The 121,896-nt window shown below is 46.2% G+C and overlaps 3 protein-coding genes across 28 annotated transcripts; all 3 read right to left on the reverse strand.

Annotated features, from left to right (window-relative positions):
- Nucleotides 1-27,543: 27,543 nt before the first annotated feature.
- Nucleotides 27,544-37,926, reverse strand: ACRBP (acrosin binding protein). The gene is made up of 5 exons (XM_090040388.1): nt 37,872-37,926; nt 34,165-34,377; nt 30,084-30,178; nt 28,813-28,936; nt 27,544-28,296 (listed from the first exon to the last, which is right to left on the reverse strand). The coding sequence occupies exons 1-5, from the start codon at nt 37,924-37,926 to the stop codon at nt 27,878-27,880; spliced, it is 906 nt and encodes a 301-aa protein (XP_089896514.1). The 3' UTR covers nt 27,544-27,877.
- A 17,502-nt stretch (nt 37,927-55,428) lies between these two features.
- Nucleotides 55,429-84,351, reverse strand: ING4 (inhibitor of growth family member 4). 3 transcript variants are annotated; one of them, XM_090054853.1, is made up of 8 exons: nt 81,978-84,351; nt 58,935-59,006; nt 58,602-58,768; nt 58,249-58,363; nt 57,815-57,923; nt 57,220-57,367; nt 56,545-56,606; nt 55,429-56,310 (listed from the first exon to the last, which is right to left on the reverse strand). In XM_090054853.1, exons 2-8 carry the CDS (start codon nt 58,960-58,962, stop codon nt 56,271-56,273), a joined length of 669 nt encoding a protein of 222 aa, XP_089910979.1. In that variant the 5' UTR covers nt 58,963-59,006; nt 81,978-84,351; the 3' UTR covers nt 55,429-56,270. The 3 variants fall into 3 exon arrangements, with proteins under 3 accessions (XP_089910979.1, XP_089910971.1, XP_089910968.1); XM_090054845.1 differs by lacking the exon at nt 81,978-84,351 and adding an exon at nt 80,364-80,470; XM_090054842.1 differs by lacking the exon at nt 81,978-84,351 and adding an exon at nt 63,256-63,450.
- Nucleotides 84,352-91,438: 7,087 nt separating this feature from the next.
- On the reverse strand, nt 91,439-121,614 carry ZNF384 (zinc finger protein 384). 24 transcript variants are annotated; one of them, XM_090054863.1, is made up of 12 exons: nt 121,276-121,587; nt 121,055-121,205; nt 120,813-120,878; nt 120,238-120,320; nt 115,227-115,297; nt 114,833-115,073; nt 114,159-114,489; nt 98,501-98,725; nt 97,681-97,863; nt 96,793-96,871; nt 95,908-96,066; nt 91,439-95,770 (listed from the first exon to the last, which is right to left on the reverse strand). In XM_090054863.1, exons 2-12 carry the CDS (start codon nt 121,168-121,170, stop codon nt 95,498-95,500), a joined length of 1,827 nt encoding a protein of 608 aa, XP_089910989.1. In that variant the 5' UTR covers nt 121,171-121,205; nt 121,276-121,587; the 3' UTR covers nt 91,439-95,497. The 24 variants fall into 24 exon arrangements, 23 of the variants coding, with proteins under 23 accessions (XP_089910989.1, XP_089910998.1, XP_089911007.1 ...); XM_090054872.1 differs by having other exon boundaries at nt 120,271-120,320; nt 121,276-121,585; XR_016443245.1 differs by having other exon boundaries at nt 95,630-95,770; nt 97,681-97,919; nt 121,276-121,614.
- Between the last annotated feature and the right edge of the window lie 282 nt (nt 121,615-121,896).

The following is a 121,896-nucleotide window of genomic DNA, read 5'->3' on the forward strand; positions in this document are numbered from 1 at the left end:
CCCATAGCAGGCATGGGCATCCCGTGTGACTGATGAAAGACTGACACAAAGTACCTATTTAATAGGTTGGCTTTTTCCTGGCTGCCAGTTGTCAGTTGCCCCATCTGGTTTAGGAGGAGTCCAACATTGCCCTTGCTTTTCCTCCGGCTCCCCACATATCTGAAAAAGGACTTTTTGTTGTCCTTGATGCCTAAAGCTAGTTGGAGTTCAGTTGCAGCCTTGGCTTTCCTGGTTTGGTCCCTGCAGGACCGGACCAGTGCGAAGTAATCCTCCTTGGAGGTGAATCCCGTCCTCCATCCTTTGTAGGCTTTCCTTTTTAGCTGCAGGAGGTCCGCTAGGTCTCTGGAGAGCTAGGGGGGCTGCTGTGCCTTCTTGCTGCCTTTCCTCCGTGTTGGAATAGATTTAGCTTGTGCACTGAGGATCGCTTCCTTGAGAAGCAACCACTCTTCTTGAACTCCCATCTCCCTGGGGTCATGGTCCCTGAGGGCCTGACTGACTAGCCTCTTGAGCTTGTCAAAGTCGGCTTTTCTGAAGTCAAGGACTTCTGTGTTGCTCACTGACTTGCCAGCCTTACGGCGGATGGTGAAGGTGATCAGCTCGTGGTTGCTGTCACCCAACTTCCCATCGATCATTAGGTCGCCGATTAGGTCGTCCCCCGTAGCCAGTCCCAGGTCGAGCAGCGCTTTGCCTCTCGCTGGCCCATAGACTTCTTGAGTCAGGTAGAGGTCATCCACGCACGAGAGAAAGCTTTGCGCCCGCTCAGATTTAGCTGAGTGATCTTCCCATGAGATGTCCGGGTAATTGAAGTCACCCATGACAACCAAAGTCCTGGAGCAAGCGGCCTCAGTCAGTTCCCGGGCGAACTCCTGGTCAAGCTCGGGACTTTGAGTGGGAGGTCTGTAGTAGACTCCCACCGTTGTGTCCCCTGTGCTGAATTCCCCACAAATTTTTACCCAGGGGGTCTCTAGCTGTCCATGCCGGTCGCCAACATCAGCTTGCAGGGACATGTAGCTTTCCTTCACATAGAGAGCTACACCCCCGCCCCTTTTGTCAACACGATCCCTCCTGTACAGGGTACAGCCCTCTATACCTGTGGTCCAGTCATGGGTGGAGTCCCACCAGGTCTCCGTTATCCCAATGACATCATATTTCTTTGCACTGAGCAGGAGGACGAGCTCCTCCTGCTTGTTGCCCAGGCTCCTGGCATTAGTGTACAGGCAGGCAAGTGTGCCCTTGGGGGCTTTTGCCTTGCCCACAGATTGTGCCAGGGCTGGGGCAGGGGTGGGCTCCCTTAAGTGCCCCCTTATGTGCCTTGGTCCGCTGGCTTTGCAAGGGTTGCTCAGTGGGCCAGCAGTGGCAGTAGTCCCCCCATCCCCCAGCTGGCTTAGTTTAAAGCCCGGTGGAGCAGGTCAGCCAGCCTGGGTGAGAAGAGCCTCCTCCCCAGCGGAGAGAGGTGGAGGCCATCTCTTCCCAGCAGCTCGCTGCCTCTCTCGCCAAAGAGCGGGCTGTGGTCATGGAAGCCAAAGCCTTCCCAATGACACCAGTGCCGTAGTCTTTGGTTCACCACGTGGATCCTCCTCTCCCTCCTTAGCCCATAGCCTGAGACTGGGAGGATCGACGAAAACACCACCTGAGCTCCCAGACCCCTAAGCCCCACTCCCAACTCCCTGTAGCGCCTCATGACCTGGCTGGGGGTGCTCTGAGCCATGTCATTGGTGCCCACATGAATAAGAAGCATGGGGTAGTGGTCTGTGGGCCGGAGGAGCTGCGGGATCCTCTCCGCAATGCCTCGGATGCGGCCCCCTGGGAAGCAGCAGACTTCCCGGGCTAAGGGGTCGGGGCGGCAGATAGCCCCCTCAGTGCCCCACAGGATGGAGTCTCCCACAACAAACACCTTTCGCTTTGTCTTGGGGGAGAGCGGGGCCAGTAGCTGCGGTCGAGCCTGGGTTGCCTGCGGGAGCTGGCAACTGCGTGGGCTCTGCTGGGGCTGCAAGAGGTGCGAACCTGTTGCTAAGCTCCGGCGAGGGAGGGCCCTTGGTGCGGCGGGCCTTTGGGCCCTTGACCACCTTGGTCCATGCCCCTGACTGGGCAGAGCGGGAGGTCCCAGAGTCCTCCTTAGTCGCGGAGGGATGGAGCTCTCCCCTGTGGCTCCCGGGGGAGAAGGGCCTGGCAGTAGGAGTCTATCTCCTGCTCGCAGTCCCTGATGGCACGCAGTCTCTGGACTGTGGCCTGGAGCTCCTCCAGCTGGTGCGCCAGAGACCGCAGTAGGGACCAGACCCCGCAAGGGGAGGTGGCCATGCTCCCGGGCCCCAGAGCCTGAAAAAGGGACAGGCAGCCCCCGCAGCCAAGAGCCAGGGGCTCCGTCTGCGTGGAGCCCGGGACCATGGGCTCCGTCTGGGTGGCCGTCTCTGAGGTGCCCAGTGGAGGGGCCGTAGAGCCCGAGGGAAGAGATCTGGGACTCTGGGAGTCATTGTGGACAATTCACAGAAATCATCAGCTCAGTGCTCAGCAGCTGTCAAAAGGCAAACAAAATGTTAGGGATTATTAAGAAGGGAACTGTAAACAAAACAACCAGTATCATTATGGCCCTTTATAAGTCCTTGGTACGGCTGACTAAGGGAGACCACTACTTGTGCTTCTGACTGACTGAAGCATCCCAGGGTCCTGAAGTGAGTTAAGTATCCTTGAGGGCTACTACATCTGTTTCCCAGGGGGTGCAGAGCCAGAATCAAGCCCATCCCTGGATGGTGGCAGCTCTACCCACAGCCTAGTGGGTGTGCTCCAGGAAGGGGGTTGGCCATATGTGAGGTGCCCCCAGGGAGGCACTCAGAGCCTGGAAAGTGGTCGGGCACAATGAGCTGGGTGGCTCAGCACAGGAGCACCCCCTACTGACCTGCCACATGGCGGGGCGTATTCCCAAGGTAAGCGAGATCACCCAGACCATTGGGGAGATGCTTGCTGTAGATGGCCAGTTCGTCTCCTTAGTTGAGCAGCCAGGGTTCAGGCAGCTCATGGTGCTTGTAGCACCACCTTTAGCAGGACAGTGGTGCCCTCCCTGTATGAGGCATGCAGGAAGTACTTGAGGAAGGAGGTGCATAAGACAGGCCTGCAGGTGGCCTTACACTTCACCTCAGACATCTGGAGTGATCAGGGTGGAAATCATGCCCACCTCTTCCTCACATGGCACTGGTGCGACCAGTCAGGTTGTCAGTGGGCTCTTCTTCAAGCCGAGGTGATGGATGAATCCCACACAGCAACAGAGATCATGGAGGCCATGAACCGCATGGTGCAGGGGTGGCTTGTTGGGCAGGGCAAGCTCACCCGTGAGTTCATGGTCACTGACAATGGGGCCAATATGGTCAAGTTGTGACTGTGTGGCATACAAGTTCCACCTTATAGTCAGGGACACCTTGGAGGGGGACAGGCTGCTGGTGAGGGTGCTATCACAATCAGCCAGCTCATTTCAAAATGCAGGAAGGTGGTGGGCTACTTCCACTGGAGTATTAAGAGGGGCAAGATGCTGCAGGACAAACAAGCAGAGCTGAGCATCCCACAGCACAAAATCATGCAGGATGTGGAGACTTGGTGGAACTCCACATACCTATACTCAGAAGGCTGATGGAACAACAGAACATTGCTTGGGGAGAATGGGATCAGCAGCCTCCTTAACAAAGCTGAGTGGGATACCATCTCCCAGATCTTGGTGGTCTTCAAGCCATTCCTCAAGGCCACTGAGAGCCTCAGAGCTGGTGAGGGAGCTTCAGAACCAAATGGAGAAGTTCAAGGGGATCGATGTTCCTGGCTGGGACAAGGCACTTTCACCAGAGGTGCAGGGACTGGTGAAACAGCTGAAGGAGGGCATCAAGAAATGTCTGGATCCATTGCAGTACACTACAGTCCATGTGCTGGCAACCATGTGCAACCTGAGGGTGAAGGGACAGCATGTGCACCAGCAAAACCCTGGATCACTGGATGGAGGTGCTGATGAACAGAGTCAGGGAGGCAGAAGGGCAGAGGTGGGGGGACATGGAAGTGGAGGAACCATTGTCCTGTGACAGCATTTCATCCACCAGCCAGTCTCCTCCACCACAGGTGCTGCCAAAGTGGGCCAAGGACATGGCTTCCATGTTGGGGTCCAGAGGCACCAGACCCCAGCATCAGGCAGGTAGCACCAAGGCCTCGGTGGCTACCTATCTTGCTGAGGAAGTGGAGCCACTGCTCTACAACCCCTTGGCCTACTGGGCAAGCCAGAGCCAGATGTGGCAGGCTCTGGCCATGATTGCCAGGGAACACCTGCCCTGTCCACCCTCCAGTGTTCTGAGCTGGGAATGCTGTGACACCCCACTGTACCTCCTTGGATCCTGGTTTGGTGAAGCAGCTTGTGTGTCTCAAGGTAAACCTCCTGCTGGTGGGGTTCTCCAAGCTCCACATGCAGACAGAGTGAGTGCCACCTTCCTCACTCTGTCCACATCTATTTCCTTAAAAAAAAAATTTAAACCATTTAATGCCCTGCTCTCAGAGCTGGAGGTGGCACTCACTGTATCACCAGCCAGCAGGGGAAGAACATGTCCCTACTGAGCTCCCATGCCAGGATGAACTTGGAGGTATGGGCTGGGGCTCTGGGGAAAGGAGGAGAGTCCAGGTTCTGGGCATGATCTAAAACTGCACCCTGCCAGGTCAGGCCTGCCAGTGGCACAGCAGCCTCCAGGAAATGCCAGAACTACAAACCCCCCTGGTGAAAGGTGCGTAGGAGGCACCTTGTTATCTCCAGCCACCTCAAACGTACACAGTCCTGGCTAGGGAAAGCCCAGACCTGTAAGAGCTTTGAGAGGCCTGAGGCTTGCTGGTTGCTGTGAAGTTGTGAAGCTCCAGGTGAGCTTAGCTTCCTGGGATGCCATCTGTAAGGCATGGGTCGCAATGTAGGAAAGGTATGGAGCTGCAGAAAAGATGTCATCCCTAGACATCAGGGGCCTAAATGCTTAGCCTAAAAGCTTAGCAAGCTTTCAGGTTTAAAATCCTTTGTCAGGCTGAGGAAGCATTTACAGTTGGTGTGGGTGCTCTTCCAGGATGGAAGGAATAGTATAGAGGCCAGAGGCTGGTATGCATGCAATAAAGGGAGTCAGTGGAGATGTAAATTGAGGAGTCAATTGAGAGACAGGCTGGGGGGGAAGGTGGGGGAGAAGGGGAATGAATGTAGCAGATACCTGAGGAGTGGTACCTGAGGAGTCAGATGTCAGGCAGATTATAATGTGTCATAAATCCAATGTTTATATTTAGTCCATGAATTTTGTATCCGGGAGGCTGATGAAGTGAAGTTCATAGGCTCATCTGTGAAAAGTGTTTTGTAAGTTCCCTTTGTGGGTTAGAACTGAGAAACTGGGGAGAGAGTGGTTTTCTTTTGAGAAATGTGCCCTCACTGGTAATTGGGTATTCTTGTCTTTAATAGATTTTCAGTGTGCGTTCATTCTGGTGCGCAGTTGTTCTTTGGTTCTCCAAACAACAACTGGAGCACATGATTTCTGAGGAGAGACTGAGAGAACTGGGTTTATTTAATCTGAAGAAGAGAAGACTGAGACAGGATTTAATAGCAGCTTTCAACTACCTAAAGGGAGGTTCCAAAGAAGATGGAGCTAGACTGTTCTCAGTGGTGGCAGATGACAGAACAAGGAGCAATGGTCTCAAGTTGCAGTAACAGAAGTTTAGGTTAGATATCAGGAAAAAAATTCTCACTAGGAGGGTGGTGAAGCACTGGAACAGGTTACCCAGAGAGGTGGTGGGCTCTCCATTTGGAGGTTTTTAAGACCCAAGTTAACAAAGCTTTGGCTAGGATGAGATAGTTGGGGATGGTCCTGCTTTGAGCCGGGGTTGGACTACATGACCTCCTGAGGACCCTTCCAACCCTCATTTTCTATGATTCTGTGATGACCCAAAAGGCCAGCTGCAAGAAACTTCCCTCCGCCAGTCTATGACCAGAGAATTAAGATTATTCAAAATATCTTCAGAACAGAGGCATTGTTTATTTACCCAGAAGCACACATCAATCAGAATAAACAGTTAAAACAACAAAAGGCCTGAGTCTTAACTTAAGTTTATCCTTTCCCGCAAAGCTGGAACTAACAGGGCTGCCACAGACCTATCCCATAGGGCCAGTATCTGAGTCCATCTGCTTTCTGTAGACAAGTTCCCAGTACATTGAATCCCCTTCCATCTCTACAGACTTCATTTGTTTTCTGTCCTCAGATCTGAGTCTCTCAAGCTTTGACTAAACAGCTATGCAACTTTGGCTAGTACTTGGAAACTAGTTGTCCAGCTGCTGTTCTCTCACCTCCCTTTGTTCTTTACCCAGAAGTACCTTATCATTACCCACTGTTTGGTTTGCAAAAGCTCCTTTTGGCACCGTCTTGTTAGACAGAAGTAAATGTCAAATAAATAAAAGAATATATATGGTACGTGTTCCCCACATGTGCTCATAAGCAAGAAAACCAAGCCAAAAGTAGGAAACTATTCAGCTATTTGTTTGCTTTAAATAGAACCACAGACAGTCTGATACCCACAAGTGAACATAAAAAAGTTGCAAAACTAAATAGGTGGGAAAATACATGACATTGAATTCATGCACCAATCCATCAAATGAAAAAATAAAAGGCAAACAGAGGACTCCTAACAGAAGAGAGGAGTAAAACAGATGAAACTTCAGCACAAAACTTCAAACAGATGACCCAAAAATAGTACCCCTCAAAACATACACCCTCTCCCCAAAATGGAGGACTTCCAGTAGGGATCTTTGAGACACAATGCCTACTTCATACAGATGACCTATTTTTAGTAAGCAGTATGGAGAGCTGCAGACAAGTAGCCATTTGCATTGCAGAACAACAGATATTGGTCTTAAAAAAAACATAAATTTCCATGTTGCATATTCTGAAGTGCCATCTACTGGCACATTTTCTACTGACTAACTGCAGACTGGATGTGAATACATGAAGTACACACATATTATTTTTTTCCCCAATACAGGAAATCAAAGCATTTTGAGTAAATTCAGTCCCTGAAATTTCTAGGCAATATCCATTCCATGTGGTTTTGAGTTCCTACCTTCTTTTCCTGCTTGCCCTCAGTAGATCTCTAGGCTCCTAGATTTTCTAATATCACCTTTACTAATTAATTGTGTTGCTGATATCTGCATCCATTTGCTGGGACATTTTTGGATGTCCCTCAAGGACAATAGTTTCTTGGTTGTTCTCAGGAAACAATATCTGCAGTGATAGAACTGTCCTACCCTATTGCTACGCAAGTCATTTGAGCTGTTTTTATATACCTTAGAAACTGGCTGGACTCTGGTTATTCTAGCTCCTTGACTGTATTGTCACAGCACTGTTTGACTTGTTGTCACTGCTGTTTAACTTGTTCTGTCTCTTTTTCCTACTGCTGCTGGCTTCAGAGTTTTATTTACTCTAGGTAGTGGAGTCTGGATGCAAAGTGAGACAAGATGCTTCAATGAGATGGTACCCATTCCTTCCACTGATATTTCTGGTAGTCAATCTGAGGTCCATTATCTGTCATAATAGCCTTGAGAGGGCAGTGCCAGACAAAATGAGTTTAGCAGTGTTTAATGACAGAGAAAACTGCTGTTCTCTATAAGGGATCTATTTCACAACAATCCACACAGCAATCAGTTAAAACATGGTATACTTGATATTCTTATATATAAAGATAAGGGCAAAGGCTACGGTTTGATTATATTATTGCAGCACTCTTCCCAATCTGTATTCATTACCATTTAATTGACCAGTTTGTATCCTTTACATATTTTTACATATTTTAGGACTAGATGGTTCATCATTAACTTTTAGATCCATTTAAAAGCATCTTGCTGTTGAACTTGCCGAGCCCATCTAGCATCTTTATAGGGTTAATCTTATAATGTAGTCATTCAGTTTGAAAAAAATATAGCAGGAACTTAAAGAAAACATTTAGAAAGAAAAAATCTGAAGTGAACATTGGGAGTTCTTCAATAACAGTTTTTTAGATGGCCGAAAGATATTGATTCACAGTCAATTACAAGGAGAACTTTGGACAAAAGCTCATCTTTGCTCAGTGGCAAATTAAGTCATATAATACAATGCTATAGACTTGAATGGGAAAAAGAGTAAGAAGTAGATAGGAAACAATATAAAGAATAGATATATATTGAAAGCTTTGAAGTGCAGAAAACTGATAAGGGAAGCTAGAGACACCAGGGGAAGTTCCATGGGTAGTAAGCCCATGACTAGAAAACTTTAAGTATACTAGAAAAAAATTCTAACAATTTTTAGGCCCATTAATTTGTGTAGGTAACTAAATTATTACAGTACTAATGAAGCAGAGCAGGCAGAAGTGTTCAATAAATATTTCCAAGTACAAAACAGAAATAAGAAGGATGATGTACTTGTATCACAGAATGCAATGCCTTCTATACCATTAGGAACTAAGGAGGATGTTAAGTTCTACTTATTAGAGATAAACATTTTTTAATCAGTAGGTCTAGGTTGCTTGCACTGAAGAGTCTTCAAAATGTTGGTAGAGAAGACCTCTGTCTTGCTGAAGCTAATTTTATAATTAATTTTGGAACAATATGGAAATCCTAGGCAACTGGGAGAGTGCTAACAGAGTGCCAATACTGAAAGAAGCTAGTAAGATGACTCAGGTAACTACTGATATCAGTCCAGGATAAAACAAATAGTAATCATATATGGAAGATAGTTAATACAGAATTAAAGCATGGAATATAATTAATAGCAGTCAAGATGAATAAATGGAAAATTGGTCTTGTTGATCATATCTAATTTCATTTTTTGATGAGATTAAAAGGTTGATAGAAGTTTACTACAACTCTGTAGCTACTTTTTGTAAGGCTTATTATCACACAGCATTTTCAATAAAAATACAGCACTGCATATTGCCAATAAATTACACATTAAATGAATTAAAGAGTGAGTGAAACAGATATCAAAAAGTAGTTGGCAACAAGGGAATCAGTAGAGAATGTTGTTTTTAAGCAGAGTTTTGCAGGATCCATTCTATTCAATATCTTTATGTACTTAGTATTTTATTAGTCCTATTCAGTATTTTTATTAATAATCTGGGAATAAAAATAAAATAACTACTAATAAATTGTGTAGACAATGCAGATTGGTGGAGTGGTAAATAATGACCGTAAAGCAGTCATACAGAGCCATCTGGATTGCTTGGTAAACTGAGCCCATTCAAACAAAATGATTTATTCATGCATCCAGGAACAAAGAATGTAGGCCATACCTACAGAATGGAGGCCTGTATCCTGGACAGCAGTGACTTACAAAGGGATGTAGGGGTCATAGAGGACAAACAACTCCACAGTGTAATGTCATGGCAAAAAAGGCAAATACAATCTTTGGATATACAATGGGTACTTTACCTTTGTACAGAGCATATGTGAGAGTGGAATAGCATGCCCAGTCTGGTATATTTTAAAAAAGATCTTGGAAAAATGGGAAACAGAGCATAAAAGAGCTGCAAAAATGATTCAGAGCTAGAGGCCTTATGGCAAAAGACTTAGAGTGAATCTATTTAGCATATTTAAAACACACTAAATGGTGACTTATTGTGCTGTAAAAGTTCCTTCAGCTAGAGAAAATAACAGGTACTAACAGGACCTTCAGTCTAGTGGAGAAAGGCACAACAAAAATCAGTGGTTGGAAGCCAATGCAAGACAAATGATGGAACCAATGACCAAGGGAAGCTGTGAACTCTCAACAAATTCTACAGTGTGGATGTCTTGCATATTTTATGCAAAATGTCTTAGCCCTGGTTTTAATCCTTCTTCTGGTACAAGCTGGTTGTGTCTACACATGCATTTACTCCAGCCTAGATTTTCTGTGCAGCAAGATACTGCACAGTGTGCATGTCTACACATTCATTAATGTGCTTTTAATACTGCGGATTTAGTTTACTTTTTCCTTAATAAAGCACTAAATGTGTAGTACCTAACAGTGCAGTAGCATTGGTGCACTGTTATTCAGTGACACTTACTGTGTATTAGCCTAATAACACAGCACATTAGGCTATTAGCATGGTTTTTGCCATGACATGCTACCGCACCATGCTATTAGGTCAATGCACAGTAAGCATCTTGTGTAGATGTGCCCAGTAAGGGTTTTTGGGCAAGTGTCTACACATGCAAGGATCAGGAAGAAAATTTGCTGTTAGGTCCCTGGGGCCCTGCAATGCGCCCCTGCTGCCACTGGGGGAGCTCCAGGCTCCAGCTCCAGCTGCTACTAGCCTGGTAGTCCTATTTAAAAGCCAGCCCTTCTCTCTGTTGGGTGGACAGCCTCTTTTGCTCAGGAGCAGCATGGTAAGTGCAGAGGCAGCATGTGGCAGCTTTCTCTGTGCCCACTCTGCCTCCTAACACTATGGGTGCCCCAGCCCCTGGCCCTGACAGTGATGACCAGTGTCCCAGGATCCTTCTGGCCTCTGTGATTACCCTGCTGGGCCAGGGGAGTGTGGGTGGGCCAGGCAGGGAGGGGGGGCAGGGGTGGGGGCAGGGTCTGGGGTGGAGAGAGCCCTAACCCTATGTGTCTGGGACTGGTATGACTGTTGGTGTGATGGGGTCTTCCCAGCAGGTGAAAGCATCTGGCTGCACCCAGTGTCCTCAGCTCGTGTGGCATGGTGACGAGGTGCCCAGCCAGGGGCCCCTCCCAGGGCAAAGCTGGCACTGCTAACAGCTGGCAGTGACATGGCCGGCCATTCCTCATGGCAGGGTCTGGGGTTGTGCAGCTGCTGAGGCAGGTGCTGGCCAGGGCTCCCTGAGCTGCTGCTGGAGTGATAGGACAGGATGCTGAATATCTGAGGGTCCTTTCTCCAGTGACACGTCACTGGAGGTGCTGGGGTGATGCAGGAGCTCAGCCAGACCACCTGTACTGGTATACACCACATGGTTGCGACCTGGGTCCCAGGGCACGAGACTGTTAGCAACTTGCCACATAAAGGGCATGATCTTATGGGCATGGCTGGACCAACAATTGTGGTTGGTCATGGCCATCTACTGTGCCTGCAAGCCCTTGACTGCCATGCTGACCATTAGTGCCCTTGCTCTTGTATCCCGGCCAACAGGACCTCATAAATATGGGAGTTTGGGTGCCCACCCTGCTCAAACTGGTACAACACCTCCACATCACCCCAGAGTGCCACAAGGTTGCCAACCTCCTCTTAGCTAAGTTGGGGTCCCGGGTGGAGGACATGGACATGCACACATGGGCTGTGCTGGGCCTGGATGGGGAGAAGGATGCCATACTGGGTTCCACACCAGCTCTGGGCTCTTGTAGGGTTGTCCCTCTGTTGCTGGCCCTGGACGGCTGCCAGTAATGCCCAGTGCAGGGGTATGGTGAGGCATTGAAAGTCACATGGCAGAGGCTATGCCCCACAGCACCTTCAGGCACAAGGCAGGCTGCCAGGGGTATGCAGCAGGCAGGTGCCACTGGCCTTGCTGCTCAGAGATGGCTGCAGGTGGCCCAGGGGCTGGCAGGCCTGTACAGAGCCTGCAGTAGCCTGCAGCAGGCAGCTGACCCCAACAGCACTGCCCTGGCTGCCGTTTGGCACAGCAGTGTCTAGCAGCACTACTGGGGTGCTACCAGGCAGGCACAGCCTCAATGTACATCAGTGGTCACCATCCAGTGGATCTCAATCCACCAGTAGATCTCAGAGGTTCTTGCGGTAGATCTCAGAGCCTCTTGGAGTTGATCTGAGGCTGGGGTGGAGGGCTGAGTGCTTGTGTGCATGCACGCGTGTGCCCCAGCCCAGCAGGGCGTGCGGGAGGGAAGGGGTAGGGCCTAGATTGAGGCCCCCACAGTGAGGGACAGTGCCACAGAGGCAAGGGCAGGGGTATGTTGAGTGAGGCCCCAGCCGGGTGGGACTTACCTGCTGGGGAGGCATGCCCCAAATTCTTTCTCCCTTTGCCTTGATCTTCCCTACCCCACCCTTCCCTCCCCACAGACTTACCTGCTGGATGGGGGGGGAAGGCAGGGAGTGGCGGCAGTGCACAGAAGATCTTGAGTTGCTTTTAAATGTCAAAGGTGATCTCCTACTTAAGAAGGTCGGAGACCACTTCTGTGTGTGTATAAGCACCCTAAGTGACTAAGAAAAAGCACCTTCACAAAGTCTTATTTAACTGATACTGGGAACATGGCACTTAGCGGTTAACACAACAAATGACCCTACATTCTTATTTCCTTACCTAAATTCAACCTCTCTACTCATACCTTAGGTGCTCTAAAGCTGTAGCTGAACAGATGGTTAGGGCCCATAGAGTTCTGTAAAAATGGTGGATTCTGCTCTAAAATAACTCTGGATAGATGTGGTATCAAACTTCAGTGCTGTAAGTCAGAGCGCTGTAATGAATATATGTACTACATCCCATCACGACTCACATCACATCACATTCCACAGGCATCCCATAGAGCATTGCAACCCCTGTCCCCTCCTGCTTCCAGGACAGTGGTCTAGCCTCAGCCAGTACTTGACTCTTCTGTCTGAGTGCAGGGCCAGTCCCACCCCTGGGATATCACTGCCAAGAAAGCCCCTGTCTCTTATCACCTCCACTGCCTTGTTTCCCTCCCAGTCAGTTATGAGCCACTATCTGATATTATCACTCAATGTGCGGATTCCATCTGCCACATCTGGACATGCATAAAAATTAAAGCTTTCAATTATGTGCTGAGCTGACTGTGGACACCATATTCACACGGGACTGCCCAAGATGTTAATTTTATACAGTGTTTTGAAGAGTCTGTATCCAGATCTTAGTCTGTTCAGCTTGATCCACACTTCTCTGTCAAAGTCATGCCCAATGTGGGACTCATTTGATGTTGGTATAGTATATACACATGGTATATACACTGTAGCAATAGATTTCAGACTGGAGTACTCTGAATTATCATTTAATTTCCATTCACCCCACCCTAATCTAAATTTAGCCTAACACACAAGGCCACAGTACCTGGCCTATTGGGCTCTCCACAGGCCTAGAAACCTGGCAGCAGAAAAATGGTTAGGGTTTGTCTTCTTGTGTCACTTTGTCTAATGCCCAAGTGTGCAGGGAATACAAGTTGTGCAGCCTGTTATTCATAGATTCATAGACACTAGGGCTGGAAGGGACCTTGGAAGATCATCAAGTTCAGCCCCCTGCCCCAGGGACAGGAAGTCAGCAGGGATCATAGGATCCCAGCAAGATAGACATCCAAATGGCTCTTGAAGGCATTCAAAGTGGGTGCTTGAACCACCTCCGGCTGCAGTCTATTCCAAAACTTGGGGGCTCGGACAGTGAAGAAGTTCTTCCTTATGCCCAGGCTGAAACGTTCACGGCGGAGTTTGTGACCATTCAACCTTGTAATTCCTTGGGGCGCTCTGGTGAACAGATGTTCCCCCAGATCCTGATGAACACCTCTGATAAACTTACAGGTGGCCACCAGATCACCGGTGAGCCTGCTTTTTTCCAGCCTGAAGAGTCCCATGGCTCTCAGCCTCTCATCATTAGGTCTGTTTTCCTGACCTCTGATCATGCGCGTGGCTCTCCTCTGGACTCTCTCAAGCTTCTTCACATCCTTTTTGAATTGTGGAGCCCAAAACTGGACATAGTACTCCAGCTGTGGCCTCACCAAGACCAAGTACAAGGGGAGAATGATGTCTTGGGATTTGCTTGAGAAGCACCTGTGGATGCAAGCCAATGTTTTGCTCACTTTGCTAGCTGCAGCATCACATTGAAGGCTCATATTCATCTTGTGTTCAATTATGACCCACAAGTCCCTCTTAGCTGTAGTGCTAACCAGTGTAGCACTGCTGAGCCTATAAGCACGCTGCAGGTTTTTCCTCCCAAGGTGAAGAATCTTGCATTTTTCAGTGTTAAACACCATCAAGTTCTCGTCCACCCATTTCCTGAGCCTGTCAAGATCCACCTGGATCACCCTCCTGCCCTCAGGTGTGGATGCTTTACCCCAGAGTTTGGTGTCATCAGTGAACTTGGCCAGTCCACTTCTGACACCAGTGTCTATATCATTGATGAAGATGTTAAATAGTATAGGTCCTAAGGCAGAGCCTTGAGGGACCCCACTGGTTACAGGGCACCACGACATTTGACTTCCATCAACCACCGCCCTCTGGGTCCTACCGCAGAGCCAATTCCCCAGCCAGCGACTTGTGGTGAGGCCGAGGCCACAGTTAGCCAGTTTTGCCAAGAGCTGATCATGGGATACCAGATCGAAGGCTTTTTTGAAGTCAAGATATATGACATCAATCTCTTCCGCCTTGTCCAGGTGTTAGGTCACCTGGTCGTAAAAGGAAATGAGATTGGTTAAGCAAAACCTACCTGCAACAAACCCGTGCTAGCTATCCCTCAGGATGCTGCCATCGGCCAGTCTGTTAAGGATGGCCTCTTTGATAATCTTTTCCAAGACCTTCCCCAGGATAGATGTCAGGCTGATGGGCCTGTAGTTAGCCAGATCCATTTTCCTCCCTTTCTTGAAGATAGGCAACACATTGGCCTTCTTCCAATCTCCAGGCACTACACCAGAGCGCCAGGAGTTCTCAAAGATCTGTGCCAGGGGCTGAGCTATGATGCTTGCCAGCTCCTTAACTACCCTTGGGTGTAAAACATCAGAGCTGGCTGACTTGAAGGTATCCAGCCTCTCAAGGTGTTCCTTCACGAGGTCAGCTTCAATGGAGGGTAAGGAATCTCCCTCGCCCGGGCCTCCCTATCCTGTAGTGGGCAGAGGTGTCCCATGGGACTGGTGAAAAACTGATGCAATGTACCCATTTAGCAAGTTTTTTTCCTGGGTGTCAGTTGTCAGTTGTCCCATCTGGTTTAGCAGGGGTCCAATGTTGCCCTTGCTTTTCCTCTGGCTCCCCACACATCTAAAAAAGGACTTTTTATTGTCCTTGATATTTGTAGCTAGCTGGAGTTCCATCGCAGCCTTGGCTTTCCTGATTTGCTCCCTGCAGGTCCAGACCACAGGAGAATACTCCTCCTTGGCGGTGGATCCAGTCCTTCATCCTTTGTAGGTCTTTCTTTTAAGACACAGGAGGTCCACCAGTTCCCTGGAGAGCCAAGGGGGCTGCTGTGCCCCTTTGCTGCCTTTCCTCCAATACGGGATAGACTTTGCTTGCGCATCCAGGATTGCTCCCTTTAGGAGCAACCAGTCATCCTGGACTCCCCTCCCCTTGGGTTGTGGCCCTTGAGGGCCTCACTTACAAGCCTCCTTAGCTTATCTAAGTCAGCTTTCCTGAAGTCAAGGACTTCTGTAGGACTGACTGACTTGCCAGCTTTATGTTGGATAGTGAAGGTGATCAGCTCGTGATCACTGTCACCCAGCTTCCCTTTGATCGTTTGGTTGCTGATTAGGTCATCCCCAGTTGCCAGTACCAGGTCGAGCAGCACTTTACCTCTTGTTGGCCCATAGACTTCCTGCATCAGATAGAGCTCATCCGTTACATGAGAGAAAGCTTTGCGACTGCTTGAATTTGGCCGAGCGCTCTTCCCATGTTATGAGTCTCTGCATACTTTTAAGTACAGTGTCAAGCTTTTTAGTGTGACAACATTTGGACTGTATGTATAGGCGACATGTACCTCCTGAGGTGGGGGGGGCACAGTTACCACCTGCAGGTAGCAACACAGGCATCAGTGGCGAGGATGGGCTGAGCGGGGACTGTCCACAGGTGGCCATAGCAGTGTCGGAGGTGGGGTCCCCCCATGGCCAATTGCTGAGGTGGGGGCTACAGCTGGATGCCAAGGCTGGAAGTGCTGGCAGCAAGCCCAGAAGTGGCATTTCTGGGGTGGGGGGTGCACCAGTGCTTCGCCTGCCCCCCCTGCCTGTTGTCTAAGCTAAGAGTGCTCACTGTCAGGGGGGGCACCAGTGCTCTCAGGGGTACCCCTGCACATTGCCTATGACCATACAGGAGCAGGATATTCTGCTGGGGCATATACCATTTCAAAGGGTGCACATAGAAGTGACAATTTTCACCTGATCTGGCCACAGAATGTGGTCTATAGATATGACCAAACACAAGTGCACAGATGTAGACAGATTAAAAATGGATGATTTGGTGAAAATACTACTTCTTGTTGCATGAGGGGTCATATGAAGACATTTGAAAACAGAATGTCTTCTGTAACTTATGTCTGTGCTGCCTGCAAGCCTGTTGCTGTTTTCAGAATGGGAGGGGGGAAAAGGGAATGGAGAGAGTTCAACCTGGAAGGGTTTCAGCCCCTTGAGTTGGGGGCTCCAGTTCACCCACCCCACCCTCTAGCATTGGCTGGGGAACCCCTTGAACAAGCTCCCTCTGCTCCCTTTCCCCTCTCCCATCCTGAAATGGGGACAGGTTGGGAGACAGGAGGGGCTGTTGCTTGAGGAAACCAGCTGCAGGGTGGCAGCCAGCAGCTAGATTCTGCTCCCCTCTGGAACCAACAGTGAACTTCTGTTTGGTCCAGGGACTGCTGAAACTCAGAGCGCTTCCTGCAAACCACTGACAGTTACAGCCGGGAGCTGCACTTCTGTCTGAGCCCTTCAAGTGCAGTGGTTCTGAGCACTTTGAAAATGGCACACCATGCTGTGCTGGTTACATTTCCAAAGGCAGCTACCTGTGCAAAGACTTTACTCCTGATCCTCTGAATGTGATATTTATAGGTGAGGGATCGGTCTAATGTGACTCCTGGGTAGGTTGTGGTATGCTCATGGGGAAGGATGTGGTTGCCTACTCTGATATTCAGTGTGCTCTTGACTTTACAATTGTCCAGGTGGAAGAGTGATGATACTGATTTATTAATGCTCTCCATTGGCCTTGTGACTCTCAAACACCACTCCAACCCCTGTGCCACTGGCTTAGAAGAAAGCAGAGGTGCCAGAGCTAGGACCCCCTACTGTTGTTTGGGACTTATTATCACTCTTTGTTACACTGAGTGGAGCCATAAAACTGGATCAATGGACTGCCCCATCCTTCAAGGTTGAGTTGCTTTCCTGAGAGGGGCCAGTGTGTTTACCCAGATCCACCTGATGTAAAAACAGACCCCAGTATACAATGAAAGCTTTTTCAAATCCCACAACTGGGGTGTAATCAACAGGTGAATCTCCACATCTTCACTGGAGATCCTCCAGGAGTTGTTTGGCAGAGAAGCTATGAATGAGCACCACTGCAGGTAAGGTGCAGCGGGAAATGGGAATTCTCCCTGGCAAAACCCTCCACCTCTCCCTCTCTCTCCTCCTGAAGAACAGGAGAAGGCTCGGGCCTCCAGGTCCTGACACTTCGGTTTCCCAGCCCTCCTGGCTCTCACAGCAGGGAGGTAGAACCCAGACACCCAGGTTTTGCCAGGGAGGTGAAATGCAGGCATTTCACAGCGTGGTCAGTGCCGGGTTGTGAGCAGCTGTGTGGCTTCTGGCCCTGGGCTAGGGAAATGATGAATAGATTCATAGATTCATAGAATGTAGGCTGGAATGGTCCTTGGAAGATCATAGGGTCCAACCCCCCTGCACCAAGCAGGAAAGACAACTGGGATCAGGTGACTCCAGCAAGGTGTCCATCCAGTCTCCTCTTGGAGATTTCCAGGGTAGGTGACTGCACCACCTCTGGAGAGAGCTTATTTCACAGTCAGGACACCCTAGCTGTGAAGAAGTTCTTCCTAATGTTAAGCCCGAAACGGTCTTCCAGTGATTTGTGACCATTGCTCCTGGTTTTCTCCAAGGGTGCCCTGGTGAATGGTTGTTTACTGAGCCCTTGATGTACTCACCTGATGATCTGGACAGGGACTCACAATAGGTCCCTTGGTATCTCTCTTGTGTGCAGACTCCACATTTGTGTGCAGGAGGCTCAGTCATGGAGTCCAAGATGCTGAATCCAGGATGGTCAAACAGGCACTTACAGAGCATTGGAAATGTATGGATAGATGACACTGATGACATGAGGACCAAAAGGGCTCATCGATGTTGGGGGTTGGAATGGACAGGCTGGGAACTGCTTGCACCTGTAGTGCCACAGCACTTGATCAAGTGGGGAACCAGGAATGTGCTGTGAAGGTCCAAGAATAAGGTCTATGGATGGCCAGCCACTCTCTGATGGAGATCACATGTGTCACTACAGAGCTGAGAGAGTTGCATAACCAGGATAAGGAGTTTATGCACAAGGTCAAAGCCCTCCTGGGATCCAGCTACAATATGCATGAGTTGCATCATCACCTCCTCCCACAGGAAGACTGTTGCCTTCCCAGGCTGGAGTGGTGGGGCAGGCTGCCACCCACCCCACGGACTGCTCCTTAGGGCAACATGCCCAAAAGTCCCACAGGGGAAAGCCCTGGATGGCAGCTGTAGGGGAATGTTCCACACCGCACATTGGCTGGAAGATGCTGGGAGGGAGCAGAGGGATCCTGGAACAGGAAATCTAGCATGTGGGAGTCGCTGACCCATGGTCCATGGAACCAGGAAGATGTCCAACAGAGCCCACTTTGGGGAGTAGTAGTGTGGAAGGGGTAGGGGACCAGGCTGCCCAAGACCTGATGCCAGGGCTGACATTTACTCAGCCCACCTTCCAGAGGCAACTTGCTACACTCAGCCACTGGTGGTCACTGGTGTTAGGCATAGGGCCCCAGAAGGAACAGGGGGTGAAAGGGAGCATCCAACCATCCCACTAAGTCAGGCCACTGTGGGCCCAGGTCCTGGCCCAAGTTCTAGAGCAGGCAACATTCCACAATTTTTCTTTACAACACACGAAAAGTTTGGCAGCTGCAACATTCAATTAAACCAAGGGGTGGCAGCTTCACACACAGCATTCCCCCTGCCACCCTAAGTTTTTGTGTTTGTTAAATTAAGTGACCCCACCAACGGCATGGACAACTGGTGCCTCCTGAGTCGGGGGGGCACTTGCCCCCCCCCCCCAGTGGCCAGTCAGTGACCAGGGTAGGGGTGTTCCCCCATGGCCAACCGTGCCAACCCGTAAGTGACAGTGGTGCACCACTGGTACTTCCAGACATGCCACTGGCACTTCCAGGTCAGCAAGATCATCTGCAGGGGAAACCCACCCCCAGTCAGTATGATTGGCCACAGGGGGACTGCAGGGATTGCTTCTCCTGGCCCCCCCACGCCCCAGCCGGTGCTCTCAGGGGGGTACCAGTGCTCTCACTTGCCCCCCTGCCTGTTGCCTAAGTGGGGAATGTTGCCTATCAGGGAGTGCATCAGTGCTTTCAGTGGGTGCATGCATGTGCACCCCCTATGCATGCCCAACGGCATAACCACCTAGTGCAGGCAGGGTCTTTTCCCCACTCTCTCAGTGTTAACTGAGAAGAAGGTTCCAAGTGCCAGAGCTAGCAACATTGCACAGTCTTTGTTTAATAAACATACTAACAGTTTGGCAGCTTTGACATTTGATTAAAATAAGGCATGTCTCTGCCTCATGCTACATTGCCCCGGACCCCAGTGTGTGCCCCCAGGGGTGGGGGTGGGAATTAGGAAGGTGGGGGGAAGGATGATGATGCCCAGGCAGCCTGGGCTGTGGGCAGAGGTGCCCATGATACAGAGCCAGAAGGGCTTGTGGCAGGAGACCCACAACCTGATACCAGGGTGTAGGAAATTGAAGGCCTTGGGCCCTACTCATCCAGGAATAACTCCTGGTTCATGCAGGTGAAGAGGTAGTCAGGCAGGGCTTTGCAGATCCAGACAGTGGGGCTTGGGGCCACACACATCATTGTGGAGCTCACCCTCTCCCCCATCCCTATACCACATGTGCTCATGATTCCAGGCCAAGTCAGTATTTGAAGTGCTCCTTTCGGCGATCCAGCTGCTCTCCATAGAGCCTCATGAGCCAGGGCAGGAAGAGGTATGCCAGGCCACTGACAAGGACTGGGGAGTGATGATGTTGCTAATAATTAAATCAGGGACCCTGGGAACATAGCACTCACTTTCCATCACACCAAGGAATAGGGAGTTGCACAAGAGGTGGGCATTGTCCATATTGACTGTGTGAAAGTAAGTGGTCCAGTCATGCCCTGGACACATAGGTTCTGTGTGTGTGTCTGCACATGTGTGTATGTGCATGTGAGTGCCCAGGACAACTGGGTTTGGGGGGCGAGGGGGGTTGTCCAGGTGCGCAGCTATAATGTCCTTGCCAGCCAATTGGGGCGGCTTGGTTGTTTGGCTCTGCCCAGGAGTCTTTGGCAGCCTGGGGAGCCTGTGGGGTATGCTGGGAGGCATGTGAGAGCTCCCACTGCACCTGCTGTGCTCAGGCCATGCAGGCAGGCTCTGAGGCTCCCCCCCACAACCAGCATGGGCTAATGTGTGTTCCACTTCCTCCCGACATAAACAGGGGCACAGAGAGTAAAGCTTTGAAAGTTAAAGTGTTTCTACGGTGGGCTTCTTGAATGCCTGTACTTACTTAGCCATAATGATTATGTTCATCTGCCAATGGGCTCTATTTACTTAATAACACTAACTTGTAATCTGGTGACCTACTATTCTAGATGGATATATAAGTGTATACCTCCCATACAATGCTGCTTACCCCAAGCATTTGGAAGTCATGAATCTGGCACCCAAAATGATTTTTAAAAATAATAAATTTGTTGTTTTTATTTACCTTCTGGATATTGAAATGTCAGACTGCACTGGACTTAGATCTGGGTTTTCTCTGCAATCAGGAGAGTTAAAAAAATTACTTTAAAAAGAGAAAATAAAAGCTGGTATTCTCTGTTTTTTGTTGAGTCTTGTGAATGATGCAACTGTGTGAGGCATTGGCAACAGTGCATGTACTACATTTCTTTTAGATACAAGGGATTTACCAAAGCATTGAGGATTTTTAGTCCATCTTGCCTTCTCTCTTCTGCTGCCTGCAAATGCTGCCATTAGGAAGCTGTCCATAGCCACTGCTGTAGTTAGTGCAGCCACTCTAGACACTGATCTCTGCAGTCTTGAGGCCCCTGCAGAACTGGTCACAGAGGCCCAGAAGAAGGTCTGCTTTTTACAGCTATGCATTTGCAGCACAACAGGGGGTTGGAGGGGTTGCTCCAAGCCATAGAGGCTGTGGCTCAGTGCCTCTGGTAAACCACAACAAAGAATTAAAGCAGTGAAAACTGTTTTGCTTCTGGCACCATGCTCAGAAACACCATGCTGAGCTGCACACAAGAAACCATTTGCAGCTCACAAAGACCAGTTGTATTAGTCCTACTAACCCCAGAAGCAGTGCTGCACATTTTTCAGTACCACCTGCTGGCATTTGCTCTATTTATATGTATACAGGCATGGAGCAGTCTTGTTACCCTACTTAAGTAAGATCATCCCTAAAGATACTTACACCTATGAAAAACCTGCTATGGGTCCTACAGGTTTATTGAAGAAAACTCCCAAATCATGGCATTTCAGGAAAAGGCCCAAACACCAGTAAAAGTAAAAATGTATTACAGACATTAAACTCACACTAACTTTTTTATATCTGGGCATGATTATAAATGCATCTGATTATCCTTCTATGATATTAATAAACTCCTTCATACATAGAACATTCCAGTGAGATGACTGCTATATCTATCTGACAATAACATTTCCAGCAGGGGGTTATTTCTTGTGCCACCCCTCCAACAAGGTAACAAAAGATTCCCCTGCCACAAAAGAGAAAGAACTCCCAAAAATAAATCCAAAGAAAAAGACAATCCTCTTGCACAGCTTAACACTCTCAGAGCTCTATGATCCCCGTTTCCTGAGCAGGGCAGCAAGAAATTCTAGCCCAGGCTGAGTACTCAGGATACTAGACCAACACCTAGAATATTCAGATACTCAAGTCACTGAGAAGAAAACATAAAAGCACAGCAGCAAGCTAGACTACATGTCCTTGTATAGAAATATCCTGCGACTATGCTGCCCCTTACCACTGTGAAATACGCACAATAAAACACTCTCTGCATGACCAATCAGTGACCAGTAACTACTAAACATGACCATTAGGAGGCACAAAGCTGGCTCTAAACTTGGAGAGAACTGACTTGGGCACAAGAAGTGTCTTATTGGTTCTGCCAATCCCAAGCACAATCTTCAGGGCCCTGGGGCCCTCTCTGCTAGTGTTCTCTATATAGACATATATTAGCATAGCTGCTGTGCACATATGCAGTGTAAGTATAGGCAGCGGAAGGGGTGGGCTAATGGGGCTCAGTCCCTCCAAATCTCAGGGCAGCCCGGCCGCAGGCTGCAGCAGTGGGGAGGGGCACGCCAGGAGCACAGCACGCCAGTAAGTTTCTTTTGACTGCCTGTGCTTGGGGAAGACAGATCAAGACCCTTACAGTGCAGGAGGGAGCAGAGTGGGGCAGGGGCGAATCATTCACCCCTGTCCCTGCCCCGCTCCCTGCTGTACTGTGGGGACTACCTCACAACCCAGCCTGGCCAGGGCCTCATTCACAGGGAATGTTGAGGGGCATATTGTCATTCACAGGGAATGGGGCCCTGGACGGGCCGGGTTGTGGGGCAATGGGAGCCTGGCAGCTCATCCAGGGATGTGGGTGAGTGGCTCCTGCTTCTGTGCGCACTGCAGGGGAACCGGGGAAGTGGGGGGGTACATTTGTCCCCCTCCCCCTGGCTCCCCTGCGCCATGCCCCTGGATGAGCCGCAAGGCTCTGACTGCCCCATGACCCAGCCCACCCGGGGCCCCGGTCACAGTGAATGGGTCCCTGGCTGGGTCGTGGGACAATTGGAGCCTGTGGTTCCTCCAGAGCTGCAACGTGGGTAGTCAAAGGTGGGGGGGAAGTGGCCCCCAATCTTTGCACAGGGCAAGGGTGGGCTACAGTTGAGCTCTGCCTGCTCCCCACCTCTGTGCCTCACTGCAGCCTTTGAAAGCAACTCCATGTGGCTCACTTCTTAGCCCACTCAGCGGTGGGACCTACATGGCGCTGTGCCGCTTTCAAAGGCTCCAGTGAGGGGCAGAGGCAGGAAGCAGGCAGAGTGCTACTGTAGCCTGCCCTTGCCCCATGCACAGATTGGCTCCCTGGGCTCTTTTTGGGGCAGGGAGGGTGTGGGTGTTCTGGGGGCTCCGTCCCCCCTGACCCAACTGAGGCTGGTTATGCTCCAGCTTCAGGCCTCCCTCCAGGCAGTGCAACACTGGGGCCAGGCCAGTGCCAGTGTGGAGAGGTAGCCAGGGTGGGTGCGGGGTTAGGGGGCAGTGGATGCCAGCGCTGGGCAATGACCCCTAGTGTGGGGAAAGGGGCAGGCACACAGGTATAGCACACTTTGGTCCTGATCCCAGCCCAAATCTCACCCCCCGCCTTCCCCTGCCCCTTCCCCAACAGACTTTTAGGGCAAGAGGGAGGAGGGGACGTGTGTGTGTGTGCACTCAGCCCGAGCCCAATTTTTTTTTCTCCCTCTGCTTATGAGTGTAAGAAGGTTGGTGCAGTTACTGCCACGCAGGCAGGCTTTGCTACCCTAGGGGCTGTGTCTAGATAAGAAGGGGTGCGAGGTTTGTGGTGTCACAAACTGCACGTGTTGGACATTAAAATGTGTCCCATGTTGCAAATTTGGAGTGCAGGGACAAAATTTGCTACCAGGATTTCCCAGTAGCAAAAAAAAAGCACCTGGAAAAAAAGTAGTAAGGCACACACTACAATATCATGTGCCATGGAGGCTTGATCCTCCAGGGAGATGCTCTGGCTGCTGGCCAGAGTGTCTCCACTCCTTCGTTTGTGCCCCCGATACTTCAGCATGCCAGGAGCCAGGAGGAGCTGGGAAGGGGCTGTTTGCCTAAAGCAGGACAATTTGCCCTCAGCAAAGTGCACGTATAGGGGCATGTGCTGTGGCACAAATTTGTGCCTCTACGATTTTTCCCACTGCAAGTCTATGCCCCTGCTTATCTGGATGTGGCCAAGGAGTCCTTCAAACCATCCAAGCAATACCCATAAGCAGGCTTGGGAGTCTGCAAACTTACTGTCTGGCTTTGCTTCCTTGGGAGCCCCTTAGCCAGTTCTCATAATACAAAACAATACTCTTTGGTCTAAAGCAGCGGCTCTCAACGGGGGTGCTGGGCATCCCCCAGGTGCCACCAGGTATGAGGAGATAAGCAGATAAGCACAGACTCAGTCTTGTCCCTGTCTGGTCAGTCCCCCACCCTTGCCATCCAGCCTCTCTTCAAAGAAGAAAGCACTGAAATATATTAATTAGTTTTTGAAACTGGGGGTGGTACTCAATTCACAAAAGTTATGGAAGGGGGTGGAGGTGGCAGGTTCAAGTCAAAAAAGGTTGAGAACCACTGATTTCAACAAAGAAATAAATATCTGGACATGAAGATCTGCCCAGAAGACCTGCCAGGGAGTCAGTTGGTTCTTTGGATAAAAGGGATGTTAAAGGATGACAGGGCCATTGCCAAGAAACTAAATGAATTCTTTGCATCTGTCTTCACTGTGGAAGTTGTTTGGTAGATTCCCCTCACCAGATCTATTCCTCTCTAGAGGCAAGTCAGTGGAGTTGATCCAAACTGAGGTTTCAACAGATGTGGTCCTAGAGGAAATCGATAAACTAAACAGGAAATTATTCTGATAAAAATTGATAAACTATCACAGGAAATTGATAAACTAAATTATTAGGATCTTATGACATTCACCTTAGGGTCCTGAAGGAGCTCAGAGTGGAAATTACCAAACTCCTAAGTGTAGCAGACAACCTATCATTTAAAACAGCTTTGGTATCAGAGGGCTGGAGGATTGCTAATATGACCCCCATATTTAAAAAAGGCTCTAGAGAGGATGCACAGAATTACAGGCTGGTGAACTTAATTTCCTGGAAACTGGTAGAAACAACAACAACAACAATAATAATAATAATAGTAATAATAATAGAGAATTATTCAGCATATGGACAACTATGACTTGCTGGGGAGGAATCAACATGGCTTTATCAAAGGGAAATCATGCCTCACCAATCTTCTAGTTCTTTGAGGATGTCAATAAGCAGGTGGATCAGGGTGATCCAGCTGACATAAATGTTTCTGGACTTAAAAAAAAGTCTTTGACAAGGTCCCCCATCAGAGACTTGTAACTAAACTAGGTAGTTGTGGGATTACAGGGAAGGTCCACTTATGTATTAGAATTGGCCCAAAGATAGAAAGCAAAGAGTGAGTATTGAGAGTCATTTTCAGGATGTAAAGAAGGAGACAGTGGGGTCCCCAAGGGATCTGTGTTTGGGACCGGTACTGTTCAACACATTTATAATAAATGATCTGGAAAAGTGGTGAGTAGCGAGGCAGCCAGATTTGCAGATGACACAAAATTATTTAAAGTGGTGAAAACCAAGGTGGACCAAGAAACTACAGAAGGATTTGGCACGATTGAGTGCATGGGCAACTAAATGGCAGATGACATTCAACATAGATCAGTGTAAAGTGATACAAATGGGCAAAAATAACCCAAACTACACTTACACTATGATGGGCACTACTCTTACCACACAGGAGAGAAATCTGGGAGTTATTGTGGACAGTTCACAAAAAAACATCACCTCAGTGCTCAGCAGCCATCAAAAAGGCAAACAAAATGTTAGGGATAATTAAGAAGGGAACTGTAAGCAAAACACAAAGTCTCATTATGCCCCTTTATAAATCCACAGTGTTGTATAAATGTCCACACCTTGAATACTGTGCCCATATCTGTCCCACCTCAAAAAGTATATACAAGAACTAGAGAACGTACAGAGAAGGGCGACAAGGATGATTAGTGATATGGAAGCACTTTCAAATGAGGAGAGACTAAAGAGGCTAGGCCTATTCAGTTTAGAAGAGAGATGCGTGTGGGGGGATATGACCAGGGTTTCCAAAATACTAAAAGGTAAAGAGAAATAGGGATTTTTTTATTTACTCTCTCTCTTAGGATTAGAACTAGAGATAAAAAATGAAACAAGTAGGTAGTAAGTTTAAAACTAACAAAATTACACTATGTGTAATTGAAGTAGGGAACTCATTGCCACAGGATGTTGTGGAAGCTGACAGTTCAGCTAAATTAAAAAACAGACTGGACAGATTTTTAGAGGAAAGGTGTATCAGTAACTACTGAGTACAGGAGTGAGGGGCACAGCCTCTGAATCAGAACTTCCTAGACCTTAAATCTTGGAGACTGCAAGTGAGAGAGAAACCGTAGAAAAAAACCCTTGTTGTACCGTGTTCACTCTTCCTTTCAGCATCTACTCTCTGACCTCATGTGACACAGAAGACTGAGGAATACGGATCTATGTTCTGACCCAGTAAATGGCATATCTTGTATTCTTATAAGTTCTTATGTTCCACGTACAGCAAGACTTTAGCCTTTCTCCAGACAGCAGAAAAGACCCTGTAGCTCCAGTCCTTCCTAGAATCAAGCACCACTACCCAGTCTGCTCCCTGCCCTCAAACTGTTCCTTCCCCTAGCTCAAGCTCCTCGCTGTAGCCCACCTTGGGTTTTTAACTGCCAGCTAATCCCCCACAGCTGGGTTCCTAGCCCAGGGTGTCTACCTTCTTTAAAGGGCTAGACTACTCTGTTACATGCAGACAGAGCACTCCTGAAACCTTTGTCATGCAGGATCCTCAGCAAAGAAACTTACACCTCCTGTGCTCACAGGCAATGGAAGACAGACACAGAGAGGCACTTTTTACTCACATGTCCCAAACAACATGGACAGGTGAGATATTTCCACAGTTCACCAGGAACTGTAAAGTACTGGCCATGGGGAAAAGGAGCAGAACAATGGATATAAAAGAATGGCAAATGCACATGAGATCAAACCCCAAACAGTTTACCCATCTCACAAAAATACCTGGGGAGACTGTATCATTTCACCCTTTGGCAATACTTGCCCTGCCTTAAGGACTTCCTGTTTGAGCCAAACAGCTGAACTGAGCTGGTGGGGAGCTCACTCTATGCATGTTGTTTCTGAGAAGCTCTGCTGTGTGATGCATGAGCTGGCAGGGCAGTGTGCATTGTTATGAAGCTCTGCTTCCCCTCCCTGGGCACAAGAGCATGTCTATGCAAGAGAAGCTCACTATGCACATACACAAGGTAGAGTGTGGGGAAATGGCCATGGTGTGATAGATTAACTATGGGATTTACTGTAATATTTCTCTGTTAACAGTGCTCATGTTATTGTAATGTTGTATGCCTCATTTTCTTCATAAAGCTAGTTCATAGGAAAGGAGTAAGTTAAAGAGATAATGAAGCAAGAGAACTGTGTGGGACAAGACAAGGTGGACCTCTACTATCCACAGAGTCTTGAATAGTTTTGTTGGCACATCAGCAAAGGTGAAATGGCCCACACTTGGGAAGCTGATGGAGATAAAAACACAGGACAGACTGAACTTGTTAGTTGTCAGCTGCTGAGCACAGTGTCAGGAGAGTAAGCTGAGGAGTTGTGGGTCTCAGAGCCCAAAAAAACTGAAAAAGAAACAGCTGAGTATCTTTGGGGGTACCCTGGGCTGTGTGGGCTGTATTGGAGATGGAGGAACAGCTTTACCCTTGGAAGGGGCAGAAAACCTGTGGGTGGGTGGCCTCCACCCCCGTAAATGCTTTTACTAAGAGACCGTCTGCTTTGCTGCTTGGAACTTTTGAGTTGCACTCGGTCTCCCCAGAAAGAGGCAAAATCTCACTCAGGAGCAGAACTGGATGCTAATTCATTGAGTCAGGGGCCACAGAGTACCAGGGAATGTGAGAGACTGAAAGGACAGGATCTCAGAAAAGGAAGGAGCCTGACCTCCCCCTTTGCTTTAGAAGCCAAGTTTGGGCTGGCTCTGAGGGACTCTCTCAGAAGCCAGACAAAGCATAGTAGTCCGTGCAAGCACCTGCTGGAGGGCACTTTCTGACACATGGCCACTCAGACCACTTGTTAGCTGGGTCTTTACCTTACCTGCCAGTGAAACTCGCTACTGGGACCTCTTCCTGGGCACCACTGCTTGAACCCTTCTGGTCCAGCTCAGTGCCTACTGGCACAGGTGTGGTCTTCATGTCCAGAGACCCCTCCAAGGAGAATGCTAAGTTGATTAGCTGCTCAATGACATAGTCTATGTGTTGTTTTGTGCCTCTCTCAATCTTGGTGCTGAGCTTCACCCCCAGTGATGTTTCAGATAAGGTTGTGACTTGCAGGTGCCCTGGCAGGTCCAGGTGCTCTTGGGTTCTTTGGCGCACTGGCGTGACATGGAGGAACCCTTTGGGCATTGGCTCCTGGCCTGAAACAGCATACGCATATTTCAGGATAGCGTCAATGTGGGGGTATAGCCGGATGTCAGTGTGCTGCCTGCGATACTCCTTCAGGTGCCTAGAATCTAGGTGAAGAACAAGATGCAGAGCATCTGAAGAACAGATAAACCTCACACGCCATTCTCAGAAACACCCCTCATGCAGAGAAACACAGACACACATAAGCACGCATGCTTCTTGGATTCTTGTCAGTTAAGAGGTGCATGCGTCCAATCCTGCTCTCCCCCATCGTTGATCACTTATATGATCTCTGCCAATATGTGAACTCCTCCATCTGTATCTCTCCTTTCTCTCTCTCTCTCTCTCTCTCCCTCTCTCTCTCTCACACACACACACACACGCCCTCCATTACTCCCATCAAGGAGGTGCACCCCCAGGATACAATCTTGTACAGTGTTAGTCTGGTCCCACAACTATGCCTGCTGATCCCTTTACATTCCTACCCATCCCCTCTTCCTCTTTGCATGGGGCCCTGTGTATAATTTCTCTATGAGGCAGAATAAAGAGAAGAGATAGAGCCAGAGGGGGCATAGGGTACAGTTGCCTGGCATGAATGATGAATTGCCCCAGCATTGCTGTACCTGGTTTCTTAGGAGGGCTGGTCAGGACAAGTGAGTCGCCCTTTGCCCAAGAGCCCACGGTATGAGGCCTTTCTGCTTGGGCTGGAAGCTTTTTTGGCGAAGGCAAATCAGGACACAGGATTCGCTGCATGGGAAGAGAGAGGGAGAAGTTAGAGCCCCCAGTGCAGTATACCCTGCAAGAGTCTTCCTTTTCCCTGCAGTAGTCCTTCTTAAAATACTTTCCCTTTATTATGATAATCCTGTCTGAACTTTCTCTTTTCCAATTCAGCCATCTCTCAAGACTCTTCCAGTTTCCTGCTATAGCCCCACCAGACTCCTCTCCTTCATGAGGATAAATGGAACATAGGAACATGGAAATACAGGGCTGGAAGGGGCTTACTGGTCCATCAGATCCCATCCTTTGTGTTTGCAGGCAAGTGTTTATATAAGGAGCCCTGAAAAATGATCCGTTCTAACTCTTTAGACTCCACAATCACATGCACAATCTGATCTAGGGGACAAATTTCTTCCTGACACCAAATCTGGTGATCAGCCTGATCCTGAGTGGAAGAGAAAGACCCTCTAGCCAGGTACACAAGAGATTTCTAAGTATCAATAACAGCTCAGGTGCACCCCAGTCAAACATCCACTTTTACCTATAGCTCCTGTCCAATGATTGAGAAGAAAGTGTGAAGGGAAAAAAACAGCAATGAAGCATTCTGGAGGGAAAAACTTTAAATAAAAGAACTTTGAATTGCAAATACTTTGAATCCACATCTCAGATGTGCTGATAATTGATCCAAGGACCTCCCCATCTCATCACGCTGTCCCTTCCATAAACCTTTCAAATTCAACCCTGAAGTTATTCCAGATCTTAGCCACCACTCATTTGCTTAGAAGACTGTTTCAAACATTACTAATTCTGCCGAAGCCCCTTCCCTCCCCTGCAACAATCCTCCAAGGTTTATCCCCACCCTTGAAGTACACCCTCTAGGCCCCTCACTTCATTATGACAATCTCTCCAAGAACTGTTCCCTCCTCAGTGGATGCATCTACATGTAATACCAGGCACTAACAATGAGCTGTAACCAGTGATACTGCACAGTAGTGCCAGCGCATGTCTTTTAGGTGATGCTAATGTGCAGTAGACTAATTCTACTGTGCATTAACACATTAGCATGGTTTTTGCCTGCCGTGCTAATGCACAGTAGAATTAGCCTACTGTGTATTTAGTCTCTCATATAGATGCACCCACTGATAGTCTCCCTACCCCTCAGACCTGCCCACCTCACCTTGACGTAAAACTTGCGGGTGGTACAACGATATTGTGCAAACTCACAGAAGGTCTGAAACAAGGAGGCTTCTGGGAGGTTGGTACATACTGAGCCTAGGGTGAGAGGAAACATAAATTGAGATGAAAGGAATGGGGAAATCAACTTCCTGCTCATAAGCAACATGAATCAGATGCTGACTCAAGTACCTGTTCCATTCTTATTGCTGGCTGAGAAGGGAATGCTCCTTGGTTGCTTGAGTGAACAGCCAAGTTAAAAACATCCAATTGGAGCCAGGAGGCAGTGCACTACATTGCTAAAGTTCACATGGCCTCCTATCTCACAACTCTTGTTACAGCATCTCGCCCCATGGCTGCCTTGGTCAGCCTACTTTGGACCTCTTTCCTTTGTCATACGGTGTTAAAGCCCCTGTAGCAGACATCTGGTTTTCCTCATCGAGGAAAACAAACAGGAGCAGTGATTTTGTGGGCATAATGTCAAGATTCAAACAGGGCTAACAAATGTCAGAGTAAGCAACAAACCCACGTGTTCTACCCAAAATGTCTCTGTACACTTCACCAGGAAAATCTGCTCAGTTTTGTAGACTGTATGCTTACGCATGCACCGTGAGAGCAGGAGGTGGGGCCTGAGATAGTTAGTGCAAAGCTGTCTGCCAATTCCATGCCCTATTGGTCATCTGTAAAGGCTCAAGAACTACATACCAGGCTCAAAATATCACAAAGTTTAAAAGCAATAAGCTTATGTTGAGCTTTTTAGTCTGTTTTGTGATTTGGATCTCCCTGTGCCCTTATTAGCATTACCAGTCCTTCCCAATGCCAGAGATCTCACTTCTACATCCAGCTGTCTTCCAGCCCCCAAATCAAACCTATCTCCATTTGAGACAAATTGCCAACCAACACAGCTACAACCAACATCCCTGAAACACAGAAGAGGAAGAGGCTTGCTGGGCTCTATGCTTCAGCCTTTCCCCCTTCTCCTTCTGTGACAACAGTATCATCTCCTGGAAGGAGCTCCGCCCACCTTCTGCTGCATCCCTGGAGGGCTGCTGTACCACAGGAAGCAGGCAAAATGGGGAAGGCAATAAGAGGGGATTTCCCTCAGGCAGGGCTGGAATCCTCCTGCATATGGAGCTTCTCATTTCATCCCCAGACTGGCTGTTGCCCCGGCTGGAATCCTCACTCGGGGCAAAATCATGAAATGTGGTGACACAGTTTAGCTTGGCTGAAGGGCTGCTGATAGGCACTGTTATGTCATGCTCTGCCAAAGGAGATAAACAGTTCCTAAAGGAAGTGCCTGCAAGTTGTGCTCAAGTTCAATATACAACATTGTTCTGGAATTGTTGTAGGACCAAGAACATCTCATGCGTATCAGAAAAGGCTTCTTAGGTGCACACCTCAAGCTAGTCTCACAAGTAAAACACTTTTCATGGCTTCAATTCTCTATTGCTGCTGACCAGAGGCATCAAGGCACTTTGGCAATGGCTGTGAGCAACTTCCTCAGCCTCTACTGTTTTGCAGGTGTGCAAAGATATCTGTGAGAACTGGAGCTTCTTCAGAACAAACACTGTGGTGGCTGCGAGACTGGACAGAGAGGCTGGTGATTAAGGTCGCTGTACTGAATAGTGCACTAGCTAAATATTTCCTAACGCTGTCTAAATATTAGGGCTTTCTGACACAGAGAATTTTACAGCTTAATTGCCGCAGTCTGATTATGCGGGGGTAACTCCCCACACATTCTAGTATTTCAGAAATTCTAGTATTTCAGAATAAAAACGCCTTTTGTTTTCATATTATGCCACTTTGGAGGTGATATAAACTAACACAGCAAAAGCAGTTATCCCAGAATAAGAATGTCCATACAGGGAGTTAGAGTAGTAGAATTAAACCAGTATGCTTCCCCATGTAATTGGGGAATGTGAATTCCCCAAATTTATCAGCACTTAACAGCTAACAGATGCAGAAAGAGAAGATATAAGTAGATGGCTTAGAAAAATATCTTCTGCCTAAGCAAAATATAAAATACGAGCAGTATATTCCCCCAACACATGCTCAGACTCAAATGGAAGCAACAGAGTGATATGCAATAGGTTGCCCCAGTTAATATGGTTCACTTGCACAGTATTTCATTAGAAGTTGTTTTTGTTTCTAGCAAGATGCTTGAAGCAGAGGATATGTACTGCTATGTCTTTGAGTTAGACCTTAATCAGGCTCATGATATGTGCTGCTGAGAGAAGCAGCAAAGAAATGACCACAAAAACTGAAGGCATTAGGAATGACCAAAGCATCAGCATGCACAAAATAAAAGGCAGAGACAAAAAGCAAGAATAGAAGAATACAATTCAATGAAGGGCAAGAACAAGCAATACAGTGTGGCACAAAACAGGAAAAATTAAAATGTCTAGAAGTGATGCTATATGTGGCTTTACAAGGAAAAAATAATTTGTTTTCAAGAGAATGCAACCAGTAACAGAAACATCCCTCTAATGCATACCAAGGGAGGAGTGAGGATGACATGCTCTCAGATAACACCTCATCACCCACACTAAGGCCACAAAATGCAAAATTAACTTAGTGGGCTGCAAAACAAAAAAGCCCAGGTTTTCTATTGAAAAAAAATCCCTGTTTTCCTGGCTAGCAGCAACCAGCCACTCAAGCAGTGGTCAGAAATGCAACTAACTTTGATTTCTTTTTATTTTTTTGTATATTTCCTTCCATCAGTCAGCTCCACAGAATATCTGTGCAGTAGAAAATGTGACTGCTGTAACAGCTTTGAGAAAAGGCCCCTTGTCATCCCACAAACCTACATCCAATTGGACATGATTTCGAATACTGCTAAACAAATGTCTGGCACTGCATTCTCAAGGCTGCTATTACAGATAATGGACTTTAGATTGCCTGCCAGAATTTTGCTTATTTTGCTGTGTCAGCAGAATGCCAATGTATCACATCCGGACACCACCACAGCTGGGCCAACAGCAAAGCAGACACAGCTGTCAAAATTGTCAAGAAACTACTGAAAACAGGACAGTGAGGTAATCAAGCCACAGATAGGGACAGTTCTGCTCAACTGGAGAGCTATAGCAACTGAAGGCATGGACATCAGCCCCTTTAGTCCTCTTGTTTCACACTAAACCCGGAGCAAACAAACTTTTGAAGCCAGCAGCAGTGGGAAAAGAGACAGAACAAGTTAAACAGCAGTGACAGTGCTGTGACAAAAGGCCCAAGGAGCTCCCTGAGCACCAGCTAGAATAGCCAGGGTTCAGCCGATTCCTAATGTATATAAAGGGCAGCACCAAGCCTGTACACAGCAATAAGATAGGGATAATTCTACCACTGCAGCTATGGTTTCCTAAGGGGAAACAAAAAATATTGTCCTTGCAAGAAGGAGTTCCACCACATTGAGGCATACACAGTTAGAACTAGCAACTGCTATTAAATTGCCTACTAAGTTCATAGTTAATTGAAATAAAGTCTGAGCCACAGGGAAGAAACATATCAAATGGGGCTTCCCAAAGACATGTGACAAGTCTATGTAATCAGGAACCCAAGATGTTGGTAGACAGCAACTGAGGTGTTCCCAACAGTAGCTTGGCAAGTTTCCAGAGCTGTAATAGCAAAAATGCAGGGTTATACTGAAGCATTCAGAGCAGGAATAGCTGCTCCCTCTGATTCATACTGGCAGGAGCTGTGGTGAGTCTCTTGGGCAGTGATTCTCAACAAGGGTGCTGCAGCACATTTGGGTATTGTGATATCCTGTGAAGGGTGCTGTAGGGTGCTGTGCAATATTAGCACTGTTAGGTATGTAAATACCTACACATGATTCACAAGTTAAAACCAGAGATTTCAAATATGAATCCATAGTCAAAAACTCTGACCTGTTGTGATTTTTCTGAGTTCTTTGCAACAGAAGAACTGCTCTATTATATTTCCATAGTCAAAAAATGAGTGAAAAATAAGAGCTGGCATTTTCCAAGGGGTGCCTTGAGTCTAAAAAGGTTGAGAACTGCTGCTCTAGGCACTGGGGTGCTCTTAGCACAGAACTGATGACACACCTCACCCTCGCCCACCCAACCTCTCTGTACCCTCTGGGATCCAGCCATGGTTCTCGTGCTGGTCCAGCCAGATGATATTGGGATCGTAGCATCCTTGAGTGCGTCGGATCTGACAGAACATATTAGCCTTCTGAGAGGATAGCAGGGCAGAGAAAAAGACCTGGTACTCGCTGTCAGACAGTGGGGTACCTGGAGCTGGGAGTGACTTGCCACAGAGAGGCAGCACCAGCGACTGCAGAAAAACTGTGAAGAAGGCAGGACAAGGAGAAGAAAGCCATCAGGCACAGTAAGGGAAATAAAAAAGTAGCTTGTAAACCTGTCAGTCCCCTTTGCTTCCTCAGCAAGTAGCTTGGGCCAATAGACCCATCTGGACTGAAATTCCCACCTGCCCTCCACATTGGCCAGGCCACAGTAGAACTGTACATCAGAGATAAGAGGTTTTTCCACAGATCTCCAGAGCCACCCCATTTCCTTTGGATCTGGGTGCATCTGTGAACAAACTGAGCCAGCCAATCCAGCAGACCCGGTACCAGGGCCCTAGAGTGAAAGCCTCAGTACCATGCCTCCATCTCCCCAAGTCAGCCAGTGCCTTTAGCACAATTATCATTAGCTGTGCCTGGTACGTGTTTGGCCCCTACAGCTCTCAGGGCTCATGCTTAACAACAAGGGCTCTGACCTTGTAGCATTTCCTCCTTGTTCTCAAGCCACAGTCCCTTCCTGAGAGCTCCTAGGCTTCCTAACAAAAGAACTAAGGGTGAAGTGTATGGGAATGGGGCCACCTAGTGTTTAGGGCTGGAGGATGTTTTGGAAGAGCAAGGGGCCTAGGAGGTGTGCTTGCTTGGGGAAGGGCTTTCCAGGAGTCTAATCCCTTTGAGGAAAGATGGCCAGATACATCCTTTTAAGTATTTAATATACGTACAGCACCACAGCTTGTGGGTTTAGGGGTTTGAAGTGGTCCCCGACAAGGATGGGGCAACCTGATCAGGAGAGGGGTGAAGGGTGCCTGCAGGTTACTCACCCACCAGGAGAGCATATGGCAGAAAATGGAGCCCCATCATTTTTCCACTTTAATGCCAGTCTCCAACCCACACCAACAGCTCCTATTTCAAAGGGCAATATGGAAAGAGAACACTGCGACCTCACAGTCGACCTCACAGTCAGAGCCTTGGGGACATGCCCAGTGGGTGTGGGGGGGGCGAGGAGGGGAGAAAGGCAAAGGGATCAAGGAGAAAGGAAGAATCAGAGACACAGAGCGGGTCATGAAGGATGGGAGATGAAAAGCAAATGGAGGAGCTGATGATTGGCAAAAAAGGCTGGAACGTACCAGGGGGACGAGAGTAGGAGAATTCAGGGGAAGAGTGGGAGCTGTAAGGAAAGTGAAGAGAGGGATGTAGTAGTGTTAGAGTGATGCTGTAGCCACAAAGGTCCAAAAATTATGTGAGAGTCAAGGATTACTTGGGGTGATATCTTTTATTGGGCCAACTGCATAGCCGGGATAGGGTTAGGCAAGTTTTCAAATGCAAGACATTCTTCATGAGGGCTGAGTAGTGAAAGCCAGCACGGAGGGATATAGGTAGGTGAAAAGAGCAGCAGGTGAAAGCATCTGGGGGGAAGGGGGTTGAAAAGGAAGGGTGCAACAGACGCAGCTGAGATCTGGGGAGGATTGTGAGGGAAGGGCATTGAGATGAGTTGGTTTGGTAAGCCGTCAAGAGGATGCTCCAATCTCTCCAGCCCGCACTCATGTTCCAAAGCTCAATCCACAAAACGTCCAAACATCCACAGCCCAGAACAGGGGTTGTCAACTGGGGGTATGCATACTCCTGGGAGTACTTGAGAAGGCCTGAGGGGATACGCATGGGTGGGCAGGGACAGAGTGCCACCATGCACCATCCCACACTGCCATGCAGGCACTGTCCACCAGGCCAGACACGAGTGACGAGGAAAGCTCGCATGTGGCGGCTGCTGCTGCTCTGTGTTCAGCTGTGCCTACCCCCCCACCCCTGCTCTGCGTCCGGCCATCGGGGTACACTGCTCCAAAAAGGTTGAAAACCCCTGGCCTAGAACAATATTTGGAAGAGCATCCAGACTAGTGTTTACACGTTTATTACTGGAGGTGAACAAACCCCAGAGAAGACAAACTCAGAAAGACTTGAGCTCCATTGTGCTCCTATGCCCCCCCACTATCTCTTTTTCTTTTGTGGCATCAGATATCAGCTTCCAAATTTATGAGCCACTGTCTGGTATTATCACTCAATGTGCAGATTCCACCTGCCTCATCTGGACATTTGTAAAGACTGCAGCTTTCAATTAAGTGCTGTGCTGTTTGTTAGGCACTGCATTCATGCAGGAGCCTGTCCAAGATGTTCATCTTGTGAAGTGTTCTGAAATGTCCATATCCAGATCTCAGTCTGTTCAGCTGATCCACGCTTCTCTGTCAAGGTCATGCCCAAAAGGGGACTTGTTTGGCATTAATATAAAGTGCTGTAGGGATTGGGCTAACTTTTCCCAGTGGTCAACCCACCCCGTTGCTGCCCATAGGTTTGGTTCAGCAGCCCCAGTCTCTTCCAGGAGATTGTGGGCTTCATGTATAAATGCTTTATGACTTTTAAGTTCCTGAAGCCTCCATGTATTCAGGTCTTCAGTCAACAGTTGGTGAAGCAGGTGATTTTTGTTATCTCTTGCTTCTATTGCCAGTAACGATGCTAGGGCAGGGGCGGGCAATTATTGCAGGCAGAGGGCCACTTACTCAGTTTCGGCAAGCCATCAAGGGCTGCACGATAGGCAGCCCAGGGCAGATAAATATTAATTTTCTGAATTTTCTAGGGGCCCTGTGGTCTGGATAGAATGGCCTGGCCCACTGGGCCACATTGTGCCCACCCCTGTGCTAGGGTCTGCCTTCTTATGTCTAATGCCTGAGAGTACAGGGAGTAGTACTTCTGTATATGTTTAGGTTGTGCAGCCTGTTATAAGTCTCAGTGCACTGATAAGTACAGTGTCAAGCTTTTTAGTGTGACAAATTTTGGGCCATACAGGAACACAATATTTTGCTGGACCATATACCATGGCAAGTGCAGTGGGTCTAAACACTTTGTAGCTGGCACCCCATATTGTACTGGCTAAACATCTTAAGGCAGCTACCTGTGCAGAGACTTTACTGCTGACTTTCTGAATGTTTATAGGTGAGGGAATGGTCTAATGTAACTCCTGAGTAGGTTGGGGTATACTCATGAGGAAGCATGTGGTTCCCTACTTTGATATTCAGTGTGCTATTAGCTTAACAACTGTTTAAGTGGAAGAGTGATGGTACTGATTTTTGATGCTCAACTTTAAGTGCCACTTATGGAGATAGTCAGCAATGAGTTCCATGTCAGTACTCAGTACTTTTTTTCCCTGGCAGGAGGATGTGCCTGGGTTTATTTCAGTGCCATCATGGTTAGAGATCTTTCCTGGGTGATGGGAGATCCATACTGAAATCCCTCCTCTGTTAGAAGAACGCTGAGGCCACATTACTTATTAAGCTGCTCTGGATTGTGGTTGGGGAAGGATGGCCCAGTGTCTTCTGGTGATGCTATTTCATTTTCTACAGAATACTTATATAGCTACCTGGAACCAAGTCTTCTGCTCCCACTGGGCTAGAGAGCCATTCTCTTTGAATATCTAATTATTTCATGCTAAGAGCAGAATGGCTTGAGCAGAATGGCTTGAGCAGAAGCTACCATCCTCACAGTACCCCTTACCTGAGAGAGAAGAGGATCTGAATTCAGATTCCCCGCTAAAAGAAGAGGTCTCCATGTCTCCACTGAGTGCACTAACTATGCAGCTGTTGGAATTCAGGTAAGATGTGTTGTGTGGGGGGTTACTTACGCTTTGTGAATATCTGCTGACTTGGTCCCTGCAGTCAAGGTTGGAGGGGGAGGGAAAAAACTTCCAGTATGAAGAGTTTCAGAAAAAACTTTTAGTTGAGACAGATGTCTAGATTCTTGATACTGTTAGGACTTAAGCACTAGTTCTGGGCATGCTCTGAAACAGACATTTGCATACCCAGGGCACTACAGTGATTGAAAATATAGGCTCCTTGGATTTCTGATGCCCCCGGGGTAAGCAACAGCTAGAATAAGGGATTGAGAATTTTGGACTTTGGCACCTCAAGCCTTTTCGTGACTCCAGCTCTCCATACTTTGCAGAGTTCCTAGGTTTCACAGGTAACTGAGTGGTCAAGATACAGGCAGAGACAGGTATCGCATAGGAAACTCCCACGGACACCAGGTGCTAAGGCAGCAATTTAGCTAAATTACCCCTAGCTAGAACTCATTAGCAGATTGGCTTGTCCATTACCTGATGAGCCTCTTTCCTGCATGCGTATAGCTGCTTGCATGTAAGCAGCAGCACTTTCAGCTACTACTCAGTAAGCTACTCAGTGCAACAATCTCTGTATTAAGCATTAGGTTTCTGACTGCTTGGTAATGGTGGGGAGGGGAACAGTTCCTGTTGCTGGACCTTCTGGCAGGATGGCTGGTGGAGGCTGACCTGTGGTAACCGTGGCTGGAGCAATGACAGAAGGAGACAGCAGCTGTATCTGCACCAGTGTCAGCTGTAGTGACAGCACGGCCTTTTTGGGTGCTGACAGATGAGGGGGAAAAAATAGTGCTTTACTGGAAGAGGCTTCGCTTCAGTTTGACATGGCTGTCGGTGCTTTTATCTAATAGCTGATTCAGCTCTTGAAAGTGTTCAATGTAGGTGCTTGAACCACCTCCGATGGCAGACTGTTCCAGACCTTGGGGGCTCGGACAGTAAAGAAATTCTTCATGTCCAGCCTGAAATGGTCTCACAGTAGTTTATGACCGTTTGACCTCATCATCCCTTGGGGCGCCCTGGTGAACAAATGTTCCCCCAGATCCTGGTGATCACCCCTGATAAACTTATAGGTGGCCATCAGATCACCCCTGAGCCTGTGCTTTTCCAGGCTAAAGAGCCCCATGGCTCTCTGCCTGTCGTCGTAAGGTTTGTTTTCCTGACCTCTCTGATCATGCGTGTGGCTCTCCTCTGGACTCTCTCAAGCTTCTCCACATCCTTTTTGAATTGAGGAGCCCAAAACTGGACGCAGTACTCCAGCTGAGGCCTCACCAAGGCCAAGTACAAGGGGAGAATGACGTCCCGGGATTTGCTCGAGAAGCATCTATGGATGCAAGCCAGCAGTTTGGTCGCTTTACTAGCCACAGCATCACATTGCAGGCTCATGTTCATCTTGTGGTCAGTAATGACCCCCAAGTCTCTTTCTTCTGTAGTGCTAGCCAGCGTAGCACTGCCAAGCCTATAAGGATGCTGCAGGTTTTAATTCCCAAGGTGTAGAACCTTGCATTTTTCAGTGTTAAACACCATCAGGTTCTCGTCCGCCCATTTGCTGAGCTTGTCCAGGTCAGCCTAGATCACCCGCCTGTCTTCTAGCATGGATGCTTTGCCCCCAAGTTTGGTGTCGTTGGCGAACTTGGCCAGTCCACTCCTGACTCCAATGTCCACATCATTAATGAAGATGTTGAACAATATGGGTCCAAGGACAGAGCCCTGGGGGACCCCACTGGTCACAGGACACCATGATGAGTGACTTCCATCAATTACTACCCTCTGGGTCCGACCATGGAGCCAATTTCCCAGCCAGCAGATCATGGTGGACCCAAGGCCACAATTGGTCAGTTTTGCCAAGAGGTGATCATGGGATACCAGATTGAAGGCTTTTTTGAAGTCAAGATACATGACATCAATCTCTTCTCCCTTATCCAGGTGATAGGTCACCTGGTTGTGGAAGGAAATGAGATTGATCAAGCAAGACCTACCCGCAACAAACCCGTGCTATCCCTTAGGATGTTGGCGTTGGCCAATCCATTAAGGATGGCCTCTTTAATAAACGTTTCTAAGACTTTCCCCGGGACAGAAGTCAGGCTGATGGGCCTATAGTTAGCTGGATCCACTTTCCTCCCTTTCTTGAAGATTGGCACCACACTGGCCTTCTTCCAGTCTTTGGGCACTACACCAGAGTGCCAGGAGTTTTCAAAGATCTGTGCCAGAGGCTGGGCTATGATGCTCGCCAGCTCCTTGAGTACCCTGGGGTGTAGACTGTCAGGGCCGGCTGACTTGAAGGTATCCAGCTTCTCAAGGTGTTCCTTCACAAGGTCAGCATTAATGGAGGGCAGGGGATCTCCCTCACCTGGACCGCCCGTCGACTGATGAAAGACCGACGCAAAATACCCATTTAATAGGTTGGCTTTTTCCTGGGTGTCAGTGGGCCCATCTGGTTCAGCAGGGGTCCACTATTGCCCTTGCTTTTCCTCCAGCTCCCCACATATCTGAAAAAGGACTTTTTATTGTCCTTGATGCTTGAAGCTAGTTGGAGTTCAGTTGCAGCCTTGGCTTTCCTGGTTTGCTTCCTGCAGCACTGGACCAGTGCAGAATAATCCTCCTTGGAGGTGAATCCCATCCTCCATCCTTTGTAGGCCTTTCTTTTTAGCCTCAGGAGGTCTGCTAGGTCCCTGGAGAGCCAGGGGGCTGCTGTGTCCTCTTGCTGCCTTTCCTCCAAGATGGCATAGACTTAGCTTGTGCATTGAGGATTGCTCCCTTGAGGTGCTACCACTCTTCTTGAACTCCCATCTGCCTGGGGTCATGGTCCCTGAGGGCCTGACCGACAAGCCTCTTGAGCTTGTCAAAGTCAGCTTTCCTGAAGTCAAGGACTTCTGTGTTGCTGACTGACTTGCCAGCTTTACGGCAGATGGTGAAGGTGATCAGTTCGTGGTCACTGTCACCCAGCTTCCCATCGATCACTAGGTCATCAATTAAGTCATCCCCAGTAGCCAGTCCCAGGTCAAGCAGCGCTTTGCCCCTCGTTGGCCCATAGATTTCTTGAGTCAGGTAGAGGTCATCCATGCACGAGAGGAACCTTTGCGACTGCTCGGATTTTGCTGAGTGATCCTCCCACGAGATGTCCGGGAAATTGAAGTCACCCATGACAACCATGGTCCTGGAGCATGCAGCCTCAGCCAGCTCCTGGGCAAACTCCTGGTCAAGCTCAGGACTTTGGGTGGGAGGTCTGTAGTAGACTCCCACTGTTGTGTCCCCTGTGCCATGTTCTCCACGGATTTTAACCCAGAGGGTCTCCAGTCGTCCACCCTGGTCGCCAAGATCAGCCTGTAGCTTTCCTTAACATAGAGAGCTACACCCCCGCCCCTTTTATCTTCTCAATCCCTACTGTACAGGTTATAGCCATCTATACCCATGGTCCAGTCATCGGTGGAGTCCCACCAGGTCTCCATTATCCCAATGACATCATAATTATTTACTTTAAGCAGGAGGATGAGCTCCTCCTGCTTGTTCTCCAAGCTCCTGGCATTTGTGTACAGGCAGGCAAGTGTCCCCTTGGGGGCTTTTGCCTTGCCCACAGATTGTACCAGGGCTGGGGCAAGGGTGGGGTCCCTTAAGTGCCTTGGGCTGCTGGCTTTGCAAGGGTTGCTTAGTGGGCCAGCAGTGGCAGTAGTTCTCCTGTCCCCCAACGGGTTTAATTTAAAGCCTGGTGGAGCAGGTCAGCCAGTCTGGCTGAGAAGAGCCTCCTCCCCAGCGGAGAGAGGTGGAGGCCATCTCTTCCCAGCAGCTTGCTACCTCCCTCACCAAAGAGCGAGCTGTGGTCATGGAAGCCAAAGCCTTCCCAATGACACCAGCACTGCAGTCTTTGGTTGACTACATGGATCCTCCTCTCCCTCCTCAGCCCGTAGCCTGAGACTGGGAGGATCGACAAGAACACCACCTGAGCCCCCAGGCCCTTTAGCCCCTCTCCCAAATCCCTGTAGCACCTCATGACCTGCCTGGGAGCCCTCCGAGCCATGTCATTGGTGCCCACATGGATGAGGAGCATGGGATAATGGTCTGTGGGCTGGAGGAGCTTTGGGGTCTTCTCCGCAATGTCCCGGATGCGGGCCCCCGGGAAGCTGCAGACTTCCGGGCTAAGGGGTTGGGGTGGCAGATTACCCCCTCAGTCCCCCACAACAAACACTTTACATTTTGTCTTGGGGAGAGCGGGGGTGGTAGCTGCAGTTGAGCCTGTGTTGCGTGCAGGAGCCGGCAACTCAGCAGGCTCTGCTGGAGCAGCAAGAGGTGCGTACTTGTTGCTAAGCTCTGGTGAGGCAGGGGCCTTGGTGCGGCGGGCCTTGGGGCCCTCGACCACCTTGGTCCATGCCCCTGACCAGACAGAGTGGGAGGTCCCGGAGTCCTCCTTTGTCCTGGAGGGAGACTGTGGTCTACCCTCTAGCTCCCAGGGGAGAAGGGCCTGCCACTAGGAGTCTATCTCCCGCTCACCATCCCTGATGGCACACAGTCTCTGGTCTGTGGCCTGGAGCTCCTCCAGCTGGCACACCAGAGACCCCAAAAGGGACCAGACCCCACAAGGGGAGGTGGCCATGCTCCCGGGCCCCAGAGCCTGCAAAAGCGACAGGCAGCCCCCCCAGCTGAGAGCCAGGGGCTCCGTCTGTGTGGAGCCCGGAGCCATGGGCTCCATCCGGGTGGCCATCTTTGAGGTGCCAGATACATCTGGAATTCAGTCAAACTGTGATTCAGAGGGTACTGAAGAAAACTGCTTGTTTGTCTATGCTTACAGGACTAGACTGGGAACTGAGTTTTAGGATCTCAGAAGGTTATCAGAAACTTCCAGATTTTTTTTTCCTAAGAGGCCAAAGACAAGCTAGTACTGAGTTCTGTTTTTAGTACACCCCTAAACAATAGAGAGCACAGCAGTAATTAAAGTTTATTGAGATGAAGTAGCTGAAACAGATTTGTGAACATGACTAAAAGCCATGGTGAGAAAGTATGAGAGATTAGTAAAGTAAGGGAGCCATATGGGATATGGACTGGCACTTAGAGGGCCCAAATCCTCCTGGAAGCACTCCCCTCAAATACAGGGGAAGTTTTCTGTGCAATACCAGTCTCTACCTGCATCTTGACTCCTCAGTTACTTGTGGAACCCTCTCCCCCCTCCCTTGACAATAGGTGCTAATTGTGGTGTTAGTGTTATGGAACACCCCAAATCTGTTAGAAACCCAGTGGGTTAGAACACCTAGCAGCAGTCCGCACTTGGATATGGACTCAGCGATGTGAATTTCCACCCCCTCCTCTCAAATTCATTACCCCAAAACATACATTTCACATGCTGTCATAGGGGAGGTACATGGGTATTACATTATCCCCACTGAAGTTTCACCAACTGTACCCTGTAATGTTTATTATTTGGAGGGTTCCATACTAATATCCCTTTCTAGCAGCAAAAAGAACAAACCTATAAATGGGTCCAACTTAAAATTAACAAGTGTCCTACTTGTTTTCAAGCTGAGAGTCTGTTCATCTGTTGCTGTAATGCTGTCCATTGCCCCTAAGCAGACCATTCTGAGCTCTTCATGCTGTTGTCAGACCCCTTGCCTATGCCGTGCACACTGCTGGCATCTGCAAGCTCTTGCAGTGATGAAATCCCAAATCTAGAGGTAGCAGTTTTTGTTGCTCTGGGCAGGTGGCAAGATGCAGGGTTCTACAGAGTGCGTAGCACAACTGGTGGGAGAACGGGTGCCAGGGAAAAAGTGGGGCTGTGCTGAATGCAGGAGAAAGTGGGGAGGAGGGAGTGGGCAGAGCCTTACTGGGCAGAGCCTGGGCTCACCCAAAGGCATACCTGGCAGGAGGTTAGAAGCTCCAGCCACATGGAGTAGGGGCAGGACTCCCCTCATCAGCCTTGCTCCCTAACACCTACTGAATTACAGGCACTGTAGAACTGTATTTAGAATAAGACTCTAAGGGCATTTTCACACATGCTCTGGGAGGCATGGCGGGGGGGCGCTTTAATTAGAGAACCACATTGATTAAAAGTTTCTGAGTATCACATATATCAGTGTCTCTGCGCTGAAAAATGTCTGCAAGGTGGTTTGAACTAAAGCTCATCGAATGTGGGGTTACCACTAGGGGTGTGCAAAGTGGGCCTATTTGATTCAGATTCAGCCCGAACCTGGGACAGTGATTCAATTAATTGATTTGGATCACTGTCACCAATTTGTTTCAGCTCAATCTGAAGATTTGATGCTGATTTGGAGAATCAGCAATTCAGCCATAGACACAGCTTTAAATGTTTTTTCTACATACCTCTAGGTACCAGGTGTGGGTTGTGAATGCTGCAATGGTGGGGCAGATGAAGCATCCCACAGGAGTGCGAGGGGGGGCCCTCCACGTGCTCAGCAGCAAACCTGGAAGTGGATCCAAAGTACTTCCAGTTCACTTCTGGGTCCTCCAGGGAGCACACAGACGGTCCCCCCTGCAGCCCACTGATTCCCAGGGCCCCACCTCCCCAGACCCAGAAGGCACCAGTCACCAAGCCAGGAGTGCGCAGAGGCCCCCACTGGCATGCTCCCCAGCAGACCTGGAAGTGGGATCTGCTGCCAAGTGCGCTGGGGAGTTTCCTGCACTCCTGTGGGACGCTCCATCCATCCCAGCATCGCAGCATTCGCGAGCCACCTGCTACCTAGAGGTATGTAGAAAAACACTTAAAGCTGTGTCTATGTTCGAATCTCTGCATCTTTCTGAATCTCTCTGAATCGATTTGGAGAGATTAAAGGGTCTCCTAATTTGATTTGAATTTGGAGATTCAGCCACCAGATCTCCGCTGAATTGAATTAGGGACCAAAACTTCACACAGCCCTAGTTACCACCTTCCCCTCACAAATTGCTCCTCACAGCCCTTCACTTAGGTAGGTGGCAGTGCCCCATCAGGGCCCAGCAGTGCCCCCACCTGAAGCCTCCACTTCAACACAAATGGTCCCCTTCTGGGAAGTTTTTAATGAGGATGGGGTGGGAGACAGTGTCAAAGGACTTGCTGAAGTCTAGAAAGACTACGTCCACGGCGACACCTTCATCCAATGCTTTTGTGACCTGATCATAAAAGGCAATCAGGTTGGTCTGACATGACCTGCCCCTAATGAAACTGTGCTGGTTGCCCTTGAGCTGTGCCTGGCCAAGCTGTGGGGCAGCCCATCCCACCACAGTGGCCTTCTGTGACTGCCTCTTTCCAATGAGGGAAGGTTGGCAGTTGCTTGAGTTACCAATGCCTGAGATATCCAGTGTAAATAAAGGGGTTTTGTGTGAGAAATTCCTCTTTAAGTAAATTATAAAATGAAGTTAAATCTCAAGGGGGAACCCCCTCCCCAGCCTGACTGCCTGTGCCTGGTGTAAGAAGCCAGTCCATTGTTGTGCCACCGCGCCCGCATACTGCCCCATACATGGTATCCTTATGTGTCGGCATATCACCACCTATGGCCCTACTGGCCGACAGGCACGTGCAGCCGGCGTGGAATCATCGCGATTTCAAATAATTGAGCACGCCAGTAGCTCCTGCACTTTGTAACTGCCGCACTTTTCAAATCAGGCCATGAATAGAATGCCTGAAGCTGATTGGGTGAAAGTGCATCTCAGGGTTGCAACGAGTATAAAAAGCAGTAATTAATGCTGCTCGGGGAGGACTTAGTGAAATCCACCAAGTGTGCAACTTCCACACACCACGGGGACCGGCCACCCATGCCTCCCGCCATTGAAAACTCCCGGCGTACCCCTTCCCTGGTTAGTGCATCGGATCCTATGAGCAATTCTGCTTCTCCATAACTAGTGAACGGAAAATGAAGCAAAATCTTTGTAAGAAGTCTCCAGCCTGCACCTCCGGTGAAGTGTAAGTAAAAATAAACTTGTTTGAAACCATACAAGTGAGTTCCCTACCTGCCTTTATAAGTCCAGATACCTGACAAGCACGCACCCCTTTGCGACCCAATTGGGGCGCAACACCTGGCAAATCTTGATTTCTTTTTTCAAGGATTAATCCTGGGTCCCTTCTGTCCTCCCCTAGTCTGAGACCTTTGTGCCAGATTCCAGTCTGGATGTGGCCTCTTCTGAGTTAGCCCTATAAAATGGGAAGATGGACTCTTCTAGCATGAGATCATTCAGTCTCTGCTTTCACTCTTTTGTCCTCCTCTGTGCTGAGCTGACTGTGCCCCTATGGCTTCTGTATGACAGTTTTCAGTTAACTTTGGTTGACAGTTAAACTATTTAAAACATCAAGTGCTCCAGGACCAGGTACTGTCAGAAATAAGGCTCTCCGCTGACAGCTCTCTCTTCCTGGCACCCACTCCTTGCAAACTGTTTGAAGTGCTGTCTAATCCTTCAGTTGTCCTCCATGTTTCCAAAAAGTATCACTCTGGTGGAGCTTTTACCTCTTCCATTCTTTCACTCAGGGCGTTCTACTTGTCTGCTTTATTCCTGGTTCAGACTTTGCTCTGGTCCAAGGAGTCTGATACAGATCTGCTGTGTTCAAGTGTCTGAGTTCTAGCTGATCAACACCATGCAACAGGAGCTTCTAGATAGCACAGTCACTTGCTCTCATGGGATCTCCTGAGAGCCCCTTAGATTAAAAGACAGATCCCTACCTGCAAGGGATGTGGCCACACCACCAGTCTATAGTCATATTCTTTCTGGTTTGTTTTCTCTTAAGCTCCAGGAATCTTGCATTCCTTGCCTTACGCTCTGCGGTAGTCCTGTCTCTGTAGCTGTGCTCTAGCCAGGGGTCATTTGAGAATAGTCATCCTGATACTATTGCTGAGGTCTTGTAAGCATGGAGCTGGGCAAAACTGCTATAAGGCTTTTTCCTTTTTACTCTCTGCTCATAGTTGCTGCTGTGCCATTTGTCCTACAATAAAAAATGTTCCCCTTCTGAGCAAACAGTACCTGATAGCAAAGTGGAACACAGTGGAAGCCCTGAAAACAAAGTCTGCATGACTCACAGAGGAGCCCGCATGAGGGCCATGACAACAGATTTGAGCTCCTGGCTGTCAGATATCAGCTCCAAAATAATCCAGTCTTCTGACTAGTAAGGATTGAGCCAGGTAGAAGACAAGAATTGAGAGACATAGGTAAGCATCAGGGCTGGAAACAAGCCAGAAGAGGAACATATTGTTTGATGGGGGAGACATCACGCCATCCTTCATCCCAAAAACTGAAGAAGCCAAGTCCTTTCTTTGGAAAACCTGCAAAAAATTTTATCTCCCTCTTAGACAAGTTTTTATGATGTTTCCAAGGGGAGGTTGAATCTGCTGAAAGTTTGTCACAGCTGCTAGTACACTAGTCCACTACTGACTTTGCAAGTAGGTTCCTGCATCGTATTGTTTGTGGTATAAAAAACCATCATGCATCAGACCTGGTGCAGCTGGACACTGGCTTGATACCTAAGAAAGTCACTACAGCAGCTAGATGAGCAGAGAACATCAAGAAGGAACAATAGGCATTGTGGGTTCCTGCCAAATCCATAGGCAGTACTTGACTGTGCCACTGCCTGACATCAGCTGTCAAAACAACACCAACTGTCAATCCAAGTCCACAGTGGACATGCTGACAGGAACCAGATTGCCAAGTGTGAGTATAAAGCAGCCCAAACCCACTGCTTGTGTCTGGTGTGAACATCTCTCGAGGGAGCCTTCTGCTGAATGCCTGGCTAAGAATGTTGGCCTTTTTTGGGATACAACTTCTTCTATTATAATTTACTTAAAGGAGAATTTCTCACACACATAAAACCCCCTTGGTTATACTGGACATCAGTAACATGAACAGTCACTGAACTTCCACGAGTGGAAGGAATCAGTCACAGCCTGCCATTGGGGTGGAGCATAGAATCATAGAAGTAGGGTTGGAAGGGACCTTGTAGATCTTCAAGTCCGACCCCCCTCCTGGGCAGGAGAAAAACTGGACTCAAATGACTCCAGCCAGGTAGGCATCGAGCCTCTTCTTAAAGACCCCCAGGGTAGGAGCCAGCACCACTTCCCTTGGAAGTTGGTTCCAGCTCCTAGCCACCCTGTGAAGTAGTTCTTACGGATGTCTAATCTAAACCTACTCTCCAATAACTTGTGTCCATTTTTCCTTGTTATGCCAGTGGGTGCTAGACGAAACAGTATCTCCCCCAAACCCTCCTGGTCCCCCCTAGTGAGTTTATAGATGGTCACCAGGTCCCCCCCTCAGCCTTCTTTTGTGAAGGCTGAAAAGGTTTAGGTCCCACAGTCTTTCAATGTAGGGTCTGCCCTGTTGTCCCCGGATCATGCGGGTGGCCCTCCTCTGGGCTCTCTCCATGTTGTCCACATCCCTCCTGAAGTGGGGCACACAGAACTGGACACAGTACTCCAGCTGTGACCTGACCAGTGTCGCGTAGAGGGGGAAGATCACCTCCCTGTCCCTGCTTCAGATGCATCTGTGGATGCACGATAAGGTCCAGTTAGCCCTGCCAACTGTGACCTCGCATTGTCGGCCCATGTTCATCCTGGAGTCAATAATGAGTCCAAGATCCCTTTCTGCCTCCGTGCTCCCAAGAAGGGAGTTTCCCATTCTATAAGTGTGCTGCTGGTTTCTACTGCCTAAGTGCAGCACCCTGCACTTGTCAGTATTGAAACGCATCCTGTTTATGTTAGCCCACTCCTGTAACCTATCCAGATCTTGCTGCAGTCTTTCCCGCCCTACTGGCATGCTCACCTCACCCCAAATTTTGGTATCATCAGCAAATTTAAATAGGTTGCTTTTCACCCCACGTCCAAATTGCTGATGAAGAAATTGAACAGCACAGGCCCAAGGACCAAGCCCTGGGGGACTCTGCTGCCCACTTCCTCCCAGGCTAAATATGACCTGTCCACCACCACCCTCTGAGTATGACCCTTGAGCCAATCTGCAATCCATCTGACTGTGTAGGCATCAATGCCACAGTCGCCTAGTTTTTTAATGAGGATGGAGTGGGAGAGGGCGCCAAAGGCTTTGCTGAAGTCTAGAAAGACTACATCCACGGCGACACCTGCATCCAATGCTTTTGTGACCTGATCATAAAAGGCAATCAGGTTGGTCTGACATGACCTGTCCCTAATGAAACCATGCTGGTTGCCCTTGAGCATCATCTCTGAAGCCGGCCCATCACAGATGTGCTCCTTGAGGATCTTCTCCTTGAGGAGCAGGCTACACATGGCCAGAGAGGGCAAGCAGTATAGTGCTGGGACCCAGCAATAACCCAACCCCAGGGTACACGGGCTGAATGCAGAGCTTCACTGTGGCATCAGCATGTCAGAAGCACTTATTCATGTTGAAGTGGAGACTTACCTGTGTCAGGGCCCAGCAGCCCCAGGTCCCTGCCAGATACCTGGATCCAAGCTTCACTGCCCTCAATAAAAGTTGTCAAGAAACAGCTCTAAGAGGGAATTACTGAGTTGAATAGCTGGCTAAATGATGTGCATTTATAGTCAGCATGGCGATGCTTCTTGGGGCTGTATGCATCTGCACCGACTGACCTAGAGTGGTGGGTAATAGCATCCTTTGGATCCAATGAAGACCCTGGTGAAGGAATTTCACTTTGTGTTGAATGAAAAGCTAATATTCTTCTTGCTTTTAGCTGCTAAGTTATCTATTGCTCACATGTAAAAGGAATCACTTCCTCCTCCCACCAATACACACACTGAAATTGTGGTATGCTAAAGTATGGGACATCCTAGCAATAGACAAAAAGGATAGATATTTTTAAATATGGATTCTATTCCTAACCTAGTTAGAGGACAAAAATTCACCAGCCAGTTAACTAGTCTCTAGCTCAATTCTCTGAATATTAACAAATGTTGTATCTACACATATAATCTTTATAGTTTCATAGTCAGTAGGGTCAGAAGGGACCTGAGCAGATCATCTAGTCCAACCCCCTGCCATGGCAGGGAAGAGTACTGGGGTCAAACAACCCCAGCAAGGTATATGTCCAACCTCCTCTTAAAGACCCCCAGGGTAGGAGCCAGCACCACTTCTCTTGGAAGTTGGTTCCAGATCCTAGCTGCCCTGACTGTGAAGTAGCGCCTCCTGATGTCTAGCCTGAATCTACCCTCTGCCAGCTTGTGACCGTTATTCCTGGTCACTCCTGGTAGTGCTCGGGGGAACAGGGACTCCCCCAGTGCCTGCTGGTCCCCCCTGACTAGTTTGTAACAGGCCACGAGATCCCCCCCCTTAGCCTTCTCTTGTGGAGGCTGAACAGGTTCAGGTCCCGTAGCCTCTCCCCACAGGGCCTGCCCTGCTGCCTTGATCATGCGAGTGGCCCTCCTCTGGACCCTCTCCATGTTGTCCACATCCCTCCTGAAATGCGGTGTCCAGAACTGGACGCAGTGCTCCAGCTGCAGCCTGACCAGTGCTGCATAGAGTACTTATAGTGATACTAGAGGTGATTTTTCATAAAAATTGTGGTATATATATTATATCCTTTCTAAAAAGATTGTCTACCTCATGCAATTCTTGTGCATTATTCCTACGGTAGAATTGTGTTTCTGTAGTTGCCTCAATAAATAAACAGTTCAAACAAGATCATGGAACATGAACACAACCTCCTGCCAGTGGTCAAGTACATACTTGGTCAGCTGCCAAACGCTGAAGTCTTCAGCAAACTGTGGCTGGTTTCCACAGAGACTCCAGGAATGGTGGTGCTGTGACAGCAGGTGGCCAGGGTTTCCATGGAGAACAGCTCAAGCAGCACTGGCAGGGTGCACAGCTGGGCAGGGAGCCAATCCAGGGCTGGGATCTTGTGGTGGAAACAGCATGGTCCAGAGCTGGTGCAGAGGTGCTATCCGCAGCAAATCGCAGCTCTGCCTCAGCTCCAGCCTATGCTGTCACTGCCACAAGACCCCAGCCCTAGAGCGGCTCCCTGCCCAGCTGTGCACCCTGCCAGTGCTGCTTCTCCATGGAAACCCTGTCCCCCTGCTGTCACAGCCCCACCACTCCTGGAGTCTTGGTGGAAACTGGGCAGGGAGAGGCTGCTGGGAAATGGAGTCCACTGCAGGCCTGATCCAGCCCATGGGCCAGACTTTGCCTGCTGTTGGCCTGGAAGACTTCCAGGAGTATTCTGGGCATCTCAGTGAACTTTAAGTTGTCTAGTACGGCTGAGACAATTACAACAAAGGAGCTGGATCTCACAACTAGAATATTAAAAACTAATGGTTACAACAAAGACAAAATGGGGAAAATGAGGAGCTGGCAATTTTTTTTCAATGTAAAGTGTCATGGGGCAGGGTCCCAGGAGCAGCCGTGATCTCCCCTGGTGCCCCCTACCGTGTCAAGTTAGTGTCCATGCACCCTTGTTCTCGCCCAAGTCTTTGATGATAAAAGTATTAAGGGAGGCTGCCTTTTATCCTCCTTGTCACGGTACCCCTGACATACTCCAGCCTGTGTCCGGTCTATGGTGATTCTGTGCACTCCCGCCTCAAGGCCTACGCGTGGCTCCTACCTCCCCTGATACCATGCCCCAAGCCTCTCGGATGTTCCGGACGTTGTGCAGTCAATTACCACTGTTCGCCCTCGCGGACGCTCTCTGTCCTCTCTTTTATTACTGTCGCCCGCGCTACCCGTGGACGCTCCCAGGCCTCTCTAGGCCAAACCCACACCAGGCCCTTTTCGCTCGTGCACCCTCCCTGGGGCTTAGCCTCGCAATTGGGCTCAGGTGGCCGTCGCTGTGCCTGGCCCTGAATCCCCTCCTTGGGCCTTAATACAAGCCCCCTCTGGGGTTTCTCACTCTTGAGGCTCAGGTGACATTAGCTGGGCCTGGCCCCCTAAATCCCCTCCTTGGGTCTTAAGGCATTTACAGCTCAGGTGGTCTCAGCTCTGCCTGGCCCTCAATCCCCCATGCCTCTTTCACAGGTCTAGGGTCAATGCCCCCCCTCAATACTGTGCCCTCTCTGGCACCGGGGTCCCCACACCGCCATGGAGCCCCTCTGAGGCCTCCTCCAACCCCTACAGCCTTACCTGGTCCTCCGGTGTAACAACCAAAAGCAATAACATAAGCCAATCAGCTGCAACTCAAAAATAAGCCTCCTGACTAAAACACAAACTCTAAACCATCAGGCTATTTATCCTCCCCAAATCCCTACCAGGGCTTCCTCCACCTGGTCTCCTTGCATGGAAGCTGTTCTGGCCATCAGGCTTCTGTACTCTGCCTGCCTCAACAGAACTCTGACTTTCTCGGCTGCCAGAGGGGAACTGAGTCTGGCCTCAGCCTGGCTTGTTTATATAGGCAGGCCCTGCCCCCTTCTGGTCAGCTGACCAACCTGCAGTTGCCCCAGCAACCAGCACCTGTCCTTCTTTCCAGGAGCAAGGCACTTCAATGCCCTGTGACACAAAGTAATAGAGTTGCAGACAATTCAGCATCACTGGAATGCAAATGCTTCTGGATTAAAGTTCTAACCAGTGAAACTAGTATTGCTGGGTTGTGACACACCAGCAAATCTCTCTGAAGAATAGGTCAAACTGTTTCTAAGCATATGTCCAAAACATACAGGATGAAAAGTCATGCTAACAAGAGGAGACTTCATTCTGTGGGACATTTGTTTACTGTCTTATGGGGCCAGTAACAAATTGTCTTAGTAATTAAAAAAAAAATTCCTAACCCAGGGTTATACACAACACTGAATCTCACTCTGACAGAGCATAACATTAAATTAGTGGTTGACAGCATGACTTTTTGCAAACAAAATACAGCACCTACCAGTAACATGTACATTTGCAACATATATAGTAATATGTACCTTATTGTCCATTCTCCTCCTAGTCATAGGTTTTCACGTCATATTTTTGTCTTATTTTTCCATATTTCACACTCCTGATTTATATTTATGTTCCCCATCTGTTATGTTGTGTGTTGCTATTTTTAATTGCAGCTTTCCTTTCTGCAAGCACTTGGGGTGGGCTTTCAATGAACATTTTCTATTTTCTCAATTGTGGATTTGTCTGTCTTGGCCATCTAGGAAACTCTTGCAGAACCCCTAGGTATCATACATATTTTTCAGTCTATGTTTTTCTTCTTTATCACTTTTGTTCATAATTTTTTCCAACATTAGAATCCCATACAGCACTGCAGATATATCTTATATTTGCTATGAGGGAAACAGCATACCAGCTTAGTATCCTTACAAGTTTTTCTTCTTATTAAAAAGCAAAGGACATCTTAACCATTAACAGAAAACTGGGAATTAGTAAATACCCCACATAAATCTCTCCCTTCTCTCTGTACCATTTCTATCAGCCCTGCTTGAGGTCCCTTTCTCCCTCAGACTGTAACAGCCTTTATGCTGTTTCCTGCCACAACCTCCAATGTTTCATTCCCTGCCTGTTACTTCATGTATTCATAGCTTCTCACATAAGTTGATTTCTTGCTCTATGCAACCATAATTTATACAAAATTTCCATGATTTTTACTGACCTGTACAGGATTGTACACAGTAGTAGTATATGTTACTACTCTACAGTGGTAGGGAAAGGTGGTACATTAATACCTTGTCTAACCTATAACACTGAACCTGGAATGTATAACCAGTTCTCCATTTAAGATAACAGTAAAAGTTAAGATGCTTTATGAAGAATAGCAGTATCCAAAAAAAACAAAACTCAGATGTGTCACCACACAAAATAAAAGGCACACTTGGGAATTGGAACTATACTCATGGCCATGGAGGGTTTTTCCTGAGTACTGTCTGAATAGAAAAAAAAACAAACAAAAAAACCCCAAAGAGGAAGGTGAAGGACCACACAAAAACACCTCTGGCAATGGCTGGATAAGCACATGACAGAAAAAAAGTTAGAGAAATCTGATTTATCTGAGAGAGGCTTGAAGCTGTGAGGAAAGGGCTCCTGTTTGATTCCTTCTTTCAGGGAAGCAGGACTTTGCAATCCTGTCTGCCTACAAAGAATGTACATCAAAACCCCCCAAACTCCTTCTAACAGAAGTGATGTACAAAACCCAAAACTTTTGACTGGCTGTCCAGGTCCAGGGAGGATATTCTGTCTAAGAAATAGGCTGTGATTATGCAATTAAGGCTTATAGCTTTTGTATACCCAGAGCCACACACAACCACCTCACTTAAGAAAGCATGTAGCTTCACCCTTGATGAAGCCTTTTTAGGAATAATTTAGAGATCTTATTAACTGAAACATAAGGAATAGATGCCCAGGTTTCTACATATTTTTGTCTCCTCTCTTTTGCTCTACATAATCAAACTTCTGCTCTTTTTTCAGCAACAGCTCCAAGAACACTGTTTTTCTTTCCTTCTCCATAGCTGAACCTGTTCAGGTCTTGCTACATCTGATCTTCTTTCTCTTCCCCCATCTCCCAAATGCTGGTCTTCCTACCAGCTTTACAAAATTCAGCCACTGAATTTATCTTCCTTGTTTTTTCTTTGGGCTCATGTCTCTCTCCAGGGAAGTTTGAGAGATCTCTGGGCTATCTCCAGATTGGAGAGTCTGGTCAGGGCCCTGATACTGAACCTCTTTGAGAAAACCAGGATCTTCCTCCTTTTTTGGACCACTTCTCATCTTCAGGTAACCTGGGTTGCATCCAAATAAGGAGAGAAAAAAACTTGACCCCAACCCATTGAAACATCAGACTTACTGCCCCCTCACTCCAACAGAGGATCTGCCACCACCATCCAAGCACAGCTGTGACGAGGAAGAAACAGCAAGGCTCTCCACACGTTCTCATTCATTTGATGAGGTGAGGTAGGGTACCCCCATATACAGGACCACATCATATCAGGAGAAAGAACTACTGTTCTTTTAAAAATGTGTTTGGTTGTAAATAAACGCTGCCCAAGTTAAAGTACCAAACTTATGAGACACTTAAATTATTCTGGAGGGCAGAAGCAAACCCTCTCACTTTGTCCTAGAGATGGCAACTGAATGTAAACAAGGAGAGGTTTAACGGTCTCCTCAATAAGTGGTTAATTTGCTCATACCTTCATGCAAAAGGGAAATTTCTCTCTCCCCACCATGTTCAACTCCTTAATGTAACCATGTCCCCTTGGTAAGGATGCTTACATCTTGAAGTCATGTTTCTCCTTACATCTCATACAGAACAGTATCTGTGAAGGCAGCTAGGCCGGGAGTATGAGAGGATCAACTAAAGCAGTGTTCTGACCTAATCAATCCTGTGGTTTGGTTGCAGGGGTTTGTGTTTGCACCTGCACTTGGGCCAAGCAGCAAGGAACTGCACAGAGGCTAGGAGCTGCACCAGTACTGCAGCCAGGGATGGGAAGAAGCAGTGGCAAAGAAAAACTGTGGTGGTGGGGACTAGGTCAGAACACTTGTCTGCCTTGTACCTGAACCAGGCTGTTCACTGAGCAAGAGAGTAGTGTCTGTCACCATTTGTCTATGAAGTCCAAATCCAGATTCAGCTGCCACAAAAAAAACAGATAAATCCTGTAACGGTTGTTTCAGTGGGTTTTATTTAATTCTACATTTCATGAGTTGGTTTGGATCTCCATGCTTCCCATCACCAACAGGAGAGAAAAACCCAACTGCAAAAAGGAAGGAAGGAAGGGTGACTGTCACATAAGTACAGGTTGGATGGAGCCATCCTTCCCCATGAGCTCACAGATGCTTCCTCCTTCCTGCAATGCATTTCCCATTCCTAGGGGATTAGCCCTGGAGATGAATAAGAAACTCAGGCTGGCTCTAAATACTCCCCTACTCCCTACAGCAGAGACCATTTGATGCTAGAAGGAACTACTGAATAGGGCAGGGCAGGGCGGATGTAAAAAGATCTAACTTCTCAACCAAACCACCAGATTAAAAGATGGTCTGGCTCCCTGTCACTCCTGAAGGAGACAACTAGGAAAGAAGAAGTCACAGACCTGTAAAGTTAGGGAAGACTTGTTTTCTTCCCTTTCCGCATCTCTACATCTCATTTCCTGAAGGAAAGATGTACACAATGAGTTTTGAGAGGGCTGAAGGGAAGATGGGGAAATCAAGTAAACATCCCAGCCCCTGAAAATCTAGGAGCTACCCAGCTACTCTCATTCCTTCCATTTCAGAAATCTGTTTTTGAATAGCACAAACAGAGGACCTCCCATAGGAATTTGGAGGCAGCAGGGGATACAGAACACACAGGAACTGTTATGAGGGCCCAAACCATTCAGAGGTGGCCCTAAGCACAAGGAGGACAAGACTCCTCCCCCAGTCAAGGTCCCAGGGGCTGGGGAAGCAGCAGTAAGACCATGGCAAGGAAGAAGGGAGCTCTTGCAGCATCAAGGGCTCAGAGGATTTTACTTTTTTTTCCTCTCCTGGGAACAACGAGGGCAGAACCTGGTAGGAAGGGGAAAAAGGAAGCAGACATTAAAATGTGACAGAGATCCTCCAAGAAAAGATTCCATTTGACCCTCTCTAGCAGCCCCAAGATCCATGTACGTATGATCCCCAATTAATCTTCAATGGGATCACTTCTAAATACCCTACCCAGGGCTTTCCCTCTCCAGAAACTCATGAGATCCCCTTATCCCTTTAGTACCTGCAGTGTCCTTGCTTTCAGAATGCACTCACCATTTTCCTCTTGGCTTTGTCGTCAGGCCCACACAAGCAAAATGGAACCATTCAATGGAGCACTGGTAGGGGCAGAAAGCAAGAAGTCATTCATAAAGGGGAACTTCCATCCTTGACATGTAATTTAGGGGCTACCAAAGGCCCCTTGATCATTTAATTATATAAGGCTTCCCTGACAAATCTGTAAAAGAGACCATGTTAATGTGCAACACAGAACAGGGGATAGAGAAACATGCCTAATTTCTATGTTGTTATGAAGCTTCCCTCCTTCCTGGTCCCAAGTTCAACCAGCACAAAAGTTGGTTCCTCTAAGGGTCCTCCCCAAATTCATGATCCTTCTTAATTCCCCTTGATAAGTATCTCCCTCCCCTCTCCATCCCACTATTTGGAGATGGGTTACAGCGTTGCTGCAGCCATGATACTCCAGAAAGTGTATAAGAGGACCCAAGAAAAGGCAGTGTGTGCCCAAAAACTTGTCACCTCTCCTCCAAGTATACAGTTGGTCTGATAAAAGATATCACCACAGAAAACCCTGCTTCTCATACTATTTGGAGATACACCCTTACAATGTTGTTGATTCAGGCATGTATCAGATTCACACAGAGCCAGATTCCCACCATGAGGGTCTCTCACTAATCCCTTCTTACTTATTCACACCAAATACAGGTCTCTTACATCCGGATTGTCACAGCCAATCATTTCTCCGTAGGAGACTTGGTGACAGAGGCAGTAGGTAGGTTCATTGGGGTCCACGGGCATATCCAGCACATCTGAGGGGTGCACATTTCCAAAAGTCACTGAGGGCATCCCATACTCTGTGCTTCTGCAGGGGGAAAGGGGAATCAGGTCAGCAGGGTCACCAGGAAAGGGCTGCATCACCTGTCCCTAAGATCCTACACATACACCCACAAATCCACTATCTTGGGGTCCTGTCCCCACAGGAAAGCTCCAATTATCCAGACCTTTTCTCCTGCAGCCAGGAAAAAGGAGATTACTTCCATTAGGAGTTCCTGCAGCTATACCAAGGCTCTTGCTTTCACTTCCCCAGGGCAGGGAAGAGGTAGTGGAATGATTAACCCCTGGTCTGAACCCATAGAGTGGCAGGACATTGGGCAGGAACTGACCGATTAAGCTGATTTGAAATAAGCAAGCTGGAATGGTCTTTCTCCCTCATTCACACCAAATGCAGTCTTTTACACCCATGTTGTAACATCCAGTCTATCTGAATTGCAATGCTGTACCCAACCTCCTGGGTCTCCCCATCACTCACGTGCGGACAAGTTTCAACTTTTTCTGAGCCGTCTTTGGTGCCTCCTCATCAGAGTTCTTTCCCTTGGAGCGAGCACGGGCAGCTTTTTTCTCTTTCTGGGCCCGGCCCTCTGGTAGGAACAGGAAAAGAGAAAAATTAAGCCTGCTAGCAAGAGATATCTATAAGCAGTCCCTTTTAGTACACTAAGACACCCACCCCTTTATTGTCTTTGGGTCACATGCCCCATCATCTCTTCTGGGACACCCCACATAAACCTCCCTCCCCCCATCTCTCTGGGCCATCTCTTTATCAGCCTTACTTGAGGTGTCTCTCCCCCTCAAACTGTAACAGCCTTTGTGCTGTTTCCTGCCACGCCCTCCAAGGCTTCATTCCATGCCTGTTACTTCTGTGGTCCTTTGCCCCCTGCCTTCAGCCCCCAGTGGTAGGGGACTCACTCTTCTTGCCCTTGCTGGAGGAGCTGTCATAATCACTTGACTCAATCTGTTTTTCCTTCAGGTCAGCCTCAAAACGGGCAAGGTCAGTGTCCAGCCGCCGGATGTGCTTGTCCACCTGTTTAGGCAACAATGAGCAACAGCGTTATCAGAGCACAGAATCCCAGGGGACCCAGACAATAGAGCAGAAACAACTTGGACAAAGAGCAGAGATCAGTCACCAAGGAAGCCGGGGATTCCCAACAGAACCAGGGTTCTCGAGGTACTCCTTGAATCAGGAATACAAATCACTGGGTCATGATTTTCAGCCCTTCAGACTGTAGCCACCTTGTACTCCCCAACACTCTTCTTCTTACCATTTCGTAGGTCTGCATGGCAAGCTGAACCTTGTCATCCCCAAACTCTTTGCATTTTCCGTAGGCTTCCTGGATTTGCTTGAGAAGCCCCAATTTTTCCTCTGAGGACAGAGTCCGCGCATTGCTGATATACTCTGTGGCCAGTTTATCAATCTCTGACTTGAGGTCTGAAAAAAAACCAAGCTCACTGTCAACAATAATCACAATGTCTTCTCCTAGGACAGGCAGAAAAAGCCTGCCACTACAGTGGATATAAGGGAAAGAAAAGCTAACCAGTGGAAGCTTCCTACTTTGTCACAGCATGCAACTCTAGGTCTCATCTCAGACACTCACCTTCTGTTCGTTGGTCCAGATCTCGCATAAGCTGGAAGTTTCTCTGCAATTCAAATGGTAGGTTCTCAATGCCTGAAGAGAGAGGAGGACACATGGAGGGGTCAGGCTGTCTAGGACACAGAGTAAATAAACACAAATTCCATCAAGTAGAGAGCAGCATTGACACAAACATGCTAGTCAGTTCATTATACTAGAAGATGTATATCCCAAAACTCAACTTTTTCTTTTATCTTGCATTTTTAATATAGTGATGTTTTTTAAGCCAACATCTCAAAACAAAGGCTGTTCCCTACTGATCCATCCAAAAGGTGGATGGACATAGATATCCCCACTAGAGAGACAGGAAGATTGAAGAAAAGATGAGAAGAGACTTGTGCTAGGTCAAGTAAAATCACAAAGCTGGAAACAGGTACAAGAATCTTATCTCCCAGTCCCATGTTCTTTGTTCTGGCCTGCTGCAACCTAATTTATTTCAGCCTAGTCGGTTTAGCACCTTAAAACACAACTGTAACCATGAACTGCTTTTACAGATTGGCAGCAAGGCTCAGAATGGATCATTCAAAATCAGAGATCAGCAATTCATTCCCAATGTATCTTCTTGCTATTTTATTCACAGCCATGGGGTCCTTTCAGACTTACCCTACTGGAGGGTTAGCCAACCTTGGCCCATGTGCCACAAATGGAACGCAGCAGGCTGGGGAAGGAAACAGGCAACACAGGGCAAAAAGAAGAAAGCAAAGCAGCAGATTGGGAAGGTGAGGGGATCACAGTGGGATTCAGGGAGGTTTGGGGGCTAATTTGTGGCAGGCTTGCCAAAAAGGTTGACCCCTCACTTGACTTCTGGATGCACAAATGGCCATACCAGCAAAAAGTGCCTGCTTTCTTCTTGGCCACACCCTGTCCAATCAAGTCAGATCTGACCACACTGAGTTAAGAACTCATGACTTCCAAGCTTGATTATTGCAATTCACATGCCCTGGTAAAACTCCAGTTAGGGCTCCAGCTGAGTTCTCATCTATCCTTCTAGTCAAGGGTAAGGGCCCAAGCAGGGGCAGATGCATCCTGGAGATCAATATGTAGCAGCAGGGCTTTGGCTTCTTTGACCATGGTTGCTGAGCTGATGGGGTCTACCTACCAAAGAGGAGGAAAAGTAACTTTGCTCATAGACTCATTAACCTAGTGTTTTAAATTAGATTTGACTGGAGCTAGTAACAAAAGCCCATAGGTAAATAAAAAGCAGGCTGATCAGTACAAAGACCTCAGAACAGAAGGGAACACAGGAAATCATAATCAAGTTGCAAATAGGACAGTAGTGGGACAATCTGTCAAGTCAGGAGTTGGCAACTTACAGTCCATGGACTAAATCCATCCTGTGGAACCACTGGAGGCAGCTTGTGGACTCAGGGGATTCTGGTGGTGGAGTGGAGTGGAACCACAGTGGAGGAGGGCAAGGGGGTTCACAGGTGCCACAACTGGGTGACAGGGAAAGTGGCAGCTACAGCTGAGCCCTAGCACTGACCTACCTCAGACTCAAGCAGGGTTATTCTGGGCTGCTGCCAGAAAGAAGTCTGCCAAATTCTGTATTAAGTAATCTCAAATGCAAATGGAAAGATATATGGAGAATAACTGGGAAGAGTTGGAAGTCCTAGCACACACAAAATGATGGTCTCACTGAGTTAAGTGACACTTAGTGGGACAGTTCATAGGACCAGAATATGGATGGGTATACCTTTTCTGGAAGAACGGGAAAGGAAAAGGGGATGATATACTGCCTTGCATATCTAGAGACATGCACGTGTTCTGAGGTCCAGAACAAAGTAAGAACTGGACCTGTTGAAAGTCTTTGGGCCAAAATAAAAAGGGGAAAACAGCAAGGGATGTCATTGTAAATATCTATTAGAGAGCACCAAACTAGCAGATGGACAAAACTTTTTTTTTAAATGAGTACCTGAGATTATCCAAATCACAGTACCTGGTGGTAAAAGGACCTTTTAATTACCATGCAACTAGCTGGAAATTTCACACAGCAGAGCACAGACAAGTCCATCAAGTTTCAGATTTTGTTGGGGACAACTTTTTGGTACACATGGTGCAGAAACCAACAAGGGTGGGCATTCTTAATTTGCTGCTTGATTTGCTGAATGGGGAGCAACTGGTTGAGAATCTGAAGGTGAATGTGATGAATCATGAAATGTTAGAGTTCATACCAATGACAGTACAGAAGAAGGAGGGACTTCACAAAAGCTGACTAACAAGGTAGACCAGAACCAATGGGAGGTAGTGTAACAATCTGAAGGCTAATAAAGAATCTTAAGTATGCGGGTGTAAAGATCGGAGAAAAGGCATAGGCACAAAATGAGATAAAGCTAGCAAGAGATGGGAGAGAGAGAGAAAAAAAAACACCATTTGTCCTAAGCAAAAAGACAAATAAAGAAAGCATAGCCAACTTCAGTACGACTTTTGACATTGTCACCCATGACATTTTCATGAACAAACTAAGATATGGTCTAGACAGAATAATCAGTAGCAACAGCTGACGGTTGTGCTTTGTCAAACAACCTTAGAGGGAAATGACACACAAACAGTGGCACAGGACACTCAAACTCAGGAATCCTGGATTCTACTGCAAGTTCTAGGAAGGGGTATGTTCAAGTGGTTACAGGGCTTTCCCTGTCAACTGCCCTTTGTTCTTGACTCCTGCAAACAAACTCTGTTTGCCTCTGTTCCCTGTGTCTCTATGCAGCCTGTCCCTCCCAATACTTGTCTCAGCTACTATTCCACAGCCTTTCTGCCCCCCACTGTCTCTGTTCCTCTGGTACCTACTTTTTCTCCCTACAGCCTCCATGTATCCCACCTATTATTCCTCACCCCTGCTGCACTTAGTCTAGCTGATTTATCCCTCTCATTACAGGACCCCAGCCTGTGGAGAACTGAGATTAGAGAAGAAAAACATTTCTCATTCCTAGTGCATGGTGTCCCCTGACTGCTAGAAGCAGCAGTCACAGCAGCAGTTGTGTTCAGTTCTTGTAAACTAGTGGTAGAGCATGCTCAGTACAGAAAGACTTCAGATAATTTAGCAGCCACTCTTTTAAAAACAACAACCACCAAACAAACAAAAAAACCCAACCCTCTAACCAAGAAGGTTCAAGTGATGATTTTCAGAGTTCAGGAACTAGTAAAATTTAGGCAAATCTATGTTAATTTTTAACACAGCAAAACAGAGTCAGTTCTGTTCTTGCCCGATGCTTTGCAATATCTTTACCAAAGAACTTAAGGAAAACGTAACATTATTTCTAGTAAAGCTGCAGACAATTTCAAAATTGAAGAAGTAGTAAAAAATGATGAGGACAAGTAATTTCCTCAAGCTGATCCGGACCTACTGAGCATGTTCAAACGAGCCTGTATGTGCCTCTTGCAGCGTCTCAAACCCCTCTGAGACACTGCAAGAGGCACTTGCAGGAACAAAAAAAAAGTTCCCCATCCTGCAAATTTGCAGCGGGGGAGCAAAATTAGACCCCTGGGGTCGGGGTGGGGGTCAAACAATACCCAGGGGGATAAAAACTGAAGCAACCAGAGGCTCAGTCCTCCACAGAGATGCTCTGGTAGCTTGCCAGAGCATCTCTGTGGTTGGCCCTTTCCCTGGTCCTGAAGCATGCTGCCTGCGTATGTGGGGCAGGCAGCAGTACAAGCTGCAGGGACCTGGACCCGGCTTCTGCCAGGTAAGTAGGGGGTAGAGGGGCTGGAGGAGGGGGACCTTCCCCAACACCCTGTTCATTCCTCCCACTCACTGGCAGTAGCAGAGATGGAGCAGGAGGCTGGAGAGAGCAGGGGAATGTCTCCAGCTCATTTCCAGGGGCTTGTCTGGAGTGGGGGGTGGAGGGAGGTTATAGAGGATAACCCACATGAATGCCACGTGGTAGCTAAGGGCGTATCCAGACATGCATGGATATTTGTTTCCCTGGGGACAAGTAGCAGAAGCATACATTGTGCCACCACTACTTGTCCCCAGGAAACACCCATGCTCTGGTGTGCAGCAAGTTACCCTAGGTGGAGTAGGGGAGGCTGGGGCCAGCAACTGTGCTGGCCCCAGCAGCCTTACCTGGGGACTTCCAGGAGTTGCAGCCATTGCAGGAAGCCTGGCCAGCAGCCAGAGTGTAGCTCCAGCCAGCCAGGCACCAGTTTTGGGCAGCACATGCTGCTGTCAAGTGTGTCACCCCACTTTTTTTTGGTGTGGGTTTTTTTGACCCTGGAAACTCCCAGGGTCAACCCTCCCCTGCCCCCCACCAAGTAAAGTAGCAGCATGGGGAATGCCTGCACTTACAGTGTATGGTGCCACAAATGAGTCTGTGCTCGTCTGGATGCGGCCTAAGAGTGCAAATGTGATCCTTGGATGTAGGACAAAAGAACATCAAATTGAAATTAGGAGGTGGCATTGCCCTTATGCATGGCATTAGCAAAGACATTACTGGAATGCTGTGCTCAGTTTAGGTTGTCCACAATTTTAAAAGTCAACATACTGAAAAAAGAGAAGAAAAAAAAAATTCAGGAAACTTACTGCAAGAAACCTGTTGCAGAATGAAAGACTAATAAGCCTGATCTTTAAAGTTGTTAAAGAACAACTGGAGTTACTAAAGCATGTAGTAGATTTTCTAGTACTTGAGTTCTTTAAATCAAGACCACTGTTTTTTTTACAGAAATCCTCTATAGAATCATTCTACCCTCCGCTCAAAAGCTGCAATGCTGTTCCTAAATCATCCCTGTCTAATGCTTATCCCACTTCCTCTTGAAAATCTCTAATGAAGATTCCACAAATTCCCTCGGCAGTCTTATTCATGAATTTACTCTTCTGGCATTAAAGAAGTTTTTCCTAATACTACATTTATTCAAACAGAAGATGACCCTGATTATAAGACAACCCCCCAATAATTTGATTCTATATATGGAAAATGTTGAAGTTTGTTATAATTTTCCAGGTATAGAATCTAATTTTGTAGACTTGCCTTGAATTTGTTCCCCTCCCACTGCTACAGAAAGTAAAATAAATCTGGGGTGATCGAGTAGCACCTTTGGTCTCTGCTTCCCCGAACTTTTTCCCCTAGCAGCTCCTTTCCCCTCTCCTTACTTGCTCTCCCCGAGTACATGGAAGTAAATACCAAACTTCAAAACAATAAACCTTGAAATGAAACCTCTGTAGCTATTTGAATATAGTATCCATGCACTTAGTTCATCCAGAATTGATGCATGTTACCTTTTTTCAGAACTGCTGCAAGTTTTAACACAGGTAGTCCATAAACACCCCTTTGAGCAGTATGTTGGCACCTACAAAACCCACGGCTTATGATTTACTATATCATTCTTTGGGCGGGCCCAATACACTCAACAGCATTTCAGCCATGGTGATCCCACAGCTCAGCACTGCAGCATTGCTCAGTATGCATATACTCCAGATACCACCCACAAAGGATCTGTGTGCTAATTATCCCTCAACTCATGACTGGAACTGGGCATTCTCATCACAAGTCCTGGGATGGTCCAAAACTATATGCAGAAGAGACATGGGACAACCTGGTCTGGCTTCACCTCCTACACAATTAGTGTGGCCCATCCTCTAAGACAGGCTGAGAGAAGGGGCGACAGAGGGATTCTGAATGAATTATTTTGGGTCCCGTTTCATGAGGCTCTCGATGGCTTGCCAAAACTCAGTAAGCATTTTTGGTACCAAGGGGAAGGTGTCAGGACTGGGTCTGGTACTCCCAGTGCTGGCAGGGTACTGTAGCCCCTCCAGGCCTGGCACCAGCTCCCTGCGGAGGAACACCTGCATGTTTTTTTAAGGGCGAAAAAGATTTACATCAGCATGTTTGCCCAATATGGGCGATGTGTTTTATAGTCATGCTCAGTGTTCACTGTATTTAATCAACTTCATAATCGGTTTCCATTGCTGAGCATATGCTGGTTTTGGCAGCAGTTTAATAATATGTTCAGTGAGCTTACCTTATATGAAACTATAAGACAAGGAACATTTTGCTCCTTGCCAACTGGGGGGGGCGGGGGGAGGAGACTTCAGCTTGTATTCAAGTAAATCTACAGTAAATCAAATCTAAATCTACCTTGCTGCAATTTATACACATTGTTTCATGCCCTGCCCTCTACAGCAGTAGTTTTCAAACTGCATTTCATGGCATTAGGAAGTCTGAAAACCACTACTCCACAACCAGGAAGAAGCACCTTGTGTAGCATCTTGCATTTGTCTGCACTGAACTTAATGTTAACATCTCTAGCCCAGCTTTCTAATCTATCAAGATCCTTTTGAATTCCACATCTATTCTCAAAAATGTAGCAATCCCAGTTTCATGTCATCTGCACTTATGCAGGAAGTTCTCCATTCCAGTGTTAGACAGAATTTCCAGTGTTCCACCCTTGTGGATCCCCACTTGAAGCATCCTGCCATACTGACACCGATCCATTTATATTTACCCTTGCTTGCAGTTACTGAACCAACTTCTATCCAACTTCTAGTATTTTTTCTAGCTCATATTGCTAGTTTATACATGAGAATATCATATGGGATCTTACCTGAAGCCTTATGAAAAGTTCAGTCAAACTATAACGACTGTATTCCCTTCACTTACTTAACTACTTTGACAAAAAAGTTGGTTTGTCGTGATATTTTCTTAACAGCTCCATGCTGACGGCTACTGATCACTATTCTTCCTCCAGAGGAGTTTCTCACACAGCAGTTATTGGCTTGATGTAGCAATCACTGGCTAAAGTCATATGGCCATGCTGTCAGACCAGATGATTGTGATGACCTATTGGCTTCAAAATTTATAACTAGCATAACATTTATTTTTCTGCACTCTTCCCATATATTTCCATTCAATACACTTTTTAAAAAATATTCCCTCTCCTTTTTGTCTGTTTCCTCTTTCCACTTATTTCCTATTTTTCTCATGTTTTCCTGTTCTTCATTCCATACTATGAGTAAACTTTTCTCCCTACATTTCCTTCCCTCTTTTTATCCCTTGGGGTCTCTTCCTTCCTTTCTTTATTCAAGTACTCTCTTTACCTTCTTCCTCTATCTTCTCTCTCACACATTCTCAATTTCTCACCACTCTTGATTTTCCTGAGCTATTTCTTGCACAAACCCTTCTTTCCCCAAGAAAAAAAGTCTCACCTTTCCTGCCACGGCCTTAAAAGTCAGACATTCACACCATGCAGAATTTTTTTTTTCATAATCAGAGATCCACATTTAATATTCTTCCAAAAACTAGAACATACCCCCAGGACCATCCTCCTTCCACAAGTAAAAATGCAGAGGACAAGTTACACTTGTCGATATTTGAAGACAAAAACAGTTATTTGATCCAGAATCATTAATTTTTCCCACTGAAAGCCTGTGTAGCTACACATACTGCCGTTACCCTTTAACTTTCTACACGTCTAGCATTTGTTCCTTTATTTGGCTTGTTTACACACATTTGATCAGTACACCACATCCATAGTTACAGCAATACATCTTACATTATCTGCATCCCTTCACTGCATCTACAGCATCCTTTATCCTCACATAGCACTGTTTTGCCTTAACTGTAGCACATGGCAGGCTTCCTTGCTTTTTTCTTAGACATGCTGCAATCTAGGTAACTTTTGCACCAGATTATAGGATGCTTCAAGGAAGCCAGGGAAGTTTTGAGAAAGGGGGGGAGGGGTCTTACTCATAACCCCTTTCACCACATCATAACTAAATGACTCTGATTGCTGTGCTTCTCACTTACTGAATCAGAAAAGCAGATCTTGGAGTACATGTACCCAGACTGGCACCAAAACTTTTGGAGCTGTTTGAGTATTTCAAAGAGAGACAGATGAAAATGAAATTCACATAACCCCATGGAATTTAGCATACTGTATATGATCAACTGCTCTCAATGTAGTGCTGTCTTTTAGTCCAGGCAATAAATGTAGATCATTTGGTTATTTAAATGCTCCAAAAGCTTTAGCATATAGGACCTCCATGCTGATCTTGTCCTGGTACTGCAAAGCTGGATTACCAGGATAAGATTCCCTCTAAACACAGAGAAGTGAATATCAATCATTACTTGGAATGAGGCCACTCACCCCTGCTAAACAACCAAGAAGCAGTTCACTGATGGGAGACATCTTAGCTGTGCTAGAGATATATGCAAGGCATTTGATGCCCCATCTTTTCCATGAGGTGGGGTATTAGCAAAAGAAAACCAATCAACATGCCATCAACACATCTACTCAATTACAGTGTGCTCACATAGCACATTGTAAGGACCAGTGTGCCCACACTGGGTGTCTCACCTACCCCTTCAAGTCAATTACTGGGAGTAACTCTCCACTTGACCTGCTGGATCACTAAGACAAATTCAACTGCATTTTCTTGGGATGGTCTTAAAAGGCTTGTATGCCAGGATCTATACAAATTCAGCTCCAGACACAGAAATTGAACAGCTCTATACCGCAGAAGCAAGGTGAACCCCAAGTGGATTAACTGTATCAACTCTTATTTTAGATGACCTAACCTTTGCTTCCATGACTTAAACTGGAAATCTTAAAAAAGGGAGGAAGGAGGACCCAGGCAACTGTAGGCCTGTCAGTCTTACCTCAATCCTAGGGAAACTCTTTGAGAAGATCTTCAAGGAGCACATCTGTGATGGGCCGGCTTCAGGGATGATGCTCAAGGGAAACCAGCACGGTTTCATTAGGGGCAGGTCATGTCAGACCAACCTAATTGCCTTTTATGATCAAGTCACAAAAGCATTGGATGAGGGTGTCACCATGGACATAGTCTTTCTGGACTTCAACAAGGCCTTTGACACCGTCTCCCACCCCATCCTCATTAAAAAACTAGGCAACTGTGGCATTGTTGCCTACACAGTCAGATGGATCGCGGATTGGCTGGAGGGTCATACTCAGAGGGTAGTGGTGGACGGGTCATACTCGACTTGAGGGATAATGGGCAGCGGAGTCCCCCAGGATTCGGTCCTTGGGCCCGTGCTGTTCTATTTCTTTATCAGTGATTTGGATGACAGGGTGAAAAGCAACCTGTTTAAATTCGCTGATGATACCAACATTTGGGGTGAGGTGAGCACGCTAGTAGGGAGGGAAAGACTGCAGCAAAATCTGGATAGGTTGCAGGGGTGGGATAGCAAAAACAGGATGCGTTTCAATACTGACAAGTGCAGGGTGCTGCACTTGGGCAGTAGCAACCAGCAGCACACTTATAAGATGGGAAACTCCCTTCTTGGGAGCACGGAGGCAGAAAGGGATCTTGGAGTCGTTATTGACTCCAAGATGACCATGGGTCGATAATGTGAGGTCACGGTTAGCAGGGCTAACCAGACCTTGTCGTGCATCCACAGGTGCATCTCAAGTAGAGTCAGGGAGGTGATCCTCCCCCTCTGCATGACACTGGTCAGGCCACAGCTGGAGTACTGTGTCCAGTTCTGTGCGCCCCATTTCAGGAGGGATGTGGACAACATAGAGAGGGTCCAGAGGAGGGCCACCCGCATGATCAGGGGGGGACAACAGGGCAGACCCTACAATGAGAGACTGCGGGACCTGAACTTGTTCAGCCTTCACAAGAAAAGGCTGAGGGGAGACCTGGTGACCATCTATAAACTCACTAGGGGGGACCAGAAGGGTTTGGGAGAGACCTTGTTTCCCCTTGCACCCCCTGGCTTAACAAGGAATAATGGACACAAGTTATTGGAGAGTAGGTTTAGATTAGACATCCGTAAGAACTACTTCACAGTTAGGGTGGCTAGGAGCTGGAACCAACTTCCAAGGGAAGTGATGCTGGCTCCTACCCTGGGGGTCTTAAAGAAGAGGCTTGATGCCTACCTGGCTGGAGTCATTTGAGTCCAGTTTTTCTCCTGCCCAGGATGGGGGTCGGACTTGAAGATCTACAAGGTCCCTTCTGACCCTACTTCTATGATTCTATGATCTTCACATGAAGACTCTTTAGAGGTACACAAAGCCAATGAAAAGCAGCTCCAGAGTGTGTATCTGACAGGATGAAGGGGAAGCAGAGGTGCCAGGGATGACAGTTCCATGATGCACTTCCTTGAATTAGCTGCATGATGCACATTATTTAGAACAGAAAGCAATAGAAGATACTTGGGAAGTGATGCTACCAGACTGGAACAGGTCATCCAAGATGAAAATTTTATGCATACTAGGAGAAAAGATAGCATCTTGTATTCTGGTAGAATACATGGCAAGTAATATAATAATTTATAATACAGTAAGTTTTAAGCCCCCCCAAATTAGTGATTAGGGTCCTACTGCTTTATACTAGAGATTCTCAGCTGGGGTGCTGCAGTACCCTTGGGTACCTTGAGATCCTTAAATGTGCCATGGGGTGCCATACAATATTAGTGCTGCTGAGTGAGCAAACACCCACGCATAATTCACAAGATAAATCCAAAGTTTTCAAATAGGAATTCATAATATCAAAAACACAACACTGTTGTGGTCTGGGTTCTGAGTTTTTCCATAGTCAAGGAACAAGTGAAAGCTGAGAGCTGACATTTGTGAGAAGTGCCTTGAGTCTAACAAGGTTGAGAATTACTGCTTTAGGCTCTATACCAGTACCATCTTCTTGCTGTGCTCGTCCTGAAATGCCTGTCCTTTTACTGGTTTATCGTTGACTAACATGAAAAAATATATATGCATAGTATCTGTAAAACCAAGAACACAATAATTGTTTTATTAAGTAGTAAAAACGTTTATGAATTGTCCAAAAACCATATAGCTGCAAATTAATTTGAAGAGCATACTTCTAATAGATAAACCATGGATTGATAAGCTGTTGCATCCCTCCCATCTTTTTTTTGTTTTGTTATAGATCACCTTCATAGAACTATGTTCTCCCTGTTCTACACACACAATTAACTGAATGTTTCACTATCTCCTGGGCCTCCTTGTTATTCATTTGGACTCTACCATGACTCTACAACTCTCGTCTACTTGTATGACCCTCACTACCATCATATCCATAGACTTCACTATTGTTAGTGGACTTTGCTGTCTCAACAGCCTTAACAAATACTGTCTCCATTTTACCAGGAAGGTAACTGAGACAGTCTGGCTGATTTGCCAAAAGCCAAACAAGAAGTCTGTGACTAAGTTTGGTATCCTGAGTTCCTGGCTAGTACCCTAGTGACTAGGCCATTCTTCTTCCTTGATTCTTTTTCTTGACCTCAGGTTTGAGGTAGCACAGAGGTATCCAAGAACTTCTCAAACAGCATGCATCTATAACAGGTGCTGTTCAAATAAACAAAGATCAGTCAGTAACAATAGTGAAAATAGTAGTTATGGGTACACTCAGCAATCCCCAAAAGATAAAAAGCACCCTTTCCTCAAGGTGCTGTTGGTCTTTTGTGTTCCGTTTTCACATTATTTTACAATGTTTCTCCAGCAACATAGCACCCACAGTAAGATAGTAAACAGCTCCTCAGTTTCTGGAAAGGTGATGCTTGTTGTTACATGTCAAGATTTATTTTAGATCTTTAGAAGGGTGAACAAGAAAATTGGAATAAATGAGACTCCAATTATGCTACTGCATCTTCTAGAGTCTTACACCTGGAGGTATATTCACAAAAATCAATCACTGTTCAGACAGGCTACAAACCAGCTAGGGAGACTGCAAGGTAATGCCACCAGCTTTATTTTTAGAATAATGATGAAATCCATCCTACTAAAGCAGCTTGGAAAATGCATGGAGATATGCACTGCTTTGTAACGTTCCCAGCAAATCAGAACCCCTCTTGTACCAAAAGTAATCCAATATAATGAGGTAATACAGGAAAAAGCAGATTTAAAATTATTCAACTGCTAATTACCTGTGATATACACAACTCCTAAGTTTAAGTATCATGCATAAATGGCTTTCTCTCTAAGTGGTGTCCATGAATCACTGATCCCTTTTTAACTGCCAGTAAGATGAACTACAAATTTTCCGCAAAATTTCTGTACTGCATTATGTTCAATTAAAACGGGTGGGCAAAATGCGGCCTGTGGGACAGATGCAGCTCGCCAGGCCATTCTATCCAGCCTGTGGGGCCCTTAAAAAATTTAGAAAATGAATAGTTATCTGCCCCGGCTGCCTGTCATGTGGCCCTCAATGGCTTACCAAAACTCAGTAAGCGGCCCTCTGCCCAAAACAACTGCCCGCCCCTGAATTAAAACAAACACCTGCTAAGCTGGATGTGAACCTATGTTGCACTAACACAATGATTTAATAGAATGGAAAACTCTCACAATAAAATTGCTTACATTTTTAAACTGTGATACATCACAGGCCATTAGTGCTGGAATTGCGTGAGTGTAGGTAGGCATCCAGGCATGGTGGGAAGAGAACAGAATGAGGATATTGGGGAATAGTGATACAAAGGGAAAATGGAAAAGACCAAAGAGATTTTAGAAGGGACAGTCATGGGAGAGAACAATGAGAAGAAAAGAAAGGGGAGATTTTGAGACCTAGTCTAAAGCACAAAGTTTTCCTAGCATAGTGGTGTCTGCTAAGAATGTTAAATTACACCTCCTAGCTGACATAGCTGCATCTTCACTAGGGTTTTCCTAATGCAACAGAAGAGCAGAAGAGTGCTTGTGCTGATTTTGTCCATCATGTTCAGGGTGGTGGTATAGCTAAATCAGCAGAAAACTGCTTTCTGCTGGTATTTGCTGTATCTCTACTAGGGTTTTGCTAAAAAGCCATCTGCCAGCATAAACCCCAGGGTAGGTAAACCTTTAATGGTATACTTGTATCTGCCTCCTTAAAAATACAAACAGCAACCGGCTAGAAGAATTCTCATCCAGGTTAAACCCAGAACCCAGGTGTGGAGGGCGTGGGGTTGGAAACAGACCTATCGTGACTGTATAGAAACTTACTGTTTTTAGACCGGCCAATACTTCTTTATGGCTATCAGCAGTCTTCTGGTAAGCCTCCCAACTGTTTAGTTAGCCCAGGCCATAAACAGGGAGAACTCCTTATCAAGTTTTGTAAGTCTCATAGGAGTTTTCAAAGATGGCGCTATGGTCTCTTTTTTATAAATCTGTCACTTGTTCAGACAAGCACTTGAAATTCTTTGTATTCTGGCAGGTATTTCCTACCTGGGACAGTAACTGGCTCCATATCCCACAAAACACAGAAGAAAACCCTTGTGGTTTCAGCTGAATTTGCATAATAAAATAAACAAAGAAGGCTGAGTGTAGTGGGAAAAGTGCTGTTTGTTTCAAAGGTAGCTCAGGAACAGGACCAGAGCTATATGAATACATAAGCAACTAATAGCCGATATGGTCTCAGAGCAGGATACAGAAGTGACCAGAAGTCAGTTCAGTTCAGACCAGTTTGATGCTAGACAGCTGAGGGAAAAGTATATGCCCTGGATTACCTGCCATGGAGGAATGTAAAACTACACAGATGCAATTCCCACTGATGCAGATTTGATTTATTAGAAGTCACTCTGGTTCTCATTCAAATAGGTAGACAAATAAGCACCAGTGGCAGAAAATGTACAGGAAGCATACCTGTTCACTCTGATATAAATATATTTCCACCACCAGTTGAATGTTCATGAGTAGACAGGGCTTCATATTGCCTACTCTTCAGGATAAGGATTGTGTTTTCATATTACACATAGTCACATTTTCCAGCACAACAGATACATCAAGCCTTATGGGGAATCTTGTGCATTACAAAAACAATTAAAAGTAACACACTCACACGTCACCTCCTACAAAATCTAACAGCACTCCTTCCCTGGCTTCCCACTCCGAAGTCTCTCAGACTGTGGCATTCCTACTCCAAAAATAAAGTAAATACATGAACACATACCGGCTCCTAACCCATCCACACACAAATGAGTCAATATACAGGTTCCCCTAGGACAGTCAACGCATGCACAGTCAAGTGTCTCTCCAACAAAAGACATTCTTCTTCCTTTATACTGTCCCTATCCTTCTTTCTTGGCCTTCTCTTCTCCCTAACCCTTCAAATTATATTTCAAACTTGCTCTCTCAGCTCCCCTACTTTTCTTTGCCACTTAGTATACTTTGCCACTTAGTACTACTTTCAGTGTGGGGCAGAGGGAAAAGTGCTTCACTACCTAGTTCAATCATGTTAGACTCAAAGCATCCTTCAGAAAAAGGTAGCTCTTATGTTTCACTCATTTTTAAGTGCAGAAAAATAGTAGAGCAAATCTTGTTGCAAAAAAACCAAAACAAAAACAAAACACTCAGAAAGACCATGAAAGGTTAAAAGGTTTTGACATTATGGATTGTTTTTTTAACAATCTGAGTTTATCTTCTGAATTGTGTTGGTGCTTGTACAGCTAACACTACTAATATTGCTCAACACCTTTTAAAGGATCTTGCAGCACCCCAGCTGAGAATCACTGATGTAGGTGGTGGCTCCTCTTTCTCCAGAGTCTATTAGCTACAATACAGCAGGTTAATAATCTATGATAAGTGGAGAGAAGGAACCAGGAACAGATCCTGAAGGGGTGCAGCAGTGCAGTTACACTTCCTCTTTGATTCCTGGTCAATCCAAAAATCTAAAATAAGCTGTGTAGTAGTGGCAGCAGCATTTCTAGTCAGGCAGCACTGAGGGAGCACTTGAGTTCATGGCTCATTATGATTTACCTGATCCACTGGTGACGTGTACAGGGTGCAGGTTGGTGCACACGCACCCCCTCGAGATTGGTGGCACATCCTCTGAGATTGGCCACTGCCAATGGCACCTGCGGGCAGTCACTGCTTGCCACACCTCCCCACCCCCATCATCAACACTGCTGGTGGTGTCGGCAGATGGTTGCCAATTGCTGGGTGCCACCCTGCCTCGCCGCCACCATGCCCCCACTGCTGGTGGGTGGTTGCCATGCCCCCTCAGCCTCAGCAAGCATGCAACATTCATGACCTGATCCCTTCAAAACTCTTCATTCCACAGGTGTTAACAACCCACTCCTCCTTTTTAATGGTATTGCTTCAGGCTGCTTGTACATGCCACAGGGGTTTACTTTAGTTTAATTTTCCCTAAACTGAAGTGGTGGGTTTTTAAAAACACCCCTGATCCTTACCTGCCTCTCCAGTGGAAGGGGGTGGGGTGGGACAGGTGAGCTGCCAGTGGACCAAGAGATCCTTGAGCTGGGGAGGGGGTAGGGGGTGAAAAGAGCATCTGGTGCTTCGATCTGCTGCTGCTGTGCCAGCACCTGGCCCGGGTGTCCTGTAGCTAAAAAATAAACTCAGGTGTGGAAACAACTTTTGAAGTACTGGATGCATTAAGGTGCTCAAGGAGGCTTCATTTTGTTTTATGAATAAGAGACATGCACATCACTATTAATGATTACAGAACTAATGAAACAATATTCTTAATTATTTTTTCTTAATTTGTTCTTTTTTAATGCAAAAAAAAGTGAGGGGGAGGTGGGGACAGCACCAGCTGGACCCATGTCCTGGTGAGCGAAGGGGACAGGGAAAACTCTGATTTTCCATGATTAAAAAAACAAAAATCAAACACTGAAATATACAGGTATTTGAATTTATTTTATTATAGTAACTGAGGCACTAGTAGGCTTCCAAACTGTTTTAAAATTGTAAATATAAATAAAAATTTGTGTTCACCTGATACCTCTCTCTCTCTCTCTGCGCTTCATTTTAATCAGGGAAAAACAAGGGTTAAGGGTTTGTTAATTTAAAAAATTGGCAGTTTTTTTTATCAGAGAATTTGGGATTTTTAAACAGGGAAGATCAGACTCCCTGAGCACATACTATTTTCCCCACAGGATCCCTAACTCATCAAGGTGAACTATGTCCATCAATTGACCTCCTATTCAACATCCCGTTGCTTTCATGTTGTTCAATGTAGTCATAAACCTTTTTGGTAGCACACCATACAAATCATGGTCTACTAATGAGCCTTTCAATTGCATTCATCATCATTGCATTACCATCCTCTCTCACAACACTACCATGAAGTAAAAGTGGTACCTATCAGTAAAATGTGACATGAAGGCAAAGTGATTAATGCCGATACGGTCAACTAATTTTGGGCACCCATCTGAGTTGCCCAGGACTTGATTTTTCAGTATTATTAAACATATTACTGTAAAAAGTATAAGTGCAGCCCCAATAGACTTCAGTTTTGCAGCTTCAAAGGATCATCGTAAGGTTTCAAGCCAGGAGACGCAACTAGTCACTATCTATGAAAAGTTTCAAGAGAGAGGCACAGATTTGCCAGGGTGGCCGTAAGCTGCCTCAGTTGTGAGCCCGTCCTTTCTCTTACTACAATCCCTGCTTTAATCATGAGGCACCTTCCAACTTTGGCAACAAACAAAACCTGGATCCTATGGACGAGGCTCTACTACACAGTGGACATGTCTACCCATGTGTATTAACATGCAGCAACAAGCTCCAGAGTTTACTGTTCTAGAGCTTATTGCTGCCAGGCACATGTCTGCACATGCGACCAGAGCACAGCACCCTGAGCTGGGTCGCAGCAGTCCCAGCTGGCAGGGGGCCTGGGGGTCAGCCCAGGGTTACTCCAACCAAGCTCAATGTGCTGTGGAGGAGTTGGTGTCTACACACACACTTGCACATAAAATCCAGAGCAGGAGTTTATTAGTTTCATGTGCCCCAATAGGGGTACAAGTGTAGACACCAAGACGTTTACTGCATAGTTTAATTAGGCAACTGCACAGTAACTGTCTTGTGTAGATGCATCCAGTCTTGAGTAACTTTTTCAGTAGGTCCAGTAGGGATACTGCGTGTTGAAAATATTATGGGATAGAGTGATAATTCCATAATGACAATGGTATATTCAGATAATTAAGTGATTTCCATTCCAATAGCAACTTAAAGATAACATTAGATATTTTTGAATGACCAGGTTTGGATAACATGACAAAAAGGCAGGCTGAGGGGTTCTCTAGAACAGTGATTTGTCAACCTTTTTTCATTTGTGGACCTCTGAAAAATTTCAAACGGATGTGCAGACCCCTCTCAATTGTAACTGTGAGTATTCACATACTTCTGATTGACCATAGTCCTCTTTCATGAACCCCTTAGACAGAGTCTGTGCATGCCATGGGGTCTGCAGACCACAGATTGAAAACCACTGCTCTAAACTATTAATGTTCTAAAACTAAAAGTTGCATGGACAAAATTTCAGAGCCATGCAAGAAAACTTTTTAACTGTTGGCACAGTGTAAGAGTAAACGGGATGACTTAGGTAATATATGTACCAGCCTAATGTCAAAAACAGGCAGAAAAAAAATGAGCAGCACACAGGACTTGCATAAGATGTCAACAGGAATTTATAGGGTAGTTTTAATACCACAGACTAAGGTTTCCAGACAACATTTAACTTGTGTACAGAACACAGAATCATAGAAAAATAGGGTTGGAAGGGACCTCTGATGGTCATCTAGTCCAACCCATCTTTTATTAATAAACTGGAATGATATAAAATAACCATGGCACATATTATATGAATGCAAAAATAGTTAAGTGATAGAGTTCAAGATCTAACTACAGCAAGAAAACATTAAGTGACTATTTCACCTAGGGACATGCAATGACCTGCTCTTAATCCTACACTATTTTTTGTCAGTTACTCGGTGGAAAAGATTAATTACTAATTCTTAGCAAATGACAAATCTCGATTGGTTGGTAAACTAAACATGTGTTTCAGCAGAGCCAAATGTAAGGCCCTACATTAGGAACAGAGAAACGACCCTTACAGCAGTGGTTCTGAACCTTTTCAGGGTCAAGGCATCCTAACACCACCTTTGAATATGGCAGCACCCTGACTGAGAATTACTGCTCTAGATGCATATCAAGTAGGAAGAGAGGCCTCTGTATTTGGTACTGGAGAGACTGCTATTGTATACTGTGTCCAGCTGCAGAGTCCAGATTTTGAAGATGTTGAAAAATTGAATAAGGGTCAGGGAAGGCCAACAGAATGATTAAAGCATAAAAAAGCCTGCCATATCGTGAAAGATTTCAATTTACTACTGAACTCCTGATTTCTTCTCCCTGTCGAATAGAAATTAAGGAGCAGTTAATCACTACCTATCAGTATCTATGCGAGTAGCAGAAATCTGTTAAGAGAGCTTGTCAGTCTAGCAGACAAAGGAATAAATCTGTGAAAACAAAAATTATGCAAATTTGGAATAGAAGCAAGGCACAAAATGATAATCATTGGACTTCCATACCAAGGTTTGCATTGTATTCCCCATCTCTGAAATTTTTAAAATGTAGACTGGCTGTTTATTGTAAAAGACAGATCAGCAGGGGGCCAAACTTTTTGGCAAGTATGCCACAAAATAGCCCCACATCCTCCCAAAGTGCCACTCTGACCCTCTTCTCCCTGCCTGATCTGCTGTTCTGCTCCCTGCCTAATGTACTACTACTTGCCTTCTGCTTCCTTTCATGTGCTCCCTGCCTGATTTGCTGCCTGTATCTGCCACTGTGCCACCTGTCCCTTCCCCAGTCTGCCATGCACAGAGACCACTTGTGGTACCTGTGACACAGATTGGCCCACTCTATTTCTAGATGTTAGACTTGAAGCAAAAATTAATATAGACAGTTCCTTTGAAGGAGGTCAGCCTAGACAATCACAATGACCTTTTCTTGCCTTAGCACAAGACTATGCACAAGATTACACAAAAGCATTTTGTAACCAGTGTTGTGCTGCTGGACACAATGGCTAATAAGGTGCCACAGGTTATGGAAGGAAAAATTATATGTGAATAGGGGCTCTAGAATGGATCTGGAACCCCAGAAGGACCTTCTGGAGGGGTGGATTTAGATGGGCCAACATGGTCATGCCTGAATCACCTGAGCAAGCAAACTGGAAGATCAAAAACAAGCATGATCCAATGGGGCTACTCTAATGACACAAATATATGCCAGTGCAGTGCAGTACAGAATATGGAGCACTGCTTGTCTGGCAACTCCTTGGCAAGACCTGTACAAAGAAGGACCTTGTTGCAGCAACAGAAAGAGCCACTGCTTGTGCACAATTCTGGAAAAACAAAGTCAAATTAAGGCTTCATAGACAGCCTCAATACTGCTACTCCCTAACTTCCAAGTACTTGATGTTGCAAACGTAATATCCTTTTAGCTTAGTTTGGGTGTGTAATTGTCACTCAGAGCCAACAGAATAACTACTTGCAATAACAGAATGTCATTCTCCGTGCTTATTTGCACTAGACAGAACAAGATACTTTGCCATTGGGCTCACTGTTATTTGCTAACAACAGAATTGTGAGATCTGAGAACCTAGATTCTGTTTCAGGCTTTTCAGGAGAGTATGCTCCAGCCCTGAAATCCTATTTCTTTGGTTTCCCCCAAAAGCCCAATACCTTTGACTCCATGTCCTCCAACCTGTCTTTATGCAGTCATCATCACTCTCCCTCATCCCAGCTCTTGGCTCCAGTCCCAGTTTCCCTCAGAGGACTACCCTTTTGAGACTCTGTCAACAATTTATTCTACATTCAGCTTGCTTCTTTCTCCTCATAAAGCTTATGGTTGTCCCAACTTCATCCTAGATTACCTGCAGTCTCTTCACTGAACTTTAATTTTCCCATATCCCCCTCCCTTCCCTACTCCTTGTGTCCCCATGTCTTTACCCATATTGCCCTCGTATTTTCATTGTACCTGGACCCCTCATCGGATCTATATCCCTTTCTCTTGTCCCTGCTTCCTCCACACAGTAATTTCCAAACTTATTCTCCATCCTCAGCCAGTCTCAGTTTCTCCTGATCAATTGAAACTACATTTGCAAACTTATTCTTCTTTTTTCTGTACTCAATTCACACAGCTTTCCCCTCTGCCATAGCACGAGGAGCAACAAAGGCAGTAAAGAGAGTGCCTGCTTAGTTCCAATGCCGCACCAGCCTTTCTGACCTCTGTAGTCCCAGGCTGAAACACTCAGTGTAGATGGGATCTTTGGAAAAAATAACTATGAAGCTCCAACAAATCTCCAAGCCTGTGCAGACATGCAAGGGCACATATCTCAGCCAAAACTGGCTAAACTTTCACAAAAGGTACAATTCTGAAACCATGGAGTATAAACAGACATGACGTCATTTCTCTTAAAAGAAAGCCTTTTGTTCAGGAATCCTACACACTAGGCTCCTTTGTCCACTGTCCTGCTTTAAGTACCAGTGAAGTATATGAGACAGTGTCCTAATGCTTCCTCCTCCCCTCCCCAAGATGATGCTGTATAGTTAACTGAGGCTCTTTTAACTTAGTCAGTCATTCCAGGGACAAGTCGGTTAGGACTGCGGACTCTCCTCAAATGCCTACTGCCAGAGGAACAGCCATGCAGCCTGGAAGGACAACATGTGTAAATGGCTGTGCCACTCCTTTTTTGATCAGAGTTAAAAACCCAGGACAACCAATCAATCAGGACTACCTCAAATGAGAAGTCCCTCCCCAGCCTTTTTGTTCCAAGGCACTGGAGGGTACTAGAAGTTGTTTTAAAACATGACAAGGCAACATGCTCTTACCGAGCTTTACTTTCTGAAACAGCAAAAATGTTAAAAGCAGGAATGAATCAAGCCTCAGTCAACACCTGGCATGCAAAGTTCCAGCCTAAACAGAAAAAGTGACAGCTACAAACAACTTAATGCTTTCACACTGTGTCAGAGAAATCTACAGGTAAAACTACTAACTTTTTTCATTTCTCCAGAATGCTCCAACAACAAAAAAGCAGAAAAAAAACCTTGTAGAGACATCTGTACAGGAGTAAAATAAAAAAGCAAACGAAACAACCCTGGTGCAGTACAAAAATTATCTCTGTTTCCACTTCACAAGCACCTCAATAAAGAGGAGGCCTGGATACAACTTCCATGCGCTACATTGTGTTTTCGGTTCGTTTTGTTTTGTTTTTGGGGGGCGGGGCAGGAAGAGGAGTGAATTCTAGCAGGTTAAACGACGCTGTGGCTGCAGGTGCACGGAGCAAGGAGGTGCGAGCTCGTTCCCGCTTCAGTGATGTCAGGAGCGGGCAGGGGACAAGAGCGAGCCCCGCCCAGGGCAGGCGCGGCGGCAGGAAGGGCACGGGCACGCGGGTGCGCCGGCCGCCGGGGGACAGAGGCCGGCTGCGGCAGGCGGGGCGGTGTGGACAGCGGCAGCTTCAGCCAAGCCAGGCCGCGGCCGCCGCAGCACCGGGCCCGCTCGCTCGGCTAGGCGGAGCTCCTGGGCCCCAGCGGCCGGGCCGGCATCGCCTCCGCGCTCCGCCCAAGGGGACGCTCGCTCCGGGCCGGGCCGGGCGCGGCGCTCCTCAACAGCAGCGAGCCGGCAGGGCAGGCCCGCAGCAGCGCCCTCCTGCAGGCAAGCCCAGAGCCGCAGGGCGGCGACACCGCGCGCCCTATCCCTACCCCCAGCCCCGGCCCTTACTGTCCAGATAGTGCTCCAGGTACATCCCAGCCGCCATCTTGGTTGCCAAACACGGGCCCTTCCGGTGGGGACCGGAAATCACGGCACTATCTACGCTTCCGGCTAAAATGGGGCCATTTCCGCCCTTCTCTACCGCCACTTCCGCCCTACTCTTGGCGCCGGGTTACATCCCTACCTCCTTCTTGCCTCGCCCGCCCCCTCTGGGCCGACATTGGTGCTTTTCGCCTGCAGCGGCCGGGGCCCGCCTCCATGGGGCTCCCTATTGTATGAGAACGAGCCGAATGCAGCTGTTGACCCGGGTCAGCCCCCTCCCCTCCGACCCGTTTGCTTCGGCCTCACAGGGCAACGCTAAGCAACAACATGCGGGGGCAAATAAAAAAAACAGGGAAGAGAGTGAGTCACAGGAGGGATCCAGAAGGGGACAGTGGCGGAGTACGGGCTGCCCCTTGAACGAGTTGAGGGAGCCGGTGGGCACCAACCAGCGAAGCTGTGCCCCAGGGTGCATGCAGAGAAGAGACAGGAAAGCAGCTGTAGTTTTGCCTAGGGTCCCCTGGGCCAGAGCCTCCTTCCTGGTCCGATGGATGGACCAGAGGCAGGAGGTTGATCAGGAGGTCCCAGGGCTTGGTGGGGCTAGACAGAGCCACACTGATCTGCTATATACAGCACCAGACCAGTTGAGGACAGGGACCATCCGGGACATGAGCCTTCTGAATCTTTGCCAAGAGTCTCTACCTGGAACCCTGTGTTGGACTTGGGGGATTTTGAAGCCCTGTTGGTGGGTGGGGGCCTGCATCTTTCACAGGTTCTTCAAAAGTGTTCTCCAGTGCAAAGTCCTTGCTTGCTGCTGTAGTTCCCCAATTTTGTGTGAGCATTGAAGGGCTCATGTCTTGCTTCATGTGATCACCCTTATTACCGGCACTCAAATGTACACCAGGTGACATGGTTCTACCAGCCAGGTCTGGCCTGCAGGCCTGGAGTTGAGCACTCCTGCTTTAGCCCAGTGGATCTCAACTTTGTTGGGCTTGAAGCCACCCTTACCCTTACCACTTTCACTCATTTTTCCAGTATCAAAAAATATTACAGTTCTTGTGTTGCAAAGAACTCAGATTACTACAGATTAGCACATCTTTGACACCATGGATTCCTATTTGAAACCTAGTCCCATCGAGACAGGTCTGTAGCACCACGTACCTACCACGCATTCAGCTATTCTCCATGCTGCAAGGGAGCAGCATGGGGGAGGATTCACTCCAGACAGAGTAAAAAAAAAAAAAACAAAAACAGTGCATGTAGGTACAGTGCACACCACACAAAACTGGAGCCTGACTGGCATACTCCAGCTGCCAGACAGGCTTTGAGCAGCAGGATCACCAGTGCTGCAGCCCCAGGAGGCCTGTGGGTAAGGCTGCTAGGGCCAACCCAGTGCTGGGCCCAGGCCTCTGGGTTTATCTTTTGAATCAAGCATACTAAGTGTTTGCCCAGCTAACTGCTCTTGTTGACCGAGCAGCAGCCCTTAAAAGTCTCACAGTAAATCCAGGGTGCTGCAGCACCTTGGTTGAGCATCACTGCTCTGAACAGTAGAGTAATCCATTTCTGTTGTACTCTCTCAGTTACCTGCATTCCTAGGCGTAGGATGTCTTTGATCCTGAAGTGCAAGGATTTTGGTAAGTGATATCTTTTATTGGACCAACTGCATAGGATAAAGCTCAACAAGCTTTTGAATGCACAGCATTCTTCATCAGGTGTGAGGAAAGGACCAGTGATGAATAATCAAAAACTGTATAGGGCTGTGAAATTGGAGAAGAGAAATTCTCAGGGCTAGAAAACAATTAACAGAGAAACAAAGTTTGATTAATTGGCGATCAACATTTCAGTAGGGAAAAGGGTTGTTTTCATTTGTAGCACAAAAGATTTTCAGTAAACAGGTATATTTGTCATCCCTGTTTTGGACCTGTCCTTCATAAATTTTTCAAATACCCTTTATAAACTCAGTTACATAACAGCATCCTGGGGCAATGAGTTCCATGAGGTAATTATGATTGTGGGTATGTATCTAAAAGGGGGGAGGGCAGGGGAGAAATCTTATCTGCCATTTTATTGCCTGCTCAGGTAGTTTTGTGAAATCCTTTCTGTAACCCTCTACCATTAACTTTGGATTTGACTACCCAGAATAATTCTGATCACCTGGAAACATTGCCACTTCATTGTTGACTCCTTTTTCTAGGAAGGTAAGATAGAAGTTGACTTAGTCTTGGTATCCAATCAGCCCTCCCGTTGGTACTAGGGCCTTTTGCTCATCTTTTAGTAAATTAGATGTTATGGCAGCTCCTCCCAAAGGTTCCCTGCACTTAGGGGTGCCAATCCTCTTGGACTGGCTGGGAGTCTACTGGAATGAGCATCAATCTCCAGGTGACTATTGAGAGCAATCTGGGAGATTGATATTGTGAACGGGTTGAACAGTACAATTAATTACATTACGTCATGTTGGGGGAAAAAATCTCCCAGAATAGCTTCAGCCAGTTGGCAATCCTACCTGTACTTCCAAAGCAAGCTTTGAAGCCTAGTCCCATCGAGACAAGGCTTTGAAGCAAGTTTACCATGCTTTAAGGCTCACCTTGTGTTTCTTTTTCTGTTTCTGAGAAAATAAAAACAAAATTTCCATCATCTTTCCTCCCCTTAAAAAAGACCTCAGTGCAACTGCCACACCTCCTTTCCAGCCATTTAGCAGTCAACATCCCCTGAGAATTAAGTGCATCTCCTTCCCTTCCCTCTCCACCTAAGGCATCCATTGCTCTGGACTCCTTTCAGGTCATGGCAGGGATGGGGTTCTGTCATGCCCAAGTAAGCTCTGCAACAGAGAACATGAAAGGCTATTTAAAATGTACAGAAGGGAGTTAACAAGAGGCAGGCTAGTTGCTCCTTTAGGGAGAAGATAGAAAAAAGCCCAAAAGAGCACAAAGGGATGAACAGATAGAAATGAAACAGGTTCCTGCTGGAAATACAGAGAATGATGCTCAAAGCCACTGCTGAAAAGGTCAGAAAACCCAAAAAGTTTTTATTGAGGTGTAAGGATCAAGCGTCCTAGCTGGGTCCCAAGAGATCACTGTTATAGTCAGACTGTTTGAACCGGGTGCTTCATGCCAGATATTTAACAAGGATCAGTAGGCTAAGCGCTGGGACCCATGCCTCCCACATAAAAGTTTTGAGAACCACTGTCCTATATGATATAGCAGATGTTCTACCTTATATTATGGGGAAATGGGGAGCGTCAACCTCCTAAGCCCATCTATTAATTTAGGTATTCCACACCACTCATTCAGATTCTTCAAAGTATTAAATTGTTGGATTTTTAAAGTAAATCTCTAGCCCTCACAAATAAGAGGACATTGAAAGTGTGATCTAAGAAGGCACTGTTGCAGTGCTGTCTTCCTGAACCTGGAGGCAACTTGAAATAATTACTTAAAGTGTGAAATCTTCCACTCCCCATAGCCCAGGGGCAGGAAAAATATTGCCCGTGGGCTGCATCTGGCCTGCCAGGCCATTCTATCCAGCCTGCAGGACCCTTAAAACATTTAGAAAATATTTATCTGCTCCTGGCTGCCTGTCAAAGATGACAGGAGCCAGGGGCAGTAGGACCCAGGGGGAGCCAGCAGCAGGAGGCAGGAGCCCAGCTCCACCTACCCACAGCCACTTCCCTGCTTCCTGCTTCCACCATGCTCCAGCACCAAGTGGCTCCTGTGGGTACAGGGGTGTGCATGGGTGCAGGCAGGGGCAGAGAGAGAGAGTGCATGCGTCTGTGCATGTGCAAGCAGGGGAACTGTGTGTGTGCACATGGACACGTGCAGGCAGGGGCACAGGGTGAATATGCGTGTGTGTGCAGGCAGGACAGTGTGTGTGTGTGTGCACATGCATACATGCAGGCAGGGGCAGAGTGTGTGTGTGTTCGTAGGGCAAGTCCCACACGCACATCCCACCCTACATGGGCACCCCACCCTCACACTGCCATACACGCAGACCCCCACACCCCAGCCACCCTCCCCCACACACATCCCCCCACAAACCCCATACCCACCCACATGCTCCCTCACCCCTCATATATCCACACACCCACAGCCCCCCCAAACCTATATCCACCCCCACAATATACAAGCATAAGACTTAATTTTAAGCTATTGTGCAATCACCTCTGTGTACATTACACAAACACATGTAAACCAGAGCAAAAATATTTTTTGAAATCAAATTAATGAATGTTGCAGATGTTGGATTTTTAGAATATAATTTGGTATTTTCAGTTCTGAGATGGCAAAACCCCTTGCTGAAAGGAGTACTTCCAGGGCCAAGGGCGAGGGACTTCCAGTCCCAAGATGACAGCCAGGGGACGGGGCACCTGTCAAGGGGCAGGGGTACCCATATGGCCCTGGACAGCTTGTCAAAACTCGGTAAGCAGCCCTCCACCTGAAATAATTGCCCACCCCTGCCATAGATTTTTTTTTTGGCTGCTAAAATGGACATTTTACCTTTAAAGCCATTTCACTGATGATCATTATAGAAGATGGAATGGAAGGAGACAGTGGAATTAAAATTAACTGAGTGGAGTGTTGCTCCATGAAAGGTAATAAAGAATGAAAAAAGCACAATATAGGAGAGGAACATAGAAAGGAAGGAGGAGGAGGAAAAAAAGAAAGGAAAACTTACTGCGAAATGCAGCAATAAGGTACTGAACAAATAAGGAATTAAAAGGCCAAGTAAGTTCCTATGCAAAATACATGTTTTACCCCGGCTTTTTTGTGCAAGACTCCCCAATATCAGTGGGAGACCTGCTATGGGTGGTGGAGAATATTTTGTTGTTAATTCTAATATTAGTCTACTCACCATGTTGATGATTCTATGTCAAATTATGTAATCACTAAAGACAAAGGCGAAAACAAAGGCATGGCCTACCTTAAGGGAGCGTACTTGTACCTATACTATTTAACATCTACACCAACGATCAGAGAATTTACCCAGGTATAAGACATTTTATTTATGCAGATGATTTGTGCACCACTGCCCAAACTAAAATCTTTACCCAAGGCTGAGGCCACTCTAGCATCAACACTCAATGGGTTGTCAGGCTATTACATCAAGAATCAACGATGTACCAATCCAAATAAAACATAGATCTTCCATCTTCCACCTTTGGAACCCAGATACCAGTAAACTACTCAGCCTGGAACAGAATGAGCTTTGCCACTGCCCGAATCCTATCTAATTGGGAGTGACAGACCATACACTTTCATATAAAGCACATGTAGAAACAAAGTGCACAGTTAGTTCCTAGAACAATGTATTAAAGATGCTCGTCATCTCTAAATGGGGTGTGGAGGAGCTAATTCAACAATATTATGAACTACCGTACTACACTTGCACTTTGCTATTTGGCAGTTGAATGCACATGCCTGATTTGGGAAAGATTGGCACATGTAAAGAAGCTAGACACTCTGCTGAAGAAAAGTGGCAGGTGCATTACCGGATGCCTTAAGCCAATGAAAGTCAGTAATCTCCACTTACTCACCAGAATCGCCCTACCAGATATCAGAAGAGCAGTAACAAGCAAAATTAAATGCACCCAGCAGACAGAGGTAAGAGGCACCCACTAAAACCCTATGCAAACATGGAGGAAACTTTCAGACTACAGAACACTTACTGGCCTGCCCACATGTGGGGGAACCATGCACCAAGGACCTCACTGAGGTTAAAGACCAAGCAATAATATGTGCCTGCTTTTGGACTCAACTACAAACACGGTGACAGGACATGAGAAAATGGTGATGACCATAATTTAAAATAGAATTTGGCCCATCTTCCATAATGAGCAAATTTCTGCTATCCAAGGTCTTAGTCTCTGTGAAGTCCTGGGGCAGAAAGTTTCACAGAGTATTTATGTATTGTATAAAATATTTCAGTCAGTTTTAAATTCTGACTTTCAAGTATATTGACTTGTTTGCTGGTGTCATACAGTATAGCTGTATGGTTGTAACTATGACCTCTGTTCATCTCGCTAAACAGAAGAGAGTCCCAATTTTTTCAACACAATGGAAGTCTCTCCAATGCTCTAATTGCTTTTGGCAGCCCCTCTGCCATACCCCTCAATTTCTGACAGCCTTCCTTGAGATATGGCAATCAGAACTGAACATGGTCTTCCAAGGTGAAGACATCCCATTAGTTCCTTTTATGGTACTGGGCCATTTCCAGTATTTTTCATCCTAGTTTTTAGAAGCAGAAAGAATACTTTTTAAACTGTTGCTGCACGTTAAACAGGTTTTCATGGTGTCTCTTTAACAACTCAGATTAAACTGTTATGCTGTATATTTAACATACCTGGCACAAAATCAGCAAGAGCAAGGGAATAAAAATTAATCCACTTAATAGATCATACACTTTATTTCCCCACTTCACCTTTACCAAAAGTCATGAATACCATAAAACTTAACACCTTCCCCCCTCGGATTAGCCTTTTCCAAATAGTTGTACCTGATGTTATTATTGTGGGCACTGCATGCAGGGAAGATGCTGACACTCCTGGAAGGTCAAAGTCAAGATTATGGATGGTGTCACAGACTACGAAACAAGTAAGTCTACATAAAAACAACAGCAGCTTCTGGATTTAAAGTTTAGGATACTCAAGTTTTCCCTCTTTCTTCAATGGTTAGTTAATTTAATCATTTGCACATAAAGAGCTGAAATGACCCTGACAATGTCCATAACTTTACATCTTACTAGTAATTTTATTTAGTACTGTGTTGCCCATTCACCCTAATTTGTTCAAGCTCTTCTGACTTCCTCATTTTATTCTGTCATGAAAAAGGTGAATTCTCACAATATTTTTTGCTGTTAGCAGAATATTTGTAACCTTGTTGCTCTTCTCCCTTTTCAGAACTTTCCTAAGTAATATTAACCATTCAGTACAGACTGCTCAGGGCTGCCCTCTAATAATTACGGCATGATGAAAAACTTCTATCCCATATTTCTTTTCCCATCTCTTAGGCAGTATCTAATACTTGAGATATTTACCTGATACAATATGACTTAATTTTCTGAACAGCCTTGGATGAGGGGCTTCTGCAAGGGCCCTCTGAAAAGTCAAATGAATGATGGCACCTGGTTTTAATCTTTTTCAGCTATTTTCCTGATACTACTAAGTCCCAGGGCCATCACCCTAGCCTCATTATTAAATGCATGTGCATTCTGCTTCTCAGTACAGTGGGTTTTTTATATGGCTCCATATTATTTGTTAGCAAGTCAGCTCCTTCTTTCACAAAATTCTTCAAAAGGCTTTGAACACTTTTATACAACAAGTCCTTCTCCTTGTCCCTTTCCAGATTGTTAGACGTTTGGAAGGAGGAAATATTTACCTAATTATGACTTCTACTGGTATAACTCCTTTGCTAAAAAAGCCACACCCTTGCCCCAAATATTTATATCCCCAAGTAGTACGACAGGTTTGTTTCTTTAAAGGAAACTAGTGTACCTACAAACTTAACTTTCTAGTAAGGTGGTAGGCTGGAGGGTTAATGTGGAAAATGAGTATCCTGAGCTTTAAAAACAAGCATGCTGAACCATTCTAAGAGGTTTTCTCTACATATCTCAGGGCTAGCCTCAGACACACTTTTTCACAGCCCTTGAACTGTATGCCTGTCACAGCAGAGATCCAGGAATTTCACCCTCCCTCTTCCCTAGCACTGTAGGGTACCCCGCATTTTTCCCCCCATCTGGGAAAGCTGCAAACCACTGATGCTTTTTCATCAAGTACACCAGACTCCTCATCCCAATTGCTACAGAACTTCTCTCAAAAGATCCTGTAAGCTGGGAAACTAGTTCAATTTTAGATTAAAAAGGGCCTAAAAAGTGGCCACATTCAAATATTCCAGCATGTTATCAACACAACAAAAAGAGGCAAACCAGGCAGAGGACCCACTTCTCTTGGATTCCAGTTCATCTGTGTGGTCTTAACCATCCCTTTTATTATTGCAGTTCTCCTCCCCATTCAACAAACAACAATTTCATTAAATGAACTGTTTCCTGGTGGTGTCTTGGTACTCTACCAAAGTAGAAATGTCCATTATGCAGAAGTCTTGGCCACCTCCAATTGACCTAATTGTTCCCATTTTCTGTGTCTGAATAAGTAATCATCTATCTGAGAAAATTTGAATTCTATATATTTTGATTCAAGTGATCTAGTACACACCTTAGCTATATTGTCTGTAAAATGCCAAAAAGAAATCCTATCAATGATATAAATCCTTTACTAGATAAATATTAATAACGATATAGAAAAAGGCAGAAAAGTCCAATAAAATGTTCTATATTTGGAAAATGGCTGGATGATGTGTATTTATATCTTACAGTGATAATGAAATATTTCCTATTTCACTGATAATTCAAGAGGGTATTAAATAGTACCTAAATAAATGCATTTTAAATCTAAAGAGCAGGATAACTTTCACTCAAGAATTTTAAGGGAGACTTAGCTGAGGAAGTCTTAAACAGTATCAGTGGTTCAGAAACTACCTTGGAGCACTGGAGAGATTCCCAGAGGACTGAAGAACAGCTGCACAAGTATTTTAGGATGGGGAATGTGATGACTGTAATTACAGGCCACTCAGCCACCCATTGATCCTGAATAAAATCGTGGAAATGACACAGGGTGTTTGCAAAAGAATAAAAGAATGGCAGCAACATAATGCCATTCAACATTGTTTTAGAAAAAGCCTTTCAACCTTGTTTCTCCACTATACTTATGACAGTACAAGCTTGGTTGCTAAAAGTAACCTAACGGGTTGATCAAATACAAGGGTGTCCAAATGCAGCCCTCAGGCCACATCTAGCCCACAACCCTCTATTCATTTGGCCAATGGTGCTGCCTATGGGCTCTGGACTGAACATAAGTGCCACATGCAGTTCCAAGTCCCAGGTGCTACATGTATCATGTGAGGCTGGTCTGGTACACACTGAATGTGGCACACAGGACAGGTGCCCACAAACAGGCCAGAGACAAGCTCTACAGGAAGCACCTGCACCAGACCAGCTGTGTGTGCTGGGCCAGCCTGTGGGCCTGATTTGGTCTGGGAACCAGCCCATCGCCCCTCTTCCAGCCGTAGGGGCAGAGGAATTTGACACCCTTGACCTAATAAACTTCTGTAAAGCATCTTAGTACCACACAACTTTGGTTATTCATATAGGAAAAAAATGCAAATCAGACTTACAGGGTGGGGGCTAACTGACATCCTGGAAAATAGCAACTGATGAAGATTTAAAAGGTTATGATGTCTGAAGTTCTGATAGCTCTAACAACACAGGAATCAGGAAGACTTAAAAGTCATTTTGGGTGGGCAGTTGGACTTTCCTGCAAGACACTTGAATGCTGTTATCAACTTCATTTTTCTCAAAAGCTGAAGTGATGCGATTCTAGTCTCAGAACCTGCACAGAGAGATGTTTTATGGTAGAGGGCTCGTTAGCTTAACAAAAACATAAGAGCCACTGGCTGCAAACTGAAGCTAGAGATAATCAAAGTCAGAAATGCAGTTTTTGAACAGTGAGAGTAATTATCCCCTGAAAAACCTTATCTAGTAATGGACTTAATAGATTCTCCATCACTAGAAGTCTTAAATCAGTGTCCTTTCTAAAAAGATAGACTGTAGCCCAATTATAGGACATCAATCAGCAGCTTGACTAAATTTAAGGTTGAGACTCACTGTTTAAGCATCTAAATGGTTTAATATTCAAATGCTGAGTCATCACTAAAAAGAAAATTATCATTGGTAATGCCAATTAAGAGTAATCAGAATTCAACAAACAAGGGACACAAAGGCAAAAGGACAATGTGCTGACAATGGAGTAAAGACAGAAGATGTAACAACAAGATTAGACAGATTAGGAAGATGCCTCTCAGGTGCTTCAGAAGTGCTGATATGCTGTGGACCTAATGCATCATATGGAACTACAAGAACACAGAATTCAGCAACCTTCAAAAAAGAAAGTCCAGGTGATCTTTCTGCAAAACCTTCCACCAGTTTTGCAAGTGAGAAGACAAAGTTAATAAAGTGAATTGCTGGCTGTACAACTGGTGTTCTGTTAAGTATTAGTTCACTTCCAACCGCAGAAGGCATGTGCATATATGAATGGGACTATGCATCTCACAACTAGGAATGGCTTATCTTACCTAGAAACTAATTGGAGCAGCCCAATAGACTATCAACTAAACAGAAAAAGAGGGCAGAGAGAGAGAAGGGGAACAAACTCAAATTCAAAATATTGCAAACAAGCAGAACAAAGATGACACATAATGAATAAAAGTTACAACCAAACAAATCATGCTTCTCACACATAATGAAGACATTTTCAGTACTTGTATGAGTGCTATAAGTATGTGTAACAAGAAAAAAGGAACTAGAAATTCTCTTCGGTTCAGGAGCTGAGAACTGGCATTCCCAGAACTTTGTGGATGACTGGAAGGTAAAGTCATTGGTTACAACTGGCTCACAAAGAAGTGACTGGATAAGGGCTGTAGGTAACTTCTGAAGTTTTGACATAGGAATTTGGAATGCCTCTGGATCTACATGCTGACTAACAAAGCTCAGAAACAAGTACCCCTACATCAGGGTCTGTTACAGACCAATTGAATCAAGTCCGAGAACAGCACAATGCTCTCTCAGTACCTGCCTGCAACGAACAGTTGCTATAGGAGACATTTACGAGAGGTCCGATATCTTAGCAAAACATAATTCAAATTCCTAATATTGGAAATCTTTTTCTTTCCAACATAAGAAATTTCATCCAGCGCAAGGTAAAAAATTTGGACCTCAATATGAGGGATAAAGATGAAATAATCATTTATCTGGAAGTTGATATTTATCAAGGGACCAGTGATTATGACCTAGTAACATTCAATACAGGCCAACAGAAGATAGTTCCACTCAGTAAATTGGGCACACATACAGACAGCATCTCACAAGGGCAATTTACTTGAGTTGAGGAAAGTTGCGTCAAATAGATTAGAAGGAAAAATTTAGGCAAATATCTAAATGAACACTGTGAGTTCAAGAACAGTTTATTATGCAGCCACAAAACCCATGATATCCCCAATCAAGAAAGAGGAAAACTTTAGGTAAAAGTTCACCTTGGTTCACTGACTAAGTCGTGATAGCAATTAGAAACAAAAACATAATAGAAAAATGAAAAACCAGATATTGATGAATATAAAAAAGTTAGAATTATGAAAAGTGCAAAAAGTTAAGAGGGGAAGCTGAAGTCATCAGAGGACAAGCACAGGATGGCAGGACTAAGGAGGTTGTATTTTTGGTCTTGTTTTTCTCTCAAAGTATATTCAGAACAAAATAAACCCTGGCAATAATACCAGTCTGCTGCTAGACAGATAGTAAAAAGCCCAACAATGCGAAAGGCAGAAGCAGTCAACAAATACTTCTAAATTCAGAAAGACATTGGATGATATTCTAATTATGAGGATGGCATTCTTTCCAGTCCAGTAATAACGGAGAAGGATATTAGACAACATCTATTAGACAACATTTTTAAGTCTGTAGGCATGAATATCTTGCACCCAAGAATACTAATGGTTGAATAAGTAGAACTCTGGCCAGTCAATATTCACTTTTAATACATCTTGGAATACCAGCAGAATTTTGTAAGATCAGAAAAGCGCTAATGTTGTGCCAGTATTTAAAAAGGACCAGCAGGATACTCGAGGTATAATAAGGCTGGTTAGTCTGACAGGAATCCCAGACAAAACAACAAAAAAATTGATAAAAGATTTAACTGGTAAAGGATTAAAGTACAGGAATATAAATCTCTGATCCAAACAAGTCAACGCTGTTTTATGGAAAAAAAGGTTTTGCCAAAATATCTAATCCCATTCCTGGATGAGATTATCTTTTTTTTTTTTTAAAGCTGACTGCATAGATGTAATAGACTTTTGTAAGGCATTTGACTTGGTACCATACAACATCAATTATTTTTCCCCACTATACAATATAGAGCATACAATAAATGGATCAAAAACAGGCTGACAGATCTCAGTTAATGGAGAATCAGCGTTGAAGGGGTGGGGGGCGGGGCGGTGTTTCCAGCAGGGCTTCAGAGGGACCAGCACAAGGAAGAGATGCGACACAAGATTTCCTTAATTGATCTAGAAGTATAAAACCACTGTTGATAAAATCTGGAGGGCATAAAGATAGGGCAATCATACAGTGATCCAAACTATTTGGCAAAACTGAGCCCATTTAAACAAAGAGTGTTTTAATACAGCCAAATGCAAAAATTACGTAACTAAGAACAAGGAGTAAAGGCCACAGCTACAAAACGGGAGAACCAGCCCATGAAAACAAGCAACTTTGAAGATTTAGGGATAATCATGGAAAGCAACTCAACATTGAGTTTGCCATGTGCAATGCTGTTGTGATCCTTGGAGGCCTAGTGTGTATGCAGAGGGGAAATCACCCTTCTACATCACTGGTGATTAAATACTGACTCTAGTTCCGGCATCCACATTTAAAAAATGCTGACAAAAAAATGGACATGATGTAGAAAGAACCACAAAGATAATGCAAGGGCTGGAGGAACTAGTTGGCGGTGAGAGACTTGGGGGCTCAATCTGTTTATCTTATCAAAAAGTAAATGGAGAAATTTAATAATGGTGTTGAAGTACTTTGGGGTAGATGGGGTGGAGGGAGGGGACACCCTGGGTAGTAAGCACACTTTAATCTAATGGAAACCATGTAATGAGAACCTGCAGCTGGAAATTGAAGGCAGACTAGTTTAAATTAAAAGTTAGCTGCTACTTAACTATGATGGTGATTAACCATTAAAACAAACTATCAAAGGAAATGGTGGGCTCCCCAACTTGTCAGAGACTGGATGTGTTCCTGAAAGATATGTTTTTGCTAAACAAATTAATGGTTTCTATGAAAAAAAAAAAAACCTGGGTGAAAATGAATGGCCTAAAATATACCTGAGGTCGGACTAGATGATCTGGTGGCCCCCTCTGGCCCTAAATTATGACTCCATGAAACAGCACCACCATTCACTGTAGTGCCTGGGTCACAGGTGCATGTAAACAATCCTCAGCTCCAGCCCACTTGCATCTGGTGCAAAAGAGAAGTGCACAATTTTCTCTGTGGAGCTGCTGCTCACATCCCACTGTTGACAAAGGTAGGGCAGCACTATTCTAGCATTCGCGCAACTGCTCTGGATTCAGTTATATGACATACTGCTCTCACATGCAGTGGTGCACAGGGAAGGAACACACAATTCTCACACATTCTTACCTTGTGCATTGGGGCAGGTGCTCACAGTTCATGCGCACGTGAGCACCTCCATTCCCCAAGGAGCCTTTTACACAAATTTATTTCTATACAATATTTTTTAAAAAGCCCCCTTTCATACAGAAGTTTGGAATCCTGGAGTTTTGTTTTAAATCCCAACATCGAACAATTTTTCTTTGCCTTTGTTTCTTTCTTCTGAACCAGCCTCCATGATCTAGCAATCCAAATGAAAGCCAGATAAATGAACAAATGACATGAAAAACCATAAATCACGTGGACCAAAACCAAAACCAAAACCAAAACAAGAGGGGGAAGGGGATGGTCAGGGGGGAGGGGGAAGCTGGAGACAAAGAGAGAAAGAGGGAAGAATAAAGATTGAATTTTTTTTTTCCAGGATAACACATTTTTATAAACACAGAGATAGAAACAGTTACAGCAAGGACAGAGCGGGCCAGGACTGGGGAATAGATATTTATATATATATTTATATTTTTATATATATATATATATATATAAATTCAAGGGGCCTTCAGTTTATTATTGGTGGCTCCCGCATCTCATTGGATTGGTCTCTCCTTGTGGGGTCTGTCCCTTTTCCACTGTCCACCTTCTGGGGAACCTTTCTGATTCTCTCCATCTAAAATGCCACCACTGCCATGCGAGTCCAGCCTGTCTTGGCAAGAAGGAGCCTAGGAGAGTGCCCATGATAAAACATGAGCAGAAGCTAGCCTTTCCCTGCCTCATGCTGGCTCCTTGAAAAGGCTGATCTGTGCCACTTCCCCCCACCCTGCTTTGGGAACCAGAAGGCAGAACTGAGGGGGGGGGGAATGGGTGCTTGAGAGTTAGAACTACTGCCACGTCTTCCTGGAAGAGGGATTAGGGAGAGGGAAACAATGATCATTGTGGCAGTCTCTTACCCTCATCTCCAACTGCTTTTTGGTTTGCTGTTGATGCCTGCAGACTTCTTAGGGGGTGGAAAAATCAAGCTACTATTGCATCATCCACAAATGGCAGGCAGAGCAATGAGCTGGACCCCATTCTCTTGTATCTTTGTGGGGGTCTCCTCCACCACCTTCCTCCTACAGCTGGGAGGGAGAGGGAGCAAGTAGTTCACAGAGACTCCTCTTATTCTCCATTGACAAGGAGAGATTACAGGCCTTTGCACCCCTCAGCAGCTTAGGCACCTTGGGAACACCCCTCACTTCTCTCCCACAAAGTTCTTGTCTTCATCTAGACAGCAGGGGGATTTCTCCCATCCTGGGCCCTACGGCAGGACAAGTGACCCCCCATCCTCCCCTTCACAAGCAGGAGAGGAGAGTGAATATTCTCCTTTAGACACACAAGGAAATCCTCAAAGAAAAAACCTCCAGCTGTCAGACCCTTCTGTGGTCTGCCACCAGCATGTGTCCGAGCCCCGATGTACAATGACACTCTTTCCATCTTATCTACCCTGCGTGTCCCAGGGGGTGCCCCCCTCAGCCTGCACATATAATTTTACAATTATAGAGAAGGCCAAAAGGGAGCTTTGCTTTGTGTGTAGAACGTAGGGCTCTTGCACAAGGAAGCGATCCCAACACTGGAGTGGGGCTCTTACACAAGGCAGCACCCCACTATCAGGCAGGCTGCTGCACAAAAGGATGCCTCTGGAGACAGGATGTCACTTAAGGGGTTGCCACTGACAGGGTATATGGCCAGGAAAGGCTGTTACAGGAGAGGCCAGAGGCTGTTGCATGAGGAGGGACCATTGCACAAACAGTGCCCCTGGGCACAGGCTATGCATGAGAGGTTTTCTGCTCCTGGGGTCATGGTCTCTAGGAGCTGGAGAGATGCTCCACCTGGATGGTGCTGGTGCTGACAGTGAGGCAGATGTCCTTGTGGTGCTCTGAAGTCTTGTAAGGAGTCAGGTCAAAGGAGCACTGTGGGGGAGGGTTAGGGGGATTAGTGTCTGCAGAGGGGCCCCCTGCTGCCGCACCACCTTGCGGCTGGAAGTGCTGCTGCTGCTGCTGAGAGGCTTGGGCCTGAGCCACTTGCTGCTGTGGGTCAGGGATGTTGTGTTTCCGCATGTGCTTCATCAGGTAGGTCTCCTATGAAAGGGCAAGGGAGGAGTCACAGTTAGGACAACAGGAACCAGAACTCCAGACACCCCTCTCATGATGAAGAAAAGGCCTGCAACCTTGGGGAACATTTCTAGCACCCCTCTCCCTCACCCAGTGATACTCACCGAGGTGTAGGCCCGGCTGCAAATGGAGCAGGTGTAGACCTTGGCATGCTTCACCGTGTGCGTTGCCAGGTGAACCTCCAGGGAGGCAGCATCTGTGTACGCACGGTGGCAGTTGTGGCACTTGAAAGGCTTGTCTTTGTTGTGCTGCCGTCTGTGGGACTGCAGATACAAGCAGGGGTGGAGGAAGAAGGGAAGTGGGAGGAACTGGATGTTAGAGCTGAAGATGACTTCTCAGGTCCTAAGGTCCCTAGTTCCTGGCGCCCTGAGTAACAAGGCCTCTGGGTCCCTTCCTCCGGGGGCATTCTCATCCCTGCTTAATCCCACTCCCCCAGTCTCTCTTGTACCAAGCATTAGTTTTCTCCAAGTGCTTTCATCATACTAGAAGAGACGTATCTACCACATCAAGCAGGCTCTACTCCTCTTCATTTCCATCTCACTCCTCCTCCTCCTCTTCCTTTCTTTCCCACCTGCTCTGCTTTTCCCTTCTGGTAATTCCTGTTGCTCTTCAAACTGTCCTGGGCTCTCCCTGCTGTCTACAGTCCCTCTTTCTCCCCCACACTGACTGGCATCTCCTACAAACTCTCAACATTTTGCTCACTCCTTTTGCTCATGCCATTAAAGCAGCTGGCAGTCCAAAAGAAAAAAAAAACGCTGCATGACTCTTATGCTGCTTACATAATTTCAAAAGGCTCGACATGTTCAATAGTACAGAATCCTCCTCTAAACATTCCCTGGATCTGGAGCAGCTTTCTTGCATTTCTCCATTCTGTTCCTTGCTCTCCCAAACCCACCTCCACAGGTGCCTCACTATGAGGAAAAGAGTCTCATCCTACATACCTCCACATACTTCTCCCACTAGCAAGTCAGATGAGCTTGCAACCTTACCTGCAGGTTGGAGAGCTGGGTGAAAGCCTTTTCACACCCAGGGTGAGCACATTTGTAAGGTCGGTCCCCGGTGTGGATGCTGCCAGAGGAAGAGCACAAATGGGAAGCAGTAAGTAGGATATCACAGCCTCATGCCCCGACCAAATCCTACAGCCATTCAAGCAGGGTTGGGTGTGAAGTTGTACCTAGACATTAATTGGGTCAGATAAGAGGGACATAAACCCATTTTTTGTGCTCAAAACGAGAAGAAAAAGTGTAGGGAAAATATGGAGGGTAACGAGTTCAGATATTGATTGGGTTAAGTATGAACAGCTCAGAAGTAACTGACTAGCTTCATATCTGGGCCCTGTGCAAGAGCTAGGAGTCTGTGGGTACAGGCACTCTGCCTCAGCCTCTGTACCCACACGATCAAGGTGTGTGCATCTCTGTGCCCACACCAACAAAGCCATAGAACGATCAACATGCTCCTCACAGTAGGGGTACATACACATTCTCTCTTCCATATTATCCAACTAAGATTAGCTAAGTCTGTATCTGTACCCCCCTGCAATGCCAGAAAAGCTTCCACACACTCAGGCTCAGTGCCCTGCCTGCAGAGTGCCAGGCGGGGATGCCCTACAGCCAATGTTCATCTCTCTCTCTGTGCTCCCCATGGTGCATGACCAAGGATTCCTAGGGCTAGCACGTGCCCACCTCTGCCCTGACGTGGTCAGTGTCTCCTGCGCAGCCTCCACTCCATCCTCTCTTGGGCCGCGTCCTCCTGTGGATGCAGCCAGCCGTCTCCCCTGCCCGCCCCCCGCATGCTCGGCGCGTGTGCTCCACAGATACATGCCGGCAGTGTGGGGCGGGGGGGGCCAGGCCAGGCCCCCAGCCTCCTCTGGCCCTTACCGTGTGTGCTGCTGCAGATGGGAGAGCTGGCGGAAGGCCTTCTGGCAGTAGCGGCAGCTGTAGGGCTTGGCCCCCGAGTGGATGCGGAGGTGCTGGGCCAGGTAGGAGGTGTTGGCGAAACTCTTGGAGCAGTGAGGACACTTGTGCGGCTTGACAATCGCCGTGTGAAGCTTGGAGTGGATCCTGCCGAAGAGGAGGAGGAGCAGCAGCAGTTGGACACGACCACCATCTGGCTAGTGCTGATGGAATGAGGGCACAAAGGGGGTGGGACAGTACCACACTATCTGGCTACACAGAGGAACTCCAGATGTGGACTGAACCCACTCGGTCTCAAACAGCACTCCTCTGGAGTTTGAGAGATGAAGGCCTATCTGCACCGGGGGGCCAGAGAGAGGAGTTGTACAGTCTGGATTGAGGGGCACTGGCAGAGCTGTGTGTGGGAAGCCCATGACTGGAATAGCAGAGGGGATACAAGTCAAGACAGAGATGCTCAGCAGAGCTGTGTTGGGATGATGGGGAAATGGAGAACCCTACACTTACTCAAGACTTCCTTTAACAGTATGAACCCTACAGTCTCACAGAAAACAGCACCTCTATACAGATGCCCCTTGGTGCAGGTTGCCCTGACTTATCCCCCATAGTCAGTAGCAACAAGCCCCAGGAGCTGGGGAACGTGACTGCTGATTTGCTGTGTGGAAGAGCAGGCTATGGGAAACTGCGAAGTCTCCCCAGGTGGCCTCCCCACTGCTGGGCGTTTGCAGCATGCTGGGCTGACGGCGGCATGCAGTTCGGAAGGCCCTCAGCCTCGTCCGGCCCTTACCGTGTGTGCTGCTGCAGGTGGGAGAGCTGGCGGAAGGCCTTCTGGCAGTAGCTGCACGTGTAGGGCTTGGCCCCTGAGTGGATACGAATGTGCTGGGCCAGGTAGGAGCTGTTGGCGAAGCTCTTGGAGCAGTGAGGACACTTGTGTGGCTTTGTCTCCGTATGGGACTTGGAGTGGATCTGCATCTCCGACTTGGAGTAGAAGGTCAGCGAACACATCCGGCACCTGACCGGGGTGAGGGGAAGAGACAGTATCACATGGAGACAGGCCCCAATATGCATCAACACCAATCAGGTGAGGTGCTCAATATGTGAGGCCTCAAGTTCTTGAGTGGAGAGGGGGCAGCCCCTTCTCTGTAGCTGTGCAGTCCTCTCCTGGGATACTGTGTTCAGCTGTAGGCCCTTCCATCCCAGGAAGAGAGTGGAAAAAAGACTGAGAGGGGGACCTAAGACAGTGAGCCTCAAATATATTCTGGGCCAGATAAATTAAATAACTTAAAGCCCTTGACTCTTCCCAGATTTTGGTTTGGCATACAGATAAGAAAAGGGAGACAGAACAGAACCTTCAAAATATTCTGAGGGAATAAAAGATAGATGTGGAGGGAGCAGAAAAAATAATTCCTAGACCAAAAAAACCAGAGCTTTGTCTGTCTTATTTATTTTGGTCATAAAAATCATCCTAGAAACCCCAGGTTAAAGTTCCATTTGACCATAAAAACTAAACACTGAGTACTGGAAAGTCTGCAACAGCAATTAAGATCACAACCACCTTAACCCTGTAACACTGTATTATCTAGCTTGAACTGGATGTTAAAAATGAGAAGCACTGAACATTACTTGCAGATGTAGTTTCACATGCGTCTTCCATAACAAGTGCAATGATTCACCATCCTATGTTTTTATTGTTTTCACATTACTATTGAGTTTTATAACATTCTATGAATTTGGACGCAAGTTAGAATGAAGTTAAGGCATATATGTATCAGGTGGAACCTTCAAAAAAAATTAAAAAATGACTGGCATCTGTCTGCTACTAATCAGCCATTGGGACTTGTCAGCCACTGCTACCTGCCAGCTTTCACTTCTCCAATACTGGCAAATGGCTATAAAAGAGGTTTTGCCACTGCATAATTAAAGTTAGCAAAAGTTTTAGTAACTGCTGATATGATAGAAAGGTAAGTCTGAGTCTTTGAATTTTCTTCAGAGTACCACCACAGGGCAGAGTTAAGGTTGTTGTGGTTTTATTTGTTAATCTGTAGACTCCTCAGTGTTTTGTGGGATCTCTAGCACTCGTGTTCAGAACTTTAAGGTTAATATCCAAGAGCTCCAAAATACAGCTAACAGACTGGCTGACCTTTTTTCATCTTTCACTGAAGGTTGACCACTTCCCTGTCTGGAAATTTCCTTATATTTTAAAAATGTTTAAGAATGCTCAGTAACAGGACTCCCCACAAAAAAATCTGATCCCATTCCTCCTGGTCATCTCATACTTTTGCATATGAAGTCCTTTCCCCTTCTCCCCCCAACTCCTGACTCAAAAAAAAAAAAATGCTTTCCTTCTGTATGTTACAGCTCCCATACTGGAGTCATGTACCCTGTATATAATGTGCAATAGTTTGATTAGTATATGTAATGTATACGTAAATTTACACAACACCTACCTGACACTTCCACAGGCTACTAAGCTTCGCCTCCAGTTGAAGTCCAGTTGTTGGACGCCCCAATTCCCAAATACAGATGCTTACCCACGGTTCAGAGGTCTTTCCTTTTCATGACTAGCTCATTTTCAGTCATATCCCCATTCACCCTCTCTCTTTCTCCCTCCAACTTTTATTCCAAACCCTACTATAATGCATATGTCATAAAGTATGTGCTTAAATAATATACATTCATCTGGAACACACATTGCCTGAGTGTACCTGTCTTAATCACAAAAGCCTATTTAGGAGTTACATAAATCCTCATAGACCCAAGCTTAAACTCTCTCTTCAGGAACAACATAGAGGAAGTTCCAAGCGTCGACAGTTGCAGAACTACGAGCATCCAAAAGTACTAGCAGGATTCTAAAAAGCCAAAAGCTCAGTTGACTCAAATACTGTCACTTACTTGGTCCAATTTTCCCCTTTTTTCGAGAAAGGTTCATACCAAAACTTAGACACATGTATTTGAGTGGTACTTAAAAATAGGGGATTTTTCCTTGAAAGCAGTGATGCTTGGGGAGAGGAACGAAAAAAACCCAAAAAAACAAAACAACACCCCCCCACACACACATACACACACTTTCAGCTACACACCAAACTGGAAGAACCCTTGGCATCAAGAAGTTACCGCAATTAGCCTGTAATTGCAGGTAATTACATTGCATAATCTTATTCATAAACTTTTTAAGGTCCATATTAGCTAATCATGTTTCCGTCTATTATTACAATTCCAGAACTTAACTCTTCTAAAGTTGGAATCCTTCTTAAATTAAAGGACAAGCTACTAGAGTGCAACATTATGGTTAGATGATCTGAAGTGACTAATGAAAGCTTTAGTATGGAAATGAGGCCAAAGTAGGTATTGCCTTTATAAAGAACAATGATGTTGGAACACTTCAAAATTATGATGAACATATGTCTGGGAAATGTAAAATGGTAAGAAACTTAGAGAATCTAATCTATTTAGCTTGCTTGTAAGGGAAGATCAAGAGTCATCAGATACTTACATGGGGAGAAAACATTAGATAGCAGAGGATCCTTTAATTCAGTAGTCAAAGATATGACAAGATCCAATGATTTCAAGTAGAAGCTCAAAAAACTAAAGTGGAAGCAAGACAAGTTGCCCATAATGAGGTTACTAATAGCTGGAATAACATACAGAATATTGTGGTGGATCCCCTGTCACAATAGGTCTAAATCCAGACTGGAGGCCAGATTCTCAGCAGCTAGTTGCTTCCTCTTGAAGATCTGGCCCTTGAAAGCTGCTCAAAGGCACATTACAGGGTTTGCTATAGTAATCATTCAGTGAGGTTCTCTGGCCTGTCTTATACATGCGGTTAAGCGGGATGATCCCTTCTGGCCCCCAAAAATTGTGAATCTTGTGACAGCATCAATTCTAATATCCCTTCTACTAACTGTATATATCTGGAAGAAAGGCCATCTAGAATGCCTGCTCAGATTTACTCTTTACAACTGTAGATTAATGCTAACAGGCCTATTATCACCCTGAAAGTCCAGAAAAAGCTTTGTATTTGCCCCAGCTTCTTAGCAAAACAGTAAAGTAGAATGCTGTCTACTGCATAGTTCTTTGGGTTCTTTAGCAAATTTCTTGTTTAAATGTCTAAGGCATTTTCTATTTGTAAAACTAGGCCCCAAGTTATTTAAAACAAAAAGTTGTAACTGGATCTATTATAGAGGCATTCCCACCATAACTGAGCATTTCATTTTTTTTTTTTATAATTGTAAACTACTGTAACACAAAGTGGAAATTTGGACATGATCCTTGGCTTGAACAGGAGCTTGGGGGAAAATGTACAGAATTAGCTAGTCTGGAAGACAGAAGGATATTTTGCTTTATGAATATTTTTCTGACCTTTCTGCACCAACTATTATGAAAAGCAATTTGGCTCAGAAACTCCACTTCTACTTTATTCTGCTTTGCTCAGCAAGGCCCAAGGCCACACAGAGGTTGTTCTGACTTGGCAGCTTTTCATCTATAGAAGTAAAAAGATTTATACACAGGTCAGCAGCATCCTTCTGAGACAGTCTGAGAAACAAAAGGAGTTGAAGTGACTCACCAAAGGTTACCCAAGAATTCAGTAGTGGAGTTGCCAGATCCAATTTCAAGGCATAAGTCAGGATTAACCTGACTCTCAGAGATGGAGTATGTCACAGCACCTACCATGAAAGCTGCCGAAGTCTACAGCTTTCTTCATGTTCACCTCTATATGATAACAATGCCCCTCAGACATATATGTATAAGCTAAGATTTAATGACAATAGAGGCATTGCAGTTTAAGAGTAAGTCAGAATTTTAAAACAAAACTGGGAAGTATGGAAATGTAAAATCAAGGTAGCTTCAACAAATTTCTGCTATCTTCTCAACCACTTAACTGAAAGTCAGGATTGAATGTTATGCCTATCCATGACAATGAGCTCACAGTATCAGCACTATTATACTGCAAGTTTATCTTACTTATATACATAACAACATATTTACATACTTCTCTCATAACCAGCTTGTGATCTTACTCACCTCCAGTCATTTTTGTATCTAGGTAGCTTGACAAGGTCTCAGACAGTTCTGCACTTCACCTTCCTGACCAGGCAGCAACACTAGCATTGTCTCAATTACTTTAACATGCCAGTGACACTCTCAGCATCCAAAATGATCTTCTCACCAGTCACAGAACAGGACAAACATTTTAATCCTTTTCTACTGACATCCAAGTGTATTCCCCAATGCCAGACATCTTAAAAGCACTATGTTACCCTGGTTCAACCAGGATGTAAGCTAAGTTAAGATGGCTGTAGAATACTGGAAGTTCCCTGAGCCACTCAACAAAAGGAAGATTAAAATGTCAACTAATTGCTTTATCTTGGTGTTAATCTCTCTCACACACACTTCTCCCAAGCTTGAAAATTATTTGCAAAAGATGAATGAAGTGGGGCTAAGATTATAAAATTTTAAGTTCTCAGTTTTTGAGAGTCAACACATTTTGCTTTTCAGTCCCGTATCAGAGTACTTCATCTATATGGACTCTTAAGTAGCCCTGCCTCTAGTCCCCTTTCCCCAATCCCACAGCACCATCTGATTTTACAGATATGGCTCAGAGAAATAATGTGGCATCAGCTTCCCAAATTTCCAAAAAGTGACTGGTGACTGCTACTACTCGATTTGTTGGAAAGCCATACAAAGTACAATTAACTACCAGTCTGGACTGTTAGTCAGAACTCTGTTTGTGACAGACATTTGAAATTGATGTGATCTTCATGAGTTTCCCTGCATCTCTTGACCTAGAAGAGCTCAAAAGACATCAGGACCAAGCTCCAATTGTAAAGCGCTACAATTCAGCTTTAAAGGTAGTAACTAAACACAAGAGGGGCTTGGCAGGCAAAGAACTAAACAGGTGCAAGCAGCACTAACCACACTACCATCCTTTACTCATGAGACATATTGTATTTAAAATTATACGGGAAAGAGACCCTGTCTTTCTAGTGTTCTGCAGATATTTACATTCCTGTCATGTAGAGGTGAACATGAAGAAAGCTGCAGACTTTAGGAAATGAGTAGGGGAACATCTGGATTTTGGCATACAGGAAACCATGAGAAATGCTACACTCCAGAGGCAGTTTATATATTTAAGGCTGGGAACAATAATTAAATCATCTAGTCTGGCTTCCTGAATGACACCACGGTAGCTGATGATATTCTATGACCTACCTTGACTGGAAAACATCAAGGCATTCAGAATCCACTAAAGAAAGGTAGTTTGTTCCAATGGCTTATCACTCTAAGAGTCTGTACCTTATTTTTAATTCCAGCTTGTCTAGTTTTCATTTCCAGCCATGGCTTCTTCTGACTCTCAGGAAGAGAGAGAAACTTTTTAGTACCCAGCCTTTTCTCCTTTCTGATAATTCTTACACACTTTGAACAAGTCACCTCTCAAACTTCTTTTGAAAAAAGAGCTCAATCTGTTTAGTTTAAGACCTTTACTATAAGGCATTTTTTCAGCCCTTAAATTATAAGTCCTTACTGCTTCCTGTCAATTTTTCCAACAACTTTTTCAAATGTTAACATTAGAAATGCATACAGGATTTTAGCAGTCTCATCAGTGCATTAAAATCCCCCCTCTTCTAATCATTTCTTCTGTTTAGACATCCAAGGGTTGTGATGACTCATTCTCCTACAACCCTGTCTGGGAGCTCATTATAGTTACTTGTCACACAGTCCCTGAATCCTTTTCTAAGTCACTGTTTTCCAGGATACTGCTCCCCATGCATAGGCATGACTTGTAGATCTTCTTAGATGTTTCACTCTTCATATGACTGCGCTGAAATCGCTTACGCTTTATGGGTCTAGCCTACCAAGCAATCCAGGCTGCTGACAACATTTACAGGACAAATACTGACATAACTAAAAATATAGAGGGGAAAATCATCTGTGGATGTGATTTTATGACTTTCAAAACTCTGATAAAAATAACAATGCAAAACACGATACCTACAACTAGTCCCTGAGGAACTCCACCAGACACACCTCCATCCAGTGATTAGTGTCCCCATGAAAACTATTTTTAAAAATCTGTCACTTTACCAGTCTTTACCCAATCTAAGGTATGCTTCATTGCTTTTACATGGTATTTACTTTTTAATTAGAACGCTGTGCAGTACTAAGTCAACCAGTTCAGGCTTTAAGTACTAGTGACTAGGGACACATCTTTTCCTTCCTCCAAGAACAAGCAAAGGCAACAACGTGCAACTAGATGTTCATGGATAGGTTAATTCTATGCAAACCCCTTATTAAAAGGCCATTAATGTTACAAAGTCATGCATGCAAACAGCTGGCAAATCAAAGTTACCTTGTCTCCATGTTTATATAGTACAATGGTCTTAGCCAATCACGTATTGTTTTTTCCATTGGAAAAAACTCATTTCACTGCACAAATGGACAGTACTCCAGCTAAACCACTATTCAATAATGTGCTTTATCCTTCCCATTCAATGCATGGCCCCAGGCACTGCAAACCACACAAGATTCAAACCCTCTCTGCAAACAGAATTATTCATTGCCTCATGGGCTTTTCTATGGTACACATCAGTATAGTGTCCAAGTGGTTCGCAAAGATTAATTTCACTTCACAATGTCCTTGTGAGATGATGGAATTTTATTCCCATTTTACAGATGGGGAACTAAGGAACAGAGAAACTAAAATCAGAAATACCCACTAATTTTGAGCACCCAATTAGAGATGCCCAGACCTGTTTTTTGTCCCAGAGTACTTAGTGTTGTCTATGTTCATGTATATATGAAGTCAGTTCCTATGGAGTGCATTCTGCAGCTGTGAGTACTTAACACTTCTGCAAGTCAGACCTCAGTTTCCGCATGGAGGAACACGCAATTAATGGCCATATGTGAAAGGATTAGTTTAAGTGCCTTAACTGGTACAACATAAACATTCTGACAGAGGCAGGAAAAGAATCAAATTCTACACAGCAGCATTCAAAGGCCTTAGTCAGACCTTCCTTTCTCTCCCTATAACCCCCTGCCTTATTCATTATGTCCTATCCAAATTCTAGAAATAGTGAGGAAAGACTTTAATAGCCTATTTCACTACACAGCCCCAATTCGTCCCAGAGCTTACTCATCCTGTGCAACAAATGAGAGGTACTGTAAAAATTATACATATATTGCAATTAAATGCTGTCTTGCCTGTACCATATATGCAAGATAGGACCAATTTAAGGTTGCACAAGCAACTTGAATTCTGACATTTCCTGACTTCAGAATGCTTGACTTTCCACTTTTTAAATATTTTTGTGTTAAAGTAAATTCAAGCATATGACATCAACTCGCACTCAGATTGGTCTTCCATAACATTTATAGCCCCGCACAAACCTTTGCCTAAATAACCAATAACAAAGTAATGCAACAGTAAGCCATCCACTGTGCAACAATACTGCAGGGAGAAGACACTCTACTAACGCGCTACAGAGATATTTCCTGACAGCAAAAGAATGAGGTCTGGGCATCTTGAATTTCATTCCAGGCTTTGAGAACATGTGTATCAGCTGGTTTCTTCCCAAGCTTGACCACTTCTGCCCATTCCCTTTAGTCTATCCTAGTCCCCTGTCCTCATTTACTCATTCACTGAGTGCTATCCAAAAATCCAGCCTCCTCCCCTATTTCAAGTTTCACTCCCAGTCACAGTCTCTTTACCCAACGGACCCTATTGTCTCCCAGATAGATACTCATTCCATTGATCTCTTCTGTAGTTGTTCTCCCCATAGATCAGCTCCTTGTCTCAGTCTCCCCACTATGTGATTCCTCACTGAGCTAGACCCAATTATCTTCTCACATTCTAGTCCCCCATTAGAACGGTCACCTTTTAACCACACTAGTTTTCAGCTTTTCTACTGCTAAGCAGAGATGTAGGGCAGAAATTTTTCCAGTGCTATGTTTTTCCATGGGAAATTTTCCATTTCTAAAAATTCATTGTTTCATAAAATTCATTAGTGACAATGAATGGATGCCAATACAATATTGGGCAAGCTTGGCAGTTTCAAAGGTGTAATTAAAGTTTTTCAGGTGATTATCCCTAGGAAGTATGTGAGAGAGTACATATATGTTTTATTGATTTGTAAACAAGAGGGTAAATACACTCACATTATAATCCAAATCAAGTTATGAATTTACGTAGTTGGCTGTGCAAGTTAAATCAAAACCAAAGTTAAAATTCTTATTTCATCTCAGACTGCAAGTGAAAGCAAAAGCAAAACTAAAACTGTGATTATTTTTTGTTTCACTTTCAGTTCAGCAAACACAGAGCAGTGTCTCATTTCTTTTCTAGAGTTGGGGAAGTTGGAACTGTTTGCATAAGATTTGTTAGTTTTTTAGTGCTTTTGGTTTGAAGTAGTCATAATAATGCCTAATCAGAAGAAAAAACAACCTAGTTTGTGGCATCATTATAGCGAAGTTCAAGCCACTGAAGGAAGGAAGAAAGTTGATAGATGTGAATGTTGCGGGCAGGAGTATGCTAACAATACAACAAAAATAAAGAAACATTTAATAACACGTACAAACTGTCCTGAAAGAGTACAAGCCATATACAGAAAGCTAATACAATGAAGTGGTGGAACAGCATCATCTGAGAAAAAGTCTACTTCAGGAATCCTATGTAAGTAAACAAATTACTAGGCTAAACAACACACAATATAGACTAGCACCTAATAGTTTTAAAAACATTAGAATTTGAAAAGTTGTTAATGCAACTCTGGACTATTATTCATTTATTTAAAATATTTGTATCCTGCTTTTCTGCTTGCATTAAGCACCCAAAGTGGCTTAGGCTTAACAATATATTTTTAAAAATTACATAACAGATAAATAGTTAACTATTTCAACCCAGCAGAGCGAGCTTACTCCTCTGGCTGATAGCAGAGGTCAGACTATACTTCCCTTTTGCTCTGCAGTCCCAGGGAAACTGAGCAGAAGTAGAGCAGCAGAGTGTTCTTTCTGGCAGGGAGGGGGGAAGCAAACTCCCTGCTGCTTCTCCTTCCGATGGATGAGGCCAGACTAGAATAGGTTAAAATAAAAATCTTTTCACCCCTTTTGTTGCAGGAACTTGGTAGTTCCAGTGAAACAGCAGATTTGCAAAAAATGGAAAATGAAAGTGTTGAGCTGCCAGGTCTGGGGGAAGAAGCAGCAGGATCCTCGCTTTCAAGATCAACTGTCACCAGATACACGATCCACCATGAGTAGCTGGTCAAGACAATCAAGCTTTTTATCAAGTTTTGTGGACAAAACGTCAAAAGAAGATCAAGAAAAAGCAGATGAGACATTAGCTTAAGCTATATTTCCAAGTGGTACAGCTCTTTCCATAACTGAAAATCAATACTGGAAGGAACATTACAAGCTAATTCCTCCATCATATAAGTTACCATCATGTTATCACTTATCACATTCTCCCTTAACAATGATTATTCAAAGGATTGGTAAAGCAGAATCACTGACTGATATCAGATGGATGAACTGATATATAAGGAAATCCTTTATTGAACATTGCGTTAGCAACACCTGAGCCAATACTCCTAAAAGCAATTACTGGATCAGCATCGGCTGATATGCCTCCTTAAATATCAGCTATTGGTATCAGCCCCCAAAATCTCTATCAGTGCACCCCTAGTGAATACACAGTCAAATTACTGAGTGAAGAGATTGAAAGTGCAGGTTCCTCCAGAGTACAAGCCCTTGTAACTGATAATGCAAGTAACATGAAAGCTGCATGTCAAATATTAAAGGATTTGTTTCTATTTCTCAAAATCTCTTGCTTTTGGAGAATCAGTCAGAAGCACAATTAGTAAAGAAGATGCAGTGTGATGATAAGTTTCTCTTGTCCATAGACTCATTGGTAAAGCCATCCTTTAGCGAAAGAGACTGTGGCTCAAGTAGTTCTGAATCAGGTTTGCCTCAATCGGATTCTGAAATAGAACTAATAAGCAGTGCAAGTGATTCTACAGATAGTGACAGTGAAACTGGAGGTGCTGCAATGACCTCAGTGGAAGAGAGTTGAACTCTGTTGAAGTAGACACGTGGACAACCATGGCAGATTATGTGCAGTTCTTTCTGTGTGCTAAAATTAGCGTCAACAGTTTTTCATAGATTCATAGATGCTAGGATCAGGAGGGACTTCAACAGATCAATGAGTCCAACCTCCTGCTAGGCAGGAAGGAGGACCTGGGCCTCTTTAAACTAAAGAGGAGGTTGAGAGGGGACTTTATAGTGGCTTACCATTATATCAAAGGGGTGCAGCAGGAGCTCAGTGAACAATTGTTCACCAAGGCACACCTGGGGTTGACCAGGACGAATGGATACAAACTCCTGGAATGCCGCTTCAGCCTTAATACCAGGAAAAACTCCTTCACAGTCAGGGTGTCCAGACTGTGAAATAAATTCCCTCCAGAAGTGGTGCATTCAGCTACCCTGGAGGCTTTCTAGACAGGAGACTAGACAGTAACCTTGCTGGGGTCACCTAACCCCAGTTGTCTTCCTGCCCGGGGGAGGGGGGTGTTGGGCAGCGGTCACGTTGGATCCGATGATTTGCAATGTCCCTTCCAGCCCCTAACAATCTCTGAATAAGTCAAATAAGCATGCTAAATCAGATCATGTTCTATTTAGGGTATTAGAAAATTTTCCAATTCAAAATTTTCCAGAAAACCCACATCTCTGCTGCTAAGCTCTCTTCCCACTGTAAAGTGACCACTCAGTCCCAGCCTCAAAAATCTTTCACCAGCTCCCAGTCTCTGCATGAATAGTTAGTCTTTCTTCCCACCCCCAATTCCCAGGCCCAGTCCCCCTATTCAGCCAGATCCAAACTTCCTCCACCAACTCTAGTTTCTGTTCCTGCCCTGATCGAGTCCCAGCCCACTCCTCTTCTTTCCCTTAATCCAGACTCCACTCACGCACATGAGCTCTGAGAGGATGGCATCTAGGCTGCAAAAGCCCCAAGCTGTTCAACAAAAATATAATCCTCCCAGATTTTAACCACTAAACTTTTAAAGAAGCTCTGCTGAACCTGTGCAAGCAGATTCCACCCCCCCACAGCAACACTTAGAACTTGGTTAAATTTAAGTGAATTTTTGCATGTATGACAAAGAGCTATGCCTGACATGGAAGCCACACCAAAGAAACATAAGCCTATCCAAAGCAGGAGGATACTAGGGCTGTTTAAAAAGTTTTGGTGATCTTTTCTAACACTGAAAAACATTTTTCCTTTGCCTCAAACAGCCAACCTGGTTTAGGTAATATTTCTCCCCAAAGAGCTACTAAAGGCAGACAATCAAAATGAAGAGTCTTAAGCCAAATAGTTAAAGCTCAGCAAAGCCTAAGCAATGTTAAAAAAACAAAACAAAAAACCCTACAATTTAATGGGAAGTGTCAGGCCCCCATAACAGAGTTCTACCAATCCCTCCCACATACAACAGATCATAAACAGTTGGAAATTTCAGCAAGTAAGTGAGCCAAGTGGGATCTTGATAACACTTCTACATGACACTTGTAGAGAACTGCCTAAGAACCATGCTTAATGAATATGAAATTCAGAGACTTTTTCAGCAAGCATTTTTCTATAGCTCTGGACAAGCCCAAAGAGAATCTTTGGAGGCTGATAAACATGGATTTCTATTAGAACAGCATTTTTCAACCTGTGGGTTGTTACCCAAAAGTGGATGAAAGGGTCGCAAACATTACCAGAAAAAAATGGAAAACCACAGATTTTCTTCTTTAAAGGAGCAAGGGGCTGCTTGGGGCTGGGGAGTGGGAGAAGGGCAATTAGGCAGCAGGCACCACATGCATGTATGCATGCGCATGTGCACATGGCAGCCAGACAGCGTGGAAAGTTGCTCCTGAAGCTCCCTGCAGGTAAGTCTATGGGGGCACAGGGTGCACAGGCAATATACTGGGAGGTATGGAGAGGGGGGAAGGTGTCCCCCCCCACAGATTTGTGTGTCGGGAGTGAGGGGCACCAGCAATCTGCATTGTTGAATTGCACAATGATGAATGTCACTTGGGAGTAATGGAGAGCCACATGCTGATACTGCTGTTAATGTTTTCCTGTTGATTTCTGTCTTTAAAAATTAAAGACTGTTGAGTTGCTTTCACTTCTAGTGTGTAACAAGTATTTTGGGGCCAAAATACTTGTGCGTTTTCTACTTTAAACTATTTATTGGGTTAGGACTGGTCATCAATGTTTACAATGGGTTCTGGGTGCAAAAAAAAGTTGAGAACCACTGCATTAGAAGGCAACTTTGTTGTCCCTAGCTCTAGACCCATTACCCTCCTAGATTTACTTTAATCATAAGCTCCCTGGGACATACCTCACTTTTTTGTTTTGTTACAGCAAGTAGCATAAGATGTTCCTAGTCCCTGACAAGGGTACTATGTGTTATGGCAATATAAACAATAAAATTAAGTGCTTGATCTTTTCTATTAAGGCAAGAAGAGGTAACATAAGCAGAATGCTGTCCCTAATCTGAACTGGTTTTGCTAAAGCTCTCTTTCTAAAATTCCAGTCCAAATCATTTGACGAAGATATAAGCTACTAAAAACAGTGTCACATATTCAAGCATGAAGGAAGAAAATGTAACATGCAAGTTATATGCTGGATAATACATCAGCACAAATCTATAGACATAAATCTGTGTTCAAAATAAATATCAGCTGAACAACACTAATTATTTAATAATTTGGGGTTTTCCTTGTTCTGTTAACAGAAAGAAGACCCAAACCATGTTTGCTTTCCAACCTCTCCGATACTCCCCAGCTGTTCCATCTCCACAATTAAGGAATCGACAGAGAAAAATCTTCTCTTGAGCACGGTTCTGTTTCTGAAATAACATGGGTCTGATGAATGTGCATGACTAGTCAGATGACATGCAGTGCTCTAACAAGTCAAAGGGGGCTCACTGAACTACTATACTCATTCCTGTGATCAGCCAGGTAGTCCTTGGGGAAAGGGATAGAAGTGGAACTTGGGAAAGAAAGTAACACAGAGAAATTTGCTAGTGCAATCTTCTGTCTGTCCTACCCGAGCCACCAGTTTCTTTGCCTTGTACCTCTCCATTCTTCCCTTCCTCTGCCCCCTTTCTTGGGACATGAGCTCCTCCCACCCATAGCCCCATTTCTCCAAAGCATAACTGCTCTTGTGGTACCCAGCCTTCTAGAAACCTCATTTTAGTCTTCTCCCACCCATTTCCTGTATTATCTATTTCTTCGTTTGAACTGATTCTCCTTTATTATTATTATTATTTTAAAAACAGCCCATGTGGGAAAAGCCTTTTAAATTGAATGTGCATGAAGGTTTATGCCAAGTCACTCCACCTACTTTAGAGACATTTTTCAAACTCTGAAGCAAACTACAGCCTGTAATAAAGTCATGGTAGAGCTTTAATTCTAGATCTCTGTTAAGGGCAGTCTCTATGACGAGACATTTAAACAACTGAATCAGTGATCCAGAATGTGAGTAGTGTGGAGTTAGGGCTGAGACATAAAATACATGACAACAGCAAACTCCCTACCTTGCAAAACACCCCTTCCCCTACCTTGCAGGTTAAACACATTTTCTAAGTGAAAACTTGGGACACTGGGCAGGGAGTCCGAGGGCTGATCTACACATTTTCTCCCAAATTAACTGCACTAGTTCAGAAACTCAAAGAGGCTTAAAACCTGATATAGTTCAACTGATGCAACCCCTAACATGAACAATTTATTTTGCATAAACACCTTAAATGTTGTTACAACTTACTGCATGGTTTATCAGTAAAGAAACCCATGTTTAGAACAATGCAAATGGAACTGTTTTGATAAGGGATACAGAACAGTTGGCAGGGTGAAGTGGCAAAAGAAAAGGGCATCACCTCCCCAGTTCTGTCCCCTACCACTTTTCTGTTTTCAGAAGGAAAAGCAACACCAAACTGTAAATGGCAAAGCAAGAAATTATTACTCCTCCTGCTAATCCTTCACTTCCAGCCGACTCTCCCCCATGTCTAACTAGCACTGATTCGACATACCCTTGACAACCCAATTCACCTTATTCCCCATTCCCACACAGGCAAAACTCTCCAGACCTCTCTCGGCTCCATGCAACCCAACCCGCATCTTTTTGGACATTTCTACATGCCGTATCCCCTTGCCTGAGGACTTCTCTTCCTACTACACTTCTCCCTTTTTCTACTGCTGACCTTTAAACTCAACACATTCTTCTGACATTAAGAGCATAAGGTCTTTCCCCTCACATGCTAGAACACCTAAACACTTAGCTCAAATAGCCTTATTTTGCTGGGCTTGGTAAAATAGCAGCAGAGGAAATATGCACATGACCAGAAACCGGCCCATGGAAGTTTATTGCTCTGTGGCTCCTTCCTCTTCTGTCTCTAACCTCTATGCTGCTTACCCAGGAGCTCCTCTCCAGAGGCTGTCAGATGCACTGCAGCTCCCAAACCTGAAGCTCCCCAGTGGGCAACAGGTAATAGTGCATCTTGCAGTATACCACATACACTTCACCACTACAACAGCAGCAGGGAGGTTCAGTATCATTAGCCCCTAGTCCAGGGGTGGGAAATTATTTGGGCCTGTGAGCCAAGTGAGGAGTTTTGCTGAGTTGCTGTGGGCTGGGTCAGCAGCACCCTCTTCCTCCTGCACAACAGCTCACAAAAACTCCTTATGTGGCCTGCAGGCAGGCAGGGAATAATGTTCAGAATGGGCGAGCAAGGTGGAATCATGGGATGGGTTCCCAGGGCAGTGATAGCATGAGGCCGGGGCTGAGCCACAATCTGCTGCCTGGATGGCCCTGTGATACATGCAGGTTTCATGGGCAGGGGCGTGCAGGCACTGGATTGTGGCTCTGCCCCAGGCCCGGGTCTAGGCCTCATGCTGTCACCACTCTAAGATCCTGACCCCAGCCAAGGACACAGCTCCCTGCCCACCCATCTCCCCTGCCACGCTGCATGCCCTGCCTGCACCACTCCTGGCTGGTCTCCATGGAGACCCCAGAATCATGGGGCAGTAACAACACAGGGCTGGAGCCCAGGGCAGAGCTGTGATCCACTGCCTGCATGCCCCTGCAAAATCCCTCAGTGAAGCAGACTTTGCCCACCCCTGCCCTAGTCACTAGCTGCCTCAGCAGCAGTGTCACAGGATAACCTATTTCCTGAAGGTTCAGGAACATGCACTGAAATCTTTACAGGTGGATTAACCATATTTTTAAATTTCTGCTGATAGAGTAAACTAAAAAAAAGAAAAGAAAAATCCAAATTCATTCTGCAGCTGAAAACTTCACACACATGGAAGCTCCTGAAAAGGAAGTACAGTCCACCTCTGGCCCAAATTATTTATGAAGGGTAGAGCACCAAGACCCCCAACCCCACACTGTATTACAGCCACAGTTAAGCCCTGCTCCCCACCTGTATGTCTTGCCATCCTTGTGCTGGTCCTCATCGTCCTCGTTTGATAGCACGAATGGGTCACTCATCTCTGGCAGCCCCGACTCCTGCAATCGCTTCTTCTTGCGACCCCGGGGAGGTTTGGGGGCAACTGCCCCACCCCCTCCACCCCCACCCCCTTCAGAGAGGGCAGCAGTCCCTTTCTTGGACAGATCAGGTACCACCTGGAGGGCAGCCTGGGAGCCATGAGGCAGTGCGGAGACAATCATGGGAGCTGAGATGGGGAAGGTTTGGGCAGAGGCAGCTGTGGTCACCAGGGAACCCGAGGGAGAGGTGATCACCAGACCAGGACCTGTAGGGAGAGTAAAGTGGGTGAAGTCAAACATCCATCCTTCTAAAAGACATCCAACCTTCTCAACTCCTGTGTTCCAAAAACAGGAGCTCAAAATCAACCCATAACCCTGATCCACAAGGAAGTAGGGCTACCCTCCCAAATCCTCCACCACCCTCTGTTACCAGAGGTCAAATAGGCATCATAACAAGCAATATGGTGAGAATCCCTTGTGACACCCATCACTTCAAGGATCAGGATTAATCTACTGGATCCTGAGAATTTTCAGGACCTATCTACTTCATCCCCTTCAGACAATGGAGTCACCCTCCCATTCTTTCAGAAGCCTCTGGTGCCCCCTTACCTGCTGTCATGAGCCCAGCAGACTGTACTGGCACCACAGTGATGTTCTGAGTCACAGGGGCCTGGCTGTGTGGGGTCAGCTGCTCTGGCTTGGTGTCTGAGTCCATGGAGATGCCAGTGGATAGAGCCACAGATGTGGGCACTGTCAGCAGGGTTGGGTAGTGGGGGGGAGCCAGGCTGCAGCCCTTCTCTGCGGGCAATAGTTGTTCCTTCATCTTGTTAATGAACATGGTGTTTTCAATCTAAATAGGTGAGGAACAGAATTATTTCAGAACACCCCAGAGTTGGCCTCTCCCAGCAGCATAATTAAGAAGAGGGGCGGAAACGCTCACTGCAGGTGAATTTCCAGCAAAAAATCAAGACCAATAGGCCATATTGAAAGACAAAGCTCTTACCTGTCCTGAGACTGTGGGCACAGTTGGCCAGAAGTACGGAGACGAGTTGAAGTGAGATTCTTCCATCCTAGCTGGGCATGGGGGGGAAGGCGGAAAGACACACACACATACACACACACACAAAAAGAGGAACATTAAACCCAGAGAGACTCAGAGACACAGACTAAAGCTGTGACAGCTCTCTGGGATCTCTCCCCTTTCTTATTCAGAGCTCCTCTTCTGATCCTTTTGCCCCACCAGGGAACAAGTCTGCTGCTCACCACTCCCACAGGCCTGGGACCATTAACTACCTCCTAAAAGCTTGACACTTACAGACCTCCACCCAGAAGATGACTAACTCTCCCTTTCCAAAGGATAGCCAATATTCCCAAGTCATCACCTGAGTGTAGGGGGGAGTGTGATGGAGTGAGGAGCTATGCTTCTGAAGCTGTGACCCTCCACACATGGAAACAAACATTTTCATCAACATCAGCTACAACTCAACCCCTAATTGGTAAGAATTCCAGATACTGCCTATCACTGTTCATACAACACTAGGGACCATAAACAGCAAGCGGATGTTAGCAGGGTATTACACATGGGGAAAGACAGGCAAAAAGAGGAAAACAGAATTGCCCAAGATAACAGAGAACCAGCATCAGATCAAGAAATATAATCTAGGACTCCCAGCTTCCTGCCTCCCACTGCTATAGCCACCTGAAATCAACTCCCATGAGAAAGCTGAAAACAGAACTTAAGAAATTCTAACTTTCCTGATGTAGCTGACTCTCAGCACTGAGGAAAGAACCCAGGCAACCTGATTCTAAGCTCCCTACTTCATTCATGTTTGACACAGAACCGTACAAGAACCTTGTCTTCTCCACAAGTCACTGTCACTCAATCCCAACTCTCCATCCAATCTGAGGATCAGCAAGAAATCAAAAGACAGCCCTCTGAAGATGGGAGAAGCTCAACCTCTGCTGACACAGCAATTTCAGGGGACCTAAAACATTGTGCAATCTAACATGGAATCCACTCCCTAAGGCAATATGCTTAGTTACTGGTTTCACAGGCAATGAAGACTGCTGTTTAAAAAAACTAAAGACATCCCAATACAAAAGTCATGATGAGAGTGAAGGCTGACAACATTCATTTACACATATAACAAGTGACAGTTAAACTCCGTACAATAAAAGCTATGCTTGGAGAAAATCCAATATGCAAAGCAAGGTGCTTATGGCTCAGGAAAGTACGTAGGTTTCATAGTTTCTAGGGTCGGAAGGGACCTGAGCAGACAGAGTCCGATCCCCTGCCACGGCACAAAAGAGTACTGGGGTCAAAAGACCCCAGCAAGCCATACATCTAGTCTCTGCTTAAAGACCCCCAGGGTAGGAGCCAGCACCACTTCTCTTGGAAGTTGGTTCCAGATCCTAGCCGCCCTGACCGTGAAGTAGCACCTCCTGATGTCTAGCCTAAATCTACCCTCTGCCAACTTGTGACCATTATTCCTGGTCACTCCTGGTAGTGCGCGGGGGAACAGGGACTCCCCCAGTGTCTGCTGATCCCCCCTGACTAGTTTGTAACAGGCCACTAGATCCCCCCCCAGCCTTTTCTTGTGGAGGCTGAACAGGTTCAGGTCCCGTAGCCTCTCCTCGTAGGGCCTGCCCTGCTGCCCCTGATCATGCGAGTGTCTCTCCTCTGAACCCTCTCCATATTGTCCACATCCCTCTGGAAGTGCAGTGCCCAGAACTGGATGTAGTACTCTAGCTGTGGCCTGACCAGTGTCGCAGAGAGGGGGAGGATCACCTCCTCGGACCTGCTTGAGATGCATCTGTGGATGCATGACAAGGTGAGGTTGGCCTTCCTGACTGCATCCCCACACTGCTGGCCCATGTTCATCTTGGCATCAATGATGACTCCAAGATCCTTTTCTGCCTCTATACTTTCTCTTTCAGGCTTCATCTGCCCTGATTCTAACAACTTTTTTTTTTGAATGGGTAGGATGGTTTGGATAGAGATGATCCTGCCTCATGCAGGGGGTTGCACAAAATGACCTCTGGAGGTCCTTTCCAGCCCTACTTCTCTATGATTCCATGATTTAATTACACAATTACATATCATTACAGAATTTCACTCAATGAGCAGACTAAAAAGTAACTAAGAATAGCAGCAAAGTAAGGCATTTATTTTTTAAACAGTTAAAACTGAAGATAAAGACTTGACACCCTACAATTTCTACACATCCACCAAAATTATACAGTAATTTACCACTATGGAGAGGAAACTATTTTTAAGTAAACCCAGTTGCTTCTAATTTTTAAATTAATTATTTACAGTCTTGCCATTCATTCCTACCTCCTACACTTTCTACCTTGGGCAGTTGTGACCCTCACACTGATGGAAACAAGAACACTTAAGGGCTAATTACTTGTTTTAGGGTAGGACAACCATTCGCTTACTCAGTTGTAATATACATAGGATTCATAGGATTTAAACCTAGATCAGTGGTTCTCAACCTTTTAGGGCACAAGGCGCCCACTGATAGATCCAAAGTAATCCTTAGAAAGTGTCTGCTCTTATTTTTGACTACACAAAAATTTACAAAAAACCCACATGGACCACAACAGGGCAGAATGGTTTTAATTCTGTGGATTCCTATTTAAAATCTCCGGGTTTATTTTGTGAATCATGTTTGCACACCTAACCATGCTAACATTGTATGGCAAAATTACGACACTCCTGACAGGTTGTCAAGGTGGCTTATGTCCTGCCTGCTACTTTTTTTTTTCATACCAGTGTAAGTATGTCACTTTTCTATACGCTTAGATTCCCCAGTACAAATGCATTTGAAGTTAGTTACTTTTGGCTGAACTGCTCTGGATGTCAGTGAAAACCTGGCTCAAATTAATGCAGAGCTCTCATGTCCATTTCTTTGCCTCATTCACCAAGCACTACTCATAATGCACGCTAACTGAAGAAGAGTCCTGCATACAGTGTTACATGACTGTACTACTGTATTTCATGCACACAAGGGAACAGGTCTTAAGGCATTTCCTTGATGTTCGAGTTACTCCCCAAGTAAGCGCAAGAGTCTTCTCCATGGAACTTCCTAAGCTCCTCTTTTTTAAACCAAATCTAAGTGCCTGTACAATTTACATAGACACAACCTTAAACCACAAATGAAATTCAGTTTGCACAATGCAACACTAAGAACAGTATGTACTTTGCAAATAAAATTGCAATGGTTAAAGACTCCCACAGATCCACTTGGAAAGATTTACGTGTCAAAAAAGAGGGGGCTCAAAATGAACTGAAATTCTGATTTTTTTTAGCACACGAATGTACTGTGCAACCCTTATTCATTTAGAAAGATGATAAATGGTTAAAGGTAATTATTTTTTTAAACTCTAAAAATCCAAACTAACATTGACTGGGGCCATCAACTACATTCTGCCTCCATCTAACCCACTGTCAGAACTATTAAAAAGTTTGTAACTTTAATTTTTAATAGTGGATCAATTCTCAAAAAAGGGCCAAGACATTTCTGTCCAAACTCCTCCCCCCCCAAAAAACCAAACAAAAAAAAAAAAATCATGCCTAAGCAGACAGCAGGCCTGGAAATTTCAGCTCAAGACAGAAGTTTGACAAACTTACAAGGAACTAGAAAAAAAAAAGTGGCGTCAGGAATGAAACTTTCATGCAATCACACTAGCATGGCAAACTTCCAGAGTAAGGAAATTTGAAAAGAAGGTTCCTCCACCAGACTTCTATCCTCTTACCCAATACCCACCCCCTCCAGTTACGGTCTAAAAACCCATATGAAAACATGCATCCCACTTCAGCATCCCCACTTTAACACAACTCACACTTACTTTACCAGCACTCTGCACGTAACCCTTCCAATTGCTCTACAACTATCACATACGGGATGGAGCTTCAACCCTGCACCACAGCATGTTCCCACTGATGTGCCTTCATCATCTCAGCTTCCACAAACAGGCCAGTGACGGGACCTTCTTCCTATTCACCAGTCTAGCATCAGATAGATGTCAATGTACCCTCCTGATATAAACCAAAAATACTTTCTATGTACGTACAGACCATAGATTTACACGTACTAAATAAACAACCGAACAAACCAGGGCACTTAATTACAGTTTGTCACGAGGATCACGGAATCAGCAACATGACCCTTACAGAGCTTCACAGATTCACACACTAAATTGGCTGGGCTTATATTTCACATAAGCATTGCTTTAATCACTGGTACCCACATGCACAGGTACAGCAAGGGTGAGAGTGCATGTCAGGAGATTACAGTTAAGGTTGGGTATGCAAGGTTGAATAGTAGGCTTTGCAGACAACTTTCCTTTCTTTTACAAAGGAAATTTATTTGTGATGTTTATAAATTATATCTACAATTGATTGAACAAAATCCTGAATATGTCGCTTGAGACTGGCATACAAAGCAACACTCAACCTGTAAAAAACCTTCTTTAAAGGATGGAATACTGCCAGCCTTCCCAGTGCTGCTGACAACAATTTAGGCTGATGGCCAAACGTGAAACATCAAACATCTGACAGGATGCAAAAGCATGCTTGCAAAGCTTTGACAGGTGGGGGGCTGAAACTGATGATTTCCATACAGTTTAAAAGGCCAAATTTGGTTACACACCAGCAATACCCCAACTACCAAGGACAAAAGAGTCCTGTATACCCCATTCCCCTTTCCTGCTCACTAGGGGTTAAAGAAACTGTGCGTCATTGATTGACTCATCCTACTTCACCTGTGTGACACACAGCTGCATATAAACTAATGCTGCACAAGGGAAGAGCCCTCTACCTTATTTCCACAGCCCCTTTGGGCTAGCTTGCTCCCCTGTCCAAAACCAACAGCCGAAAGGAGCAGTGCTCCAGATAGCACGCGCTCTGGGCACCCACCACCCGCCCCTGTGCATGAGCTGCACCCACCCCAGGGACCTGAGTTAGTTCTGAGTCAAAGGGGAGGGCACCTCCCATTGGAGTCACTCACACTGTTCCCTGGATTTTCCTGGAAGTGTCTTACCCCCTCTCACTCTCCCTCCTCTTGCATTTCTCCTCCTTCCAGGGCTGTCTCTGAAAATAAACCACCAGGAAAATTACTGGGCTGGCTGGCAGCGACACAGCTCCGGAACGGGTGCAAGGACTGCGGGCCAGGCTGCACAGGCGACAGCGGCAGCAGGACGCCCCCGCCCCGCCGCCCGCCCTGGAAGGGGCGGCAGGGGGCGGTGCAGGGACGCGGGCAGCCACCGGGCCCGCCCTGGCTATAGCGGGGGCAGTCGCCGCCCTGGGGCCCGGGTGCCCCGCGGCTCCGGGCAGCGGTTCCTCCCGCAAGTCCTCGCTCTAGACACCAAGACAGACAGACAGACAGAGACAGACAGACAAGCAGGCGGGCGGGCAACCCACCCCGCTTCCGCTTCCGGGTCACGCCGGCGCCGGAAACACCACCACCGCGGGCTTTCTCGTTCCCTCCCTCCCTCTCGCTCCGCGCACCGCCAGTCCTCGGGCACCTCCCCCGACCACTAGTGACCCCGACCCCGGCTCCGGCAGCGGCGGCGGCCTCCTCACCGGAAAGAGGATCGGCGAGTCACTTCCGGGTCAGGAGGCGGGGCAAATTTTGCCACATCCGGAGCGCTAGGGAGAGCGGAAGTGATGTAAGGAACAGGCACAGGTAGAGCGCGGCAGCCTACGGGCTGCTAACAAACCGGAAGTGCCGTTTTTAGCAGGCAGGGAGGGGGCGACCGAGCTCTCCCGCGGCAGCCCGCAGGCAGCCGAGCCCCGCGGGGGGAGGGAAGCGCGCCGGCACCTACCGGAAGTAGTAGTGGTGCAGGCAGCAGGGCGGCTCCCGGCCAGGGGGAGGGGCGGAAGCGCTGGCTTTGACCCCGGAAGACGCGCCATAGCCCGGGCCCCCCAGCTGTGATGTCATTTCCCGGCGGGGGGCGCGGGGCGGGTCCCGTGCGGCTGGATATTAATGAGGCTCATAAATAACCCAGCGGCTCGGCCCGTGGGGCGGGGGCGGGTTGCACCAAACCTGCGGGGTGGCAGCGGGGCCGGGCTGCGGGCGGCCGGGGCCGGGCTGCATGGGCGCCGCCGTGCGCGGCGCGAGCGGTGCAGGCTCCTCCGCCGCGTCCCGGGGCGCTGCAGGAGCCGCAGCCATGCGGGAGGGGCGGGGGGCGCCGTTGGCGCAGCCAATCGCAGCGCGCGCCACGCCGAGCGGGAAGCGGCGGCACGTGCCGGGCAGGGGGGGCGGAGAGGGCAGAGGTTCCACCTCCCGAGCTCCGTCTCTCCCGCGCGCCGCGATCCGGTGCTGGTAGCGGGGCCCGGCGCAGAGACCGTGGGGGGCAGGCTGTGGGGCCTGGTTGTACTTCCCCCAGGCTCAGGCCCGGCCCTCCCTTGCTGCGCTGGGTGGAGGGGGTAGGGTTACCATATGTCCGGGTTTTTCTGGACATGTCCTGTTGGGTCCTCCCACCTCTGTTGGGGTGGGGTTTTTTTAGAATATCAGTAAACGTCCAGGGTTTTTCCTCTGCTCAGCATCGAAGTTTTCTTAGTGCTTTCCAGTTTGCCCTAGCAAGGAGCTGCTTGTGGCTGGGGACAGCAGGGGAGAGCGATTGGAAGCAGAGGGTCCCATGTGTGAGTTTGCATGCATGTACCA

Source organism: Crocodylus siamensis, chromosome 1 (assembly GCF_052110815.1).
Source record: "Crocodylus siamensis isolate JL-2025a chromosome 1, ASM5211081v1, whole genome shotgun sequence".
Classification (NCBI taxonomy): Eukaryota; Metazoa; Chordata; order Crocodylia; family Crocodylidae; genus Crocodylus; species Crocodylus siamensis.

What these genes read in the sequence shown, in the direction of transcription:
- ING4 (XM_090054842.1), bottom strand. Translation starts at nt 63,397, where the DNA reads ATGTCTTTGCTAATGCCATGCATAAGGGCAATGCCACCTCCTAATTTC. An exon ending in CATTTGTGGCACCATACACT is followed by an intron (nt 59,007 to 63,255) that starts GTAAGTGCAGGC and finishes CTCTCTCTTCAG; the next exon opens with GCATTGAGAACCTACCATTT. An exon ending in ACAAAGCCAAGAGGAAAATG is followed by an intron (nt 56,311 to 56,544) that starts GTGAGTGCATTC and finishes CCTTCCTACCAG; the next exon opens with GTTCTGCCCTCGTTGTTCCC.
- ACRBP (XM_090040388.1), bottom strand. Translation starts at nt 37,926, where the DNA reads ATGGAGACCTCTTCTTTTAGCGGGGAATCTGAATTCAGATCCTCTTCT. An exon ending in CAGATCCTCTTCTCTCTCAG is followed by an intron (nt 34,378 to 37,871) that starts GTAAGGGGTACT and finishes CCTTCTTCACAG; the next exon opens with TTTTTCTGCAGTCGCTGGTG. An exon ending in CCCGCAAGTTTTACGTCAAG is followed by an intron (nt 28,937 to 30,083) that starts GTGAGGTGGGCA and finishes CTTCCCATGCAG; the next exon opens with CGAATCCTGTGTCCTGATTT.
- ZNF384 (XM_090054863.1), bottom strand. Translation starts at nt 121,170, where the DNA reads ATGACATCACAGCTGGGGGGCCCGGGCTATGGCGCGTCTTCCGGGGTC. An exon ending in CTGCACCACTACTACTTCCG is followed by an intron (nt 120,879 to 121,054) that starts GTAGGTGCCGGC and finishes CGCTCTCCCTAG; the next exon opens with CGCTCCGGATGTGGCAAAAT. An exon ending in AGGAAAATCCAGGGAACAGT is followed by an intron (nt 115,298 to 120,237) that starts GTGAGTGACTCC and finishes CCCCATGCCCAG; the next exon opens with CTAGGATGGAAGAATCTCAC.